We start from the raw sequence: 121,896 nt of genomic DNA on the forward strand, positions 1-121,896 counted from the left end.
CTGAGGAGGCTGACCCTCACCTATAGTCTGGTGGGAGGGAGACTTTTCTTCCTCCTCAATGCTCTTTGTCTGAGTGGAGTGATCCATAGTTTCAGGCTTCACCACACTAACATCTGTCTGGGATTGGGCTGTGACCCTCACATCCTCTCTAACCTTTTCGGGAATGCCTAACATTTTGGAATGGGCCTCTTTTACTACCTCAGCCCATGCTCATTGCCTAGTAAACAATTTACAGGCAAGTTTGGGGACACTGCCACTCACTTTGGGCCAGTGACTCCTCCCCAGCTGAGTTTTATTACAGCCATGGCATGATCTGTCCTTACTCCATCAATATTGGTCACCTGGTATGTGAACTCAGGTAAAAGCTGTTCTGGGGGTACTAGTCTCCCTGTCACCATGGTGACACTAGCCCCTGTGTCCCTATAGGCCACAGCTTTCTGACCATTGATGTGGGGCTCTTGCTGTACCTGCACAAAGTATTGGGACACACAGTGAAATTAGCAAACCCCATGCCACCATCACAGACTAGAGTTGATACAGTAGGGGACCTGGTTAGGCCAGAGTCCACCTCAGTTCCCCAAGAAAACACAACCAAATTTTTGGGGGCACTCCCACCACCTGGGAGATTACTACTAGTAGTAACAGGAGGCGTTGGAGTATTACTTGGAGGAATATTTTCCTAATTGCTGGCTTTTGGGCAACTGCTGTCAGTTTTCCAGTGGCGAGGTTTCTTACAAACATGGCGCTAAGGTTTCTTGGTAGGAGAGGACCCACCCCCTTCAGAGGATTTCTGGGGCCCTGTTGTAGACTTATCTTTAGATTTATCCCCACCTTTCTCTTGGGACTTGGTAGAATCTTTCTTCTGGTCACCACCCTGATTCTTAGGCCTAACCCTTGTTCTGACCCATTTGTCTGCCTTCTTTCCCAATTCTTGGTGAGAGGTCAGATCAGAATCCACCAGGCACTGGTGTAAAAGCTGGTTTTGACAATTATTAAGGATCTGCTTCCTCATAATCATATTGTACAATCCTGTAAAATCATGCACTTTGCTTTCCAGTAACCAACCATCCAGAGCCTTAGTAGCACAATCAACAAAGTCAACCCAGTCTTGAGTCTGAGCCTTTTGGGTGTCTCTGAACTTCAACCTATACTGTTCAGGGGTTAGGCCAAACCAATCAATCAGAGCACTCTTCAAGACTTTGTAATTGTCAGCATCCTCTTCTCTGACAGTGAGGAGCTTGTCTCAACCTTTGTCTGCAAAGGAGAGGCACACGATTGTTGCCCACTGCTGCCGTGGGACCCTCTGTACTTTGCAGGCCCTTTCCAGTGCAGTTATCAATTTGTGGATGTCATCCCCATTCTGATAGGGAGGGACACTCTTGTTTAAGTTTCTATGGTCATGTGACCTTTCCCTAACACTAGGGAAGTTGCTGCCACCATGGGATTCTAGTCCCATATTTCCTCTTTCTTTGTCAAGCTCTAGGGACTCCCTTTCTAAGGCTACTCTTTGTCTCCTGATCCTCAGTTGAGCTTTTTCAAGTCTCATCTGATGCTCTCTCTTCTCCTAGGAGGTGTCCCTCCTATGAGAAGAGACAGAGGTCCCTCCAGATGTGTCAGAATGGCTAGATTCCACTGAAGGTGATCTTGGCCTTCTAGGCACATCTCCAACTCTTCCTGTGGGGACAAAGAAGGGACCCACTAGGCCTCCATCTCCATCTCCAGTAGGACCTGGATTGTCCAAGTCTAGGTCATTGTCACCTGCCTGGTCAGCATCAGAGTGTGAATCTTGTGGGATTGGACCACTGGGGTTTTCCTCATCTGCTCCTCCCAACCCACTGCCTACCCTCTCAGGCTCCGAAGCCTTCCTCGGGTCATCTAACAGAAATGCCTCTCTAAGGCTTTGGGTGTTGGCACCTTTGGCAGTCTTCAGTTGCCTCATAGTACACAGAGCCCTTAACTCAGAGAAAGGGAATGTGCCATACTTAGATGTCTGTAAAGTACTGACATCTGGCAAGGACAAACTAGGTCCTGGCACTGTAGACATAACTAGTGCGGTATGGTGTATGCACTACCTACTCTAGTTGGGTACCTACTAAACTCTCTTGAGTTGTAAAAAGGGTGTGCTAAGCCCTTGACACAGAACTCTAAGTTCAGTAGAACTTACTGTATTTAAGCTTGTGTTATATGTACCTCTGGTACCTTTAGTGGTTTTTCAAATGATCAACACTTGAGATTATCTGGTAAAACAATGGTAAGCTGGAATCCCACACGCTGCACACCAATGTGAGAAGTTGGCCTGGCATATGCTGTCCACTATTCTAGTGGGCACCTTGCACCAGTCCAAACGACCCTTATCGATGGTAGGTTTAAAGACAACCTTATAGAAAGCTATCCTAGTGGTAGCTGTCCAGAGCAGCCTTTAGTCTAAGTCTTGAAGAAATGTACAGCAGCTCGTTTTACCAGTCTATAATCTCGTGAACAACCAAATGAAAGGAGAACCACACCAGGTATATATATAAAATATATGTATTTATTCTAAACACACCCCTCTAGTCTCTTTATGAAGCAAGAGGCAAAAGTACAAACACGAAACTTATTTAGCACACAGTAAATTAGCACAATATACGTTGAGCCCTAGGGGCATAAAAAAACATATATTAAGTAAGTGGTATAAGAACCACGACTTGCATAGATACAAGGCATAGAACCTTTAGAACCGCTCGGGCCACCAGGAACCACCCAAGGTAGTGACACAGGGGACCCACGGGGGACGCGTGCAGAATCTAAACACAGCCACCAATCACCATTAACTTCTATGGGAAAATCGCGGTTGGAATGATAAAGAAAGAGGACACTTAGAAGAGGACTTGGAGCAAACCCCTTTAGAACTAGGAGGTTCTAGAGTCAACACCCATGGGAGCACCAGAGTACTCGAGTTACCTCACCCAGGGAAGCCAGGTGCATAGGTATCTTTTCATGTCGGGTTTCGTCGTCGATTTCAAAGGAGAGCTGCTCAAAGTGCTGCTGGCGTCCAAGTGGAAAGTGTCCGGGTGGATCCAAGCCTGGTTCGGAGATGTGAACAACCTAAAAGCAGGGGGGACAGAGTCTGGGTCACTAGCCAGTGACAAGGAAGGCGATGAGCGGATGCCCACTGATGTCGGGTGCTTGCAGGTGAAGAAGGTGAAGCTTGACTCTTCAGCCACGAGGACCAGGAGGTGTCGATGATGAGCAGGTGCTGGATTCGAGCCATCCCACAAAGGATGTCAGGTGCTGCAGTATCGTATTCCGGATAGGACCCAACAAGCCTTAGCAACAGAAACCCATGCAGAAAGCAGAGATTGGCTCACCTCTTGGTAGGGAGTCAGGGCACATCTGGAGCAACCAGGAAAGCCCAAAGGAAAGAAGAGTTACCTTCCTGGGAACCCACCTGTTGACGGACCAGGGATCGCAAAGGGGCATCAAGCAGAAATGCTAGAAGCAGGCTGACGGAACACTCGAGGAGAGTGAGCCCACAATCTTCACTGCAGATGGTGTTCGGGCTTAGACTACGAGTAGCCCAATGCACAACTTCGGAAAAGCTTGAGAAGTAGATGCACTAGCAAATGTGCAGAGTGTCCAGGAATCCCAGTTCCACGTCACTTGTGAGGGCTGGGGGTCTCATCTATCCTGGGATATCGTGCCGGCCGCTGAAAAGTCTGGAAATTCATGTCCTGAATCGCAGATGCTTTGGGGTCCGGCGGGAGCCTTGGTGCCTATTTCTACAGGGGAGTCACTCCTTGTCCCCAAGGGAGATTCTTCCATCTTCTAGTCAAAATAGAATGTCGAAGTTCCAGTATATATGTTTTAGAGTTTTGTCCAGGTGTAATCTGAAGTCCTAACGACTGGGTTCCGGTACTTATACTAAGTTTAGGGGTTGGACTTACTCTAGGGTCCCACCTATGGGAGGGCCAGGGGTGGGGGTCGTTACACCCCTTTCACTTTGTCCAGTTTCACGCCAGAGTGGGGCTGAGCACCCCAGCAACCGCTTTGAACTGGGGTCTGCACAGGGACACCAGGTATGCCCCCAGCACTGTCTGAAAAGCAGTCACTGAATGCACCCACCCAGCCCCAATACACTAAAGCCTGTCTGGGAGGTGGTTACACCTCCCTGTGACAGGAAACCTATTGTCCAGGCCGCCCCTGCCAGAGTTTCGTCCAGCAGCAGGAGCTCAGACCCGTGTCTGTGGCTGCAGCATCCATTCTGTGATGCTTTTAAACTATTACCGGCCAGGTAAGTGTGTACATGTCTTCTCCCTCTAGAAGGGTGGAATTCTACCCCCGCCGCCAGGAAAGGCGGAGGGTAGGAATCCAAAGTGTTTGACACACAAAACAACATGTTTCGATGCAGCCATTCCAAAGTTAGCATTTACCGCAAGGTTATAAGGTATCTATGAGGTCTAGGATGACAGTGCTTTTCAGCCTGTACTGGTCATATATCTCTTCCTCTGTCTTCTCAAACAATGTCAGCCTGACTCTGAAAATCTTCTCCTGTCTCTGTCTCCTCTGCTGAGAAGCCAGTATCCGCATGCCAGTGCTTGAGGCTCTTCCTGAAGGTACGCATAATGTGGGAGCTTCTGATGTTTACTGGAAGCTCGTTCCAGGTCTTTGCTGCGACGTAGGAGACAGCTCTTCCGCCTGCTCTGGTTCTGCAAATGTGTGAGGTCTCTGCCAGGGTGAGGTCGGCGGAGCGGAGGTTCCTTTTGGGTATGCGGAAGGAGACTCTTTCGTTGAGGTATTTGGGTCAGATGTTGTGGAGGGATTTGTAGGTGTGGGTGAGTAGCTTGATGGTTACTCTCTTCTCAATGGGGAGCCAGTGGAGGTCTTGTAGGTGCTGGGTCATGTGCTTGTGTCGTGGGGTTCCGAGGACGAGTCTGGCTGGGGTGTTTGGGATGGTTTGCAGCTTGTGTAGCAGGGTTTTGTTGATTCTGCCGTAGTCCAGTCTGCTGTTTATGAGTGTGTGGGTGATGGTCTTTCTGCATTCAGGGGGGATCCACTTGAAGGTCTTGCGGAGGATGTGGAGGGAGTTGAAGCAGGTGGAGGCGACGGCGTTGATCTGGCGGGTCATGGTGGGAGAGGAGTCTAGAATTATGCAGGGGTTCTGGGCATGGTCCATCAGGTGGAGGGGGTTTCCGAGGTCAGGGGGCCACCAGGAGCTGTCCCAAGCAGCGAGGGAGGGTCCAAGGACCTCCGTCTTCTCTGAGTTCAGTTTAAGGCGTCTGTCACTCATCCATGCTGCAACGTCTTTCATTCCTTTTTGGAAGCTGAGTCTGGTGTCTTCGCGGTTCTCCATAAGAGAGAGGATGAGCTAGGTGTCGTCAGTGTAAGATACTATGCTGAGCCCATGCTGTCTGACAATGGCGGCGAAGGGAGCCATGTAGATGTTGAAGAGCGTGGGGCTGAGCGAGGATCCTTGGGGGTAAGCCACAGTTGATCTCTGTAGGTTCAGAGAGGAAGGGAGGGAGTCTGATCCTTTGGGTTCTGCCTGAGAGAAAGGAGCAGATCCAATCGAGGGGGTTCCTCGTACACCAGCATTGTGGAGTCTGGCTGCGAGAGTGCGGTGTGAGATGGTGTCAAAGGTTGCAGAGAGGTCTGGTAGGATGAGGGCCGCAGTGTGGCCCTAGTCGAGTATCATGCGGATGTCATCGGTGGCAGCAAGGAGGGTAGTCTCGGTCCTGTGGTTGCTGCGAAATCCAGACTGGGAGGAGTCAAGGACGGCATTCTCTTTGATTAATGTGGTCAGCTGGGCGTTGATGAATCTCTTGGTGACTTTGGCTGCAAAGGGAAGGAGAGAGATGAGCCGGTAGTTTTTCAGGTCCCTTGGGTCAGCCGAGGGTTTCTTGAGGAGGGGCTGGACTTCTGCCCGCTTCCAGTCATCAGGGAAGATGCCGGATTCGAGGGAGGCATTGATGGTCCGACCTAGTTCGGGTGCTATGGTGGCTCTGTGGTAGATGTGTGGTGGGCAGGTGTCAGTGGGGGTGCCTGAGTGGGTGTTATTCATGATTGTGGCGGTGTCTTCAGTGATGGCAGGTTTCCAGGTGGTGTTGGTCGGCTGGTTGTCAGTGGTGGAGAGGGGGGTGATGTCCGGAGTTTGTTTGCTGAAGTTGTCGTAGAGGGCCTTGATTTTCAGGTGGAAGTAGGAGCTAAGTTTGTTGCAGATGTCCTGAGATGGTGAGACATGCGTGGCATAGCTGGGGGGTTTGGTGAAATGCTGTATGTTGTTGAAGAGTTCTTTTGCGTTACATGCATTGGTGTGGATTTTGTCCTTGCTAAAGGTCCGCTTGGCGGCTCTTATGCACTGGTGGTATTCATTCATGGCGTTCCTGTAGTTGTTCTGGTCTTCAGTGGTTTTCCTGTTCCGCCAGAGTTTCTCGAGGCGTCTGCAGGAGTGCCTGGCTTCTTGGAGGTCGGTGGGGAACCAGGTGGCCTTCACAGGGTGTTATTTGATGGGGTGGCGGAGGGGTGCAAGCTTGTCAGTGCAGCTGGTGATCCAGTGGTGTAGTTCGCTGGATGTGGAGTTGGTGAAGGTCATGGCGGAGAGGGGATCATGGAGGAGGGTGATGTTGAGATGTTCCTCTGTGATCTTGCTCCAGTTCCTTCCTGGTCGGCGTGGGGTGGGAAGTGTAAGCAGTGGTGGATGTTTGTCCCTTCTGCCAAGATGGGGTTGAGGGTGTCCAGCTCTGTGGGTGGGGGTGGTGACGAGCTGCTTTAGTCCGAGGTTGGTGAGGTTGTCAAGAAGGGTGGTGGAGTCGGGGTCGCTGCGGTTGTCGAGGTAGAAGTTAAGGTCTCCGATGAGAATGTAGTCAGTGGAGGCGATGGCGTGGGGTGCGATGAGGTGTCCATCGGGGATGGCACTGGCGATGTCAGGGCGGAGGTGGGGTTGGTCCATGTTTCCGTGAAGAAAGCGAGAGGGTGTCGAGCAGGTCCCTAATCTCCCTGGCATATCTGTGGCTGGAGCACACTTTGAGGAGGATGCACATCAGGGCTTCGGTAGTGCCGGAGTATGGCATGGGTTCAGCGGTCGGTGAGTGGCTGTTGATGGTGAAGGATTGTTTGCAGTGTAGGCAGGAGAACTGGCCATCGGTGGTGTTCGGCATTGATCTCCGGAAGCTGTTGTTTCTTCTGGGGTTGAGTGTGCGGAGGGGAGCAGAGTTGTAGCGGTGGAGGGTTGTAGATACAGGGTTCCTGGCGCTGGCCACCATCGGGCTACTGACGGGTGCAGATGGTCTTACCTATGGCGCCCTAGCGACGCGCCCTCAACGCACCCACCATTAAGTAGCGGAGGGGGGAGGGAAGCGCAGCTGGGAGATGAGAACCGGCAGGGGCAGGGGCCGCAGGGGTAGCAGCGGCGGGAAGGGCACAGAGACAGAATACGGGCACAAGAGAGACAAAGAACAGAAAAAGGCCCAAGGCAGACACAAGCGCAAGAGAGACAGAAAAAATGCAATAAAATGGAAAAGTGGCACAAAGATAGACACGTGCACAGAGAAATAGAACAGCAAAGTGGCACAAAGAGACAGAGAACACAGCGGCCCGCAGAAGAGCAAGGGTCTCCCACTGGACCACCAGGGATGAGGCGCAGGCAGGAACCAACCTGGGCAGCAGAGCACAGTGCCAGAGCGGTGGCACTTGACAGCGAAGCTGCGGGGGGAGAGCAGGTCCCTGACTAGGAGGTCAGGGGTCTTGCTCGCACTCCCTCACAGCGGCCGCCACTAAGTATTAGAGGGGAGACGGAAGTGCAGCTGGGAGGCGGGAACCGGCAGGGGGGCCGTGGGGGCAGCAGCGGCGGGAAGGGCACAGAGACAGAAAATTGGCACATGAGAGACAAAAAACAGAAAAAGGTACAAGGCAGACATGGGCACAAGACAGACAGAAAAAACAGAAAGGGGCACAAAGACAGACACAGGCACAAGAGAGACAGAAAAAATATAATAAAACAGCAAAGTGGCACAAAGACAAACACAGGCACAGAGAAATAAAACAGCAAAGTGGCACAAAGACAGTGTGTGTGTTTGCGAATTGTACATCACAGTACTATAGAGGGAAACTATCATACTGGACAGGGCACAGAGACAGAAAATGGGCACAAGAGAGACAAAGTACAGAAAAACGCACAAGGCAGACACAGGCACAAGAGAGAAAAAACAGAAAGGGGCACAAAGACAGACACGGGCACAAGAGAGACAGAAAAAACACAATAAAATGGCTATGTGGCACAAAGACAGACACGGGCACGAAGAAATAAAACATCAAAGTGGCACAAAGACAGATAGAGACCACAGCGGCCAGCAGAAGAGCAAGCAATGTTACCTCCATGTATTGTGCTACCACAAGCACACACACATTCAGCACACACATTTCACTCTGCACACTGTCCAGTATGATAGTTTCCTTGTATAGTACTGTGGTGTACTATTCGCAAACACACTGCCAGCAGACACACTCACAACATGTGCCCTGCACAACACGTCCCTCTTCATGTACTGTACTCCATGAAAGCACACATACACACATCACCTGCTTTCATTATGCACACACTGCACAGCACTGCATCTTTCATGTAATATATTCCTTGCAGACATATATACTCAGTACATGCAGTTACCATACATGCCCTGCACAGTACTGCCTCTATAGCTGTACTGTACCCTTTCCAGGCACTCATACAAGCAGGGCAGAGTCACTACTCCAGCACTTTGCAACACTACACATCTACCTGAAGGAGGCCAAGGATGAGTTAAGCACACACCAGTGGCAATTCAAAAAGGTGAGTGAGCCTTTAGGCCTCACTCCAGTGACACAGATTAAAGAGGACCTGTTCACTCCCACTGCTCACCACACAGTATGCTGCCACCACTGCACTTATGCTGCTTAACTCCTGGAGAAGGCAGTAACCTTCCACTGCTATGAGGGTAGTGCTTTGGTCCAACAAGACCGCAATCTTGAGACAAGTCTGTTTCATGCACACACGCATGGTCTGTGTTTGCCTGTGACAATATAAATCAGCAATAGGGATCCAGAAAACAGTACAGCTAGGCACTCAGGGCAGGGGCGCACATCTGTTTCATGCAAAAGGGTCACAGTCGACCGATCTATCTGACCGCCTGAGGGACTTCTGGAACTTCTCTGAAGATGGCGACGGTAAGCAAAGGGTCAAGAAACAGCGTCCAGAGACAATTGGTGAAATTTGCCTTGACTAAAGGTCGAGAAAAGGGCGACTCGCCAAATTCAGGTAACGAAGGATCACGAGCGACGCCGACAACTGAACCAGAGCCAACTCTCCATGATGTTATGCCAGCAATAGGTGGAATGCACACCTCGGTAGATTCGGTCACAGTAGAAGTTTCGCTACTTAGAGCCAACTTTAGAAAAATGGATGAGAAAGTGAAAGAGCTGAAGGTACTGACGACTGCACTGCAGGAAGACACCTCGGAACTCCAATGTCAGATGTTGGAAATGGGGAAAAAGCAAGACAGAATGTCGCAACTACTAGATGGCTGTGAAGGGAGGGCCCGCCGTTAACAACATACAAATTTTAGGTGTTCCGGAACAAACGGAGGGGCCGGCTGCAGATCTCTATGTAGAAGAACTAATCACGAAACACCTGAAACCTAAACAGCTGTCCAGTTACTTTTCAATTGAGAGGGCCCATAGGGTTCCAGGCGGTCGGCTCAAACCTGGTGCGCCCCCAAGGCCACTGATCGCCAGAGTGTTTAACTATCGCGACAGGGACATAACACTGCAAACGTCTAGATCCGGCCCTCCACTAAAAATTTACAACTATGAAGTGACTTTCTTTCCTGACTTCACGGCCAAGGTTCAGGCACAGAGGAGAAGTTTCCAAGCGGTGAAAAAATAACTTAGCGACAGGGAAGTCAAATATGCAATGTTTTTTCCAGCAAAACTGAGAGTGGAATCAGATGGTAAGTCATGGTTCTTTGATTCACCTGATGCGGTCTGGGACTGGATGGAGGGTTGGACTACCGCGGGAGGCCAGAACAGACATCTCCTTGACAGAACGGGGAGACAAAACGATCCTCGACTAGAAGCAGCGGCAACGGACGATACAACAAAATCAAGTAGACTGAATGAACAGGAATGATTCGGCTTCGTGTGCTGCTGTGGAGCCTGAAGCTGTTCACCTGTGCAAGTAGTGGCTGTGCTGCGGGAGGGGGGCGTACGGCTCTGCTGATCTATAGATATACTGTGTTTTCTTTTTTGATATGCTCGGGATATATGATGTGATTTATTGGTTGACTGTACCGATATGCCATGATAATGCTTCTTCTTATATAGTATATTACTAGCTGTGGTTTATTAAAGACAATATACGATGTCGGTGGATGGGGGGGGGGCACTTCCCTCACCGTTTCTAGCATGTTCGGGGGGAGAGAGACACTCTGCCATGTTTGGGGGTGGGTAGTTTTAAATCCACAGTCAGGGGAGCAGGGTGGGGGGAGGTAAGGGAGGGGGTTGAAGGGGTCACTGGGGGGGACACAGGGGGATGGTGGGCTGAATGTTCCGCTTGCCAACAGAACGAAGAGGCAGAAGGAGGTGAGAGTGGGATGAGATATCTTGTTCAAAGTTATGTTGTTTTAAGTTCAGGGCAAAGTAGATACACGTGATATCACTGACAGGGTGCGTAACATTAGGGATAGTTTGGAAAGTTGTATTGTCAATGGCGGTAGAAACAATGTCAGTGTGCAACAGTATTGGTACTGATGTCCCCTCTACTACCCTAGTGTCTCCCGTGACCCTACTTACTTGAAATGTGCACGGATTGGGGGATAAAATTAAACGAGGGCTGGTGCTACAATATTTACGACGCTCAGCACCAGCAGTGGCATCATTACAAGAAACACATCTGGTGGGGTCCACTTGTAAGGCTATGGACCGCTGGGGATACAAAATGGTGGCACACTCAGAGTTTTCAGCAGGTTCTAGAGGGCTGGGTATACTGGTGTGTAAGCAATTCCCACTACTCATACATCACACCTGGACGGACGTACAGGTGCGATTCGCTGCCATATCATGTCAATGGGAGGGAAGACGATTCAACATTGTATCGGTGTATATCCCCCCTGCCCTCCACTCAGTGGCCTTCCCGGCCCTCAGCACATTCCTACTGAGCTAACACTATTTCCAAGACAATGTGAATTCAGTACAATCCCCAGGTATTATATGGGAAGCTTACAAGACCGTATTGAGAGGTCAAGCTATTGCCTCAATAACGGGTCATAGACGGGCGGCAAGGGGCGAGTTGGATACGATTGAGGCTGATTTGGCTGTGCTCCAGGCATGACACGAGCTGCACCCCACTGCGGAGACAGCCCAAAATCTACGTCTTAAGCAATGCAAGCTTAAAGAATTCCAAGGGGAACAAGTTAAAGCGTGGCTCCAGAATACGAGGCATGTCGTTTACGAAATAGGAGACAAGGCAAGCAAACTTCTGGCCTGGTTAGATAAGAAGGAAGGGTCACTGAGGACCATTGCGCAGCTCCGCACCCCGACCGGGGCAACTGTCACTACCCCTGCAGACATAGTGGACACTCTTGCTGATTACTTTGAACAGGTCTACACATCCAACTCCCAAATGACAACTGAGGAGGCGCAAACGTACATTAAAGATATTCAAATGCCGTCACTGTCAGAAGAAGAGGCCTTGCTTCTGGAAGCTGACTTTACGACGGATGAAGTCCTTGCCGCTGTTCATTCCTTGCAGTCGGGAAAGGCCGTGGGACCTAACGGGATCCCCATTGAAATTTACAAGCGCATGACTGATTTAACAGCCCCACATTTCCATACAATGTTTCTGGACAGCCTTGAGACAGGAGAATTACCACATGACCAGCGGGTGGCTACTATAATTGCAGTGCCAAAACCTAACAAGCCCCCGGACGAATGTTCCTCGTACCGTCCAATATCACTACTTAACGCGGAAGCCAAGATTCTGGCTAAAATTATTGCCAACAGGCTAACCCCGCATCTCGAGACACTGATACACCCGGACCAATCTGGGTTTATGCCCAACAGGAACACCGCTCTTAATCTGCGAAGAGTCAATGCGGTGATGGCACGGATACCTAATCTCTGTGAGCCAGCAGTCATCCTTTCCCTAGATGCTCGAATGGCATTTGACATGGTAGAATGGCCTTATCTGTTTGCTGTCCTCAAGCATCTTGGTTTGGGACCCAGATTCTGCGCATGGGTGAAGTTATTATATTCGCGGCCTCTGGCACATGTTGTGGCTAATGGCCATATTTCTAGAAATTTTCCACTGGGTCGCGGTACGCGCCAGGAATGTCCGTTATCCCCTTTGCTTTTTACGTTTGCGTTAGAGCCATTAGCGGCCTGGATACGATGGGACCACAAGATCAAGGGACTACTTTGGACCGAAGTATGGGAAGACCGCATATCGTTATATCCTTTTATATTTCACTTCCCCCAGAAGATCAATAATAGTACTCCTTGATATTTGTAAAATTTTTGGACGGGTTTCTGGATATAATATCAACTGGTCCAAATCTGTTCTGTTCATTCTTAAGGGCCCACCCTCACAACTCCCGGCAGACTGCCCCCTAAAGATTACAGAGGAGCCTTTTAAATATTTAGGGATCTGGGTGACGCCTAACCAGAGTGCTTTCCTCCGCCATAACTTGGAGCCCCCTCTTTGAGCGATTCCGTAGCGATGTGAAGCATTGGCATACTTTGCCCTGACCCTACTGGGTAAAGCGGCCTTATATAAAATGACGACGCTCCCCAGACTGCTATATATACTTGGAAATACCCCGTTCCCTGTCCCCCTGAAATATTTCAAATCGATCGACGCACTGGTTTCGGGATTAATCTGGGGTGATAAACCAGCACGCATATTGCAGACTAAGTTAATTAAGGACTGGTATGATGGTGGGGTGGCCCTCCCTGACATTCAGTTACACTACTGGGCGGCCCAATTAAAAAAAATAAACCAGTGGTTGCATGTGCCCCAGACGGAACCAGCGTTTCAGGCAGACAGATATGAGTTGGGCGCAGCTGGTGTGCTCGCAGCACTATATGATAAAAAAGACGCCTCAGCCCTTGATGGTCCAACGGCACACACAATTAGCCTTTGGTACATGGCCCAGATGCGTCTGAAATGTAAAGATATTATTACCCAAATAACGCCACTTTGGTCTTTGCGGCGACTAGGTAAACTTCGCAACAGCAAAGGCTTTAAGACATGGGTTCTAATCGGAATCTCCACGGTGGGAGACTTATGGAAAAGGGGGACCTTCATGATGTTTGAGCAGCTCCAAATTCAATATGATTTAGCACCCACCGAGAGGTTCAGGCACTTACAAATACGCGGTACAAAAGGGGGTGGTGATGGAAGGAGCATCCGAATCAATCAAACACTCACACCCAGTCAAAAGATCTGGGAGTGAGGACATCGCCGACTTCGTCAGCCCGCATGCCCTCCCCTCCGCTGACTACATCCTCCTGGGGGACCTCAACTTCCACCTGGAGAACAACAACGACCGCAACACCACCACCCTGCTCGACAACCTTGCCAACCTCGGACTCAAGCAGCTGGTATCCACCCCCACCCACCTCGCCGGACACACACTCGACGACGTCTTCTCATCCAGCAAAGACATCGCCTTCAGCCACGCCACTGGACTCCACTGGACGGACCACAGCTGCGTCCACTTCACCTTCAGAAGAACGACGATCCACCACCACCAGCAACCGGTTGCTCGAAGAAGCTGGAACAAGATCACAGCCGACCAGCTCGCCGCTTCCCTGAGCCAACACCCCGCCGCCAGCTCAGCGAACCCCAGCCAGGCCGCCGACAACCTCACGAAGTGGATCAACAACTGCGCGGACGAACTCGCCCCACTGAGGACCCCGCCTAGCAGACCCGGCAGCAAGAAGAGCCCATGGTTCACCGACGAACTCAAGAGATCCAAGAAGAACTGCCGAGCCCTCGAGAAAGCCTGGAGAAGGGAACCAACACCGGACAACATGACCGCCCTCAAGCTTGCCACCCGGAAGCACCACCAACTGATCCGCGCCACTAAGAAAACTGCATTCAAGGACCGGCTAGACAACAACGCACACAATTGCAAGGTACTCTTCAACATCGTCAAAGAGCTCTCCAACCCCAACGCCAGAAACAACGACATCACCCCATCGCAAGACCTCTGCAACTCCCTCGCCTCCTACTTCCACAACAAGATCGCGGACATACACAACAGCTTCAGCTCTCAACCGACGCACGCCACAACCAAACCACCGCCCCCCACCACCACCCTCCGCGCCTGGACTCCGATCAGCACCGAAGACACCATCCGCTTGATGAACTCCATCCACTCCGGATCTCCGACCGACCCCTGCCCTCACCACGTCTTCAACAAGGCCGACGCGGTCATCGCACCCCACCTGCGGGACATCATCAACACCTCCTTCGACACCGCCACCTTCCCGGAGAGCTGGAAGCACGCCGAACTCAGCGCCCTACTCAAGAAACCTACAGCGGACCTCACCGAACTCAAGAATTACCGCCCCATCTCGCTCCTCCCGTTCCCAGCCAAAGTCATCGAGAAGACCGTCAACAAGCAGCTGGCCGCCTTCCTCAAGACGAATGGATCCCTCGACCCCTCACAGTCTGGCTTCCGAGCCAACCACAGCACCGAGACCGCCCTCATCGCTGCCACCGATGACATCCGAGCCCTAATGGACAACGGAGAAACAGCGGCCCTCATCCTCCTAGACCTCTCCGCGGCATTCAACACTGTCTGCCACCGCACCCTAGTGCAGCGCCTCAGCAACGTCGGAATCCAGGAGAAGGCACTGGAATGGATCATCTCCTTCCTCGATGGAAGAACACAGAGAGTCCGTCTACCACCGTGCAAGTCAGAGGCCAGCAAAGTCATCTGCGGCGTCCCTCAAGGATCCTCACTGAGCCCCACCCTCTTCAACGTCTACATGAGCCCCCTCGCGGCCATCGCACGCCAACACAACCTCAACATCATCTCCTACGCTGACGACACCCAGCTGATCCTCTCCCTGACCAACGACCCCGCCGCCGCCAGAGCCAACCTTCACGAAGGGATGAAAGACATAGCCGAGTGGATGACGACCAGCCGCCTGAAACTGAACTCAGACAAGACGGAAGTCCTCATCCTGGGCTCCTCGCCCTCCGCCTGGGACGACTCCTGGTGGCCCCCCGCCCTGGGCAGCGCACCCAAACCGACAGACCACGCACGCAACCTGGGCTTCATCTTGGACTCCTCCCTCACCATGTCCAGACAAGTCAACGCCGTCTCCTCGTCATGCTTCAACATCCTGCGCATGCTACGGAAGATCTTCCGGTGGATCCCCACCGAGACCAGGAAGACGGTCACCCAGGCCCTCGTCACCAGCCAACTGGACTACGGCAACGCCCTCTACGCCGGAACCACCGCCAAGCTCCAGAAGAGACTCCAGCGGATCCAGAACGCCTCAGCCAGACTCATCCTCGACATCCCACGACACAGCCACATCTCCGGACATCTGAGAGACCTGCATTGGCTCCCCATCAACAAAAGAATCACCTTCCGCCTCCTCACCCACGCACACAAAGCCCTACACGATCAAGGCCCTAGCTACCTCAACAACCGCATCAACTTCTACGCTCCCAAACGACATCTCCGATCAGCCAGCCACGCCCTCGCCGCCGTCCCCCGCATCCGAAGAACAACAACAGGAGGAAGGTCCTTCTCCTACCTGGCCGCCAAGACCTGGAACTCCCTACCGACCGACCTGCGCCTGACCCAAGACCACCTCTCCTTCAGGAAGAAGCTCAAGACCTGGCTATTCGAGCAGTAGCAGCACCCCCCCCCTAGCGCCTTGATACCCTCCGGGTAAGTAGTGTGCTATATAAATGCCTGTGATTGATTGATTAATTGATTGATTGGTTTAATCCATCACCGTTCTTTAGCCCACTCTGCCACCCCAGTTCAGACATGGCTATATGCAAATCAGTCTTACCCTGTGCCTCATGGGAACAGTCCAGCCCGAACCGCCAAGCCATGTCTTCCCTGGACCGGAAACAAGCTTCTGAGGACCGGTTTCTGGCATTCCAGCCATCTTCAGCCCGGCTGGCTTGAATCCAGTGACAAAGTGAGCAAGGGACTCACGTCTGAGCATACCCTGCCACACTTATGGAGGCCAAAAGCGGTACAAAAGGGGGTGGTGATGGACGGAGCATCCGAATCAATCAAACACTCACACCCAGTCAAAAGATCTGGGTTTAATCCATCACCGTTCTTTAGCCCACTCTGCCACCCCAGTTCAGACATGGCTATATGCAAATCAGTCTGACCCTGTGCCTCATGGGAACAGTCCAGCCAGAACTGCCAAGCCATGTCTTCCCTGGACCGGAAACAAGCTTCCGAGGACCGGTGTCTGGTATTCCAGCCGTCTTCAGCCCGGTTTGCATCAATCCAGTGGCAAAGTGCGCAAGGGACTCACGTCTGAGCATACCCTGCCACACTTATGCCGGCCAAAAGCGGTACAAAAGGGGGTGGTGATGGACGGAGCATCCGAATCAATCAAACACTCACACCCAGTCAAAATATCTGGGTTTAATCCATCACCGTTCTCTAGCCCACTCTGCCACCCCAGTTCAGACATGGCTATATGCAAATCAGTCTGACCCTGTGCCTCATGGGAACAGTCCATCCCGAACTGCCAAGCCATGTCTTCCCTGGACCGGAAACAAGCTTCCGAGGACCGGTTTCTGGCATTCCAGCCGTCTTCAGCCCGGCTTGCTTGAATCCAGTGGCAAAGTGAGCAAGGGACTCACGTCTGAGCATACCCTGCCACACTTATGGCGGCCAAAAGCGGTACAAAAGGGGGTGGTGATGGACGGAGCATCCGAATCAATCAAACACTCTCACCCAGTCAAAAGATCTGCGTTTAATTCATCACCGTTCTTTAGCCCACTCTGCCACCCCAGTTAAGACATGCCTATATGCAAATCAGTCTGACCCTGTGCCTCATGGGTTTCTGGCATTCCAGCCGTCTTCAGCCCGGCTTGCTTGAATCCAGTGGCAAAGTGAGGAAGGGACTCACGTCTAAGCATACCCTACCACACTTATGTCGCCCAAAAGCGGTACAAAAGGGGGTGGTGATGGACGGAGCATCCGAATCAATCAAACACTCACACCCAGTCAAAAGATCTGGGTTTAATCCATCACCGTTCTTTAGCCCACTCTGCCACCCCAGTTCAGACATGGCTATATGCAAATCAGTCTGACCCTGTGCCTCATGGGAACAGTCCAGCCCGAACTGCCAAGCCGTTACGAGTACCATATTGCAACACGCGGGATGCTTTTAATTATTTACCAAAAGGGAATGCACGTAGTTAGAACCTCGTGTGACTGATGATTCCCGTACCCTGGGACCGTACAATATTATTAACTGATGACCACACTTTTACCGCGTGTTTTGGTTTACACTACCCCTAACTTTAATTACAGCAATTATTTATGAAGCTATGTCACTTATGAAGCTATGAAACGATCTCGCTGTGTCCTCCCAAGTTATTATAGCGAGACGATTTTGTTTTTATACGTTGAGAAGATAGTTCGCTGGACGAATATCTCCTGCAAGTGAGGAGGCAGAATACCCCTAATCATATACTGAGTGATGTTTATTGGTTGAGAACCATTGGGAAACATTTATTACAATTGTCCTGATGAAGGCGGTCAGATACTAAATATACCGCCGAAACGCGTCGATGCTCAAGGAGCGAAACTGGAATAAGATATTAGTCCTTTTCCCGTAGCTCCTTTTTATTGGAATGTTGAATTTATTTATATTATATATTGTTTCGTCCTGTATGTGTTTCCCATTTTTTAACAAAAAATAATGTATGTTAATAAATTGTCTAAGATCTACTTTTATTAGAGGGTTTTCACTTATATTTTTTTAAAAATTGTTTATATTGCTTTCTTGTTACTATTTGACATTGGTGAGTCTATGTGTTTGTCTGCAAGAACCTATGTGTCTATGGTAATTCGCCCAAAGGGAATTATTTTTTGACTTGTGTCAATTGTGGAACCCTATCCCTTTGGCCTTGGGGTCCCTCTCTCTTTTATTAGAGGTTCCCTGGACCGGAAACAAGCTTCCGAGGACCGGTTTCTGGCATTCCAGCCAAATACGCCATGCCCTGGGGTCCCTTATCCCACCTGGCGCAGAAATACCGGAATCCACCCCGCTAGAAGACAGGCTCCTGATGGACCATATGCCCTAAAAAGCGACCTCCTTTGTATATCGTAAACTAATTAATAACCTACCGGACCCAAAACTGAAATTAAAGAACACTTGGTCTACTGATTTAGGAGAATTTGACGAGGCAGGACTACAGATAACCATTTTCAATATGACAGCAATCGTGCCCCATTTTGAGACGATCTAAGAGGGCGAACAAGTATACCCAGCTAAGGGAGTCAAACGCCCTATGCATGTCTGCCAGCAAAAGGCCGGCTTGTACTCCCTTTCCCTCGATAGTGGCTATAGCCATGTGCGTTCGTCGGATGTTATGACGTCTAGCCCTTTGTGGCATAAATCTAGGCTGGTGTGGATGAATCAAATTGGTTATATGGGGTTGGAGTTGATTGGCCAATGCTTTAGCCAATTTTTTTGCCTCAATATTAAACAGTTTTAATGGGCGGTATGACGCATGTTGGTCTGCAGGCCGACCTGGTTTATGGAATACAATTATTTCCGCGTGTCTCAAGTCTCGTGGCAGATGTCCTCGGTCTCTTTCTTCATCTATAACTCAGAGAAAATGAGGCTCCAATTTAGAAAAGTACTTCATAAAGAATTTGCATGGGAAATCTTTTCCAGAATTCAAATCTCCCAAGGCTGTGCAAAGTTCCTCTTCAGTGAGCAGAAGGTCAAGGTCTGCTCGAGCCTCATCGAGTGGCCGCAAGGCGGTAAGTCAGCTATGAAACTGTGTATCATGTCTTCCAGAAAGTAGTTCCTTAGGGGTTTTTAGCTCTACAAGGTTTCTTGCAAAACTCTCTGCTAAGAGCCCTCCCATCTGAAACCGGGTATGCTCGGGAGGAACTTCGGATGCAAGTTCCCTTGACTCATTCTATGTAGTTATTTACTGGACTTGTCACCCCATTGGTAAATTCTGATACGGGACGCCAGCCACGCAAGATGGGCCTCATCTATCAGAGTGTCAGCATGGGACTGTTGCACCAGCACCAGCTGTCAGAGCACCCTATTCCCTCCCTCGCCCCTACTGCTCCGCTCTAGTTCTATTATATCGGCCTCCGATTGCATAAGCTATTCCTGCTATGTTCGACGTGCTGCCGCGCAGAATGAAATGTCTACCTCCATAGGGTGGGCTTCATAGCCTCCTATAGGATTTTGGCCTCTGCGACTGTTCCCACATTTATATCCAGGTAGTGCTCGATTGCCTGCTCTATGTAATCCCAATATTTCTCTTCCTGCAGATGTCAGGTAGAGAGACGCCACCAAAAGAGCTGTTTATCAGGACCCAACTGCGCTGTCCGAACCACTCGGGACTAATCAAACAGACCCCTTTGGAGAATCTCCATGGCTCCTATTGGTATAAACATATAGTCAAGACGGGAGTAAGAATCATGGGGTGTCGAAAAAAAAGTGTATCCCTGCTCCTCAACATACAGCCCCCTCCATAGATCCACCCTGTTGAAGTATAGCCCCTCTTTTGACTTTATCTAGTGCTCCTCTGATGTTCCAACTCACTATTCGGAGGTCCCCCGCCTGGAGTCACGCCCTATCTATAGTGACTACCAACTAAAGTCTTGTGACTTTAATGTGTGGGACAACTATAAGCCAGTGTGCGAATATTATCCATGTGTAGCAATGACTCGGTGCAAACATATAACATGTGTACCCCAACTTTTTCCAAACCCCTCCTATACCTCAAAACTGCTGAATTATCTGTCGCTGCAGAGGTGGCTTGCGGATCCCAATATGAGCCCCCACCATTGTTTCACCAATAACCTGCCCATAGTTAACAGGCGTTCCCCTCAACTATTTAGAGTCAAACAAAGGTACTAGCCCCCGCTCATGCTTCATCCTGGGGGAGTCCCGGCGTACCTATGAGGCTGAAGACCCCTGCTGTGCCACTGAAGTGGATCTGTTTTTGATCGCTGCAGGATTGGCGTCTAAATCTCAACCTCCTGGTTCCTTTGATTTTGTTATTGGGTGGGATGTGGACGACCTCACTGGACAAGGAATTTGATTCCAACCTTAGCGGCGTGCGGGCCGGATTTTCACTGTTTCATCTGTCCAGTTCTTGGCGATACAAAATAGTTGTACCTCAGCACTGTAATATTTGACTAAAACAATTTACGGTATAGTCATTACATTTAGCTAAATGGCCAGTACTAGAAGTCCTACAACAATGATTATCAAAGATAGAAAACATTTCAAATAAATCAAGCAAAAAGACAAGAGAACATCAAATATGAGTATTTTTCTTGTTCAATTTAATGTTAATTAGTCCAATGTTTTATTTTAGCAGTTGAGTATAACTTCAAACATAGTACACAAATATGTCTAATAGTCCTGGAACACTACATGTAATATACACATTGTATATATAGTCTGAAAATTGGTTGAGCACTACAAGCAAGAGCAATAGTAACGGCCAGACTGGAGGTCCTAATCCTATGGCCTTCCAGGTAGTGATGGTTGATGAACAGCCGATGACAGCTGATACGTGTTTCTTTACACGTGCGAACTTTCTCAAGGCTTGCTTTCTATTGCTGATAAAGCTGTTGCAGCGTCGAAAGGTTTTGATATTGCTCCTAGCGCGGTCATTAGTCTTATAGAATCAATTCTGAATCTCGTGTGTCGTGTTCTCCCCCTTTTGGGCAACGTTGTATATATATATATATATCTTTTTTTAAATATGTTTATTGTCACAGTAGGTCACCATTACAGTCATATTCATTCCATCATCTCAGCATTACAGGATGGATCACGGTGTCATCAACGTCTTATCAACAACATAACTACTCTTTCCGTTTATGTTGTGTGGTATAGTGCCTCCCCAATGACAAGAAATAGTATTACAAGTATACTGTCATTTCAACGTTTCATCAACGAAACTCCCCTCCCAACCCCCCGGCACTTACATGTGATATATATTTTTCTCATGTGTGCAAGAACCATTCCTTAATATTCTGCGGTGTAATATACATTTGTCGTGCCTTTCTCACGTTACATTGCAACTGCAGAGTATGCTGTGTTCTAAGTCTGCAACCTGTACTACGTGCATACAGTTCATGGCGGAGTGTGGCCAGTCCTCTATAAAGGTGACCTCACCCGCCCATGCCGGTTTCCCCCGCAGCCAGTGTCGGAATAAGTATTTAATCAATGTGCTCCTTCGCATACGTTTCAAATCCCACTACCATCGAGTTCCAGTCTAGGGAAATCAGGTTTTTGCGTAGGCCTCTTTGCTCCTCCCTTTGTAGTTCCTGGCCTTCCGCCTTCCCCCATCTTAACACCTCGCTGCACCATGCCTCCACACTCGGCGGTTTCGCCGACTTCCATTTCATTGCTATCACCCTCTTCGCTAATAACAGCGTCAGGTCTACAAAACTAGTGGGTACAGTTCTCTTTTTTTCTTTGTGGCCCATTCCCAGTATGTTGTATAGTGGTGAGTCGTAGGGTCTGCCTGGGGCAATCTCGGTGAGGATATGATGGATTGTGGCCCAGTAATGCCTTAACTTAGGGCAGTCCCAAAACATATGTGCATACCCGCGTCATCACGGTGGCATCTGGGGCATTGGCCGGACGTCTCAGGAAACATCGCCTGTAGTCTATGGGGGGGTGAGGTATGCCCTATGGACAATCGTGAGCTGAATGTATTTGAACTTAGGGTTGCGTGATACTTTCTTGGGGAACTTTATTATCTTACCCCAGTCCTTATCACCCACTTCTCCGCCCGTGTCACCCTCCCAACGTTTGCGGAGAGACTGCAGCGGTGTAGCTTTACTCGCTCTAATGCCCCTAGTGAGCCACTTTGTTAAATGGCTGCCCAATCCTATTAGATATTTCATAGTGAGCAGGGCAGTCGTCGTCGGTTCCACACCTTCTCTCGACCAATGTACAGATATATAGTGAGTTACTTGTGCATGTAATAGAAACAGAGACCGCGGAGTCTGGTGTAATTGCATGAAGTCTGCGTGGGGAAGAAGCCTGCCCTCCGAGAAGAAGTCCCCCACTTGTGTCACCCCAGCCTCGTGCCATAATCTCAGTTTACGTTCCGTGAGCGTGCCAGTTTCTAGGGGGATGCCCAGAAGGGGTATCGTGGGGGCATAAGGCTGCCGTCCGCCAGTGTACCTGAGTCCCGCCCTCCACTGTTAGATCGCAAGTCTAAGCAAAGGAGGGTCCGAGTCTGGTATTGTCGCTTTGGGGAGCAACAGTCGGTGTATACATCCCCTAGTTCTGTCCGCCTCCGTCATGTTCAACTCGTGTAGGTTGCGCCCTGCTAGCCAGTAAGCTAACCATTGAAGCTGGCAAGCATAGCCATATGCTATCAGATCTGGTACTCCCATGCCCCCACCGTCCGTTGGCAATTGTAGTTTAGCTAGACTTATGCGTCTCCTGCCCGTGCCCCACACCAACTCCGTCAGCAGCGTGTGTAATTGTTTAAAGAAGGCCATGGGCACCAGGACGGACAAATTTGTGAAAAAATATATCAGTCCGGGCAGGACCACCATTTTCGATATCGCCACTCTGCCCGCAACTGACTATGGCAGAGTATTCCAGAAGCGTACTTGTGGTTGTAGTGCATTGAGGGCCTTACCCAAGTTGCCCTCCAGCAGATCCTGTGCGTCCCTGTAAATTTGAATGCCTAAGTATTTGAAGGTTACTGGCGCTATTTGGAACTGGTATGGTGTAAACTGTATGTGCGTATCCGTCACAGACCTGTGAAAGCTATACCCGTATGATTTGGATGCGTTAATCGCGAGTCCCGATAACCCTTTGAACTCACTAAACACCTCCGATATCTGCTCCAGGGGTCTTGGTATGTCGCGAAGGAACAGTAGTATATCGTCCACGTATGCAAAGATGATGTGTTTGGCGGGAAGTCTGGTAATCCCCATGGTATCCGCCAGTGTGCGGACTTTTATCATCAGGGGCTCCAGGGCTATTATAAAGAGTAAAGGCGGTAGTGGGCATCCCTGTCGTGTTCCCTTCGCAATGGTAAGTGGGGCAGAGATACATCTATTGGTCCTAATGTGTGCTGTGGGCTTGTGGTAGAGTAGAGCGACCCATTTTATGTAATCCTGCGGGATGCCAAATTTGCTCAACGCTGCCTGCATATAATCCCATTTTAGGGAATCAAAGGCCTGCTTAAGGTCTAGGGATATACACCCCTCATTGTCCTCCCCTCTCTCCCCTCGGGCCATAAGTTGACTAAGTCTCCTGAGGTTCAATGCGGTGCTCTTGCCTGGTACAAATCCGCATTGATCTGGGTGTATCACATCTGGTATATATTGTGACAATCGAGTTGCCAATATTTTACTGAGGATTTTATCATCCGTATTGAGTAGTGAGAGTGGTCTGTAATTCTCTACGTGTAGTGCCGCCCTCCCTGGTTTCAGCATAGATACTATCAGAGCCTGCAGCGTCGATTCTGGCAGCTCTCCGCAATCCAGTGCTTCTTTGTAGAGCGCAAGGAGACGTGGGGCCAGTAGGTCAATATAAGTCAGGTAGAATTCCGCCGGCAACTCGTCCGAGCCCGGTGCTTTGTTCCTCGTCAGTGCTTTTATGGCCTGTCTGACTTCCGCCAGTGTGAAGGGCTTAGAGAGATCGTGTTGTTGCATATCTGTCAGTTGTGGAATGCATGTGTCGGTCAGGAAGGACTCTAGTTCCGGTTCTGAGAGCGGTGCATGTGCACTGTACAGGTCTGCGTAGTATGTCCGGAACGTATTGTTTATATCTGTTTGGGTCCGTACTATGCCACCATCCTGGTCACACACTTCTGTTATAGGGACACTGTCTGGAGCATTGCGCATCAGGCGTGCTAGCAGTGTACCCGCTCTATCAGCTTGCGTGTGTACTCTGTTTGTGTATTCCCTATAATCTATTAATCTAAGTTCTTTCAGGAGTTCGGCGTGCTGGATACGTGCCTCCTGTAATTGGGTGAGGTTGCCGTCTGTGCCCACCGCTTCACCTTCTAGTGCCGCCAGGCTTCCCTCTACTGTCCTCAACTTCTCAAGTACTAGGCGTTTCACTCCTACTTTAGTGCCCATTGCCACTCCTCGTAAAGTTGCCTTGAAGGCGTCCCACTGTATTTGCTAGCTACTGGTAGTGTTTTCGTTCTCTGTGAAATACTTTATGCTGGCGTCTAGCAGTGAGGATTTGAACCCTGGGTCCTCCAGCAAACCTGGCGATAGGCGCCATGTCGGAATGGGAGTTGGCAGTCTCCCCCACTGCAGGGACAACTCAACTGGATTGTGGTCCGACAGGGTCTTACCCATATGTAGTACTGTGGTGATTGACCCCGGCAGTGTCCTAGAGCAAAATATGCGGTCAATCCTGGTGTGCAACCTGTGTGGTGGGGAGTAAAACGTGTATTCCCTGTTGTGCGTGTTCAGGACCCTTCACGCGTCGTCCAACTTCCACCCGTTCGCCCATTGTGCCAGTGCCATAGCCTGTATCCTACTACCTGTCGCATGCAGTGGTGGGTGTGACCTATCCAACGTAGGGTCCAGAACCGCGTTGCAGTCCCCCCATCACCCAATGTTGTCCCACCCAGTCCGACAGTACTCCGCTAATGTCATCAAAAAACCCTGATTGCTCCGAATTGGGGGCGTATATACCGCCCAACATTATACTTGTGCCATCCAGTGTCCCTCGTACGAACACGTAACCACCGTTCTTGTCCACCCGCTTCTCCACTAATGTAAACGGCACAGTATTCCTGATCCAGATAGCCACCCCCCTTGAGAATGCTGAATATTCAGTGGTGTACAGTTGGCCCTTCCATTTGCGAGCCAGTTTCTCCCCCTCCGCCTTATTCAGGCGTGTTTCTTGTAAATATGCTATCTGCGTTTGCCTCCTGTTCAGCTGTGCCCTTATCCTATGCCTTTTGTGAACCGATCCCATGCCTCGCACATTCCAAGTGCAGAACTGATAGTGATTAGAGCTCGACATGACAGGTATCCTCCCCTCCCACGATTCCTGTCCACACTCCTCCCTCACATATCATCAGATTGTACATTGTAAGTGCCATATTTGTGCGTACCTCCCCAACTTTAAGGTCCCCACTCCATAACTGTGTGGGACCAAACCATAGTACCCAACTGGGGTATGAACTGAATGCCATCATACCTACGCCTGGGGGGCGTGTGCCCACCCGCACTCTCTCTGCGGGTAACTTACAACAGGTCTCCGTTTACTACCCTATTAGCAACATTTGTCCTGGTTCCTTTTCCCTCCCTCCTCATAGTCTGTCAGAGTCACATATACATTACCAAGGCACCTCAGTTCCGCCCACTTTCACATGTCCTCTGCCATCTGTGCCGTTATGCGTGGGGATCGGTGCAGGCTAGCATCCGTGTCTGATGCCACTGTGCTTGAGCTGCCTTGGCTGTTCGATACCATATCAATGTTTTTGTCGTGCTCTGCCAAAGCATTAGTTGTAAGCATCATCAGGACCACTGGGTTCCCTTCTCCCAACGTTTGTTGTTGGCCGCCCTGTGACGACCCTGCCTCTGGAGCTTTATTCTGGGTCGGAGTGCTGTCCTCAGTTGTGGATTGGTTCCGGTTTCTCAGTTCCGCTTCCATGTCTCTCGGTGGGCGGTTGGGAGTGTCACCTCCATCCATTCAGATGCTTCCTTCGGGTCATCAAAGAAATAGGACTTGCCACCATGGATAATTTTTAGTCTCGCTGGGCAAAATAAAGCGTATTTCATATTATGGTCTCTCAGGGCGCGTTTCACTCCCCAGAAGGATGCCCTGGCTTTCTGCACTGCTTGTGTAAAGTCCGGGTAGATCGAGATTGTCCGGTTGTCGTATTTTAATGCCCCGGCCTCCCTTGCTGATTTCAAGATAGTGTCCCTGTCCTTGAAATGTAGAAGACGTGCTATCAACGGACGCGGTGGCACCCCTGGTCTCGGCGGTCTCGGTCGTACTCTGTGTGCTCTCTCGACGCTATACATCTGGGTGAGTTCCGCAGGGTTCACTATTGTCTTCAACCAGTCTTCCACGAACCTGGTCGGATTGGCCCCCTCGCTTCGCTCTGGCACGCCCAAAATGCGGATGTTGTTACGACGCGAGCATCCTTCCGCATCATCCACCCTGTCTCTCAATCCCTTGAGCTGTTTCTCTAGTGCCTCCAGGCGTGTGGAGTGTTCCGTCTGCTGTGGGATGAGGTCGGTCAGGGCGATCTTGTTTTCCGCAACTTTTTCCGCTAATTTCTTATGGTCGTCTTTCAGCAGGGAGAGGCCCGTCGACATCGTGTCAATTCTGGCCTCCAGTGCTTCCCTAGAGGCCCTGATTTCCATCAGAATGAGATCCAGTTTCGCATCCTGCGCACTCATCCCAGTCGGTGGGATTATATCTTCATTGGTGGATGCCAGATAGCCATCCGAGCCAGAGGAATGCACCGCTCCATCAGGGGCCGGGTCCTGCTGCCGGTCTCTATTGCGTCCCATCGTGCCCTGTTATTCCCTACCCCGCAGGATACCTCTGAGTACCGTTTGTCTTCCCACCCGGGGGGTAAATGTCTCCGTTGCGGTGCTGCCGAACTTCCACCAGTGGCCTGGTCCGCGGTGGACGTGTGTCCTCTTCCAGTGTGATCCTCCCCGTTTTCGCCCGCCCGTGCCCCTGGCGGTCGTGGGTTAGGTATTGCGAGCTTGGGTCATCTCCTATATCCCCCAGAGTGCTATGACTCTAGACTTGCAACCCGCTCTTCAGCGGTCACCAGCTGCCACCCGCCACCTCATCCACAGATGCACCAGGAGCCAGAAGTCTCAGTATTCCGTGTCCCAGTTCCACTGCCTCTATGCCAGCTGTTACTCATAGGCAGGGGGTACGCCAATGGCTTGTGATGTAATTTTAATAAGTACAGGGTGCCGCAATGGGCGAGTCCCCCTGTCGTAGTGTGTCTTCACAGGGGGGGGGAGGTGAGGAGGCGGGCCGCGAACTGCCTCAACTATGCAGGGTCGTCTTCTGGCCACGTGCCTATCTGCGTCATGGACCCGCCTCATCACACGCCACCACAGCCATTCGCCATTGAGTCTTGGAGGAATAACAGTGTTTGCATTCCCGGCTTCTCGATGTCGTGGCGTTATGCCTGATCTCAGTGCCCCCTGAAAATGTCCACTTTCTCGGTCGGAGCTGGGTTCTCTGCTCTGTGCCCACTCTGTCTGATGCTCTTCCACCTTGGTTCGGTAGTAGGTGTCCTGTATACTGTAGCACGGACAGCCCTCTCCCACCTCTCTTGGGGCCATCAGCCCGATGCAGATCCTCACGGGGTCGGCTTCCCGATTCCAGTGAGCACCGCGCGCGGCACTCAGTTCCGATCCCCCTGCTTCTTCCCCACCTCCAGTCCGAGGTCAATCATCCCCTGCTCTTCTGCGGGGCGTCCCAGGGGCTGCACACCGGGCCTCCCCTTGGGCCCCTGCCTGACCTGATTCTGGTGTCTTCCGTCCCCGCAGGCCTCCTGTGGGCGAACCGATAGTCAACAGTCACGCAGGGTCGCCGAAGTCGATCTGGCGTCAGCGACGTTTCCCGACAGCCTTGCTCGCACTCCTCTAATGGCCGGCTCCGGGACTCCCTCGCACACGCTGCCTGTATGCCGCGGGTCCACCTCTGTTTCCGCGAATATCAGACACTATTCATGCCCATAACACACTCCACTCAGTATTCAGGGCGATCGTCGGGGCACAGGGAGAGCTCCGGCGCCCAGTTCCGACCTGAAACCGGGGGCATCCGGCAGTGCTCCCTTTCGCACGCCGCCCGAGCACCACTTCCGGTCCGTTCCAGTATAGCTGTGGGCCGCGGCTTTCCCTTTCTCTCTAGGCCCCACCGTAGTTCCGCCTCAGAACGTCGGTCGGGAGGTCCCGATGTTTCCCACGGCCCGTCAGCGCCCGCAACAGCCTCACTGTGTCTCGGGTGCACTGGAGGTAGGGATTTTCACCAGGTTCAGGATAATTTGTCAATATTTTAGGGCTTTTCATGACGGAGCTAACTCAGCCCGCGTCTGGCATGCTCGGCTGCAAGCCACGCCCCCCCGGGCAACGTAGTATATTAAACATGACTATTCACAGATCCGTCTTGTCTGGACCTGGCACGTGAAGTAGGAAGAGTTTGCCCCGTTAGGATTCCCAGCCTTTCTGTGGGTAGTTCCTAAATAATGTATACAATGGACCCTCATTTAATGCAAAGGCTGATAGTATGTGTGAAATGCATGTTTCCCGTAACAACTAAGGGCTTTGATAGGTCCTTTTTTTATGTCTCGCACCTGGCTACGCAGCGCGAAGCACTGTCGTCAGCAAGACTTATTGTTGCTCACTTGCCTCGGAAGGGAGACAGGAGAGTGGCATGCGCAGGCCGGACTGGAAATGTGAACGCGCCATGCACATCTCCTGTCCCCCTTCCGTCCACACAAGCCAGCCGCACGCAGTAACTGTGTGTGCGTGCGCATACACACACATGCATACACACACACACATACACACACACTCACACACCCCCTCCACCCCCACCCACCACCCTCTCCCTCAACACCAAACATTGCGTGCTTTTGCTTACCCTCCCTCCTCCTTCTCTATGGCTGGTCTTCTACCGGCCCTGCAGTGCTGTTACTGGTAGAATGATGCATGGGCTGTGGATCCTCTGGGCCCTCGGCTGCGCCAGCATGTACTCACGAAAAGACCCGCTGGTCATCTTGGAATGCGACAACCGCTCTCACCTTCTTCACCGAGTTCTACGCGCTGCCACTGGGCACGAGCCGTAGGCCACGCCGATGTGCACGCTCGCGCCGTGCCTACAGCGTGCGATGCTCTTTCACTTTCCCTTGGTTTTGAGTCATGGAGCTCAACGCTGAGACTACAGTGTGGAGTCCTTTCTGGAACCAGGGAAAGTGCCCGGAGTAGAAGAGGGTACGTGGCATAGCCCTGGATGAGCAGCGGAGGAAGAGGCCTACCGAGCCGAGACCCGATTATGAGTTGCAGCTCGACGTCTGGCCCTGAAGACGAGCCATGCAGCAGAGACCTACGACAAGCAAAGGAAAAGCAAAGGCGAGACACTGGGCCCAAGTGCTGCGTTAATGAGGTGAGATCCACGGGTTCGACGAGGCATCTGGGAGAGGACAGCGATGGAGACTGGCCCTGACTAGTTGTCTACAGGATCATTGGGCAGATGCATTGCATTTTCGCTGCGGAGCTGAAAATCCCCACGCTCTGTCTGGCAGTTGCTCCTAAGCGATACCTGCACGCACCAAGAGCACTGATGTCTCCTGTCACGGCGCCTCCGAAAAGAAAACGCATTTCCAGAGCTGCCTTTGTTTCAAAATCACTCTTTTGGTGACTTATCCGCTTTTTTGCCTCAGAGCGTCCAGATGTGTTGAGCCGACACACGTACACGCAGGCGGCCCTCATCAGTGAGGTCAGCGCCCCCGCGGGTGTGCCATGGACCGCTTTCCTCCGGTCTAAATAGCCTCATTTCTCGGGACAAGGCCCAGTTCTCTTCCAGAGGGAGCCAGTCCAGCACTTACAGTATGCCCGTCCATTTATACAACGTATGCTTGGCACACAGCATGGAAGCGCGGGAGCCAGACCAGTCAAAGCATTTGCAATGCAATAGGTCTCACATTTACGCGAGTTTAAGCTAGTGGCATTGTAAATGACAACGCCTTTTATTTATATTTTAAAAACGAAAACATAAATAAAAGCCATTGTTATTTGCAATGTCAATAGCTTAAACTTGCGTAAATGCGAGACCTATTGCATTTCAAATGCTTGTTTAAAATGCCAGTGTGGTCCAAAGTACGGGACAATCCTGTTGTGTGTACGGAGACTTCTGGTGACTCAAAAAATAGCATTCGGGATTGGTACACCACCCTCAGCCTGGCTAGATACAGCAATGCATAGGGAAGTTTCAGCTCACCAAGGTGGGCCTCAGCTGCCATAAATTACTGTTGCTTCTGCTGGACTAGTCTTGTGTATTCATGAAATTTGAGGATGCAAGTGTTTTTGAACATCAGGGGTTCTTTGTCTGGATTGCTTTCAAATCATGTCCCTGTCGTGGTAATTCAAAATCTCTGCACTGAAAGGCCTTGGTCTGGCTTCCGGGGGCGACTTCTGCATCATTGCCCTGTGTGCCCTTTCTACAACAAAGTACAGGACAACAACTATGGAGGAAGCCAGCCGGTGAGCCACTTAGTCAGTAACTGTTCCATGCCCCCCATTTATTTCGAATAAGCTTTATTCAATAGCAAGTATCATAAAAGCATTTCACAGTCATATAAAAGATTATAAAGTTAACATTTCATATTGTAAAAACAAGTTTTAAAAATGTGCTATACCGTCCACTCTAAAATTAGGCTTCATATCTTAATTGACAATTGATCAATGGGTTTAAAATTACAGATTAGCTAAGACATGTCCCATACAAAACAGTTAATCTTCAGTACTTCGTAAATCATTTCTATGTGTAAATTAACTCTCAGATCCCCAGATTAGATGGTATTTATTTGGACATTCTTCCTTGATTGTGCCTTTATACTGATAATCCACGCACACCCCAGGTACTTGGCAACACCGTTCTCAGGATTTGTAGAGCATCAACGTGGTTTCTAGTGCCCAATAAAATACACATAGGCTTGAGCCATTTGGCCCTTGCTCGCTTTTTCCTGGGCAAGCAAAGAATAGATGGGTTACAGTTTCTTGCTGTGCATCACAGCAGGGGCAGTTAGCTAAGGTGGAGGTTGTTGGGTCCCATTTTGCCAGTGTGGTATTTAGCATTAGGGATCCAAATCTAAACTGCATATATAGTGCCCTGTCTCTGGGTGTCCTGATAAAATCTAGATAAGGTTCCAGGGATCCAACTGATTTATGCTGGAGGAACTCGTCATATAGTCTGCCAAGCCTTGGGTTATGTAAGACCTGGTGATTTACCCAGTTCCAGTAATTCTTTTTTAACTCTCTCTTAGTCGGAGCGACCTGCTTGGCCCAAGCTTCGGCAAAGCCCAGCTTGGTCAGTAAGTCCTTCAGATCTCTAAGCCACTTAACCCTTTTGTTGGTATCCAGGGTAATGAGCTCAGAAAGGCCCGTCGCATAGCGATGGAGTTCTGGGGTGCGTCTTTGTCTTACCCAGTACAGAAGAGGGCGAAGTCTAGCCACCTCACTAAAAGGGCGTCTGCCAATGTCAGAGAGTAGGGGCTTGAGTGGTGTATTGGTAGGGACGGATACCAGATCTCTAAAGAATTTACTCTCTGATCGTCCAATCTCATTCGTTTTTTCGAAGCCCCAAAGTTCAGTGCCATACATTGCTGAGCTCAAAGCTTTACCTTTACAGACTACTAGGGCAGGAGCTACCAATCTAGTTGACGTTGACCTTTGGTCCCTACCGATGGCACCCACCACCCGCTTATGGTTCAGTAACATTTTGTTCAGGTGAGTCCACCCAATGCATTTTATCGGATAACCTAATACCAGATAATCAAAGGAATGGACTCTCTCTAAGGGGGAACCATTGAGAGTGAGATTGTTTCTAAAATGTTTCCCCGGATTGAAAGCCATAAACTTAGTCTTTGTTATGTTTATCGTTAGGCGCCTTTGTGTACAGAACAATTGAAAGTGGGTGAGGAGTTTCTGGAGGCCCATCGGGGTTTTTGAGATTAAAAGAGTGTCGTCGGCAAAGAGGAGGGTATGGATTTTTTCCCCTGCCAAGGTTGGAGCATCTGCTGGAAATTGGCTCAAAAAACTAACCACTCCATTCACATAAAGTGAAAAGAGGGTAGGAACCATCACACAGCCCTGGCGGACCCCCCTGTTGACCCGTATCTTGTCTGTGGTTTGCCTGTGATCCCCCCATCTAACTTGGGCGTAGGTTTAATCATGGAGGCGTATTAAAAGATTTAAAAGGTAGGAGGGTAAGCCCATTTCCTGGAGCACTGACCATAGCTTCTCTTGCGGCACTAAATCAAATGCGGTTTCAAGATCAATGAACGCAAGGTATAGACTTCCCTTGCCATTTATGACTACTTTCCAATAGAGAAGAAGTAATCCAAACACTTGGTCTACTGTACTGGTAGCTTTCCTAAAACCTGCTTGATAGGTGGAAAAACATCTTCCTCCTCCATCCAATTTTGAATCCTATTTAGAAGGGCTCTGCCAACCACTTTCTGCATGGTATCTATTAGGCTGATAGGCATCTAGTTGGCAGGGTCCTGGGGTTCTCCCTTTTTATATATAGGTATGACCTCTGCTCCTTTCCAATATATAGGGACTTCTGCTCCTTTCATTATATTGTTGATTAAAAGCAGGATATATTGGGCCCACTTCTGTGGTTCTCGCCCGGGATACCATCTGGGCCTGCCGCCTTTGCAGGATTAGTACAATTAATTGCATTCTCAATATATTTCATTTGGAAGAGATTGGTATCTTCAAGTGTAAGTGGAACCCAAATTCTCTGCAACTGAGAGGTAGGTAGGGCCTCGGGTTCCTCTGTGTACAGTTGGGAAAAGTGATCCCACCAGGCCTGATCTCCAATATGGTTCAGGATTAGGATGTTGTCCCTCGTATCTCTCATCTTGATTAGAGCCCAAAAGGAGGCGGAATCACTCTTGGTACAGGCAACTTTCAGGTCCTGCCAATGTACCTCTTCCCAATCACGTTTTGCTTGCTTTAGTGATAGGTTGTTCTCCATCCTCACTATTTTGACTAAGGTGGGATTTTTCCCCTTTACCGCAGATATTAGTACTTGCCTTTTCTCCCTGCAAGACTCGGTGTACCATGAATTGGAGCTTTTTGTTTGTCTCCTAGTGTGGCCACTGCATCATCTTTCAAGGAAGTGGGCACCAATCTGAGCAATTGTCTCGTGGTGTATTATGGGGATCTTCACCCCCCCTCCCCCACCCCCCTGAATATTATCTGAAGCTGTCCCGAGTTCGGCTGTCTTTGACACTGATATTGAGGAGATGTTCTTTAGTTTTTGGTCCTGTCCTACGACCTTGGGCCACCTTAGACGCCTACCACAATTTGAGAGAATTAACTCCTTTGTGAAGAAGAGGGAATTCCCAATGGTATTAGATTTTTTGTTGGGAGGGGCCCATTGATTCTTTAATTTTAGCATTAGAGGGTTGTGGTCACTGTCAATAGTTAGGCCCACTTTCATGTCAATGACATCGGCCCAGAGGCGTAAGTCGACCAAGATATAATCAATGCGGGAAGGGCATGCAAGTTTATTGTAAGTATTTTTCCCCCTGATGTCGGATAGGGTTCTGCCATTTGTGGCTCCTAGGCCATATTCTAATATTATAGCATTAACTTGGATTACAATCTCAGACCATCTTTTTACTGGTGGTAAGTCTATGGGGGGCACTGCCCATTTGCTATCCTCTTCAATTATCCCTAGGAGATCTTCACTGCTCAGTGGCTTGAATGTGCAGTTAAAGTGGCCGGCCACAATGATTTTAGCAGACGGGGGCACTTATTTATTTGATTTTCTAGCTGTGTTAAGATGGTCGAGGACTTTCCATTTATTGTCCCTCTTCTATAGACATTAAAGAGCTCCAATAGATCTCCTCCCTTCGGACCTTTTATTGTAAGCCACATAATGTCGGGACTTCCGGTGTCATGTAGGAAGGCTGAGCAGCCCAGATCTAATCTGATCCAAGCTGTTAGTCCTCCAGAAGGCCTGCCCTTTCCTGTAGACACTGCTGGGATATGGAATGTACTGTAGCCGGATTTATACAGTGCAGTTACACTCCAGGTCTCCTGGAATAAACATATACCATGAGTTTCCACAAACTTGTTCCACAAGGGAACTGTCATATTTTTCTTTAACCCAGCTATGTTCCAGGAGAGGATGTTTAAGTGGGTTTGATCAATGGAAGTGAGCCTTGAGGTTTCCTTATGTGTAACATTTTCTTGTGGAATAAGAATGGGAGGCGCCAAAGGTAGCCCTTGGTTGGTCAGAGAAGGGGTGCTGCGACAGAAGGATTTGCAACTCCTCTCCCCTTCTTCAGGTGGATTCTGATAGAGTCAATCGTTAGCATCCAAGTTTCACCTAGGACCTTCAATTCCTAGAGCATGTTCCTTCACCCCACCACTTACAGTTGCAGTTAGAATGGGACGACGCCTTAATTGTATACGGGAAAAATCAGGGGAGGACGTTCTATACTCTAATGCTACCAGGTTTTCAGCCAGACTAGCATCTGCCAGTGTTAATTCAATACTATCTAATGTCGTATTGGTGATTATACATCTTCTTGCTTTAGTTATATCCTCCCTAATGATGGAACGACACCCTCATACATGACAAATCCAATGGATTGAGGACAGATCCTGTGCACAAGCACGTTAGGTTGCTGATCCCAGTATCGTGCCTGGGTTTCTTTACTCGTAAAGGGTAAAATACTTCGAAAAAAAGGAAGCGAGGAATGTCAATGGTTGGTGTAAATAACGTTTTTATAAGTCAAACAATAGACAGTACAGTAAGGCGGTAGCCAGCCGACACGTGTTTCGTCACACCGTGAAGGAGGTGTAACTCATTAGGGCTGTTGGCCTACGCGTTGGGTGGAATCTTGTGGATGAGATGCGGTGGAGAAACGTCATAGTACCAGGACACACCCTGCTATTCGCACTCATCGTGTGCGCTCCTCTCCAGGCTCAGTCGGTTCCCAGGACACCACCGGCCCTGTTACCATTGCCGACTCAAGCTACCTCTCTTTGGCGGTTTCACCGCCCGTGCATTTGCGGTCAGAGTCGTTTCTCCACCGCATCTCATCCACAAGATTCCACCCAGCGCATTGCCCAACAGCCCTGATGAGTTACACCTCCTTCACGGTGTGACAAAACACGTGTCGGCTGGCTACCTCCTTACTGTACTGTCTATTGTTTGACTTATAAAAACTTTATTAACACCAATCATTGACATTCCTCGCTTCCTTTTTCGAAGTATTTTACCCTTTACGAGTAAAGAAAACCAGGCACGATACTGGGATCAGCAACCTAACGTGCGTGTGCACAGGATCTGTCCTCATTCCAGTTGGTCTTGGCCTGCCTAGATCATTTCAGGGGCCTTTTTCACGAAGGGTTTGTGTTCCCCTGTCCTGCCTTTGCACCGCATGCCTACTGCACAACGATCTCAACTACAACATCATACTGCGCAGAGCGCCACCACTTCCTACTCCTCAACACAAACCCTGCCTCCTACCAAAAATCCAATGGATTGATTTATTAATCAGTGATTCGCCATTTTCAGGGCTTCTAGTCTCAGTGAGTTTGGGGACATTAACCATGAAAACTATATTTGTAGGTGTGTTTTGGTTCTCAAAATTTCTAAGGCCTGGGTTTGTTAGAGGAACTGACAGAGTATGAGTTTTATATGTATGCCCGGTGGTACTTGTTTCTTTACTAGGAGACTAGATCTATCTGCACTGTCTTTGGTAAGCATGGGCGAAATTTGCGAATTCGCGATCCGCAAATTGGTGTGAAAGCGAACTCGCAATTCGCAAAATTCGCGAATTCGTGCGCATTTGCGAATTTGCTGTTTTTGCCAGTTCGGGAGGGTTTTGTACAAGTTCAGGAACGCGAACTTACTTGTGTGGTCGCAACGGTCACAACCATGTTGTTTCTACGTGTCCAGCCTGTTTGCGACCCTGTGGTTCATCGCGGCCACCCTCCGGTTCATCACTGCCACCCTCTGGTTCATCAATGCCACCCTCTGAATCATCACTGTCCCCCTCTGGTTTATCACAGCACCCTCTGGTTCATCACTGTCCCCCTCTGGTTTATCACAGCACCCTCTGGTTCATCACTGCCACCCTCTGGTTGATCACTGCCATCCTCTGGTTCATCCCTGCCATCCTCTTGTTCATCACTGCCACCCTCTGGTTTGCCACTGCCACCCTCTGGATCATCACTGTCCCCCTCTGGTTGATCACTGCCATCATCTGGTTCATCCCTGCCACCCTCTGGATCATCACTGCCACCCCCTGCTTCACCAGTGCCACCCTCTGGTTCATCACTGCCATCCTCTGGTTCAAGGCTGCGGATTTGGGCAGGGAGGGCTGAATGAAACTAGACACTACCCGGGGCACACAAGGTGTCCCATGCAAAGTCCAGTTCAAACCGGTGCTGGGGCGCTCCAGCCCCAGCTCTGGCGTGAAAATGGACAAAGGAAAAGGGGTGTAACCACCCCCTTCCTGGGTCCCACCAATAGGAGGGACCCAGCAGGAGATCCAGCCCCTAGATTTGGAATAAAGGTAGGAGCTGTGCCAATGCAAACCAGATCATACTGACTGAAACTTTGAAATGAAACTCTGGACCCTTCGACATCCCACTCGACGTGGAAGACTGAAGAATCTCCTTTGTGGTCAAGGAGTGGCCACCCTGTGCAAGCAGGCACCATCAGCGCATCAAGACTTTCTTTGCCGTTGCTCCCGCCAGAGCTCGAACGACAGAGATCAACAAGTCCCAGACATCCAACAGCCCGATCCACAGTCCTGGCAAAGCTGAGACGCGTGGAGGCGATGAGAGACGTGGGACCGGCCATCTTGAAGAGTCGACAAAGTGCTTCCTGTGCAGCTCCGGAGGCACCCTAAATGCTGTGCTTTGGGGTTTGAGAAGCCCCAGCCCCAAGCAGCCTGTGCTTCAAAAATTTCCTGCCTGCTGCGTTGTCCGGTTGGTTGCCCGTTGGCTAGTGGCCTCTGTGACAATGATCCATCGAAACTACACTGCTGGTCTGGTTGCTCTAGACTGGCCCTAGCTCCCCTGAAAAGGAGCCATCGATCTGACCTTCCCGGTCCAATCCAGAAGACATCTTTGAGTCCTGCTTGGGTTGCATTTGCCAAGGTTTGGTGACTCCAATTCGAGAACCGACACTGCCGACAGCAAGAGCCTCTGTGGGAAAGCTCGTGTCCACCAGCTGGTCATCTTCGATCCTTCCTGGTCCACGTGGCAGCGGAGAAAAACTACTCGACAGCACCTGATTGCAACCCAACACTGCCTGGTTCCGTCCTGGTTCCATCCTGGTCACTGGCTAGTGACCTAGACTCGGTCCCCTCTGCTTTCAGGTACTCTACATCTTTGATCCATCCTTGGATCCAACCGGACTCTTCTCTCCTGGCCGCCTGCAGCATCTTTACCTCCAGGCTCCATAGAACTCCACGAAGAAACCCGACGCACTTTGGCACCTATGCACCCGCTTCCTGTGGGTGAGGTAACGAGATTACACCGGTGTCCTATAGTGGTTTATACCTCTAGTGTCCCACCTTTTAGTGGCTAAGTTCTAGTCCAGTCGGAAGACTCCTAAACCTATAACTTTCTGATTTTTACGCACCATTGACTTGTATGGTAAACACGTTTGCCTATAGACACTGCACCCGCATCCTGTGGGCCTCCTATGTCCTAACCTTCGTTAGTCCAGTGTAGGCGTGGTACTTATACCACTTTCTTAATATATGGTTTGAGTGGCCACCCTGCCTATCCATAATTGTGCATCTTATTGTATGTTATACTGTGTTCTTTGTTTAACGCTTGTGCTCCTGTGCTCATAAAGAGTCAAGGGGATTATTCTAGAAATATTGTTTAATACCCCTCACACACCAACAGGCCCCTTGGTGTCATGCTTCATCATCGGGGTCTTCGCACCCCGCTAGAGGGATGCGGCGTGCTACGACCAGCGGCTGCGCGGGAGCACTAGAGTGGTTGACTATGTGTGGTGTGTGTTATGTGCTTGTGCTGGGGTATATGGGAGAATGTGAGTGAAGGGTGTGGTGAGGATTAAAAAGACACCTGGCCAGTAGGTTGTAAGAAAAATTTATTCGAAAACTCTGGCTGGTGCTATTAAAATAAGTGCAAGGCGAGGTTAGTAGTCTTGATTATGGACTTTACCTCTGGTGTGCGTCAACATGTTTCGGAACTCAGTGTTCCTTCTTCAGGACGGGTGCACAACTTCCCAACCCTACTCACGTGTGTTTTTTAGTAAAAAAATGTTGTTTACTAAATTTTTAGAAAAAAGTGAAAAATATTTACAGTGAGAGACTAGGCTATAGTGTGCCTACAGCGGTTTGTCGGGATCATGCAGTTGCATGTCCTGAAAAAGAAAAGAAAAAAGTTTTTGAGTTTGGTTGCCACTCGGGAATGGCTCAAACAAGTGCAGTCACTTGGAGCCCCAAACGGTTGAATAAACCTGTAAAAGAAACACAGACACAAAGGATACATAAAAGACACACTTTTTGTTACTAATAGTTCTGAACTCATACTCATTTAGACTGTCATGTTCTGCCTTACGAGCATGTCCAGAAAGCCAGGGTAGGTAGGTGGACTCCTAATCTGTAAAAGGTTTGAAAAAAGGGGGATTTAGTCCTTTCCTCACTATTCTCAGTATGTTCAGTGGATTTTCGTTGTAAAGGAAGTTTCTTTCTGTTCTCATACTCACAAAGTCCGCCAAAGTAGGCCTCTTTCCTCCCTGCTATACTCCGCTGGTAATGTTTAGCGCGCAGGGTTCGTGGTATATATGGGGCCTATGGCGCTCTATGATTCGTTAATTAACGGATGTGATTTTTAAGACCATATATGGGACATCCGTCTCTGTGCCTATCATGATCACTGACCTGTTGGAGGGGGGGACGTGTGTCGATCTGGGCATGTAAAATGGGTTAGTGACTCACTTACTTATCGCGCATGCGCATGTCAGGTTGTTTTGATGGGTTTTGACTGTCATGCGCATGAGTAAAAGGTTGCATGTGATTTAGGTACACTACTCCTCTGTTTACATAGATCTGGCATGTTCATGATCTGAGCACATAGTATGAGACCTGTGAGTATTATTAAAAAGAACCACTTGTACTTGATAAAGTGGGGGGCGGAAAAAGGGAGGTGTGAGCATGGCTACCATTATTTTGCGGAATCAGAAGATAATTTCTGTTCCTTCTCCGTTGTTCTATCCGGATAATTGACCCCAAGGAATGTCATCATTCAGGCCGTCCAGATGAGTGCCCAAACGGAAAACCCAGCGCTGCTCTTTTTGAAGTAGGCCATTTTCAGAAGGCAAGCGTTCAATTATAGTCCAGTGCAAGTCGTTGACACAGTGTTGTTTGTCCAAAAAATGCGATGCCATTTTTGTAGTTGTTTTTTTGCATCGCACGTTACTTTTGTGTTCTCCAATTCTTACTTTTACTGGTCGGGATGTCATGCCTATGTATTCAAGGCCACAGGGGCAAGTAATCATATAGACAACATTTTTTGTGTTGCAGTTCGAGAATTGTCTTTGCTCCCATGAAGTGCCATTTCTGAAGTGTATTTCTTTGCTTTTGCGTGTGAGGTGGCAGCTGCTGCAATCTCCGCAGGGGAAATGTCCTTGTACTCCAATGTTGGTTTGCCTGCCCGTGGGGTTTTGGCGAGGTCTTGTGTGGACCAAAATGTCTTTGATATTTCTACCTCTACGGTGTGCATACATCGGTTTTTCAAAGTTTAGCTGGCCACAATTCAATATTCTCCAATGTTTGTCGATTACTTTCGACACTTCATTCGACAGGGTCGAGTATGTTGTGACACATATTGGTCTTTTCTCTCCTTCCTTTGACTTGGGGTTGTCTTCTAGGAGTGCTTCCCTGTGATTATTCTTTGCCCTCTTCAATGCCCTGTTTATTGTTTTCACTGGGTATTGCCTCTGTATCAATTTCTTCTTGAGGTCCTTTGCCTGGTTATTGAACTGGTTCAGTTCCGTACAGTTTCGTCTGAGGCGTAAGAACTGCCCATAGGGCAGGTTCTCCCTCAGGTGCCTGGGGTGGAAACTGTCGTATCTCAGTAGGCAGTTCCTCGAGGTGGGTTTGAAATGAGTTCGACTTTTCAATCTACCTCCCTCGCTGTATATGTTCAGGTCCAGGAATACCATGCTGGTGTTTGATATTGTGCTCGTGAATTTTAGAAATCGATTTTGATCATTCAGCCATGTTACGAACTCTTGGGCACTCTACATATTTCCATCCCAGATAATAAAAATATCGTCAATGTACCTCTTCCATGTGTTGATCTGGGAATGGTATGGATTGTCGATGTTGAGGATTTTTGTTTGTTCAAGATGGTACACATACAGGCCAGCCAGACTCGGCGCAAAAGTGCTGCCCATGCTTGTCCCATGGGTTTGTAGGTATAGCGTCTGGTCATATTGGAAAAAATTCTCTTGTAAGGCTATGGAGATGCATTCCATGACCAAATTGCGTGGGGTCTGATATTTCCATCTCTCGCTGAAAAGTACTTCTTCAATTATTTGTAATGTTTCGTCATGCGGGAGGCTTGTGTACAGGCTCTCTACATCGAGGCTTAGTAGGAACTGTCTAGCCGGGTCGAATTGTTTGTCTTCGAGGAGTTGTAATACGGCTTTGGTGTCCTTGAGGTAGGTGCTGGTGGATTGAACCAGAGGGCGCAAGAAGGCGTCAGCAAACTTAGATAGTGGTTCGAGAATCGACCCTATCCCGGAGACGATAGGTCTCCCCGGTGGATTGCTGATGTTCTTGTGGATTTTGGGTATACAGTAAAAGTACGGTATCTTCGGTGATGGTTGTTGTAGGAAGTCTGCCTCTTTCTTACTAAGCCAGTTACGGGTTAGACCTTCCTCTACCATGCCTCCGATCTTTATCCGTAGTCTTTCCGTAGGGTCTTCTTGGAGGATTCTGTAATTGCGCTCGTCAGCTAATAGACGCTTGCATTCCTTGTCATAGGTCTCAAGGGTTTGTAGGACGATGGCTCCCCCTTTGTCCGCTGGTTTTATTATCAGTTCGTTGTTACTTGTTAATTCCCTCAGGGCTCGATGTTCTTCACCGCTGGTGTTGTGAAAGGTGCTCCGGTCATTGGGGTTCATCTGATTAACCTCCGTAATGACTGCTTTTTCAAATGTTAATATTTCCACCGGTATCGCTGAGTCTGGTGGGCTAAACGTTGATTTTAACCTCAAACCGGTGTCTGTGTTGTCCTCCGGTGTAAGCGTGGGCGGAAAATCCGTTCCGCTCGCGGATTTTGCGGATTTTCGGGAAATCCGCAATCCGCGAGATTTGCGGATTTCCCGCAAAATCCGCAAATTCGCACGCAGCGGATTTTTTGGGCGGCGCGCGGCGTTGGTGATACAATTTTTGCGGCGCGCGGCGTTTATCATCGTTTGCCGAGTTGTTTTTTTCGATAGTTTGCGAGTGCTGCGCCATTTTGGATCTTGCTGTGTGATCCCGCGGGAATTGGCGAGCGCGATTACGTCATCGCGGCTTGCCAGCGATAGTTTGTCAACGCGAGTACGACGAGATCACGTCTCGCGGTACTTCGCAATTGCGAGATTTGAGATGCGGCGCGCGAAAATATAAATTTGCAATTCTGCACAAGAAATCCACCAGCAAGCAGCATAAACCTTCTAGAAATGATGATTTTTATGTGAATAACTCCTTAGTTTGACATTTGCCTGCACTTTTTTAGCGAGGAGTCCATTTTGGGGAGGGGGGCAGGGGGGTGGGAGGAAGGAAGTGCCCCATAGTCTTCAACTTCCTGTTCCTGTTCAGCAGGCTCCTCCCAGTGCTTTGTCCATCTCCTGGTCACTTTTCATTCGGATGTGGACCTGGAAGGATTACCTTTTGTGGATGCTGCTGGATCTTTGGATTTGAGGCCTTTTTGACTTTCTTTGGATCACTGTTGGATTAGAAATTTTACAAGTAAGTTTGTTTGGGGCATTACAGTTGCTGCAACTAAAATTTTGGGATTTTCGATTTTTGGGCTGTTTTGGGGCCTTTTCCCAGGGGTACTCAGTGGTGGGTGGACTGATTCTTTCTGTGGGTTGTCTTGAATTTAAACATCATGGAGGCCATAGATGAATTGGGATTGTGCTGATTTTTCTGTGTTTTTCGATTTTTTTTTTTTGTAAAATTTTGTGTTTTTCGATTTTTGACCTGTTGTTGGGGCCTTGACCAGGGGTAGTGAGTGGTGCATGGGGCCTAGTCTTTCTGTGGGCTGTCTTGAATTTAAACATCATGGAGGCCATGGATGGAATGGGATTGTGCTGATTTTGCAGTGTTTTTCGATTTTTGGGGGTGTTCATGGGGAGGGACATGCCATGTGGCTGGTGGCCATTTTGAGTGCAGCTACAGGCACTGGCCATGTGCTGGCAGGCAAGTGGCCATTTTGAATGCAGGCTTTGTTGTTAGGCCTCCAACCATTTTGCCTACTTTTCAACCTTTATTTATGCCAGGGGTAGTGAGTCTTGCATGGGCCTAGTATTTCTGTGGGTTGTCTTGAATTTAAACATCATGGAGGCCATGGATGGAATGGGATTGTGCTGATTTTGCAGTGTTTTTCGATTTTTGGGGGTGTTCATGGGGAGGGACATGCCATGTGGCTGGTGGCCATTTTGAGTGCAGCTACAGGCACTGGCCATGTGCTGGCAGGCAAGTGGCCATTTTGAATGCAGGCTTTGTTGTTAGGCCTCCAACCATTTTGCCTACTTTTCAACCTTTATTTATGCCAGGGGTAGTGAGTCTTGCATGGGCCTAGTATTTCTGTGGGTTGTCTTGAATTTAAACATCATGGAGGCCATAGATGAATTGGGATTGTGCTGATTTTTCTGTGTTTTTCGATTTTTTTTTTTTGTAAAATTTTGTGTTTTTCGATTTTTGACCTGTTGTTGGGGCCTTGACCAGGGGTAGTGAGTGGTGCATGGGGCCTAGTCTTTCTGTGGGCTGTCTTGAATTTAAACATCATGGAGGCCATGGATGGAATGGGATTGTGCTGATTTTGCAGTGTTTTTCGATTTTTGGGGGTGTTCATGGGGAGGGACATGCCATGTGGCTGGTGGCCATTTTGAGTGCAGCTACAGGCACTGGCCATGTGCTGGCAGGCAAGTGGCCATTTTGAATGCAGGCTTTGTTGTTAGGCCTCCAACCATTTTGCCTACTTTTCAACCTTTATTTATGCCAGGGGTAGTGAGTCTTGCATGGGCCTAGTATTTCTGTGGGTTGTCTTGAATTTAAACATCATGGAGGCCATAGATGAATTGGGATTGTGCTGATTTTTCTGTGTTTTTCGATTTTTTTTTTTTGTAAAATTTTGTGTTTTTCGATTTTTGACCTGTTGTTGGGGCCTTGACCAGGGGTAGTGAGTGGTGCATGGGGCCTAGTCTTTCTGTGGGCTGTCTTGAATTTAAACATCATGGAGGCCATGGATGGAATGGGATTGTGCTGATTTTGCAGTGTTTTTCGATTTTTGGGGGTGTTCATGGGGAGGGACATGCCATGTGGCTGGTGGCCATTTTGAGTGCAGCTACAGGCACTGGCCATGTGCTTGGCAGGCAAGTGGCCATTTTGAATGCAGGCTTTGTTGTTAGGCCTCCAACCATTTTGCCTACTTTTCAACCTTTATTTATGCCCAGGGGTAGTGAGTCTTGCATGGGCCTAGTCTTTCTGTGGGTTGTCTTGAATTTAAACATTATGGAGGGCATGGATGGATTGGGATTGTGCTGATTTTGCAGTGTTTTTCGATTTTTTTGTGCTCTATAACTGAACTGATGTTCCTCTGTCTTCCATTTTTTTTAGGTGCACAAGACTCAAGAGAACCACCAGTGCCAGGAAGAAGTCCTGCAGCGGTGTGTGTGTGCAGCATAACGTCACGCGACGTCACGTCTGGCCTCAGACAACTCTACAATTCGTGCAACTGCGGCCTGCTGTCTGACCTGCTCTGAAGAAGATGGCCCCAAAGAAAGTTCTCCGTAGCTCCTCTAGCAAGAAAGTTGCTAGTAAGGAGCAGAAGAAGCAAGTTACCAAGGAGGCTGGTGTGCCACCCGCCACTTTTTTTGGGAGCAAAAAAAAAAGTACGCCTGCAGCAGCAGGATCTGCTGGGGACCAACCTGAGAGCAGCACCCCTGCTCCATTGGGTTCAGTGCCTCCACCACCACGCCAACTTAAGTCAAAGCCCTTGAGTGCTTCAGAGGCAGTCAGTGTACTTCTCCAATCACCATCGACCAGTGATGTTGGCTCATCGCAAGAAAGTAGCAGCAATGTCCCTGAATCAACACAGGTTGTTGTAACTCATCTGACAAGTGTTGAACAACCACAGCCGCAACAACAACACCATGTGCAAGTACACGCCCAAGTACATGTGGAAGGAGAGGCAGCAAAAGGAGATGCGCAAGCAAAGGTGCATGGACGTTCACAAGTGCCCACAATAGTTGTTCCTCCCGAAGTAGGGGCACATTTGGAAATCGACAATGAAGCTGAGGTATCATTGGAAGCCACTCCTCCTGATGATCATTCATTGTCTTCCACATCCCTAGCAAGGAAAAGATCAAGGGGGGTGTCTACATCTTCTTCAAGCCCACCTCGTTCTGGTGCAAGTGATCTGTCTTGGGAACCACGACAACTGCGGTCTGACAGTGAGGCAGAGGCACACCATGATCTGCCACCGGTACCTAAGCGTAAAAGGAAGGTCGTCCAAAAACTCAAACCTATGGAGTGTGATGAGGCTCAACAAGAAGTGACAGATACTGCTGGTGATGAAGCCTCTCACGATGACGACGAGCCAGTCATCACAAAGGTCACTGCAGCCCCACCGGGCATGCAGCAAAGAGACATTTTGACCCTATCCCGAGAAGCTGCTGAGCGTGATGATGATGTCGGCGAGGAGGCAATGGAAATGGAATCATTAGATTTGGAGTTAAGTAGTACACCAAAACCTACCGCTTCCATATTTCTTCGCAAGAAGGTACCCACCTCGTCCTCGACCTCAATTCGTGGTGGTGAAAGTGCAAAACGTACTGAAGTTCGGCAATCCACATCCTCCACTTCATCTGTCATTAGCAGCAGGACCACCACCACCAGTATCGCCGCCTCCTCCGGCCCCCGAAGACATTTCAAGTCTCCAGTTTGGGACTTCTTTAGTGTTTGCCCAAAAAAGGAAAACGTAGCCATTTGTAGCCTTTGTAAGCTTCGATTTAGTCGTGGTAAGCTTGGTTCTAACTATGGTACCGGAGGCCAGAGAGGTCATCTTGAGAGAAGGCACCCTGTCCAATGGTTTCCGCACCTAGAGGCGGTCAAGAAAGCCGGAATTGCACGTAATGAAAACGTTGATTTGTCATCTGCTGATGACGAGGAGGTAGAAGAAGACGATTCAAACACTTCACTTACACCCAGTTCCCATGTCAGCAGCACACCCCATGGGAGCCACACTAAGAGTGTGGGAGAGAGTGAGACATCAATGCGGAAAAGTTCATCAGCGAGCGTAACTGGGTCGAAGAGATCATCATCATCCCGTAAATCATTGGTCCAGGGCAACATTAAAAAGATGTTGTTTACAGAAGCGCAATATGAACGCAACCACCCAATGACCCGTCTGTATAACACTAAGCTGGCTAAAATGCTAGCTCTGGACCTTCTCCCTTTTTCTTTTGTAGAAGGGGTTGGTTTTCTAGAATTAGTGACAGCGCTCTGCCCTAAATGGAAGGTTCCTAGCCGGTTCTATTTTGCCCGAGTTGCGGTTCCAGCACTACATGAAGATGTTCTGAAGGTGATTGGGGCAGCTTTGCAGAAGAGTGCTGTTCACACTATACATCTGACAACAGACATGTGGACCAGTGGCGCAGGCGCTGATTACATGTGCATCACTGCACACTGGGTCTCTTTTTCAGGGGCTAAAGCAAAGCTAAACTCAGGTGTTGACACTAACATTGTTTTTAAAGGTGCTCGGAAACATGCAACACTAGCCATGTTTGGTTTGGAGAAACGTCACACAGCAGAAAACATTTTGGATGTCTTTAACACAAAGGTCCTTAACTGTCTGTCCCCACTAAAACGCAAGGTTGGTTATGTTTCCACAGACAATGGCTCCAATATAGTTAAGGCCATGAGGGACGGTTACTATTTCAGAGTGCCGTGTTTGGCGCACTGTATAAACCTGGTTGTCCAAAAATTCTTGGGTAATAAACGCAGTGCAGCGTACAGTGTATTGGAGAACTGCCGAAAAATTTGCAAGCATTTCAGGCATTCTTTTAAGGCCCGCAAGCAGCTGAGGAGCATGCTATATCAAAGTCAAATGCCAGTGAAAGCACTCATCCAGGAGGTGGTAACACGTTGGAACTCAACCTTCTACATGCTTGAGCGTCTGTATGAGCAGTATACGCAACTCGATCAATATTTCTTGAAAGAGGGTATAGAGGAGCTGAGGATGGGTGGGCCGCAATGGAACATAGTTGAAAGCCTAACACGCATGCTTCGTCCTTTTGAGGTCTTCACACGTGCAGTCAGCAAGGAGGACTCTAATTTGGGAAAAGCTATCCCATTGTTGTACATGCTGGAGGACCAACTGAAGGAGGTGTGTTCTGTGTTTCGAAAAGATGACAAAAAGAAAGACTCTTTGCTTCTGGCTGAGAATTTATTAGAGCTCCTACAAGGTGATGAACGTCTTCAAAAGATCCACTCAGAACAGCATTACATTTGTGCTACTATTCTGGATCCACGCTACAAAAAGGCGCTGGCAGGCAGAGCATTCTTTCCTTTTGCTGATGAAGATGTTACAAAGTACAAACGTTGGCTAGCCTTGTCAGCCAAGAAGTTTGAAACAGAACGGCTGGAAATTGAAGGAAATGGCAGTACATCAGCAGGCCATCCCCAGTCAAAACAATCCACTTCTGCACCTGTGGCTGTGGCACAAGTGACCTCTCAGCCGTTAAAGACACCGGCAACCGCATCATCTGCACGAAAGACAGCAGAAACATTGGAGGCTGAAGAGGATTGGCTAGCTCTGCGTGGGTTTGGTTCTCAAAAGGTCAGAGGCACAGCAAGAGCTACGCAAAGTGGAGGAACCTTGGAGGAGGACCTTGAGTCGATGGTGAAGGACTATCTGAATGACTCCACAGAGGTCTATGTTAATTCTGACCCATTGGCGTATTGGCATGGGAAAAAAGAATTGTGGCCACAGCTCACCAACCTGGCTTTAAACTACTTGTCTTGCCCACTCGCAAGTGTGTCTTCTGAACGGGTTTTCAGTGCGGCTGGTGGGATTGTAACTCCCAAACGGAGCCGCCTCTCGCCCAAAAATGTGGAGAGGTTAACAATGATCAAGATGAATCAGCACCTCATACCACCAGATATAAGAGTACGAGAGAGCGTGCCGGATGAAGAGGAGGTGGCCAGCACCATAGATGAGGGAATTTCTACTCTGTCAGGTGGCACTGACCTCACCCGGGCTGAATTCGCAGAGTATGATGACGAAGCCTTATTCTTATTCCTGGACCGTGATTCCGACTTCGAGCCCTGAAAATGAGACAACGAATCAATAACTTTCTTTTTCATCCTTATTCACTTTTATTCCTGTGTGTCTGTCTTTCTTTGTTGTGCACAGTTAATATAATTCAAACTTTAATCAGATAATCACAAAGACAAGCCCATCAGCAGAACTGTCTTCACTTGTTTGCTAATTTATTTGAAGGTGCCGCAGTCTGCATTCCTCAGGTTCACAAGTTCAGAAGAACATGCTCCTCTATCCTCCTCCTCCAGACTCCTATTTCCATCAAAGCAGAGGGCTGGTTTACGCCCAATGAAGAAAGACTCAGCACTTGTGGGGGTGTTGTTCTACCTCTTTGCAGGTGAGTTGACGGGTCTGGGGCCATTGCTGGGAAGCACTAAAAGTGGTTTGTGCCAAATCCGAGGCGGAAATTTTTTTGTGTTTTTGATGACTTGCTTGCCTTTGAGGTGCTCTTAGGGGGGGTTCCGTCTGTTTGTGGGTGAGTTTCATGGTCTGAGAGCATTGCTGGGACACTCTAATCTTGATTGCATTTGCTTTTCAGGAAATCCGTCGTGCCAACCCCGACTTATGGCCCAGCTACGCAGCGCGTTTGGACCGAAGGCCCAGAAATATTGCAAGTATGAGATTTTGCTTTTGGCCTGTTTGGGGGTGTTATGCTTCTTGGCGGGTGGGTTGCCGGGTCTTGGGGCATTCCTGGGAAGGTCTAATACCGGGTAGAAGTGGTTGGGACTAAATCCAGGCCGATTTTTTTTTGGGCTATTTCTGACATTTTGCTCTATGTAGCGTTTTCGGGGGCCTGTTTGGGGGGCTTCCTGGTGTTTCTGGGTGAGTTTCGTGGTCTGGGAGCACTGCTGGCTATATCTACTTTACTTTGCAAGAGGTTTGAAGCAAATCCATGGTGGCAGAGGGGACTTAGGGCCTAGCTGCAGAGAGCGCGCGGAGTGATTTGGGAAATTTGTGAAAAATTGACTAAGTCCCCATTTTTGTACTTTTGCTCTTTGGCTGTTTGGGGGTCTTCTACTCGTTTTCTCCTGGGTTGACGGCTCTGGGGCCATTGCTGGGAAGCTCTAATACCGGATAAAAGTGTTTTGGACCAAATCCCAGGCGGAAAATTTTTTGTGTTTTTGATGACTTGCTTGCCTTTGAGGTGCTCTTAGGGGGGGTTCCGTCTGTTTGTGGGTGAGTTTCGTGGTCTGGGAGCATTGCTGGGACACTCTAATCTTGATTGCATTTGCTTTTCAGGAAATCCGTCGTGCCAACCCCGACTTATGGCCCAGCTACGCAGCGCGTTTGGACCGAAGGCCCAGAAATATTGCAAGTATGAGAGTTTGCTTTTGGCCTGTTTGGGGGTGTTATACTTCTTGGCGGGTGGGTTGCCGGGTCTTGGGGCATTCCTGGGAAGGTCTAATACCGGGTAGAAGTGGTTGGGACTAAATCCAGGCCGATTTTTTTTTGGGCTATTTCTGACATTTTGCTCTATGTAGCGTTTTCGGGGGCCTGTTTGGGGGGCTTCCTGGTGTTTCTGGGTGAGTTTCGTGGTCTGGGAGCACTGCTGGGACACTCTAATCTTGATTGCATTTGCTTTTCAGGAAATCCGTCGTGCCAACCCCGACTTATGGCCTAGCTACGCAGCGCGTTTGGACCGAAGGACCAGAAATATTGCAAGTATGAGATTTTGCTTTTGGCCTGTTTGGGGGTGTTATGCTTCTTGGCGGGTGGGTTGCCGGGTCTTGGGGCATTCCTGGGAAGGTCTAATACCGGGTAGAAGTGGTTGGGACTAAATCCAGGCCGATTTTTTTTTGGGCTATTTCTGACATTTTGCTCTATGTAGCGTTTTCGGGGGCCTGTTTGGGGGGCTTCCTGGTGTTTCTGGGTGAGTTTCGTGGTCTGGGAGCACTGCTGGCTATATCTACTTTACTTTGCAAGAGGTTTGAAGCAAATCCATGGTGGCAGAGGGGACTTAGGGCCTAGCTGCAGAGAGCGCGCGGAGTGATTTGGGAAATTTGTGAAAAATTGACTAAGTCCCCATTTTTGTACTTTTGCTCTTTGGCTGTTTGGGGGTCTTCTACTCGTTTTCTCCTGGGTTGACGGCTCTGGGGCCATTGCTGAGAAGCTCTAATACCGGATAAAAGTGTTTTGGACCAAATCCCAGGCGGAAAATTTTTTGTGTTTTTGATGACTTGCTTGCCTTTGAGGTGCTCTTAGGGGGGGTTCCGTCTGTTTGTGGGTGAGTTTCGTGGTCTGGGAGCATTGCTGGGACACTCTAATCTTGATTGCATTTGCTTTTCAGGAAATCCGTCGTGCCAACCCCGACTTATGGCCCAGCTACGCAGCGCGTTTGGACCGAAGGCCCAGAAATATTGCAAGTATGAGAGTTTGCTTTTGGCCTGTTTGGGGGTGTTATACTTCTTGGCGGGTGGGTTGCCGGGTCTTGGGGCATTCCTGGGAAGGTCTAATACCGGGTAGAAGTGGTTGGGACTAAATCCAGGCCGATTTTTTTTTGGGCTATTTCTGACATTTTGCTCTATGTAGCGTTTTCGGGGGCCTGTTTGGGGGGCTTCCTGGTGTTTCTGGGTGAGTTTCGTGGTCTGGGAGCACTGCTGGGACACTCTAATCTTGATTGCATTTGCTTTTCAGGAAATCCGTCGTGCCAACCCCGACTTATGGCCTAGCTACGCAGCGCGTTTGGACCGAAGGCCCAGAAATATTGCAAGTATGAGATTTTGCTTTTGGCCTGTTTGGGGGTGTTATGCTTCTTGGCGGGTGGGTTGCCGGGTCTTGGGGCATTCCTGGGAAGGTCTAATACCGGGTAGAAGTGGTTGGGACTAAATCCAGGCCGATTTTTTTTTGGGCTATTTCTGACATTTTGCTCTATATAGCGTTTTCGGGGGCCTGTTTGGGGGGCTTCCTGGTGTTTCTGGGTGAGTTTCGTGGTCTGGGAGCACTGCTGGCTATATCTACTTTACTTTGCAAGAGGTTTGAAGCAAATCCATGGTGGCAGAGGGGACTTAGGGCCTAGCTGCAGAGAGCGCGCGGAGTGATTTGGGAAATTTGTGAAAAATTGACTGTCCCCATTTTTGTACTTTTGCTCTTTGGCTGTTTGGGGGTCTTCTACTCGTTTTCTCCTGGGTTGACGGCTCTGGGCCATTGCTGGGAAGCTCTAATACCGGATAAAAGTGTTTTGGACCAAATCCCAGGCGGAAAATTTTTTGTGTTTTTGATGACTTGCTTGCCTTTGAGGTGCTCTTAGGGGGGGTTCCGTCTGTTTGTGGGTGAGTTTCGTGGTCTGGGAGCATTGCTGGGACACTCTAATCTTGATTGCATTTGCTTTTCAGGAAATCCGTCGTGCCAACCCCGACTTATGGCCCAGCTACGCAGCGCGTTTGGACCGAAGGCCCAGAAATATTGCAAGTATGAGAGTTTGCTTTTGGCCTGTTTGGGGGTGTTATACTTCTTGGCGGGTGGGTTGCCGGGTCATGGGGCATTCCTGGGAAGGTCTAATACCGGGTAGAAGTGGTTGGGACTAAATCCAGGCCGATTTTTTTTTGGGCTATTTCTGACATTTTGCTCTATGTAGCGTTTTCGGGGGCCTGTTTGGGGGGCTTCCTGGTGTTTCTGGGTGAGTTTCGTGGTCTGGGAGCACTGCTGGGACACTCTAATCTTGATTGCATTTGCTTTTCAGGAAATCCGTCGTGCCAACCCCGACTTATGGCCTAGCTACGCAGCGCGTTTGGACCGAAGGACCAGAAATATTGCAAGTATGAGATTTTGCTTTTGGCCTGTTTGGGGGTGTTATGCTTCTTGGCGGGTGGGTTGCCGGGTCTTGGGGCATTCCTGGGAAGGTCTAATACCGGGTAGAAGTGGTTGGGACAAAATCCGCGCGGAAAAGCCTTTAGTTTTGGCACTTTTTGTAACTTAGGGTTCGTTAGGGTTAGCCCTAGCAGCAGGATTGCATGTGTATCGGGGTGTTCTAGATTTTTCAAACTGAGTTCTGGGGTCTTAGAGCACTCGTGAGAATGTGTAATTTTGGTTGCAAGTCATTTGAAGAAAATCCATGGTGGGAAAGGGGGGATTTGGCATAGTTAAAGAAAGCCTTTGCCACTATTCTTAACTTAGGGTTCGTTAGGGTTAGCAGTATTTCTATTGCATGTGTTTGAGTGGGGGGGATTTCGAGTCTTGGAGCGATGCTGGCTATGGCTACTTTTGCTTGGTTGCTTGCAAGTGGTTTGAATGCAATCCACGGGGGGTAATGGGTAATTAGGGTACTTCGGCCTACTTTTACTTTCAAAGTAAGTTTTGTCTCCAGTTTTCTGCTAGGCCTCGTTTTTTGGGTGGGAGCACTGCTAGGAAGATCTATTTTTGTTCTAAAACACAGTTTACAGTACACCTAGCTTGAGGGGCAAGATCCGCTACATTAATTTGCCCATACTTATTTATCCTTGAAAAGGTGACTCAGAGTACGCACTTTCAAAAACATTGTACTGTCTGTCTACTAGGAAAAACAAATTGTGACTTTTTGCACTCCACAGCCTACATACCTTATATTTATTTATCAGTGGTGTTGTAATATTATATCACTTCCTGTTTTTCGTTGAATAATTACAGGCCGGGTTTCAGTCTCTGCAATGGGGAAAAAAGGATGGAGTCAGGCTTCACAGTAGCGAGCCACAATTCAGCATCAGGCAGGCAGTGGACAGGGTGTCTTCTGGTGACCAACATCGGTGGACGAAGCGTCGGCTGCAATGGAGGAGTGCCGCTAATAGGAGGATTTTTTTTCTGCGGGCAACTTACTTACCACTTCCAACAGGACCACTACAACCACATAGATACAGTATCCCTTGCCTTTTTCTCTGACTGTGACTGCATTTCTTCTTTGCTCTCTCTCGGCTTCTACATTGATCCCTTAACACATCACTTAGTCCACTCCACTATCTGCACCACACATAGTCATTTGTAAGTGCTCCTACGTAATTCGCAAGTCGCAGCACGCCCCAGGCCGTAGAGGACGGGGATGGCCCCAATGATGAAGCATGTCACCAAGGGGCAACCCTGGTGAGTGAGGGGACACCTAGAAAAAAAGCAATTTCTCCTTTTCTATCTACTATACCTTCTGTCAGGTTACGCAGCCCCTAAGCGCCTACCGTACTATGAAACTACATTTCCCATGAGTAGGCGGGAGACTTGCAGACTATTTAGTGAGACTATATGAGAGTACCCTTGTATGTTAGGACATCACTTCACTGATGCCTGTCTTGTCTTCTCTTACAGGTATCCTTTCCCTGCTGACCCTACCTTTACCCATCCCACATTTTTTATTTTAGTTTGTTATTTTTCTCCCTCGCCTAATGCCTCGAACACCCTGTGTTTACACTTCTGGGTGTTGGTGACATTTGGAGGTGGAACCATATTTGCATCGACTGGATCACGGGGAGTAAACGTGACACCTTCCAGACCAACCCCATTGAGTGTTGTTGTGAATGGATTTATAGTGACCAGCAAGGCTCTCGGGTATCTGGCTACAGAGACCTTATGTTGAATATAGTTATCAATAATTCCACACAGGCCCTGTACTGTCGCATTCTTTCTTTCCACAGTTGTCGATGATATATTCTTACTCTGCTTGACAAAGAACCATTGCTAATGTGAAAGAACTTCAACCGAATTAGTAGTTATACTTTACCATTTGTTAGGCTACAATGTGGCACTGCTCTACTGTACTTCTGTCACCTGCTATATTCTCAGTTGTACCGTTGAATTGCTCAGGAGGACAAACCAGATTTCATTTTCTTTTTTTTCATAGGCATGCAACTGCCACTGTGTCACACCACTAGTACCACCGCTATGAGGAAATTTTATCCGACCAAGATTGCCAACGTTATTCGGTGTTTCCCGTGGAGCCAGCCCTGGGCCTAGCCCTACTTTCAAACACAAATTACAGGTAAGATAAGCGTTTGGTGGTTTGGGGGTATAATGGAGTATTAGTACGAGAGACGAGAGACTGAAGGTAGTACTACTAAAGTCCTAGGACTCTTGGATTCACTTCACTTAGTCTGTGAGAGGCACTTAGTGTTGAAAACATTTGGGCATTTACACTTAAAGGAAGAAAATGGAACTAAACTTTCAGGAAAACAGTCAACGTTAAACCCCCACCCACCAGGCAAGCAGTAAAAAACAGGTATGCTCAGATAAAGTTTGAAAAAGTATATTTATATCCCTAACAAAATAATCTCCCGCAAGACCCTCCCTAACCCCAACGATTGTCCTTCAAAAGTCCCCAAAAACCCAACTCCCAATTCCCACCCCCCAAAAGTCTCTAAAAAAGGGGCAAGGGACACTATGGGTGGATGCTGTTAACTTTTTGGGCCAGGGCATCATGCTCCTCGCGGAGCAAGGCGAGCTCCTGCTGAAGGCGGGACACCATCAGGGTAGTGCGGCGCAGGCGTGCCTTCACTGCCTTGCAGGTGCAAGGCCTGTGAGAAGCAGCTGTTGGCCTTGCTGCTCGGCGGTGGCGTTTGCCTTTGGCAGCCCGGCTCAGTCTCGGTGGACCACTGTGCTGGGTGGCAGCCGGTGGGGCCACGGAGGCCGATGCAGACGACGTTGTCGTTGTTGTCGACCGCACACTTTCCTCGTCCTCCAGGGCCACCAGCCGCCGATATTCCGCAACAGTGGCCTCGATTCTCCGTTGCCGGGCCGCTCTAGCCAGCTCCTTCCTCCTTGTTCGTTTGGAAGGAGAACCTATATGAAGAAAGAAAGACATAGTCTGTAACCAATGCTCTTTAAGATTAACTCAATCATTCAGCAGAAATGTGTGCTGCAGTACAACTAGCAACTTGCAAGCGCATTACATAACTATTGAGGCCAGTATCTATCTAACCTCACACTTCTTCATCCTTGCTCTAACATTAGTGGGAGTTTAAGGAACAAATTCTATGAGCACTGTGGACTTCCATTGGAGTCGACTATGAAAGTACACCAGTCTTATTCTTCTTCTTGTCTCTTGTTTTGGAAAATTGGTACGTTATTTTCTGCAAGCCGGCATAATGCCAGCGCGGTAAACTTGCACCCGAGAAAAAGAGACGCACGCCATGAGGAGTGACCTAGACTTGCGTTGCCGTTGCGTTACTGTACCCGTCCAGTACATGCAGGTGGTGAATCTCTTACTTTTCTATTACGGGTGGCACTGAGAATACTCTGTTACAACTCAAGGGCTACTGCTTAATTAATTTAACTTTCACCCTACAGTGGAAATGAGTACTAGAAATGGAAAATTGAAGAAGATAAATAATCTGATTATCTATCACTTCACATGGGATGTTTTTGCTTATATATGGGATGACTTTAGGTGCTTTGCTTTTTATTGAGTGACAGGCAGTGATACATCCACACATGAATGACTGAGTACTACTAAACTTATTAAGAGAGGTAGGGAGTGGCCACCATAATAACCGGATCTATGCAGTGCTTGCAATACAAACTACTGCTACTATTTATGGTAGTATTTGGACAAAATTAAAAGTTCTTTTCCTTGCCTTTCCTACACTGGAACGGACGTGCGGGTGCAGTGTTACATGCTCTTCAAAGTTACACTTAGTTCATCCACTGACCATCTACTCTCTCTAGATCATGGGTACTCACAAACTTTCTCTCAGGGGCTACATTTACAGTGTAGTTTGGGGCCGAGGGCCGCACTGGTGGGGGCGGAGTCAGAGGGGGCGGGGCTAAAGCAAAACGATAACTTGTGACCATGAGGTTGCACACAGGTCCCTGCAGCAGATGCCCTCATCCACTGAGCCACCAGACCCAGCATTTACATACATCTCTCTCCCTCCTGCTGTCCCTCCTGCCCTCCCTCCATCTCTCTCTCCCTCCTGCCCTCCCTCTCCCTCTGTCATCTCACTGTGTGTGTGTCTATCTGTGTCAGCCTTCAGCCCGGGTTGAGACCGCTTCCTCAACGCGCACACACAGACAACAACACCAAAGTACTTAACAGGTCTTTAAAAGACCATTAACATATTATTGAGGCTTTGTTTGTTTTAGCGCCCCTGCTTCTCCACCCTGACAATCACTGCTTGCCCGGCCCCACAGAGCAGAGGCTTTGTTCTATTTCACCTCTTTGTGGCCTTGCATCTCCACTCTGCTCTGTGGGGGCCGGGGGAGCAGTGATTGTCAGAGTGGAGATGCAGGGGCGCTAACAGGTGAAATACAAAAAAGCCTCTGCTCTGTGGGGGCCGGGGGAGCAGTGATTGTCTGCAAGGTCTGCGCACCGCCAAGGAAGGCTTGCCGGGCCACCACCGGCCCGCGGGCCGTACTATGAGTACCCCTGCTCTAGATACACATATGCTATCTAAGAGTCAGATAGTAGCATGATCCAGGTATATGGACACATACAGTTTCTGTGTCACCCACCCAGGCTGTTGTCCTTCCACCCATCATTGCTTCATCATTCACCCAGCCATGCATCTCATATTCTTGCCTTCCCAGCTAGTCTTCAATCTCAATAAGTAAGGAATATATAAGAGCTTACCTCTGGCCGCCACCACCGTCTCAACTCTCACAGCCGCCGCCGCCGCCTCCTCCCCTGATGAACTGCCCTCCGCCTCCGTGTCGAGCACCACCACCACACTGGCCCCGCCACCAGATGTTCCACCTACAAAGTACATTTAAGAATCTTAGAATAAAGCACTCACTAGTCACTAGTATTTGGTCTAGGAATGAAGACATGTGAAAACAATGTAATTTGTGACTGTCTACGTTAAAGTTAAAAAAAATGTCCCTTTTTCCAGGGAAGGTTGTCTTGCTGCACTTTTGGCACAACTGATGAAGGCTGATTTTTTAACACGCACCATTTTTCTCCACACAGACAGAAGATGGACTTCTAACAACAAGATCAAGTTGAAACCAGGTGAGAGCTCGGCTCGACCACAAGAAATGTCTTCAATTAATCGTCAGCACTAACCACTTTTCCATTATCAGTTAAACGTTTAGTTTTATTATGACTTCATTTTAATAAATGTGTTTACTTTTAATAAAGCTTTTAAATTTAAATACAATCTGTGTTTTTTGGTCCTCCAGACTAGAGTGACTGAGCGAAAGGTTTTGCAATTTTTGCAAGCATGAGTCCAGATAGAACACTTCAAAAGACATTATGGACAATCCCAGAGGACTGCACTAAGTTGATAGAGCTATTGCTGACTAGAATCATGGGAGTTTCGCCAACCGTGCAATCTTAGTTAGCTACACAGACAGACTAATAAGAATAATCTAGTAATACCACAGGGAGTCATAGTAGAGGCAGGATAAGAATTTAGATACAGTCTACAAGAAGAGCAAAGACAATTTTGAAAAAATTCAAATGAGGAACGCTAGGAAAAATAGGTACTAGTCTAAAATGAAAACTTACTGGGGCCAGCAGAGGAGCCCTCGCCTGCCCGATCCTGGCCCTGTTGAACAGCATCCGCCGCCTGCTGCTCCTGTGTCCTCCTCTCGCCCCTGGGGGGAGCTGACGTACAACATGAAAGAAAGAACAGAAAACATGGATGATTGTTGCTTGTCAATGTCAACCAAATCAAACATTTCAAAAGAACAATAACAAAATATTTCCGCGAAATTATATTGATTATGGTTACTTTTTATTTATTTGCGGACCTGTGACTTCGAAAGTCACGTAACTCACTAAACAAAGTACTGAAACGTTCACCTAGGACTGGCAGGCAGCAGTCCGCAGGCAAGACGCAAAGTGACAGACAAACTCCATTGTGATTTCAGTCAGATCAGTGACAACACTAACAGTTGCCTGCTACATTACCAGTCATTTAAATAGTCAAACTATCAATCCACCGCCACTATTTTTCTTATTGTCAGGGTTACAAAGGAAGGGGCAGATTTAAGCCCTTGCGGCTCTTTTGCGCCGTTCTTGCGTGACTTTTGTGACGCAGCAGCTAAACAAAAAAGGGCGCCATGGTGCGGCGTATAATATTATAACAACGTGACGCATTTGGGAGATGCATCCCGTTATAAAGCCCTGCGCCATCAGGGGGCGTTCCGGCGCAAGGGAGGGCATTCCTGCGCTGGAACACATCCTAATAGTGGCTGAGGGAAATCTACAAAATATCAATCAGTCACCTTTAGGACAATGATGCGTCACACAAACCCTGCACCTGCTTGAAGCAGACGTACGGCTTGACCCAGCATTGGGGAGATAGGGTACCCCAGAGCATTGATGGAGCTGCGCCATCGTTGCGACGCAAATCCAGCAGTAAAGCTTCGGTGACGTTTTGGGCCCATGGGGCGCCGCATTGCAAATACGGCGCACCATGTTTGGTGGTGGTAGCGGGCCGCACAATTAATGGCGCATCCCTGCTACTTTGCAGGGATGCGACGGTAATTGCAATTCTGCCCCTTAGGGGCATACTTACTTACGCGTTCTGGCGCATCTCCAGAGATGCGCCAGATCAAATGCGTCACGCAAAACTACCCTTGCGACACGGCAGATGTGCCTCATTTACAATGCGGCGCGCCCTGGCGCAAGGGTAGGCACTTGCGTGACGCATCTCGTCACGTAAGAGCGGCGCATCGCTGGAGTCACGTCGCCAACGCAATGCAACTCCAGTAATGCTCAGGGCCACCCAATACTTTACATGCTGTGTCAGTCCTTTCGCCTGCTTCGAGCAGACATAAGGAATTGAATTGACGTAGCAGCGTCGCAGAAGTGCCTGCGTTAAATCTTGTAGATTTCACGCAGGCAATTTTGCGAGGCGCACAGCCGCTGGACCGCCCACCCTGCGTACTAGGAACGCACCCATTGTGGTGCAGGCCCATGGCTTTATAACGTGACGCATCTCCCTAGATGCGTCATGCTGTAAATGACTTGCAGGGATGCGGCACGTTTACGCCGCTGTTGCGTCACGCAAGGCAACGTAAACGTGGCGCAAGGGGCTTGTAAATGTAATCTGCCCCCTAGTGTCTAGCATTACGCAGTTCTGTTAAGTACACTCATACATAATAGTTACTCAGGCCAATGAGACCACAAAATAGAAAACAAATAAGCATAGTAGCAACCCCACTGAGAAGGAGAGCAGTGCACCTGAAATGCACAGAAGATTTTGAAATATAATTTAACTACAATGTAATCGTCATCAGCGGCATTATTGGCTTGCTCCATGTAAAAAACAAATATTTGCAATACAACAACACAGAGCAGGAGAAAACATCATAGTAGTGAGTGATTAAATGCCAATGGCTACTACTACTCACCAAGCCCGGGGATCTCCAAGCCGAGCTGGTCCAGCAGGTCGCGCTCGCGGTCCAGGAGGTCCGTCCAGCGATGGGTGACCTGGCTGTAGGTGCGCTGGACCCCGTAGAGGTGGGATATGGCCCAGCACACCTTCTCCCACCGCTTCCGGCGCTCCCGCATGTTGTAGCCGCCGGCCGCGATCCTGCCGCCTCCCGCGATGGTCCTGGGCAGGCAGCGCTGGACGAAGTAGACCAGCGCGCCCACTTCCTCCGGGCTGAATATCTCCCGGCGCGTCACCTGCTCCCCCCTCGATCTCACGCCTGCTGTCCTGCCACTGGGTCCAGCACTACTCCCCGCCGCCGCTGCGGCCCTCAAGTGCCTGGGCAGCTTCACGGCGCCTGGCTTGACCATGGTCTGGGCAGGTAAGGTAGGAAGAAGTAGAAAATTAAGAAAGAATAGGATAGGGAAGAAGAAAAGAAAAGAGTTTACAAAAGTAGTTTAAAAGTAAAGAAAAATAGCAGAAAAGACAAAAATATACAGCTAGGAAAAGAGAGGGATAGATAAGAAGCAAAATCGTAAAAAAAAAACTGAAAACAAGCAAAGGATGGGAAAGATATCAAGAGGATTAAACACCATGCCCAGACACAGGAAATGAATGAAAAACAAGATGGCCGGCGCCCGTTTCCGAGCGCGAAAGTCAGTTCGCGCGAGATTTTCCTCGCGATCTCGTGCGAACCTCTAGATTTCCCGCGCGATCTCGTGCGAACCTCTACTCGCAATGCGCTTACTGCGCGAGATTATACATAGCGGGCGGAAACGGAAATACGTCACGCAAACAAAATGGCCGCGCCCGTACTCGACCTTGGGGTAAATTCGCGTGTTGCGCTGCAAGCGGCTCGCGAATACTGCAAAAAAACTCGCGAAACAACAAGCCGCAAAAAAATAAAATGCTCATTCGCACGAATTGGCGGCTTCCGCGGTCGGTTTCGCACGACGCCGCGCCCCGCGAATAGCGCGAAAAAAACCGCAAAACGATTTCAGCAAAAGCAAAAGCAATGAGCAGGTGCAAAAGGTCAACCTCATGATTTGTAACGATTCTTTGTATTGCTTCCTGAGGGGGCCCTCCAGAATTCGGTTGCCTGCTTGCAACTATTGTGTGACCCTGCTCTGACCTTAACTGTATGCCACAAAGGTCCTGATTTACAGCTAAAGGAGCAGACAAGCAGGTGCCAGGCTGGAACTTTAAATTCTTTCAGTGACACATTAATTAGCCCCTAATTCATTATTGTCAGTTGGGGCAGGGCAGGTGTTGTAACTAATTTTGCAACAATGAAAGCACTTAGCAAGTGCAAAAGATCACTAATCAGGGCGCACTAAGGAAGCAGGTGCCAGCTAAAAAAATATTCTGTGACACATTAATCAGCCCCAAATTAATTCAGGTCACTTGAGGCAGGGAAGGTGTGCTTTGCTTTGCCGAAAATAATGTACACTGGACAACCAGAGGGTGTGGTGATGAAACAGAGGGTGGCATGGGTGGGCCAGAGGGTGGCATGAGTAGTCAGAGAGTGGCAGTGGTGACAGAGAGTGGCAGTGATGAAGAAGAGTGTCCCAAACAGGCTGGACATGTAGAAACAACAAGTTCGCAAAACTTGCGACCCGACAGGTAAGTTCGCAAATTGCGAAATTGTAAAAACCCTCGCGAACTGGCAGAAACACGGGCGAACACAAAAAAAAATAAAAATCCGCAAATTCGCGGGAATTCGCGGATTTTGCGGATTGCGAATCCGCAAATCCGCAAAATTCGCGAACGCGAGATCCGCAAAATTCGCCCATGCTTACTCCGGTGGTGGTTTATCCTTGAAAAAGGCTTGGAGCTTCAGTTTCCGAAAGAACTCTTGCAGTTCCATGTTCAGTTTGAATAAGTCCGGTTTGTGGGTAGGTACGAACCCCAAACCCTTGTTTAACACACTCTCTTGTGTTGTTGTCAGACTCAACGGTGTTAAGTTGACTATTAGGTTCCTCTCTTGCTTGTCGATGGCTGGTTGGGGAGGGACCCGGTCATGCTCCTGGTTGTTTGTGTGTTGGGCTGTTCCTGGTCCTGCCATGCCACGTTGTTGCCTTTCCGGTTTCTCCCTCGGGATATTTGGCGTGTGCCTAAAAAAGGCTGCTGCTGACCTCCGAAAGCCTGTTGTTGGCCGTAGAAACCCTCATTATATTCTTGGTTCCACTGTGGGTAGTTCATTGCCATTGGAGTTGGTCCAAACTGGTAGGGGTTGAATTGAGGGTGGCCCATATATTGTGGAAACTGGTTTTGAGGCTGGTAACCTCTCCATCCCCTTTGCTTTGGGAATTGTTGTCTGCGTTGTCTCCATCCTCCTCGTCTTTGTCTTGATCCTTTGTTGCCACTTGAGCTTGATCCTGACGAGCTGTTATCTGAGACGTCGCTATCAGCATCACTGTTAGTATTTCTGGAGACATAGTCCGCTTTGGTATATGGATATGCGGTCTCTGGAGTGAATTTCGCTACATCTTTTGCCAATTTGTTTGTTTTGCTTTGTTTCAAAGTACACTCAAATTCTGTCATCTGCTGGTTCAGTTCCTCCAGTCTGGTTTTTAGTTCATCTGTACTTATGTATGTGTTGAGTTGGACCTCAATTTTATTGATTTCAATTTTCAGTTCATGTGTTATCCTTGCGGCCGTTTTTACTATAAGTACCAACCAGTCTCTCGAGCAGTGCCAGGAAATCAGCGACCATTCTTTTTTAAAGACCATGTCATTCTGAAAAATAAAGGGCTCGTTTTTCACAATTAGTCCTGGTGGGGCCATTTTGTTGCGCAGGTACTCGGTCATGAAAAGGCCATGAAGGGCAGCTTTTATTTGGCTGCGTCTCAAGTTCAACAGTTAATTCCAGTCGTTGGTGTTAGGACCAGTTTCTTGGTTGCTCAAACCCTCAAAGAGGTTAGAGTCCGATAGGATTTTGTCAATTTCATCCTCAGGAAAGGTAAGGCCATGCTCGTCCTCCATTTGCGAGATAGGAGATGGACCGCTGGCTTCTATTGAATACGGTGTGTGTCTTTTATGTGTGTGTCTCTGTGTAGTCGGAGTAAAAGGGACTCCCGCAGCTCCACGAACCCTGCGCGCTAAACATTACCAGCGGAGTATAGCAGGGAGGAAAGAGGCCTACTTTGGCGGACTTTGTGAGTATGAGAACAGAAAGAAACTTCCTTTACAACGAAAATCCACTGAACATACTGAGAATAGTGAGGAAAGGACTAAATCCCCCTTTTTTCAAACCTTTTACAGATTAGGAGTCCACCTACCTACCCTGGCTTTCTGGACATGCTCGTAAGGCAGAACATGACAGTCTAAATGAGTATGAGTTCAGAACTATTAGTAACAAAAAGTGTGTCTTTTATGTATCCTTTGTGTCTGTGTTTCTTTTACAGGTTTATTTAACCGTTTGGGGCTCCAAGTGACTGCACTTGTTTGAGCCATTCCCGAGTGGCAACCAAACTCAAAAACTTTTTTCTTTTCTTTTTCAGGACATGCAACTGCATGATCCCGACAAACCGCTGTAGGCACACTATAGCCTAGTCTCTCACTGTAAATATTTTTCACTTTTTTCTAAAAATTTAGTAAACAACATTTTTTTACTAAAAAACACACGTGAGTAGGGTTGGGAAGTTGTGCACCCGTCCTGAAGAAGGAACACTGAGTTCCGAAACATGTTGACGCACACCAGAGGTAAAGTCCATAATCAAGACTACTAACCTCGCCTTGCACTTATTTTAATAGCACCAGCCAGAGTTTTCGAATAAATTTTTCTTACAACCTACTGGCCAGGTGTCTTTTTAATCCTCACCACACCCTTCACTCACATTCTCCCATATACCCCAGCACAAGCACATAACACACACCACACATAGTCAACCACTCTAGTGCTCCCGCGCAGCCGCTGGTCGTAGCACGCCGCATCCCTCTAGCGGGGTGCGAAGACCCCGATGATGAAGCATGACACCAAGGGGCCTGTTGGTGTGTGAGGGGTATTAAACACAACACTGGGTGTCCCCCATTCCCTAAGGTGTACACCCTGAGTAGGATTCTTCTTGTTTAAATATCAGTGCCCGTGGAGTGAGAATCCTATCTCCATACTCTACCTCCCTCTGTTGATACTTGTTGTTCTAGGCAGCGCAGAGCTGCGGGAGTCCCTTTTACTCCGACTACACTGAGACACACACATAAAAGACACACACCGTATTCAATAGAAGCCAGCGGTCCATCTCCTATCTCGCAAATGGAGGACGAGCATGGCCTTACCTTTCCTGAGGATGAAATTGACAAAATCCTATCGGACTCTAACCTCTTTGAGGGTTTGAGCAACCAAGAAACTGGTCCTAACACCAACGACTGGAATGAACTGTTGAACTTGAGACGCAGCCAAATAAAAGCTGCCCTTCATGGCCTTTTCATGACCGAGTACCTGCGCAACAAAATGGCCCCACCAGGACTAATTGTGAAAAACGAGCCCTTTATTTTTCAGAATGACATGGTCTTTAAAAAAGAATGGTCGCTGATTTCCTGGCACTGCTCGAGAGACTGGTTGGTACTTATAGTAAAAACGGCCGCAAGGATAACACATGAACTGAAAATTGAAATCAATAAAATTGAGGTCCAACTCAACACATACATAAGTACAGATGAACTAAAAACCAGACTGGAGGAACTGAACCAGCAGATGACAGAATTTGAGTGTACTTTGAAACAAAGCAAAACAAACAAATTGGCAAAAGATGTAGCGAAATTCACTCCAGAGACCGCATATCCATATACCAAAGCGGACTATGTCTCCAGAAATACTAACAGTGATGCTGATAGCGACGTCTCAGATAACAGCTCGTCAGGATCAAGCTCAAGTGGCAACAAAGGATCAAGACAAAGACGAGGAGGATGGAGACAACGCAGACAACAATTCCCAAAGCAAAGGGGATGGGGAGGTTACCAGCCTCAAAACCAGTTTCCACAATATATGGGCCACCCTCAATTCAACCCCTACCAGTTTGGACCAACTCCAATGGCAATGAACTACCCACAGTGGAACCAAGAATATAATGAGGGTTTCTACGGCCAACAACAGGCTTTCGGAGGTCAGCAGCAGCCTTTTTTAGGCACACGCCAAATATCCCGAGGGAGAAACCGGAAAGGCAACAACGTGGCATGGCAGGACCAGGAACAGCCCAACACACGAACAACCAGGAGCATGACCGGGTCCCTCCCCAACCAGCCATCGACAAGCAAGAGAGGAACCTAATAGTCAACTTAACACCGTTGAGTCTGACAACAACACAAGAAAGTGTGTTAAACAAGGGTTTGGGGTTCGTACATACCCACAAACCGGACTTATTCAAACTGAACATGGAACTGCAAGAGTTCTTTCGGAAACTGAAGCTCCAAGCCTTTTTCAAGGATAAACCACCACCGGAGGACAACACAGACACCGGTTTGAGGTTAAAATCAACGTTTAGCCCACCAGACTCAGCGATACCGGTGGAAATATTAACATTTGAAAAAGCAGTCATTACGGAGGTTAATCAGATCAACCCCAATGACCGGAGCACCTTTCACAACACCAGCGGTGAAGAACATCGAGCCCTGAGGGAATTAACAAGTAACAACGAACTGATAATAAAACCAGCGGACAAAGGGGGAGCCATCGTCCTACAAACCCTTGAGACCTATGACAAGGAATGCAAGCGTCTATTAGCTGACGAGCGCAATTACAGAATCCTCCAAGAAGACCCTACGGAAAGACTACGGATAAAGATCGGAGGCATGGTAGAGGAAGGTCTAACCCATAACTGGCTTAGTAAGAAAGAGGCAGACTTCCTACAACAACCATCACCGAAGATACCGTACTTTTACTGTATACCCAAAATCCACAAGAACATCAGCAATCCACCGGGGAGACCTATCGTCTCCGGGATAGGGTCGATTCTCGAACCACTATCTAAGTTTGCTGACGCCTTCTTGCGCCCTCTGGTTCAATCCACCAGCACCTACCTCAAGGACACCAAAGCCGTATTACAACTCCTCGAAGACAAACAATTCGACCCGGCTAGACAGTTCCTACTAAGCCTCGATGTAGAGAGCCTGTACACAAGCCTCCCGCATGACGAAACATTACAAATAATTGAAGAAGTACTTTTCAGCGAGAGATGGAAATATCAGACCCCACGCAATTTGGTCATGGAATGCATCTCCATAGCCTTACAAGAGAATTTTTTCCAATATGACCAGACGCTATACCTACAAACCCATGGGATAAGCATGGGCAGCACTTTTGCGCCGAGTCTGGCTGGCCTGTATGTGTACCATCTTGAACAAACAAAAATCCTCAACATCGACAATCCATACCATTCCCAGATCAACACATGGAAGAGGTACATTGACGATATTTTTATTATCTGGGATGGAAATATGGAGAGTGCCCAAGAGTTCGTAACATGGCTGAATGATCAAAATCGATTTCTAAAATTCACGAGCACAATATCAAACACCAGCATGGTATTCCTGGACCTGAACATATACAGCGAGGGAGGTAGATTGAAAAGTCGAACTCATTTCAAACCCACCTCGAGGAACTGCCTACTGAGATACGACAGTTTCCACCCCAGGCACCTGAGGGAGAACCTGCCCTATGGGCAGTTCTTACGCCTCAGACGAAACTGTACGGAACTGAACCAGTTCAATAACCAGGCAAAGGACCTCAAGAAGAAATTGATACAGAGGCAATACCCAGTGAAAACAATAAACAGGGCATTGAAGAGGGCAAAGAATAATCACAGGGAAGCACTCCTAGAAGACAACCCCAAGTCAAAGGAAGGAGAGAAAAGACCAATATGTGTCACAACATACTCGACCCTGTCGAATGAAGTGTCGAAAGTAATCGACAAACATTGGAGAATATTGAATTGTGGCCAGCTAAACTTTGAAAAACCGATGTATGCACACCGTAGAGGTAGAAATATCAAAGACATTTTGGTCCACACAAGACCTCGCCAAAACCCCACGGGCAGGCAAACCAACATTGGAGTACAAGGACATTTCCCCTGCGGAGATTGCAGCAGCTGCCACCTCACACGCAAAAGCAAAGAAATACACTTCAGAAATGGCACTTCATGGGAGCAAAGACAATTCTCGAACTGCAACACAAAAAATGTTGTCTATATGATTACTTGCCCCTGTGGCCTTGAATACATAGGCATGACATCCCGACCAGTAAAAGTAAGAATTGGAGAACACAAAAGTAACGTGCGATGCAAAAAAACAACTACAAAAATGGCATCGCATTTTTTGGACAAACAACACTGTGTCAACGACTTGCACTGGACTATAATTGAACGCTTGCCTTCTGAAAATGGCCTACTTCAAAAAGAGCAGCGCTGGGTTTTCCGTTTGGGCACTCATCTGGACGGCCTGAATGATGACATTCCTTGGGGTCAATTATCCGGATAGAACAACGGAGAAGGAACAGAAATTATCTTCTGATTCCGCAAAATAATGGTAGCCATGCTCACACCTCCCTTTTTCCGCCCCCCACTTTATCAAGTACAAGTGGTTCTTTTTAATAATACTCACAGGTCTCATACTATGTGCTCAGATCATGAACATGCCAGATCTATGTAAACAGAGGAGTAGTGTACCTAAATCACATGCAACCTTTTACTCATGCGCATGACAGTCAAAACCCATCAAAACAACCTGACATGCGCATGCGCGATAAGTAAGTGAGTCACTAACCCATTTTACATGCCCAGATCGACACACGTCCCCCCCTCCAACAGGTCAGTGATCATGATAGGCACAGAGACGGATGTCCCATATATGGTCTTAAAAATCACATCCGTTAATTAACGAATCATAGAGCGCCATAGGCCCCATATATACCACGAACCCTGCGCGCTAAACATTACCAGCGGAGTATAGCAGGGAGGAAAGAGGCCTACTTTGGCGGACTTTGTGAGTATGAGAACAGAAAGAAACTTCCTTTACAACGAAAATCCACTGAACATACTGAGAATAGTGAGGAAAGGACTAAATCCCCCTTTTTTCAAACCTTTTACAGATTAGGAGTCCACCTACCTACCCTGGCTTTCTGGACATGCTCGTAAGGCAGAACATGACAGTCTAAATGAGTATGAGTTCAGAACTATTAGTAACAAAAAGTGTGTCTTTTATGTATCCTTTGTGTCTGTGTTTCTTTTACAGGTTTATTCAACCGTTTGGGGCTCCAAGTGACTGCACTTGTTTGAGCCATTCCCGAGTGGCAACCAAACTCAAAAACGTTTTTCTTTTCTTTTTCAGGACATGCAACTGCATGATCCCGACAAACCGCTGTAGGCACACTATAGCCTAGTCTCTCACTGTAAATATTTTTCACTTTTTTCTAAAAATTTAGTAAACAACATTTTTTTACTAAAAAACACACGTGAGTAGGGTTGGGAAGTTGTGCACCCGTCCTGAAGAAGGAACACTGAGTTCCGAAACATGTTGACGCACACCAGAGGTAAAGTCCATAATCAAGACTACTAACCTCGCCTTGCACTTATTTTAATAGCACCAGCCAGAGTTTTCGAATAAATTTTTCTTACAACCTACTGGCCAGGTGTCTTTTTAATCCTCACCACACCCTTCACTCACATTCTCCCATATACCCCAGCACAAGCACATAACACACACCACACATAGTCAACCACTCTAGTGCTCCCGCGCAGCCGCTGGTCGTAGCACGCCGCATCCCTCTAGCGGGGTGCGAAGACCCCGATGATGAAGCATGACACCAAGGGGCCTGTTGGTGTGTGAGGGGTATTAAACACAACACTGGGTGTCCCCCATTCCCTAAGGTGTACACCCTGAGTAGGATTCTTCTTGTTTAAATATCATCACTGCCAGCCTCTGGTTTGCCACTGCCACCCTCTGGATCATCACTGTCCCCCTCTGGTTTATCACAGCACCCTCTGGTTCATCACTGCCACCCTCTGGTTCTTCACTGCCATCCTCTGGTTCATCCCTGCCACCCTCTGGTTCATCACTGCCACCCTCTGGTTTGGCACTGCCACCCTCTGGATCATCACTGTCCCCCTCTGGTTTATCACAGCACCCTCTGGTTCATCACTGCCACCCTCTGGTTGATCACTTCCATCCTCTGGTTCATCCCTGCCACCCTCTGGTTCATCACTGCCACCCTCTGGTTTGCCACTGCCACCCTCTGGATCATCACTGTCCCCCTCTGGTTTATCACAGCACCCTCTGGTTCATCACTGCCACCCTCTGGTTGATCACTGCCATCCTCTGGTTGATCACTGCCATCCTCTGGTTCATCCCTGCCACCCTCTGGTTCATCACTGCCACCCTCTGGTTTGCCACTGCCACCCTCTGGATCATCACTGTCCCCCTCTGGTTTATCACAGCACCTCTGGTTCATCACTGCCACCCTCTGGTTCATCACTGCCATCCTCTGGTTCATCCCTGCCACCCTCTGGTTCATCACTGCCACCTTATGGTTGATCACTGCCACCCTCTGGATCCTCACTGTCCCCCGCTGGTTTACCACAGCACCCTCTGGTTCACCACTACCACCCTCTTGTTCACCACAGTAGAATATGGGGGGAAAGCAAAGCACACCTTCTCAGCCTCAACTGAGATGAATTAATTTGGGGCTGGTTAATGTGTCACTGAATGTGTGCTTAAAGTCTGGCACCTGCTTCCTTATCTGTGAGACCTTCTTGTTGCAGTTATTTTTTTTACAGGAGCATTGTGCCATACTTGTAACTATTCTCTCACCCTGCTTAGAGGGTCAGAGCAGGGTCAGAGAATAGTTGAAAGTAGGCAACTGAACTCTGGAGGGTCCACTCAGGAATCACTGCAGGGAATGGTTCCAAATTAGCTTTAACTTTTGCACCTGCTAAGTGCTTTCAGTTTTGCAAAATTTGTTTTTCTGCCATTTCGCGAGATTTGCGGTACGCGAAATCGAACTTGCAATCCGCAAATTCGTGCGAATTTGCTGATTTCTCTTTTTGTGTGTGTTCGGGCGTTTTTTCTTTTTTTTGCGTGTTCGGGCGGTTTTTTGCTTATTCGCGGACCGCTTGCAGCGCACCGACCCCGAGGATGCCCATGAGGTCATGTACGGGCGCGGCCATCTTGTTTGCGTGACGTGTTTCCGTTTCCGGGCGCTCGTTGCATGCTTGCGTCGTAGGCGGCGCGCGATTACGTATTCGTGGGCGTTTTTGCGTGCTCGCGGGGGAAATCTCGCGCGAACTTACCCACGCGGTCCTCTATGGGCGCGGCCATCTTGTTTTTCATTCACTGCTATGGTTTTGGGCATGCTACCTTTCTATCCACCTTACATCTTTGTAATCCTATGTTTTTCTGAACTTTTTTTGTTTTTTTTTGCTTATTATCTCTCTCTACAATTTCCTACATCTATATTTTGTGTTTTTTTTAACTTTTTGTTACTTTATTACCTACTTTATTTCTTTCACTCTCTCTCTAATTTTTTTTTCACACCTATTCTTCTTTTCTTCTTCTTGTGCCCAGGACCATGGCTAAGGGAGGCGACAAGGGCCAGGGGAAGGGCCCAGCACCACGTACCCGGGAGTTGGAGGGGGGAGGAAGTGCAGCCCAGGGAGATCTTCTCTGCGGTGGAGGTGGCCGCCTTGATGGCCTTAGGTCCACCTCCCTAAGACCGTGGCAGCAGGTGGGCGGATTGCTTCCGGTTACGGCCTCCGGGAGCGTCGCCAGCTGTGGGAGAAGGTGTGCCGGCGCATGTATAAGGAGTCTGGGGTCCGGCGCACCTACCAGCAAGTGACGCACCGGTGAAGTGACATCTCGGACCGGGAGCATGACATGCTCGACCTGCTCGGTGTGGAGATTCCTGGGCTTGGTAAGTAGCTATGTAATAACTACTTTTTTTCCTTCTGCTCTGTTATATTGCTAATCTATTTTTTTCCTGAAGAGTATAAATGCTGCTGATTAGATTACATTGCAGGTAAATTAATGTTTAAATAGCTTAAATAGCTTCTGTCATTGCAGGTGCTCGCCTGGTTATTGGCGTTGCTACTATGCTTACTTGTTTGCAACTTTTTAGTCATTTGAGAGCATTACTACGTAATGCTAGAGACAGTAGACTCAATCTAGTCCTTCTTTGTACTCCTGCTGCTGCCACTTTGAAGAGATAGTGGTGGATTGATACGTTGAGTATATTATTTATTACTTGTTGTAGGACATTTGTTAATGGTCTGCAATCATGATGACGGACTGTGTCACGCGACGTCTCGTGCTGCTGAGTGATGGCAGTCATAGTAGAACCTTTGTGTTGTTGATGTAGTTAGTGAGTTACATAACTTTCCTATTAGACGGTCTGCAAATCCTGCAATACTGTACTACTATCCTCTTAGTTGACCAGATCAGATGCAATTGATGTTAATTTTTTTCCCCCGACATAATTTTAGAATGAGTACAAAGAAATCAAATATTTACCAAAAAACAATCATCCATGTTGTGTTTCTTTATTTCATGATCACCAGCAACTCCCAGGGGCAAGGCGAAGGCGGCGACAGAGACTCCGGTGGCAGAAGTTGGACAGGAGCAGTCCCTTGCAGGCTCTTCTGCTGGCCCCAGTAAGTTGTTTTATTGTTATATTAATACTTATACTTCCCTAACTTTTACAGCTCCTATTCATTATAAACTGGTTCCTAATAATTCTATGTTTTACAAAATAGACTTTGATCTTCTTCTAATGTAGACTACTTTCTACATTCTTATCCTGCCTCTACCATCACTCTCTGTGCTACTACTATTTACAATTATGAGTCGGTCTGTGTAGGTAGCTAAGCTTGCCCATTCGGCAAACGGTGTGAAACAAAACTCTGATACAGCAATAGCTCTAGGCACTGAGTGCAGTCCTCTGGGTTGCCCATGCTGTCTATTTCAGTCTTCTTAATGTAAGTGCTTTGACAATTTGCAACAACAAAATGTAATTGTTTACACCAAGTAAAAGGTAGCAGTGTCCTTTTTGATTTGAGAGGAGCACATCCCATACTGCTAGTGTTTCAGGGACTATTCTGCACACAAAGAAGTATGGACAAGATGATAGGTGCAGTTCGACTATCGACATACCTCAGTCCGAACAGAAGTTGAACCCCCAATCCCCTGACCGACTATCTAGAAAGTCTGACCAATGATTTTACGACCCAGAAGAACAGAAGAAGACTACCTCCGAGTCCCGGCCTATCTGAGTCACTGAAACATGACTGCCAAGTGCAGTAGTTCAAACCTTTCCGCTCACTCACTCGTAAACAAAAACCACACAGTGTTTGTTAGTTTTAAAGTTTTATTTTAATTAAGAAATGAAAACACTATTTCTTTATTTTTAATAGCGTAGTATTCTGATGGATGAAGATGACGTTAAAGTTGCAACAACATTCCCATGAATGAAATTAGTATGACTCAAAATTAATAATAGTTAACAGACACATGAAATTATTAGAATAACTGTGCGGGAGCCCCCACCTTCTTTAAAGTACTTAAAGTACTGCTGGTGATGACTTAGTAGTAGTTGGTGAATTGTCTGGCAGAAGGGCAATGGAATCTTCTTTCTGCAATAAGAAAAATTATGCCCGTTAAGCAAGCATTCATCAGTTGTCATAAGAAGAAGTGCAGCATTTAATGGAATAAGCATATAAAGGTTGACTTCCTCCCCAAAACCGTTACTTTTTTTCAATCCCAGTAATAAAAAAATGTGTTATGTAACATTTTCGTCCGTTACGAGACAAAATAGGGGGTTGTGTATGACATCTGAAAATATGACATGTTTTTCCTAGACGTCACAACATCTGACGCGGCACAGATGACCACCAGTGCCGGGGCCAGCAGTGCGGAGGGGTCCACTCAGGATGCGGCGGCGCCAACAGGAGGAGCTGGGGGGAAGACTCAGCGGCGGCGGACGGTGGTAAGTTATTATACTCCTTACTTATTGAATTTTTTTTGAGTAGCTTCGCAAAGGAGTGTATGATGTACTGTACAGTAGTACACAGTACACTAGTATAAGTACACTGTACTGTCAAGAACATTTACTAATTTAGAACTACTTTTTGGGCTATCACGGAGAAGACAGTCAACCTTGACTTTTAATAGCATTAGCGGCAGTGCTTCTCTGGTAACCAATGGCCCCCTCTATTTCACTTCAACTCAGCTGGCAAATTTTTATTGTGAAGCCAAGTCATATCAGATGAAGTTTAGGGATGTGAAGAACGAAAAGTTAAAGAAGGGTGAAACGAAGGACGAGCGAGACTTAATATTTATGACTGTAAAGAATGGTTTTGTTGAATGCAATTCAACATAAGAAGACAGCGGTTTCCAAAATATAATGAAAAGGGTGTTAGTTGGTTTTTGACAAAAAGAAATTTTGGTACATTTGAGACATTAAGAAGAATCATAGACGTACTTTCGAAGCCTGGATGTTATCTTCTTTATCCTCCTCGTCGATAGCAGAGGTGTATGATGTAGTAGAGCAGACGCTGAGTGGAAGAAGTATGGCCAGTGGCAGTGCCACCCCTATAGAAAAGTAAGACATTCAGATCCCCACTTGCATGTACTGCTTAAAGTACTGTGAGTCTGCATCATCATGGCCTGTGTCTGTATTTCTTGGGTGAAAGCTGAGTGAGCTGACATTATGGCGGCTAGCACAAGTTCACATACCAGTGATTTCTTTTGCAACCCAAGAGAAACAAAGTTTAAAAAAGGCCTTTTTTTAGGACTCTCTGACTATGTATGTAGTAGTGAGCCCATTCATTGTGCTGCTAGTGGAATTCCTGAAACTCCCGGTAAGGTCACAGGCTTACAAAGACGGAGGAAAGATACATGCCAAAATGTTCTACTGTTACAACAGGTATCTGTGCACACGTCGCCTTTTACAGAGTAAATGCTGTAGGTAATCAAACAACACAACCAATAGACAAACAATGTGGAAGTAGTCTTGATAGAAGTTTTTCTTCAATTCAGATTTTATCCACCACGCCCAGCCAACACGTGTTTCGTCAGGGCTAGTAGCCCACGACTTAATCAGGGCTCCCGCGGGCAGCGGTTCCAAAGCTATTGCCACAATGGCTAGGTGCTCTCAGCCGGTTCCAATTCCGACCCGGCTACCGGGTACTGTCGAGGTTCTTACTGATTCGTCTCAGCCGTCCGTGTGATGGTTAATACCAAAGATGCGACACACCATAGGAGTATCCGTGTGAGCGGCAGGTTAAGCCGTACTGCTTTCCAGCGCTGGAAAGCTGAGACAGCTAAGACGAATCAGCGAGAACCTCCACAGTACCCGGTAGCCGGGTCGGAATTGGAAGCGGCTGGAGGTTTAGGTTCTTCCTCCTATCTGGGGCACCCTCAAAATAGTGGTTAGAAATTATAAAGAACATCACATACGGGAGGCGCCAGTTGTGGATCGACAATCAAAAAAAACCTGGTCCGTTATCTTCAAAATGTTATACTGTGTTTGCTACTTGCTGGTGTTACTGATGCTGGTGTTACTGAGTGTCAACTTTCTTTTGAATTATTTTGACTTTATGTTAAAGGCTATTGGCTACAGTATTTTTCTTTCTTTTTTCATAGATGCTACTCCAAAAAAGCTCACCCGTAAGGAGATGGCTGTCCGGGCCAGGGCCCTTAAGCTGGAGGCTATTTGTGTCGAGTATCGACGGTTGTGGGCTCGGGAGCATGAGGAGGACACTACAACAACCACCAGTAGTACATCCTCCTCCACTGCCCCCGGGTCCACCAGCCACAAGCCTCCAGCCAAACGGAGCCGTGGCCCGACAGCCTCCTGCCACCGCCGCACAGCAGCAAAAACAACAGCTGCCCACCCCCCCCAGAGCCTGGATGGTACATCAGCGCCGCCTCCGAAAGCGAGTGGACTACCTGGAGCGGTTGGCCGAAAAACATCAGCGCCAGCTCCGGGACCTCCGCAAAGAGCTGCGGGACGTGCAGCACCAGGTGTCCACACTACGCCACCGGAGGAAGGGACTGTCCCTTGCCCCTTTTTTAAAGACTGGGAATTGGGTTTTTGGGAAAGGGTACTTTTTGAATTTTGGACATTGGTTTGGTTAGGGAGGGGGTGAGTTCGGGTAATTTATTTTATTTTTGTGACAACAACATCCATAATTTATATTTCTTAATAATTATATTTTTCATTCCAAAACACAGTATACACGCTCATATTATTTTGTGTGGGGGTTGGCGGTGGTTACTGGACGTTTGGTTTTTCAAACTTACCAGCATGAATGAAAAATCTTGTCCTGAAATGTACCAAAATGCAAGTAACCGAGTTAGTCAATTCAGTAGCCCTACTACTGTACTTTACTAGTAGTACTGCCAATCTCTGCTCTCCTCCCTACTTAGTCCTAGCCCATTATTCTACTACCTCGCCAATATGCTTATCTTACCTGTGATTTGTGAATCACGGTTGGTGAATAAGGTTCGTTGTTGACTTGAATCCTCGACGGATGCAATATCATTGTTGTGCTGGTAGCAGTAGTGGTACACACTGGCAGTATCACCATATGAAAAAAAGAGGAAATTAAACATTGAGTGGAATGAGTGTAGCATTAGAAACAGTACAATAGATAGTACGGTACAGAACAGTGCCCTAAATTGTAGCCTAAGCAGTGCCAATGTAAGGTAAGCATTAATCATTTCCTTGTTCACGTCGTGTAGGAGGAGGATGTTCTTATCAATCCATGATGGCGCACATGAACTTCTGGTTGCTTTGACCTTATCCTCCCCAGCAAGTGTGTGGAATTTATTGTTGTTGTCAGTCACACCTCAATGAAATACCACACAGCCCGGGAGAAGAGGTTTAGGGTTTGAAAATTGGATGGGAATGGGGGTTTTTGGGAAAGTTTGGTAGAGAGGAAAAAAAACACAGCATGGACAGTCAAACAACAAATGAAGAGAAACAAATCTTTGGATTAGAAGATATTGATAAATCTTGAAAGGGACATAAAGGAAGTGCACTACTGCATGCCAGAAGTACTAAATGGATGGTTAGGTTACTGAAAAGTAGTACTACTACTTACTGCAACTTACTAGTAACTACGAAGAAACAAGTTGACAGTACAGGGCTGCAGTCATTACGCAATTTCACTTGCCTCTCTGCCCTCAGAGAGAATAAACACTTAGAACATTAAATTAGTATTAAACATAGCAAAGATGTATCAAATTGCTGGAGGGAGGGATGAATTTGAAGCAGAGATCAAACAAACGCACAGTCACACTTGTAGAAGTAAGTTCAAGTTCACAACAATGTCATTTAAAAGATAAGGAGAATTTTGGATACTGTTACTGTTTTTTGTAGTTGTCCCGTTGAATTTGTGAAGTCGATGCATCCAGCCATTCCTCTTATTCGCGGTACTCCTTCATTCCATCGGATGCTCCGTCGATCAATCTTGGTGCCCAGACACACTGTCCACTGCCTGCCTGATGCGGATTTGCGGATCGCTAATTGTAAGCCTGAGTAGTACATCGATGGCACAGGGTAAAAGCCTGCCTGTAATTGATGATGGAAAAATAAACAGTAAGTGTTAAAGACACCTCGGAGAAAAAAATATGTAAGGCACGCTGTGTAGTGCAAAAATTATACTATCACTTTTAGAGATGACAAAATCCAAATCTAGAACACCCCACATTACCCTCCCAAAAACTTGCAGAATACTGCTGCTACCTCACAGAGGCCTAATTTCAAATCGTGTCAAAACGCATTCAGAAAGTATGCCCAAAACCCCCCTTTCCCACCATGGATTATCTTCAAACGACTTGCAATCAAAATTAGACATTACAACAAGTTTTCCAAGACCCTACCCAGTCGTAAAAATCTATAACCCCCGCCCAAACACATGCAATACAATACTGCTAACCCTAACGAGCCCTAAGTTAAGAATAGTGGCAAACGCTTTCTTTAACTAGGCCAAATCCCCCCTTTCCCACCATGGATTTTCTTCAAACCACTTGAAACCAGGATTACACATTCCCACGAGTGCTCTAAGACCCCAGAACCCAGTTGCAAAAATGTAGAACACCCCCAAACACATGCAATACTGCTGCTAGTGCTAACCCTATCGAACCCTAAGTTACAAAAAGTGCCAAAAGGCTTTTCGGCATGGATTTTCTCCAAACCACTTTTATCCGGTATTAGACCTTCCCAGCAATGCCCCAAGACCCGCCAACCCACCCGCAAAAAAGCACAACACCCCCAAACAGGCAAAAAGCAAAAATGGAAAATCTCATACTTACAATATTTTTCGGCCTTCTTTCAATTCTGTCCAAACGCGCTGTGCAGCTAGGTTATAACTCCACTTTTCCACCATGGATTTCCTGAAAAACAAATGTAATCAATATTAGACTGTGCCAGCAGTGCTCCCAGACCCCCAAACCCACCCCTAAACACCAGGAACCCCCACAAACAGCACCCCAAAGACAAGCAAGTGAGCAAACACGCAAACACTTTTTTACCTCTGATTTTCTCCGAACCACTATTATCCGGTATTAGACCTTCCCAGCAATGGCCCCAGAGCCGTCAACCCAGGCGAAAACAAGTAGAAGACCCCCAAACAGCCAAAAAGCAAAAGTACAAAAATGGGGACAAAACTTTTCAGGCAAATTTCCAAAATCACTCCACGCGCGCTCTGCAGCTAGGCCCTAACTCCCCTTTTCCACCATGGATTTGCTTCATACCTCTTGCAATCAAAAGTATCCATACACAGCAGTGCTCCCAGACCCCCAAACCCACCCACAAAAACCAGGAAACCCCCAAACAGCACCCCAAACACAGGCAAGTGAGCAAAAACGCCAAAAACATTTCACCACGGATTTGGTCCAAAACACTTGATTCCGATATTAGACCTTCCCAGCTATGCCCCCAGACCCCTGCAGCCACCTGCAAAAAAGCAGAACACCCCCAATCAGGCAAAAAGCAAAAATGGGCCTACTACCTTCAATTCAGTCCAAATACGCTGTCCAGCTAGGCCCTAACACACCCCTTTCCCACCATGGATTTTCTTCAAACCACTTGCAACCAAGATTACACATTCCCACGAGTGCTCTAAGACCCCAGAACCCAGTTGCAAAAATCTAGAACACCCCCAAACACATGGAATACTGCTGCTTGTGCTAACCCTAACGAACCCTAAGTTACAAAAAGTGCCAAAAGGCTTTTCAGCATGGATTTTCTCCAAACCACTTTTATCCGGTATTAGACCTTCCCAGCAATGCCCCAAGACCCGCCTACCCACCCGCAAAAAAGCACAACAACCCCAAACAGGAAAAAAGCAAAAATGGAAAATCTCATACTTACAATATTTTTCGGCCTGCTTTCAATTCTGTCCAAACGCGCTCTGCAGCTAGGTCATAACTCCACTTTTCCACCATGGATGTCCTGAAAAACAAATGCAATCAACATTAGACTGTGCCAGCAGTGCTCCCAGACCCCCAAACCCACCCCCAAACACCAGGAACCCCCACAAACAGCACCCCAAAGACAAGCAAGTGAGCAAACACGCAAAAACTTTTTTACCTCCAATTTTCTCCAACCACTTTTATCCGGTAATAGACCTTCCCAGCAATGCTCCCAGATCGTCAACCCAGGCGAAAACAAGTAGAAGACCCCCAAACAGCCAAAAAGCAAAACTACAAAAATGGGGACAGAAATATTAAGGCAAATTTCCAAAATCACTCCACGTGCGCTCTGCAGCTAGGCCCTAACTCCCCTTTGCCACCATGGATTTGCTTCAAACCTCTTCCAATCAAAAGTATCCATACCCAGCGTTGCTCCAAGACCCCAAAACCCACCCACAAACACCAGGAAACCCCCCAAACAGGCCCCCAAAAACGCTAAAGTGAGCGAAATGTCAGAAAATGCAAAAACGTTTTCCTCATGGATTTTCTCCAAACCACTTTTATCCGGTATTAGACCTTCCCAGCAATGGCCCCAGAGCCGTCAACCCAGGCTAAAATAAGTAGAAGACCCCAAACAGCCAAAAAGCAAAAGTACAAAAATGGGGACTTAGAAATTTTCAGGCAAATTTCTAAAATCACTCCACGCGCGCTCTGCAGCTAGGCCCTAACGCCCATTTGCCACCATGGATTTTCTTCAAACCTCTTGCTATCAAAAGTATCCACACCCAGCAGTGCTCCCAGACCCCAAAACCCACCCACAAAAACCAGGAAGCCACCCAAACAGCACCCCAAAACGCCAAAAACATTTCACCATGGATTTGGTCCAAAACACTTAATTTCGATATTAGACCTTCTGAGCTATGCCCCCAGACACCTGCAGCCACCCGCAAAAAAGCAGAACACCCCCAAACAGTCAAAAAGCAAAAATGGGCCTACTACCTTCAATTCAGTCCAAATACGCTGTGCAGCTAGGCCCTAACTCCCCTTTCCCACCATGGATTTCCTGAAAAACAAATGCAATCAACATAAGACTGTGCTAGCAGTGATCCCAGACCCCCGACCCAGCACCGCAAATCTAGAACACCCCCAAAGAAACTCCCAAAAACCTGCAATACTGGTATATTCAAAACATGGCAAATTGCGCTGTTCACAAACAATAAACAGCAATTGGTTTCAACAGAGACAGACAGCCATTGCTGTCCACTGCAACATGCCATCTTCTCATTATTCATTACCTGTTCTACTTTTTGTCTGCATCTTCTTTGGAAAGTGAGGGCCCACAGGGCACCCTCTCCTTTAAATTTCAGAAGTAGATCTGTCAACAATCAGCATGCATGTAGTCAGTCAGTTATTTCAGTCCCACTTGAGGGGACTCGTCTACGAAGACAAAGTTTGTTTTTTCTCCATAATCCATCCATCTGCCTTGAGGGAAATGGATAGGGGGAGTCTGGAGGAGGAGGATAGAGGAGCATGATTGAGTTGTGAACTTTTGAACATCTGAATGCAGACTGCGGCACCTTCAAATCAATAAGGAAAATAAGATGAAGACAGTGATGATGATGGACTTATTGTGATTAGGTGATTAGAGTTTTGTTGTGTTAAAAGTAGCAAAATAAAGAAAGACACACAGGAATAAAAGTGAATAACTACGGAAAAAAAGGAAGTAATTTTCAGGCCTCAGTGTCAGGGAAGCAGAGCTCGTCCTCCAAGTCTACGAATTGAGACAGGAGTAGGTCTGGTGACCGAGAAGAACTTCCGTCGGCATCACCAAAGTCGGTGTTCTCTTCTTCCTGCGTGCATTCACGTATTTTGTAATCGGGTGGTATGAAGTGCTGATTCATCTTGATTATTGTTAACCTCTCCACATTTTTGGGCAAAAGGCGGGTCCTTTTTGAAGTAACAATGGCACCAGCAGCACTGAAAACACGTTCAGAAGACACGCTTGCGAGTGGGCAAGACAAATAATTTAGAGCCAGGTTGGTGATCAGTCGCCATACAGAGCTTTTCGTATACCAATATCCCAATGGGTTCTCATTATGACAGACCTCTGTTGGGTCATCCAGATAGGCCTGCACCACCGACTCAAGGTTCTCCAGGGTTGATCCACTTTCCGTACCATCTGCGACCTTTTCATCAGTGGACCGAGCTAACCCTAGCTGAGTTAGACAATCCCCTTCCGACAATATTTGTTTGCGGCCTGGTGCAGGTGAGGATGATGAAATGGTTGCTGGTGTCGTTAACGGCTGTGAGGGAAAGTGACTCCCTTCGGCCACTGATTGAGAAGTGGAACTTAATGCCGGATAGCCTGCTGATTCGGTTGTACTTGTGCTGCCTCCTTGAAGGTTCTGCCGTTCTCTTTCGAACCGAGTGGCAGACACAGCTAGCCAATGTTTGTACTTTGAAACATCTGCTTCATCAAAAGGAATGAATGCTTTGCTAGCCACTGCCTTTTTGTACCGTGGATCAAGAATAGTGGCACAAATGTAATGTTGTTCTGCATGTATCTTTTTAAGCCTTTCATTATCAAGTAGGCGCCTTAATAACTTCTCCGCCAAGTCATATGCTTCTTGCTTTTCACCATCATCTCGGAACGTTGAACACACCTCCTTCAGTTGGTGCTCTAGCATGCGCAACAATGGGATAGCTTTGCTCAAAGAACAGGCCTCCCTGGTGACTTCACGCGTGAAGAGCTCAAAAGGACGAAGCATGTCTGTCAGGCTTGCAATTAGCTTCCATTCCTCCAACTCTAGCCTCATGTCTTTATGAGTAGAACCCAGTTTAAAGACAAACTCATATATTACCTCCCACTGCTCAGACAGACGCTCAAGCTTGTAAAATGTTGAGTTCCAACCTGTTGCCACCTCCAGGATTAGTCTTTTGACTGGCAGTTTACGTTCATATTGAAGGCTCCTCAGCTGCTTCCGGGCCTTAAAAAATGGCTGAAATGTGTGCAGATTTTTCAGCAGATGGTCAGTAATTTGACGACTGGCTCTTCTGTTTTCAAGAAGGCTTGCACCACGATGTTAATACTGTGCGCCAAACACGACACTCTGAAATAGCTGCCGTGCTCCATGGCCTTAACTATATTACTGCCATTATCCGTGGAAACATAGCCAACTGTGCGATTTCTTGGATGCAGCCATTCATTGACCTTCCTGTTAAACTCCTCCAAAAGGTTAAGCGCAGTGTGAGATTTCTCCATGCCAAACATGCCTACTGTTGCATGTTTGTGAGTAGTTTGAAAAACTTCCTCCATGTCAACATCTTTTTGCTTTAACTGTTTTTCGACTCCTGCAAAAGAGACCCAATGTGCAGTGATGCACATGTAATCAAGGGCTTGGCAACTGGTCCACATGTCTGTTGTCATGTGGATAGTGTGAACAGCACTCTTCAGAATAGCTGTGCCAATCACCTCCAGCACATCTTGATGTAGTGCTGGAACAGCAACCCTTGCAAAATAGAACCTGCTAGGAACCTTCCATTTAGGGCAGACTGTTGCCACCAATTCACGAAAACCCACCCCTTCCACAAAAGAGAAAGGGAGAAGGTCCAGCGCTAGCATTTTAGCCAGCTTGGCGTTATACACATGCACGGTTGGGTGGTTGCGTTCAAATGGCGGTTACGACCAAAACATGCTGGTAATGGTGGGCTGGACCATTTTACGTGATGATGATGATGATGATGATGATGATGATGATGATGATGCAGACTTCAAACCACTTAGGCTCAGTGATTTAGTTTTTTGCATTGTTGTCTGTCCCAGACTCTTAGTGGGCCTCATACATGTTGCAGGGGTAGAGGGTGTGGGCGCTACCACTGCAGTGCTGCTGCCAGGGGTACTGGGTGTACCAGAAAAAATGGCTGTCGCTTCTTCACTTCCCCCCTGCACGATCAGCCTCTCATCATCATCAGATGCAATATGAAGGGATACATTTGGATTTGTTTTGGCTTCCTCAATGTCACTTAGGTGCTTATACCACTGGATAGGGTTGTGTAGTTTGAGATGATCTCTATGGCCTCCGGTACCATAGTTGGAACCAAGCTTACTCCGACTAACTAATACTTTACAAATCGAACAAACGACCATGTTTTCCGCCTTTTTGCTAACAGTAAAGAAGTCCCAAACTGGGGACTGGAGATGTCTGCTGGTGGTGGAGGAGCTACTTTGACTTTCAATGCCAGATGAAGTGAAGGATGGGCGTGGCTGAATTTGTTTCTGTAGTTGACTTACAGCACCACACGCCGCCCACATGATCATCCCGCTCAGCAGCCATTTGGGCTAGGGTTAAAATGTCTGTCTGCTGCATGCCCACTGGGGCTTCAGTGGCGTCTGTGATGACTGGGTCATCATCAGACTGTTCATCAGCAGCACAAGACACCACTTCTTTTTCGTCGTCATCACCCATAAGTCGAAGCCTTGCGGGAACCTTCCTTTTAGGCTTAGCTACCTTTGTCGGCTCAGTCTCCAACAACACCCCAAAAAATCGAAAAACACATAAAAATCACCACAATCCCATGCCATCGATGCCATCGATGCCCTCAATGATGTTTAAATTCAAGACACCCCACAGAAAGACTAGGCCCATGCACCACTGAGTACCCCTGGGCATAATGGATGAAAGCTAGGCAAACTGGGTGTAGGCCTGAGCACACTACCTGCCTTCAAAATGGCCCCTTGACCCCCAGCACATGGCCAGGCCCTGCCTGTACCAGCCCTCAAAACGACCCCCACCCACATGGCCAGTCCCCAACAACACCCCAAAAAATCGAAAAACACATAAAAATCACCACGATCCCATGCCAGGTGCTGCTTCCAGCTTGGTCCCCGGCAGGCACAGCTGCTGCTGCAGGCGTAGTTTTTTTTGTCCCAAAAAAGGTGTGGGTGGGCACACCAGTCTCCTTGATAGGTGGTGCCACTTGCTTCTTCTACTCCTTCTTACTGGCAGTGGCACTGGCAAGTTTTTTCGCTGAGGCGCTATGGCCAACTTTCTTTGGGGCCATCTTCTTGAGATGTCAGAACAGCAGGCCGCAGTTGCACGAGTTGCAGAGTTGTCTTGTCTGTGGCCACACGTGATGTCACGTGACGTTGTGCTGCACACACCACTGCAGGACTTCTTCCTGGCACTGGTAATTTTCTTGTGCACCTAAAAGCAATGGAAGCCAGAGGAACATCAGTTATACACCCCAAAAATCGAAAACCACATAAAAATCACCACAATCCCATGCCATCCATGCCCTCAATGATGTTTAAATTCAAGACACCCCACAGAAAAACTGGGCCCATGCACCACTGAGTACCCCTGGGCATAATGGATGAAAGCTAGGCAAACTGGGTGCAGGCCTGAGCACACTGCCTGCCTTCAAAATGGCCCCTTGACCCCCAGCACATGGCCAGGCCCTGCCTGTACCAACCCTCAAAATGCCCCCCACCCACATGGCCAGTCCCCAACAACACCCCAAAAAATCGAAAAACACATAAAAATCACCACAATCCCATGCCATCCATGCCCTCAATGATGATTAAATTCAAGCCACCCCACAGAAAGACTAGGCCCATGCACCACTGAGTACCCCTGGGCATAATGGGTGAAAGCTAGGCAAACTGGGTGCAGGCCTGAGCACACTGTCTGCCTTCAAAATGGCCCCTTGACCCCCAGCACATGGCCAGGTCCTCCCTGTACCAGCCCTCAAAATGGCCCCCACCCACATGGCCAGTCCCCAACAACACCCCAAAAAATCGAAAAACACATAAAAATCACCACAATCCCATGCCATCCATGCCATCGATGCCCTCAATGATGTTTAAATTCAAGACACCCCACAGAAAGACTAGGCCCATGCACCACTGAGTACCCCTGGGCATAATGGATGAAAGCTAGGCAAACTGGGTGTAGGCCTGAGCACACTACCTGCCTTCAAAATGGCCCCTTGACCCCCAGCACATGGCCAGGCCCTGCCTGTACCAGCCCTCAAAACGACCCCCACCCACATGGCCAGTCCCCAACAACACCCCAAAAAATCGAAAAACACATAAAAATCACCACGATCCCATGCCAGGTGCTGCTTCCAGCTTGGTCCCCGGCAGGCACAGCTGCTGCTGCAGGCGTAGTTTTTTTTGTCCCAAAAAAGGTGTGGGTGGGCACACCAGTCTCCTTGATAGGTGGTGCCACTTGCTTCTTCTACTCCTTCTTACTGGCAGTGGCACTGGCAAGTTTTTTCGCTGAGGCGCTATGGCCAACTTTCTTTGGGGCCATCTTCTTGAGATGTCAGAACAGCAGGCCGCAGTTGCACGAGTTGCAGAGTTGTCTTGTCTGTGGCCACACGTGATGTCACGTGACGTTGTGCTGCACACACCACTGCAGGACTTCTTCCTGGCACTGGTGATTTTCTTGTGCACCTAAAAGCAATGGAAGCCAGAGGAACATCAGTTATACACCCCAAAAATCGAAAACCACATAAAAATCACCACAATCCCATGCCATCCATGCCCTCAATGATGTTTAAATTCAAGACACCCCACAGAAAAACTGGGCCCATGCACCACTGAGTACCCCTGGGCATAATGGATGAAAGCTAGGCAAACTGGGTGCAGGCCTGAGCACACTGCCTGCCTTCAAAATGGCCCCTTGACCCCCAGCACATGGCCAGGCCCTGCCTGTACCAACCCTCAAAATGCCCCCCACCCACATGGCCAGTCCCCAACAACACCCCAAAAAATCGAAAAACACATAAAAATCACCACAATCCCATGCCATCCATGCCCTCAATGATGATTAAATTCAAGCCACCCCACAGAAAGACTAGGCCCATGCACCACTGAGTACCCCTGGGCATAATGGGTGAAAGCTAGGCAAACTGGGTGCAGGCCTGAGCACACTGTCTGCCTTCAAAATGGCCCCTTGACCCCCAGCACATGGCCAGGTCCTCCCTGTACCAGCCCTCAAAATGGCCCCCACCCACATGGCCAGTCCCCAACAACACCCCAAAAAATCGAAAAACACATAAAAATCACCACAATCCCATGCCATCCATGCCATCGATGCCCTCAATGATGTTTAAATTCAAGACACCCCACAGAAAGACTAGGCCCATGCACCACTGAGTACCCCTGGGCATAATGGATGAAAGCTAGGCAAACTGGGTGTAGGCCTGAGCACACTACCTGCCTTCAAAATGGCCCCTTGACCCCCAGCACATGGCCAGGCCCTGCCTGTACCAGCCCTCAAAACGACCCCCACCCACATGGCCAGTCCCCAACAACACCCCAAAAAATCGAAAAACACATAAAAATCACCACGATCCCATGCCAGGTGCTGCTTCCAGCTTGGTCCCCGGCAGGCACAGCTGCTGCTGCAGGCGTAGTTTTTTTTGTCCCAAAAAAGGTGTGGGTGGGCACACCAGTCTCCTTGATAGGTGGTGCCACTTGCTTCTTCTACTCCTTCTTACTGGCAGTGGCACTGGCAAGTTTTTTCGCTGAGGCGCTATGGCCAACTTTCTTTGGGGCCATCTTCTTGAGATGTCAGAACAGCAGGCCGCAGTTGCACGAGTTGCAGAGTTGTCTTGTCTGTGGCCACACGTGATGTCACGTGACGTTGTGCTGCACACACCACTGCAGGACTTCTTCCTGGCACTGGTGATTTTCTTGTGCACCTAAAAGCAATGGAAGCCAGAGGAACATCAGTTATACACCCCAAAAATCGAAAACCACATAAAAATCACCACAATCCCATGCCATCCATGCCCTCAATGATGTTTAAATTCAAGACACCCCACAGAAAAACTGGGCCCATGCACCACTGAGTACCCCTGGGCATAATGGATGAAAGCTAGGCAAACTGGGTGCAGGCCTGAGCACACTGCCTGCCTTCAAAATGGCCCCTTGACCCCCAGCACATGGCCAGGCCCTGCCTGTACCAACCCTCAAAATGCCCCCCACCCACATGGCCAGTCCCCAACAACACCCCAAAAAATCGAAAAACACATAAAAATCACCACAATCCCATGCCATCCATGCCCTCAATGATGATTAAATTCAAGCCACCCCACAGAAAGACTAGGCCCATGCACCACTGAGTACCCCTGGGCATAATGGGTGAAAGCTAGGCAAACTGGGTGCAGGCCTGAGCACACTGTCTGCCTTCAAAATGGCCCCTTGACCCCCAGCACATGGCCAGGTCCTCCCTGTACCAGCCCTCAAAATGGCCCCCACCCACATGGCCAGTCCCCAACAACACCCCAAAAAATCGAAAAACACATAAAAATCACCACAATCCCATGCCATCCATGCCCTCAATGCTGTTTAAATTCAAGACACCCCACAGAAAGACTAGGCCCATGCACCACTGAGTACCCCTGGGCATAATGGATGAAAGCTAGGCAAACTGGGTGCAGGCCTGAGCACACTACCTGCCTTCAAAATGGCCCCTTGACCCCCAGCACATGGCCAGGTCCTGCCTGTACCAGCCCTCAAAATGGCCCCCACCCACATGGCCAGTCCCCAACAACACCCCAAAAAATCGAAAAACACATAAAAATCACCACAATCCCATGCCATCCATGCCCTAAATGATGTTTAAATTCAAGACACCCCACAGAAAGACTAGGCCCATGCACCACTGAGTACCCCTGGGCATAATGGGTGAAAGCTAGGCAAACTGGGTGCAGGCCTGAGCACACTGCCTGCCTTCAAAATGGCCCCTTGACCCCCAGCACATGGCCAGGTCCTGCCTGTACTAGCCCTCAAAATGGCCCCCATCCACATGGCCAGTCCCCAACAACACCCCAAAAAATCGAAAAACACATAAAAATCACCACAATCCCATGCCATCCATGCCCTCAATGATGTTTAAATTTAAGCCACCCCACATAAAGACTAGGCCCAAGCACCACTCACTACACCTGTGCCTACTGGCTAGTGAGGCTTAACAGGCAACCCAAAATTTAAAAAAAAATCAACATATAACAGTGAGCTAAAATTCCATGACATAAATGAGAATTGAGTTTAAAAAATATCACAGAAACAGTTGTATCATGCACCCATGACTAACCCTGGGCCTACTGGATGCTGTGGATACCCACCACAATATATATTTTGTTAAAGTTGTGAAAAAAGTTTTAGAACTGTAGTTGCCTCAACTGCAATGCTCCAAATAAACAACACCCACTTACTTGTAAAATCTCAAGTCCAAAAGTGATCCAAACTCCAAAGTCCAAAAAGTCCTCAAATACAAATCCAGCAGCAGTCACAGAAAGTAATCCTTCCAGCTCAACAGCCAAATGAAAAGTGACCAGTACATGCACAAAGCACTGCACTGAGAGGAGCCTGCTCGACAGGAACAGGAAGTTGGAGATTCTGAGGCACTTCCTTCCTCCCACCCCACCCCAAAAAATGGACTTCTGCACCAAAAAGTGCAGTCAAATGTCAATCTGAGGAGGTATTCTGATCAAAATCAACATTTTAACAATGTTTATGCTTCCTGCGGTGGATTTCTGGTGCAGAATTGCATTTTTTGCAATTCCGGGAACGCGAGCTGTTCGAACCTCCCGCCGGAAGTCAGCTGCGCGCCGTCGCGGGCATTTATGACGTACTCGCGTTCGTCGTGCAAGATGGCAAGCCGCGATGATGTAATTGCATTCGAAAAACTCTCGCGCGATCACGCAGCAAGAACGAAAATGGCGCAGCACACGCAAAACCGGGAGAAAAACAACTCTGTAGGCTCAGAGTCAACGCCGCGCGCGCGATATTGTATTTTTCAAGCGCGACCAAGCAAAATAATTCGTAGCTTGCGAATTTGCGGATTTTTTGGAAAATTTGAGAGATTCGCGGATCGCGAAATCATCAAAAATCCGCAAATTCGCCCGCGAAACGGATTTTACGCCCACGCTTAGGGCACCCTCAAGCTCAAATTGGCAAAAATTCAGGCTAGCACAGGTCTCGCTGGGCCAGATGCCTTGCCATTGGCACTTCTGTCCACGAGAACTACTGTGCATTCTCGTTTAGGTCTGAGTCCGTATGAGGTCGTTTTTGGGCGCCCAGCTAATGTCTGGGGAGTCCCTCGACCTAAGAAGTATTCTGACATTCCATACCCAATGCTGATTGACTATTTGCATGACCTCACCACTAAATTACGTGTTCTTCATCAACAGGTTCAAAACGCTTTGCCGGAGGCCTCCGCAGATCGAGGTCATTCCATCCAACCTGGCGACTGGGTCTGTGTGAAGAACTTCCAGCGGAAAAAGAATCTGGAGCTTCGTTGGGGTCCGCCGTGGCAAGTTTTGTTAACGACACGTACGGCAGTGAAAGTCGTTGGGAAAAAGAACTGGGTTCACGGCGTGCACTGCAAAAGGGTACCTTTGCCTTTACCCTTTGACCAATGGATTCGTGAGGGCATAGGTGATAGAGAAAGTGAAAAAGTACCTAGATTTGTACCGTTCAGTAGTGCACGCCTGGAACAAACGAACTCTGAGAAAGAAGACGACGACGTGTTACAAGGCCTTACATTTGCGTTTGAACACAGCAAATCCAGAAGCTTTGTTCAAGGACCAGACGATCCCTAATAAGACTGGATATAACCTACGGCCAAGAGTGATCAAAAACAATTGAACTTTTCTTTTTCCGATTTTTCTGATTATACTTTTTGAAAGGCATTAATGTTTTTTCTTCCACTCTCCATCAAGTTGCAGGGTCACGGTAGGAGTCTTAAGCTGTGACCTGAGTAGTGACATAGGTCTGCAGGACTCGCAGTGTCATAGGACGGCTAACAACCACAGCTAAGTGATCTAGGAAGATTACCGTGAGCAACGCTTTCGAGTAATGGATACTAAAGTGGGAAATAATGATAATAATGTAAAGATAAAAACAAAATGTAAAGGACTGATGGTTAGTCCATGTGGTATAAATTTATGTATTTTAATATGTTTATGTATTTCATTAGCCTGTGTAAGCTGGGTTGTTTATATTAGGCAGCAAGCACCTGTTCCAAAATCTGCCTCTTTATCTTTTCCTACTACTGCCTCCCCACACCGGTTTTATACACTTTCAGAACACGAACAAGATTAGGAGAACCGAATATTTCAATAATTTGTTTATTCAGTTATTGCATCAGCACCAACTAGTAATGAATACTACTGATTGTTGGGTTTGTGGGCTCATGCCTCATAATACAGAGAGAGGTATGCTGTATTTAGTCTTTCATTCTCCTATGAAGGTTCCGCTTGGGCTTATTTGGCTATGTTCCCTAACATTTATCAGAATCAGCTACGGTATCCTCCGGGTAGTCCATATGGTGGTGGAGCTGACTTCAGTCACAGTTCTTTGATTAAGGGAATAGTGACTATGGCTAAAATTGCTTAGATTAGTAAGATTCCCATAGATAAGAAAAGAGCATATGATGGATGGAATATAACACGATTTCTTACTAGCCTCACAGAAAAGGCTAAGCGAAGGAGCTCTCCGCCAATTTGGACTGTACCTCATCGAGGTAATTTTTGTTTGCAAATTAATGGCCAGAATGTTAAAAATCAACAGGAAAAGAGTGTCTGTTCTCATACTTATGTCTATACACCTCAGATTCCCTCACCACTAGTGCCATCACAAGGCACATATTTCATCTGTCACGACAGAGCCTATACATGGCTTCCTACTTATTTCTCAGGAACTTATTATGTGGCTTTTCTTCTTCCCCCAACGTATACTGCTCCTTCAGGTCATTTCAGGAAAAGACATGGCAGGCGAGTTATTGATCAGAAAGACACAGCAGGACAGGAGGGAGGTGACTTTATTAAAGGGTTGCTTCCTTTCTGGGGCCCAATGGCCAATAGCAGAGACATCAGACAATTAGTTCGTGTTGTTGAGGCTACCATAAATGAAATTTCTGGAGCCTTGAGTAATTTGACAGCCGAACTTCAGGCGGATTGTCTTATGACCTTGCAAAATCAGATAGTTTTAGATATTATCCTTGCAGATCGTGGAGGAGTTTGTAAATTGATCGGGTCTAGTTGCTGTGTTTACATTCCTGATAATGCCCCTACAGTATACCAAGCTATCTCTAAGTTACATATCATCTCCGAGTCTATACATCAGGACACGGGAGATTGGTCTGTGATGGGATGGTTTTGGGGACTACTGTCCACATGGGGATGGAAAATACTAACTTTCCTTGGAATGATTTTGGCCATCATTTTCTCTTGTTGTCTATGTGTACAGTGTGGACCTGCAATATGTGGTCTTTGTGCCACTATGTGTGTCCCGAAACCCGTGTCACAGAAAACAGAGAATATTAGAATGATGCTACAGCAACAGCTCGACTCTCATGTCCATTGACATAGACTCAGATTGACTTGAGTCCCTGGTGTTTTGCCTGAGTAATGGCAAAAGGAGGGTCTGAGGTTCTTCGATTTCTGATTTCGTCCCGTATCTAGCCGCCATTTTGTGGTTTGTCGCCATTTTGTGTTGCCCTCACTCAGGCAGCACGGCGAACGATGTGTTTTTGCATTTCCAGCTGCTATGTGTCCTTTTAGTTAAAAAGTAACTCCATTACCCTTGTCCACAAAACCCGATGTCAGGGTCTGGCTGAGTTTGTTAATCCATGTCTGACTCGATTGATCCCTGTCTCGACCGACTATTTGCCTTCTCCTGTTCTTTCCTTATACTATCATATCCGACTGGCCTTCGCTATTCTCTGCTTGTATTCTCCCATTACACAACAGGCACACAAATACGTCCTGCCACCTGCAAGAGGGGATTGTTGACGCCATCACTGATTAATTTGTTGGGAGGGGTAGCACACGGGGACTGAGAGAGGGGGGTATTTGAGACACCTGATAGCTTGTTTTTCAACTTTTCTTATTGGTTCGTTTTGTATGTGTAAGGAGTGAGATGCTGTAACTATGTTCCTATAAAAGATTGTGCGCCACGGATTGAAGTGGCAGTCTCCTTAGAATCCACCTTGTGTGCAACTTCTGGGACAACTGTGCTTAGCTGCAGCTAAAAAATCTGGCTTCCACGCTCAACGGAGTGTCTCGTGTCTCTGTTTTTTACAAGGCAGGTGAACTCGGGGATTAAGGCGTGCCCTGCGCCGCCCGGCACATAAGGCCCGGTTCTCCACTAGAAATGCAATTAATATAACATACCATCAATAGTGCCAGCGATTCGAGTCAGGAGCCCATGGGTATGGAGTCAGAATTATCTGTAATAAATAATGAGTGATTGTGATTGGAGTTAGAAGTGCCTATGTTTTGAATCAGAAGTGCTTTAGTTTGCAGTGAGCTGTGCCTGGGATTGAAATCAGGATTACCTGTAATTCAGTTAGCAGTGCCTGTGCTTGGAGTGAAAAATAGATGTGTCCGAATCAGTAGTGCTTGCGCTTGGAATAAGAATTATTTTCAATTGAAGGAGCAGTGAGTGTGCTTGGAGTCAGCCTTGCCTCTTTTCAATGAGCAGTGCCCATGCCTTGAGGCAGCAGTTTCTGTGTTTGAATCAGCAGTGCCAAAGCTTGGAGTCAGCAGCGCCTGTCATGAGTCAGCAGTTTCTTTACTTTGACAAAAACATGTTTGGAGTTAGCAGTGGCTGTGTTTAGAGTCAGGAGTGCCTTTGATATGAGTTGGTAGTACCTGTGCCTGGAGCCCAGGTTAGCTGTAACTGAGTGAACAGTGCCTGTTCATGGAGTAAGCTATGACTGTGTTTTGCCTCAATAGCAAGTGTGCCCCTGGGCTTGGCATCAACATTAGCTCTTATGTGTCAGGAGTTATTGTGTTTGAAGTCACCAGTGCCTGCGTTTTGAATTAGAATTGCCTTGGCTTGCAGTCAGCAGTGCCAGTGATTGCAATAAGGATTACCCGTAACTCAGTTAGCAGGGCCTGTGTCTGGAGTGAGCATTAAGTGTACCAGAGTCATGAGTGTCTGCATATGCAGTAAGGATTGTTTAATTATAATTTAGAGAGCAATGCCTGTGCCTGCAGTCCACAGTGCCTGTTTGGAGCCACTAGAGCCTGTGTTTGGAGTCAATGTTGGCTATAATGCAGTCATCAGTACCTGTGTTTCGACTCAGCAGTGCATGTGTACGAAGTCAGGAATACGTGTAGGTCTCATGCTGGGAGACTGGAGTGTATGTGACTACATTCACTGGTACCTGCGTCTGGAGACAGATTATCTGTATTTGAGTGAGCAGTGTCTGTTTGTGGTTTAAGCAGTGACCGTATTTCACATCAATAGTGCCCATTTTTAGCAGCGCATGTATTTGCAGACAGCATTGTTTGTAATGTGTCTTGAGTGACTGTTCTTGGATTGAGTAGTGCCTGTGATGTGAAAGAGAAATAGCTGGGCTTGCAGTCAAGTGCCATTGAGTAGAGTCAGTAGTGCCTGTGTTTAAGTCACCAGTGCCCGTATTTGGAGTCAGGGCTGCTAATGACTAGAGGGTTATCTCTATTGAGTCACCAGTGCCTGTGTTTGAGTCTGTGTTTGGAGTCAATAGTACCTGTAATTTGATTCAGCAGTACCTGTGGAGGAGTGCCTGTATCAGCAGTGCCTATTTCGAATGAGCCGTGCCCATCACTGTAGACAGCAGTTCCTGTGCTTTGAATCAGCAGTATTTGCTTTTTACATCAGCAGTGCCTGTGCTTGGAATCAGCATTAGCAGCATTGTGGTCAGCAGTGCCTGTGCCAATAGTCAGGAGCCCCGGAGTATGGAGTCAGCATCATCTCTAATGAGTATGGAGTGATTCTGATTTGAGTCAGCAGTGCATGCATTTTGAATCAAAAGGGCCTCAACTTGGAGTCACCATTGCCAATGACTGAAGTCAGGATTACGTTATTCAGTTCACAGAGCCTGGACTCAGCATTAAGAGTACTGGAGCCAAGAGTGCCTATTCTTGGAGTGAAGATTATCTATGACTGAGAGAGAAGTGCATCTGCTTGAGTCAGAATGAACTAACATTGTGTCTGCAGGTCCTGTGTGTGGAGTTGCCAGTGTTTGAATTTAGGAGTATCCAGTATCAGCAGGTCCTAAGTTGACCGAGCAGAGCCCATGAGTGGAGACAGTAGTTCCTGTGTTTTAAATCATCAGTATTTGCTTTTTACATCAACAGTGCCTGTGCCTGAAGTCAGCATTAGAGGTACTGTAGTCAGCAGCCCTTGTGCCTCTAGTCAGGAGCCCCTGGGCTTTGAGTCAATATTATCTGTAATGAGCCAGCAGGGCCTGTGCTTGGAGTCTGGGTTACCTGTAATTAATTGAACAGTATCTGTAAATGGAGTAAGCAGTAACAGCAATTCACATCAGTAGAGCCCGTGTTTAGCAATGCCTGTATTTGCAGTCAGCATTATCTGTAATGGGTCATTTGTGACTGTGCTTGGAGTGAGTAGTGCCTGTGTTTTGAAACAGAAGTCTCTATGAATGAAGTCAGGTGTCAGCAGTGCCTGTGTTTTGAATGAGATGTGTCTGTGATTGGAGCCAGCAATGCCCAATAATTGTTTAATCAGCTGAGCCTGTGCTTGGAGTGAGACCCGCCTGTGCCTGGAGTCTACAGTCTCTGTGATTTGAAGGTGAAGTGCCTGTACTTTTTGTCGGGAGTGTCTGTGCATGCAGTCAGCAGCACCTATTTTTGTAACCAGAAGTGTCTGTGTGGGATATTGTAGTGCCTGTGTCTGGAGTCAGGTGTGGCAGTTGTCTCTGATACCACTCACAGGCACTGCTGACTCTAAGCACTGGGTTATCAATAATTATGTCAGAAAACTTGTGTTTGGTATCAGTATTACTGAAGTCTGCAGTGCCTATGTTTTGATTCAACATTGCTTAGGCCTAGTCTTGGAGCCAAAGAACTGTTTAATGGAATCTGCAGTGTCAGTGCATGGAGTCAGCATGTCCTATGATTGGAGTCTGGGTTATCTTTATTTAAGGTCAGCAGTGCCTCTACCCGGAGCGAGCAATGCCTATGTTAGGAATCAGAATTCCCTGTAATTCAGTTAGCAGTGATTGGAGTGATTGTATCTGGGTCAGCAGTGCGTGTGCTTGAGTCAGAATGAACTAACATTGAGTCAGCAGTACCTGTGTGTGGAGTCGCCAGTATTTGAATTTAGGAGTGCCCGAAATCAGCAGGGCTTATTTTTACTGAGCAGGGTCCATGACTGGAGATAGTAGTTCCTGTGTTTTGAACCAGCAGTATTTGTGTTTTGGATCCTCAGTGCCTGTGCTTGGATTAAGCAGTGCCTGTCACTGGAACCAGGACTGTGTGTACTGGAATCAGGGATGCTTGGAGTAAGGAGTAGCTTGCTTGATGTCAACAGTGCCTCTGCTTCTTTTGAGAGGGGTCCCTGATTCAAGTCTGTGATATTTGTAATTGAGTGAGCAGATTCTGTCTGTGGAGTAAGAAGAAACAGCATTTGACCTCAGAAGAGCATGTGCTTGGAGTCAGTGTTAGCTGCAATTGAGTCAACAGTGCCGTCAACAGTGCCTGTGCACTGAATCAGCAGTATTTGTGTTTTTTATAAGAAGTGCCTGTGATTGGAATCAACAGTGCTTATATGCAGTGTCTGTTCATGGAGTACAGTAACAGTATTTTACATCATTAGCACCTGGGCTTGGAGTCAGCATTATCTGTAATGAGTCAGGAATTATTGTGATTGAAGTCAGCAGGGCCTGTGTTTTGATTCAGAAGTACATCCGTTTACAGTCTGCGCTGCCTGTGATTGGAATCAGGGTTACCTGTAATTCAGTTAGCACTACCTACGCTTGGAGTGAGCATTATACTGTGTATCAGAGTCAGCAGTGCCTGTGCTTGGAGTTAGGTTTATTTAGAATTGAGAGAGACGTGTGTGTGCTCAGAGTCAGTCTTGCCTCTTTTGAATGAGCAGTGCCCATGGCTTGAGTCAGCAGTGCCTAGTTAGCAGTGCCTGTTTTGAATGAGCAGTTCTCATGAGGTGAGGCAGCAGTTTCTGTGCAGTGAATCAGCAGTGGCAATGCCTGGAGTTAGCAGTGCCTGTCACACGTCAGCAGTGTCTTTACATTGACTAAAAGATGCTTAGAGTTACTACTTGACTGAGCAGTGCCTGCTCATGGAGTAAGCTGGGACTGTGTTTTGTCTCACTAGTAATCGTGATGCTGGGCTTCGAGTCAACGTTATCTGTAACGAGTCAGAAATTATTCTGTTTGGAGTCAGCAGTGCCAGCGTTTTGAATTAGAATTGCCTCGACTTGCAGTAAGCAGTGCTTGTGATTGGAATCAGGATTACCTGTAATTCAGTTAGCAGTGCCTGTGTCTGGAGTGTGCATTATTTGTACCTAAATCAGGAGGGTGTGTATATGGAGTAAGGATTATTTATAATTTAGGGGCATATAATCAAGCACGGTGTTAAAATTATCCCCGCTTTAGCGGCAGAAAACTGCTGCTGAAGCGGCTATAATGGGCTTGATAACATGCCCTTAAGAATTCCAATCGAAGCCCATGATGACACCAGAACATGGGCTTCTATTGGAATTCTCAAGAGCTTATTATCAACCCATTATCGCCGCCTTAGCGGCAGTTTTCTGCTGCTAAAGTGGCGATAATTTTAACACCGTTTCTTGATAATATGCCCCTTAGTGAGTAGTGCCTGGGTCTGGAGTCAACAGTTCCTGTTTGAATCAGCAGTGCCTGTGTTTGAAGTCTGGAATGCCTGTGGTGCTCATGCTTGGAGACAGTAGTAAGTGTGACTGGAGTTACCAGTTACTGAGTTCGGAGTGAGATTATCTGTAATTAAATGATTAGTGCCTGTTTGAGGATTAAGCAAGGGCGGTATTTCACATCAGTAGTGCCCATATTTGGCAGTGCCTGTATTTGCAGGCAAATCAACTAAAGAGGATTTTGGCCCATAATCAGGATGGCTAGGCCAATATTACAAGCATACAACAACACACATGCCAGTATTGATATCAGTTGCTCATCGTTTTATTAGATAACGCATGATACTTGATGTGACCAAAAAAACGTGCTTTATTTTCTTTTTCAATCAGTTTGAGAGTTCATTTTCTCATTAAAAAATCATTTTTTCCGAAGTTTTCATCAGTTTTCACAAGGACAACATGTGAAAAACAAATTTTCAACAGACCACAAACTTAATTTTTCACATATCACATATATTTGACATCTCAAATTATTTTACACATATTATATATTTAACATCACAAACTATATCGTTGGACATAACATATACATGACGTAGACAACAAATTACACGTGACAAATGGGGACAAGAGTTGGTCTTACGGCTAGGGCAGTCAACCTCCAATTTGGGGAACTGGTTTCGAGTCTCAGCAATGACGCTGAACATCTTGTGATTCTGGGCAAATCACTTTCCCCCAGATGCATCAAGCACCCATTCTGCAAATTCTAAATAGCGAAAAATACAGAATCGCTATCTAGAAATCGCAGAATGGGATGCATCATCAAAATCGCTAATTAACTGCGATTTGCAATCGGCCGCAATCACCGTATGCGAATTACGGAAAATCGCAATAAAATTGCAGAATCTGCTTTTTCCCAACTCCAAATAGCGATTTCGCAAATACCGAAAACGCAAATAGCGATCTTGCAGTTTGCGAGATCGCAAAAACGGGAAGTCGCATTTTGAGCACAATGATGACATCACAACCAGGAAGTAGGCAGCTCCAAGCCTCATTTGGAACACAGAGCTGGATAGAGGAGGAGGCACAGCACTAAGCTCCAGGAGACACACCCTGCAGTTCCAAGACAGGACACACATTGACATCAGAATGTCCCAGGATGCAGCAGGATCCAGTGACACAGGCAGGAAGCGAAAAATCAAGTTCTCTGAACAAGAGCTGGAGTGCTTGATTGAGGGAGTCAGCAGGGACCATGATCAGCTGTTTGGTAAGTTGTCCCGGAAGGTGCCCGAGGCTACAAAAACGCGCATCTGGCTGCGCATCAGGGCAAAGGTCAATGCCGTAGGAGTGACACAGCGGTCAATCGATGACCTCAAGAAGAGGTGGTACGACCTCAGAGGCCATGCCAAGGAGCGCATTGCGGAGAGACTGGGGGAGAGAATGGCCACGGGAAGAGGAGACGCCACAGTTCCTGCTAACACACCACTGGAGGACTTGGTGGAGGACACCATCAACCCTGCAGCCTGCGTGGGGGTCACTCAGCTGGACAGCTCCCGTGCCACACACCAATCACAAGGTAAGAGCAATGCAACTGCGACCCAAGTCATATTGTTAACCCCAGTAACGCAGTCCCTGCCCATCCAAAACGCCCAATTCCATTGTGGGACCTGCAGTGTGGCAATGTGCCCTGATAGCCACACACAGCCAGAACAGTCAAGTGAAACATACCCCTAAAGCCATTCAGGGAATGCAAGCCTGCATGCATGTTGCTACATCTCATGTGCCTGAATCATATCATTAATCATGCACTCATTCACATCACAGGTGCTACAGATGCTGAGACCTCAGATAGCGAGACACTCCATATTGTGGAGACTCCAGATGAGATGGAGGGAGAGAGCCAAACAGCACCAGCACCTGGACCATCACATACACCTGCACCTGCACCAGCACCTGGACAAGCACCGTCCCAAACGCACAGGGCCACCCCTGCAGCCATAGGAGGAGCTCAACCACCGCAGGCGTCACGCATGGCAGTGGAGCAGACCCCACCACCACCCAGGAGGCAGACACGCCGCACAGCCACTGTGCGGTCCCAGGCAAGCGGCAGGATTAGTTAGCAGCGCTCTGTGGCCACACGACCAGACATGGAGCAACAGGCACAACATCTAGGGCTAGGAATTGAAGCTCGGATGCTTGCTGTGCACCGCAAGCAGGCACAGCACATCGCTGCCATGCAGCTGTACAAGACTGCGCGCAACATCAACCAACTGACAGAAAGTGTGCAGGAGCTAACCGCAGCAGTAAAATAGAGCAACCAACTGATAGTGGCGCAGCAGGACATCACCCGCTGATGCCACCGCCAGCTGCTAACACGGCTGTCTGCCTAAACCTGGTCAAACCACCTCATCGGGAACGCCACATCACAGGTGTCGCGCAGGTCACTGGCAATGCAGCTGCAGATGGTTCAATGCTGCCAAGATGTAGCAAGTGCCCTAGAGCAGGTCACCACCGTTGTGGAGAACCAACAGGTGTGCGGCAATGGCCATGCATGGGGGTGGGTGACTGATGATGCCAGTGAGGGTACATCGAGCCTGAGCAGCCTGACTATGCCGGTGCTACCTGAAAGGCGCCGCAGTTCCAGGCCCAATGCTGCTTCACGGCCGGACACTCCCAACGTGGAGTCGGAGAGGCGACATGGTGCGTCCGGCAGGAGGCGCCAGTGACTAGCTAAACATTACCAGCAGTGCCTGGTGAGGTAACCACGCACGCCTGCTCTGGAGACAAGAGCCTGTATGATACTATGCAGTTCTACAAATTTTTGCTGATGTAAAGCACATCTAGAGTTTGTTGACCAAAAAAATTATATTTTATTTTGAACACAAATCTTCCTCATGTCATTAATTCATGTGGCATGCATGAGTGCAGTGTTGTGTGAGGGGTATGGGTACACTAGAAATTGTTCAGTGTGATGTTGTTGCGGCACCTGTGTCCTTCAGCAGGATTCTCCCCACGTGCATGATGCACATGTGCAGGTGGCAGGTTGTCCTCTTCAGACTCACTACCAGACACCTCCACAGATATCCTCCGCTTGGTGGCAATATTGTGGAGTATGGCACACATGGCCACGATGTGGCAGCAGACCTCAGGCCGGTATTTTGAGGGCCCCACCAGTCTTGTGGAGGATGCGGAATTGACTCTTTAACATGCCAAATGTCCACTCGTTACATTTCTTGTGTGTATGTGCGCAGCATTGTAACGCAGTTCCTGTGGTGTAGCAGGTATGGGGTGAGGAGGTATTCACGGAAGCCGTAGGCGCTGTCACCTGAAGGTAGGAGCAGAGGGTCAGTTCCTGTTATGCGCAGCAACACGTCTTGACATACTGTATGTGGCCATGTGTACTTACCTAGGAGGTGTCCTTCGCCAAATTCACCCCTGGCCAAGCGGGTGTGTATGTCGCTGTGCCGGAAGATGAACAAATCATGCGTGCTCCCCAGGTATTGTGCCACAATGTCTGTGATGATGGTCTTCGCATTGCAGACCATCTGGATGTTGAGTGAGTGGTATGACTTGCGGTTCTGGTACATGTATTTGGTCTCTGCGGGTGGACAGATGTGAATGTGGGTACAGTCAATGCAGCCAATTACATGTGGGAAATGGGCGGTGTGATAGAAGTCCAGTTTTGTTTGCGTTAAGTCCTGTTGGGTTGTTGGGAAAGTGATGTAGTGGTGTATCCGGCTCAGCAGGGCGTCCAGGAAACTTTGTAGGCAGCGTGACAGTGTACTTTGGGATATCCCCCCTGCATATGCAACTATCCCCTGGAAGCCTCCGGAGGCCAGGAGGTGCAGGCAGCATAGGACCTGGACAAGGGTGGGCATAGCATTGGGCCTCCGTGTTGGGTGCTGCATCAGGGGGTCAAGGTCTCTGATGAGCTTCATTATTATTTCCCCATTGAGCCTGTATTTGGAGTAGATCTCCTCTTCAGTTTGGCCCAGGAGTGTAATCCGCAGGCGGAAAATGTGCTCCTGGATCCTGCGTCGGTTCTGGGCTGCAGCCTGGAGCCTCAGCCGCCTTGCCACGATGTAGAGACCTGGCATTGTGTCTTACCTCATGCTCCTACTGAGTCTCCTTAAGTGTGATTGATTTACCCTACACCTGTTTCTTGTTTGCATTTTTTTTCCAATTGGAATTCATGGTTACCACCTGGTTTGGCTTCTCTTTAAACTGCGCCTCATTTTTTGCAAATTAGGGATTTTCGCTATTTGCGATTTATGATGAATTGGAATTGCAATTTGATAGCAAATTTGCAATATAATTGCGAATTCGCATTTTAAATCGCAGAAAATATGGGGATTCGCAGTTAAGGAATCGCAATGGGGGTTACACACTGGTTTTGCGATTTTTGTTTTGCGAATTCGCTATTTGATGCTTTTGTAGTTGATGAATTGCGGCAGCGGAAATTGCAATCACAATTGCTGTTTCGCAGCTATTGCGATCGCAATTTCACTTGATGAATCTATGCCTTAATCTCCCCGTGCCTAACACAAATGAATGTATCCTCATGTAATGCAATTGGTGCTATGTAAAGCGCCCTGATACCTGATTTGGGTCAAGTTTGCGCTATATAAAACTCTGTAAATAAAATAAAATAAATAAGCTAGAGTTCAGTGCTTCAAAAAGAGTAAACACAATAAAAAACAGAGAAAATATGTAAGTGAAACAAAATAATAAAGCACACAAAGGTTGAAGTTTTTTTGACTGAGTTTTTTTTACACAACCTTATTGAGGGCAGCGACCAGACAGTGTACAGTCACATAGCGGTCGACGTGTTTCGAACCCAAATGTAAGTTAGTATGATTCTCCTCAGCACCTAGAACTCCTAAAGAGCTGAAAAAATAATAATTAAAGGTGCTTGTAGTAACACTTGCATCAAAACATTTTCCAAGCTACATCTTCCATACTGATCAAGCATTACAAGATTATCTCATTTTGAGATCAACCGATCTCTTCCGTTAAAAGCCTCCTAAATCAGCCATAATATTCTAGATCAAGCACTGCAAAGAAGAAAAAGAAGAAGAAGAAGAAGCAAAATGAGTCGTAAGTCCAGTCCCACCAGGCCAGTGGCTGTTCGAAACCAAAATGTGTGATTAGTTGTTTTTGCACATATGTCGATTCAAGAGCAGGCACAGGTGCTGTCAACATGTGCTCTTAATGAAATGCACTCACTTGTGTGTTGAGAGTGCCTTAGTGTAATCTTTTGTAGATGGAGTGGGACCTTTTTCTTGGGCAATCTAGATGATTGGGTTTTTTTTAGTAACAGGTCGCATTTTTGAAAACTCACTGGGTTAGTTGTTACAGCAATTTGTTCTGTCATTATGAGGGCTGGGGCCTCTTGGGTCTTGATCTTGTGGTAACTGAAAAAAGAGATGGGAAAAGCTTAAAGACTCCATGGTGTGCAATATTGATTGCAAGGGTCGTGGAAAATTACCATCTTTTTATACCTCACTGATCAAGCTTTTTTTACATGTTGTCCTTGTGAAAAACGATGAAAACCTCTGAAAAGTTTGATGCGAAAATGAACTTTCAAACTGACTGAAAAAGAAAATAAAAACCACTTTTTTGGTCACATCAAGTATCATGTGTGATCTAATGAATTGATGAGCAACTAATATCAGAACTGGCATGTGTATTTGCAGGCAGCATTATCTGTACTGTGTCATGAGTGACTGTGCTTAGAGTGAGCAGTGCCTGTTATTTCAAAGTATAGTGGTTAGGCTTGGAGTCAGGTTGCCGGCAGTAGAGGGGTAGGTGACTCGTACAACTTCCTTGAGCAGATTGGACACCATGACCAATGTGTCCTGATTCTCTAATGCAGTGATACTCTCACCGAGGATAGGTCACTTCATGACACTGTGGAAAACTACTCATAGCCCGAACACGTGGTAGGTAGTACCCACCCCCACCACTTGTGTGTAGCTAGATTCATTTACTAGGTCCTGAAGTGTTAGAAATGGGATTTCTGGTTGGCTGAGGCTTGCACCAAAGCCAGGCAGAAACCACCACTCAAGTTAGGGCAAGGAAGTTACACTCCAAAGATAACCCCTGTTCACCCCCTTGGCAACGTGACACGAGCAGTAAGGCTGATCCCGGAGGCAATGTAAGTTAAGTATTTGCGCCCGCACCCACCAGCAACAACATCCCAGGCCCCCCACAAAAGGAACTCCACACAAGTTATATCAAAAATAGCCTTTGTATTATCAAAACACATCAGATAGTATTCACACCATATACATTGTGCCAACTGGCACAGGCAATATATACAATGGATTATGTACACAGGACAGGGCCACATGGACCACTGTCAGGAATAAGCACTTGGTAGAACTAGCACTTAGAACATAGAATAATTGTAAGAGAACAATTGTATCACCAAATAATCATGGTAGAACACACCCAGTAACCACTGGTAACTCACTGTACTTTGCAACAGTCTGCGCCATGAAATCCATCATGCACAGTATCCCATCAGTCTAACTACATTAGACCCTCACCACCTAAGTAAAACCTTACACTAGGTGCGTAAATCACACAGGGAAGTACAGTCTCCATAACATAAACCTAAGCAGGTAAAACAACCTCCTATGCATAAATCATATCTAGAGGCATCCAACACAGCTACCTACAATACACAGTGCATTTCCTAACACCCAAAAAGCAATAGCACATGAATCATATTAGCACATAAATAACAGTTAGCACATAGATCACATTTGCGCATAAATCACATTAGGGTCCAGGTTGCGCCACTGCGCCAAAACCTAAACTTTGCCCACCTGCCCACTACTTACTGGGCAGCTGAGGGACAAGAACAGGGCCTAAAATCTGCAGCTGGCACTAAGTGCTGCGCAGCTGTGGAAGTCAAAAGTAGGGCGAAGGAGTGTGACTCACTCCTGAGTCCAAAGAACAAGTCTCTAGGAAGAAAACCTAAACGGAGCAGCTGCCCACTACTTGCTGGGCAGCTGTGGATCAAAAACTGCAACAGGGGCCCTCACTAGCCCTTCAGGACAAGTTGCGCCAACGTTGGAACCATCTAGGCTCTGAGAATCATCTGTGTGCATTGGATGAAGCCCTCTAGGCTCTAAGTCAAATAAGGGGTATTTTTGGGGAGCACTCTAGGCTCTGAAAACGGTGGGGCAGCCCACTGCCAACCGGGTCCGCCCTACCAACAAATACTTAGAACATTGGAGCCAACACAGGCTCTAAAAGTTGTACATGCCCCCACGGAGCCCTGTGGGCTCTAAATAAATTTTGCCAATCTGGGGGAGCGGCCAGCTGTCAACCGGGGCCGGTCTCCCTCACCAAATACCTCCGCAATGAAGATAGCGCTACTGGGGGGTGGGCCGGGCACTGGCAATGTGCCTCGACGCACCTCCTCTCCCCCAAGGAACGCAACGGCCCCACTCACCGGCTATATTGGACTCCTCTGGTCGGCAGTGCGGACAGGGCTCTCTGTTGGCGGCCCCGGGGCTCTCTCCACTTCATGAGAGCCCCGGGCCACGGGAGGACGTTCCTTCTTCTTCCCGGGGGCTCGAGGAGGCTGGATGGGCTCCCGACCTCTTCTCTCTACTACAACCTCCGGTTTGCGGCGTCACTTCCGTCCGGCGTCCCCGCCCACAGTCAGGCCGCCGTGGTGGCATTTCTTCTCGGGGATAACAAGGTACCAGCTAAAAGTAGAAATGGGGTGGGCACCCATTAAGGTGCATATCACAAGGGGTGGCACCCTTAAGAAGCGTCTACACAAAAACAAAGATGCAGGGTGGGCACCTGCGCATTCGGGGGCATTAAGATAAGCGGGGTGGCACCCGCGTTAAGCACACAAAGGGCAGGAACGCTTCCCTCCGAGGAAAAAGGACAGCGCTCTGCCCAGAAATTAAAAATAAAGCGCTCACAAGGTGCTGGGGGCACAGACAGCACCAATGGCCCCAGAGATGACCCCTACAGCAACCAGGGCCCCAGCAACAAGGTTCTCCTAGGTGCAGAGGGCAGGAGGGTCGCAAAAGAAGTCCTCCAGCACCCAGGCAAGGTAGAGGGGTCCCAGCACCATGCCCATCAGCACTCCAGGGGCTGGGCAGAGCCCAGGGAGGCAAGCCTTCCCCTGGGCCCCAGCAGCAGCATGCCCCTGGTAGATTCAAGTCAGGAAACCAGAACAAGAACATTTTACAGGAGGTCACAGACTCTTTTTATACACAAAATCCCTTTGTCTCTAGGCTGCAGGGTGGGAGAAAAACCGGACGCAGCTGGTTTTGGAGCACTCTGTTGGTCAGCCCCTCTCCCTATTCACTGGACAGGCTAGGGTGATCAGTCACACCACGGGGGGCGGAGCCAGCATTGTGTGCAGAAAGCCCAGCCCTATTCAGGTCCCAGGTGCACTCCTCCCTCACATCAATCATGCAGATCTCTCCACTCACCACCGGGGCAGACCCATCCTGACTCCTGGAGCCAGGCTCACCAGCCAGCTCCAGCAAATCACAAGCCAGACAGCCAATTCACATAAATTACACAGACATGCCAACTTCTAGAAGTGGCACTTCCACACTAGACACATTTATGCCGCACACATCATCGCGCAGCATTTAATCACACAAGTCCGCACATATCAAACTCGCACCTGCACTCCCCACGCATCAGGAACTACCAGGGACACACATATTACCCATGCATTCCTATGGGAGGTCAGGCCACTCTCACACACGCACTCAGAGAGTGCACGTACTTTACACTGCGCCACAGTGCTAAATTGCGCAAAGACCAGAAATCACTATACTTATCTCAGAGTTCAATGCAAAACGTTCAGGGGTGAACCTGCCAGAAGGGCCAAGTCCAACATGAAGAATTGCCAAGGATCAAACTGACCAGCAGGCATGAAACCATTTAGAGTCGAGCATAGCACGTCAGGAAGCTGCCACTCTTTGTGTTTTGAATGGAGGGGATAGCCAGGCTGAATAAAAGTCTTATTTGGACTATCCTGCCTATTTTATTCACTTTTCCATTACATCTACACCTTCTATAGTCTAGTGCCCTCACACCCACCATACGGCGCCATACAGCAAGGAACAAAAGATCTCCACTAAAGTGCCCCTTTATGGGTGCCCGTCGGGTATTGTAGCGCCGACCCGATGAGGAGCAGGTCCACATGATGAAGGATGACCCCTAGATTTCTGGGTGTGTGAAGACCCTAGTTTTGACAGGAAGGATTCCCTTCCTCCCCCTCCTTCTCTAAGACCTTGGTCTCTTTGGCACTATAGTAGAGGAACTGCATATCTCCAGGTGATAGTGGAGTCAGTAGTGCCTGTGTTTTGAGTTAGTAGTGCCTATATTTGGAGTCAGGTTTATCTGTTACTGAGAGAGCAGTGCTTGTGGGTGGAAGTCAGTAGTAGATGCACTGGAGACAGTGGTGTTCTGTGTTTTGTGTAAGAATTATCTATAACTGAGTCACCAGTGCCTGTTCCTGGAATCTTGATGGACTAGGAATTTAGGGTTATCTGAAATTCAGTCACTAGTGCCTGTGTTTCAAGTCAACAGTACTTGTAAAGTGGAGAGGTGTGGCTCACTGGTTAGAGGCGGCAGACCTGTAAGCAGAGAACAGCCCGGGACCAGGGTTCAATTCCCGACGCGGCAGGTTTGTGGACCAGGGGTCAACGGACTCGATAATTCTCACCTCAGTGCCTACTCTAACCAGGGAACACACTCGGTAACTCTGGGCATTAAGCTTGCCTCATCTCTACAATGGTCCCCAACAGACGCCGGGGATGCCTGGTTTTACCCTGGAGATACCCAGAAAGGGACCATCTCACAGGGAAAAGCAGGAAGGGTTCCCCAGCGGTCTGCAGCGCCAGGACACTCGGTTAGAGTAACAGTGCGCTTTACAAATACCCCACATTTACATTTACATTTAATGCAGCAGTGCTGGTGATTGACTTCAGTAGTGTCTGTATCAGCTGTGCCTATTTTGAATTAGCAGTCGGCCTTTTTCAGTCATGGTCAACATCAATCCTCTTACCCATCTTTAAAAAAGGCGACCGCAACGATCCCGCTTGCTACAGACCAATCTCCCTTCTGGACTCCATGGGTAAGATTGCAGGTCGAGTACTCCTGGACCGGTTACAATCTTGGGCCCGGGAGAATAACATCATAACCGACCTACAATATGGTTTCCAGAAGGGGCTCGGGACCGTGGAACAGGCCCTCAATCTTGTTCTCCTGGCTGGTAAATACGTTCACGTAAAAGGAGGTAACATCTTCCTCGTCTATGTCGACCTAAGCGCGGCATTTGACTGCGTCCAGCATGCGAAACTCTGGCAAACACTAAGCGACCTTGGTGTGGATCCCCCGATAATAACCTTCCTACGAGAACTCTACTCTAATGCCGTAGGCCGAGTAAGATTTGGTACCAACGGTGAACTGTCCCGTTCATTTCAAATAACGAAAGGAGTAAGACAGGGATGTGTACTGGCTCCCTTCCTGTTCAACCTTTATACAAACGGGCTTGAACAGGCTATGCTGGAAGGGAGTCAGGACCTACCCCAGATAAACCATCGTCCGATACCCACACTGCTGTATGCTGACGATTCAGTAACTCTAGCACGGACTTTGAGCCAACTTCAGATACAAATCAATAAATATACAACATTCATGGACTCACTTGGCCTCAAAATAAACATAAAGAAAACTTTCACAATGCACATCGGTCCCAGGATCAAAAACCCCAAATCAATAATGGTTGACAACAGCAAACTGGAAAAAACCCCAGTCTACCCATACTTGGGAATCCTAGTGGACGATGCAATGAATTGGCGAAAGGCAATTGAAGCCAGAAATCTCCACTTTCGTCGCGCAACATTGGCACTTACCTCATTTTCGAGGAAATTGGGGAAACCAGCGCCACCTGAACTCTTGACCATATACTATGCAAAATGTCATAGCGTGGCCACCTATGGAGCTGGAATCTGGGGTCACGGACGTATAGATCAGCTACAGGTCACTGAAAACGCTTTTATAAAATACATTTTAGCTCTCCCTCAAAGCTCCCCGATACTAGCCTCACACCGGGAGCTTGGCATGGAATACATCATTGACACCATCCGATGCCAGCCTATTCTACTGTGGCACCGAATATGGTCTAACCCCGAATGTCACCTAACTCGCTCCCTCATCATTGACTGTTTAGCCCTGACAAAATGGCGAAAAATCCCGTGGCTATCCTATATATATAACTTCTTTAAAGACCTGGACCGTGGGCCCTATTTTGAAGAACCTGCTTCAGTAGAAGACATTTCCAGGAAAAAGTTAAAGTTAATGTGTATGGGACACTTGAGGGAACTACGGAACCAGGCAGAGATCACAAAACCACTAAACGAAAAAATCTGTGCCCAACAGTCTGGAAAATGCATACAGCCCTATCTGACGTATTTTTTATCTAATCATGAAAAGTTTTTACTAACAAGACTCCGCTTTAACATCTTTTTCCGTTTGGTTTCATTTCCGGAAACTCATAATTGGTTGCGCAACCTGATGAACTGTCCCTGTGACGGAACCTCCCCACAATCTACGATCCATGTTGTTCTATTTTGTAAATACTATAAACTTCCAAGAAAAACGTGGATTATCTCGATCCTCCGATCTAGTGGATACAGACAATGCTACCCTGCATTTCTTTATTTGCAATCCTTGCAAACGTTACATGAAGCCAAACTCATAGTGACTTTCCTTAAAGCAGTCTTAACAATACGTCGTAATGTTTCAAGTTAAACCAGAACTATACAGAACTGTAAACCCTATTGTTTAACCTAAATTTCTTTATAACTAGATTTACTTTATCTCACACAAGTGTTCATAATTTTTTGTATGTAATTTTTATGATTATTCAAACTGATAATCGAATAAAAGTTGATGAAACTGAAACTGAATTAGCAGTATCTGTGACTGGAGACAGTAATTCCTGTTTTGTATCGAATGTATTTGTTTTTTGCATCAGCTGTGCCTGATTGGAGTCAGTGTTAGCAGTACTGTAGTTAGCAGTACCTGTGCCTGTAGTGAGGAGCCTGTGGGCTTGGGATCTGCATTAAATGTAAAGAATCAGTAGTGAAGGCAATAGGAGTCAGCAGTGCCTGTGCTCGGTGTCTGGTTTAACTGCAATTAAGTGGACAGTGTCTGTTAAGCAAGATGTTACAGTATTTTACATCAGTAGAGCATGTGCTTGGAGTTAGTCATGCCTAGTCACTGAGTAGGCAGTGCCCATGACAGTACTCAGCAGTGCCTGTCCTAGCAATCAGGAGTGCCTGTGATTGTAGTTGGAGTTGTGTGTGTGCAGTGCTTGTTCGTGAAGTAATGTCCATCTGTTATGGCTGGATTTTCTGATTAGATGGGATCAGCCCCTAGGGGCCCCTCCAACCCAGCCAGAACGTAATCACATCCCCCTCAGGACCATCCATCCAGGCACCTGGGTACCTACCTGAGGATGGGGAACTCACAATATACAAGCTCATATTATTAAAAACACCACTAAATCTATAGGGATACTAAGAATACTCACTGATTACTAGGGATATCCATACCCTACACCACACTTATATTCACATCAGTTGGTCTCGCGGCCACCCCGACCCAGACCGGTCTACCCTAGGGCAGATATGACACACAATCCGGTGCGTCTACACATGGGCCTGCAGAACCCAATGCTCTCTTTTCCAAACGGTTCGCAATCCGGCAAACCTACACGCCAGTCTCCCACCTGACGCTCTCACTTACGCAAGCCACAATCCTGTGGGTATACACGCTGGTGATCCAACCCAGCGTTCTCACTAACGCCGCATATCAACGACGACCACATTCCTATGAACACCTTCAGTTATATATATATATATATATATTGGGAAGTCTCTTCACTAAGGGTCTGCTACTACAATATTAGGAGTTAGCCAATTAATATAATGTACCTCTTATTCTTGGCATCATAGGTCCACTCACTCCCTATTTATGTGATCACCACTTACCTGATTGGGGTTACTCATCCATTCATACAAAATAGTAACCACCTAGGAGATACATTTACCTGGATTGAACAAGAATATAAGGCACTTTACAGTTTGGTTTTATTAGAACAATATAAACACTTACACAGATCTGTAACTGACAAAGACTATAGATAGAACACACCGCTGAAAGAAAAAGGATTAAACATACAATAGCTTGGGGAATAAGAACAAGATTAAAGTGTAAGTGTAAGTGTAACTAGTTCAGACTACCTCACCTATTAGAAGGAAGATTTCTCTCTCTCTGCCTCTGGTGGGATCAGGGCTCTCTCTGCCTCTGGTGGGATTAGGGCTCTCTCTGTCTCTCCCTCCTTCACCACATCACCACGCCTCTGGTTCAGTTGCTCCAGCTGACAGCCTTCTTTGATGCCCTCTGCACTGCTCTCTCTCTCCTCATCTTCAGCAATCGTCTGCCTTCTTTCTCCATTCAAGAACTGCACTCTATTCTGCAGCTCCAGCAGACATTCTCTCTCTCTCTCCAAGCTGTTCTGAGCTCCAAGCTGAACTGAGCTCCCAGCTGTTCTGAGCTCCAAGCTGTTCTGAACTCCAAACTGAACTGACCACTCCTCCTCTCCTGTAGCTCACTAATATGGATTCCTCTCCCCTCATGGAAATTTCCACCAGAGGGCTGCCTCCTACCGAATTCCTGTGCCAGCTCCCAGGCTTCCACGCAACCGCAGTGGCCATCTGCTTGTTACGTCTGGGCCCAAGAGAAAAACACATTTCTCGGATAAGAAGCAGTCCTAACTGGATTTTCCTCTAGCACACAACAGCCTTAACTATAAACATTACCTTTACCCTGAAAAGCCTCTCAGCTTCATCAAGATGGAGTCCCTCTAGCTCTAGGCCTGTAGGCCTGAAAGGGATGAAATGCCCCTTAGCTCTGCCAGAATACCTACATAAACCATACCAATGTGTCTAGTATGTCAAAGCCAATAGGCAATAGACAGGTTAAAGTCAAGAATAAAGGATCTATCATCATATTAAGCAGCTATCCTCTTCTAGGTATGGAAGAAAGGGCTTAAAAGGGCCAACACAGGCCAAGAATACCTATCCTAGATGTGAGCAAGACTAATGATCTATATCACTGCTAAATAGAGCCAAAAACTCTGCCATAACACCATCGTAGCCCATGTGTTGGGAGTCAGCAGTGTCTGTTGCTGGAGCCTACGTTAGCTGTAATAGAGTCACCAGCGCCTGACTATTGAATAATCAGTATTTTGAATAAGCAGTTCCAGTGATTGGAATCAGCGGTGCCTACTTTGTATCAGCAGAAGTAATTGAGTCGAATCGGCAGTGCCTGTGCCTGTGTCTGAATTTGGATTCAGAAGTGCGTGGAGTAGCAGTGCATATAGTTCAAGTTGGGAGTGCTTTTGACCTGTGTCTGGAGTTAGGGTTATCTGCATTGAGTGAACAGTGCCTGTTTTGGCAGTATGCAGTGACGGTGTTTCACATCATTAGTGCATATGTTTAAGTAGGAGAGGCTGTATTTGAAGTTGGGTTATCTGTAACTGAGCCAGCAATGCCTGTGTCTGGAGTGATCATTATCGGTAATCAGACAGGAGTGCCTGTTATTAGACTGAGTGCCTGTCACTTAAGTCAGCAGTGCCTGTGATTGGAATATGTAGTGCCTGTGACTAACATCGGTAGTGCCTCTATTTGGAGTCAGTTTTATTCGAAACTGAGTCGCCAGTGCCTGTATTTGGAACTGGCAGTGCCTATGACTGGAGCCAAGTCTTCCCCAGCCCAGGAGTATGCAAATGAAATATGCCACACACGGAGCTCTGTGTCAGACTTCTTTATCCTCCAACATACACTCATACACTAAACGATAACGTCATACTTCCTTTAACCACACCTCCCAGACTCTTACTTAGTTACTGTACAAAGTCCGCCCAGAACCACACGGGTCTTGGTATGTATGTATGTATAGTACACTTATATAGCCCAAAAAGGTTCACCCTACGGGTATCCTGGCGCTTTTAAAATTGGTGATGGTCAGCACATTACCAGCCCATAGTAGGCAATGAGAGGACTAGTTTTCTATCCTTGGGAACAACCAGGTTTTTAGATTCTTTCTGAAACAGGCCCACGAATTGGCCTGTCTGATGGTCTGGGGCAGATTATTCGCCACCCCAAAGGCTCTGCCCCCCATTCTGGTTTTCCTAAACCTAGAGGTCTTAATCAGGTTTGCGTTCGAGGAGCGTGGATTGTGCCATGTAAACCTCTGCTGCAGTGGAATGTGCTGCTTTGTACACAATGCAGAGAGATTTAAAGCAGATTCTCTCTTTGATAGGCAGCCAGTGTAGGTCTCTTAAGGCTAAACTCGTAGAAGACCTACGTTGCCGATTTAGCGGCAACTTAGCTGCCATGGACTGGACTCTCTGCAAGCTCTGTAAGATGTATTGTCGGGCTCCCAAATACAGAGCATTGCAGTAGTCCAATCTGCTACAAATTACGCTCCTCACTACAAGCGAACGGGTTTCTGTAGGTAGGAAAGGAAGAATCTGTCGCAACATCTGCAACAGGGAGAAGCAGACGCTGACAGTTTTATTTGCCTGAGACTCCATTTGGAGACTAACATCCACCAATACCCCCAAGTTGCGCCCAGTTTTAGCGGGGACAAGAGGATCCTCTTCTGGGGTAAGCTTAAACTCTGGTATCGAGCGTAGCTGTAAGCTGGAGGGAGTAGGGTAGAATATCACCTCTGTCTTCCCCCTGTTAAATTGTAGGGAGTTTTTTCTGAGCCAGCTTACTGTCTGGTACATGCACTCCTGGAACTTGTCCATGGACACCGCCTGTTTCCCTTCCAGGGAAAACACCAATTGGGTGTCGTCCACGTAATTAATTAAGTCGATTCCAAAGGACTTGACAAGGGAGAGTAGAGGGCGCAGGTAGATATTAAATAAGATGGGGCTTATCGCAGATCATTGCGGAACCCTATGGTGTACCGGGGACTTATTAGACTCAAACGGCGGCATTGTCACCTCCTGTTGTCTCCCTGATAGATAGGATTGGAGCCACTGCAGGGCTCACCCTTTGCCCTCCAGGCCATTCAGTCTTTCTACCAGTATGGCATGGTTCACTGTGTCAAATGCGGCTGACATATCTAATAACACTACTAGAACAGTCTCCATTGTCAGCCTGCATCCGTAAATTGTCCATGAAGGTGACCAAAGCAGTCTCCGTGCTATGGCTCGGACGAAAGGCCAAATTGATCCCTATCTAATAGATGGTTGTCCTCTAAGTAGCCTGACAAATTTCTACTGACTATTTTCTCCAAGATCTTAATTGGGTATGATAGCAGAGATATAGGTCTAAAACTAGCTGGGACCACAGGGTCCAGGGAGGGTTTCTTAAGTAGGGGGGTGACTACTGCCTGTTTCCAGGCCTCCGGCACCACTTCCACTGCCAAGGACTGATTACAGATTAATCACAGCCAAGGGAGAGTTTCCCGTCCGAATACCTTCCAGACTCTAGGCAGGAGGGGATCCGGGGGGGAGCCCGTTGTAATACTTTGGGCTACGTTATTAAAATGCTTCCCGGTAGTAGCCTGGAAAAATTCCATCCCAATGGCTACTCCAGGCCCTTCCTCCTCTCTCTCTAATGGATCACTCTGATTATTGATATTGCCAGGCCAGAGATTGCCCAAAAGTTTTGTAATTTTTTCCTCAAAGTGTGAGGTAATCATTTCACAGAGTTCCTGTGAGTTGACCACCTTATTGCTGGTACATTCTGGCTGGGACAAATCCCTAACGATTTTAAAGAGGGCTTTTGTGCTATTCGGCGCGCGCAGAATGGAGTTGGCGTGAAAGTCTGTCTTAGCTCTTACTATCGACTCCTTGTATTTGGTCTGAGCTATTTTTCAGCTCCTTTCTTGTCTTCTCCAGATATGCCCTTCTCCATCTTCTCTCCGCCTTCTTACAGGTCGTAAAGCTTTCAATTCTTCACTGTACCATGGGCGGAGGCTTTTTTCCTATTTTTAATCTTCTTAATAGGGATTATACTGTCCAGAGAGCTAACTATGTAGTCACAATATGCTTGATAATTTTCATCAACAGATCTAGCCGGGACAAAAAGATTGTGATTCTGGGGGGTCAGGCATATCTTATTTTTGACTAGCTTAGTCCACTCTCTGCCCTTTCTATAAGATGTTCCGTGAGTGTTATTATCCTCCCGCAGGGTTATTGATATATGGAAGTGGATTAAGGAGTGGTCCGACAAGCTTTGAGGTACTATCCCCACTATTTTAGTCTCATCCTGGTTGGCAAATAGGAGATCTAGGATATGTCCTCCTAGGTACATAGGTTTATGTGCCAGTTGGAATAAATTGAGGTTTTCGCATGTTTGCTTTAGGTCTCTCAAATGGTTGTCTAGGGTCCCAATTTCCCACAAATAGAAATCCCCCAATAGGATCATCCTAGAGTGGGTTAGGGTCAAATCGGTAATGGTGTCAAGCAATGTTTGATACTGCTTATCTGACCCTGGGGGCCTGTAGCAGACTATTTCCGTTATGAGCCTCCCTTTGTTCTCCTGGAGTGAGAAGCCCAGCAGTTCTATCTCAGTGAGTGCCTCTATCTCGAGGGGCGCAAAATCCCACTTTTCCTTATATAAGACCCCAACTCCTCCCCCTCTCCCCATCCCCCTTGGTTTTTGGAGCATTTTATAGCCCTGAGGGCAAGCAAGGTCTAGTTCCACCAGGAAGCCTGGTCGAGTCCACGTCTCTGTGAGAAATAAAGCATCTAAGTCCAGATCCTCCACCATGTTGGTACATATATTATCAAAACACTAAGAGCCTTATTTATGAGCTCTTTATGCCGCAGTTGCATAATTTTTTGTGACGCTGCAGCGGTGTAAAATATGCACCAGACTGCGCCATATTTACGAAGTGAGGCATCTAGGCAGATGCGCCACTTTGTAAACCCCAGTGTTACATAATTCCTGCATCAGGTATAATCTATGCAGGGTGGGCTCTTCCCCGCAAGTAAGGCTCATAGTAGTGGCGCAGTGAAATCTATGAGATTTCAATATGCCACTTCCAGGATGCTACTGCATCAAATCCTTATGCCTGCTTCACAGCAGGCGTAATGAGTGACGCAGGCCCTTTTACATGGGCTTGCCCCATGTAAAAGGAGAGTTTGCTGGAGTTGCGTCTATTTTCAGACAGAGCCCAGCAATACGCCACTTTTACACCTACTGATATGTCAGGAATACTGACGTATCTGTAAATAAGCCTGGGCGGTAAACTCGTGGAGGTTGCAGAATTAGGGCACTCCATGCTCCCAGAAGAAGTCCTGAATTCTGCCATTCGGCGCAAAGGGCCAGCACCCTTTAGCTAAAACCACAATTCAAGACAAAAAAGACCTACAACCGAACCTTTTCATGGATGGCGCCGAGGATCTGGAACTCCCTTCCTCCCGAGTCAGGGTGAACCCCTCCACTATCTTCTTCTTCAAAAAAGTTAAAGGATTCCTGATGAAGAAATTTCTTCTTTAGCATGGCTACTTTATTTGTTTTTGGGTCCATAACCGCTGGCTCTGGCCCAGCCACTTGGTTCACAAGTTTTCTTGGACATTTCTAGATTTGGACGCTGTTGAGCTGATGATTCTGTTGTGTTTATTTTTCCCTTTTTAAAAAATTTTTTTTAAAATTATTTTCCGGACAATCAGTTACAAAATACCATTGCATCCGCCTTCAGTTACCTCCCCCCTCCGCTCCCATGATCTTATTTCATCCAAGTACATACCATCGTTCAATGGATTATCTAGTAGCCTTCTACTCGTCTTACTCAATAAACTCCAACTTCCACCCCCTCCCCTCCTCCCCCGGTGTGTCAGCCTTTGAATATCCATTTTAAACTTCTTACTGCGATTATTCTACAGCGTAGTTAATCCTATCTTGTGTCTGCTGGTGTATACCATTACTAGTAGCCTTGCCCTAGTCCTCTACCTGGAGAGTGTCAGCTAGTGCCTGCATCATCATTTCCCAGGCCCTTGCCGTTTCAAAGTCCTTTTCTTTTTTTGTACGTTTCGCTTGTGTGAATCTGTGCGTACTGTCGCTGCTAGCCCACTTCTGCAGCTCTGCTTTCCACCGTCCGCTACAGGGGCCCTCCTTTGCCTTCCAGCACCTCGTTGTTTCCCTTTTAGCTAGTAGCAGCCCCAGGTCCACAAATTTACTAGTTAGCTTTGTTTTGGGTGTGTGGGGGAACCAGTGTAATATGCAAGTTGTCATGTAGTATGTTAAACCCCTTCTGTTACCTCATTCAGTGTGTGTCCCACTTCCTTCCAATAATCTCCTATCTTTGGGCACTCCCACAGCATGTGTTCTAACTCCACATCTTCCCTCCTACACCTGGGGCACACCGCGTCTTCCACATTAAAATACTTCTTAATCTTACCAGGCGTCAGGTATGCTCTATGCAATATAAAGAAATTCACTAACTGGAATCGCGTACTCTTCGTGCCCTTCCAAGCTCTATGCACTGTGTTCCCATGCCATTTCCGGGATTGGTTTCCAAAGTCCCTCTTCCCATTTTGCCCTCAAACCCTCTAGGGGCACCAATTCTTCATGTAATATCCTCAAATATAAACACGTGACCACCTTAAACATCCCTGCCGCCATTGCCACGTATTGACATGCCTTCGTCATTGTGGGTTCTTTCGCTCCTTCTCGCCACCGCAGTCGTATGGCATGCACCACCGCCGCATGCAATAAGAAGCCTCCCCTGGGAAGGTCATACCTGTCCTGTAAGGCCCCGTATGGCAACAGTTCCCCGTCCTCATACAAATCCCCAATGATCTGTATCCCAGCATGCTCCCATTCCATCAATGCCGTCCAGTCACTCCCGTGTGGTAACGCCGTAAGCATTCCCAATGATATTTCTGGCGCATAAGGATGTAGCACTCCCGCTTTACGTTGGCTACGATTCCAGCACAATCGTAGGGTTCTCTCCTCCTGTGTAAGATCGGCCAGGTCTAATTTCTGCTGTAGGATTATATAGGATAGCACATGTCGTGGTATTCCTTTCCCTCTCTTATTATCTGGGCCCCTCAATTCGCGATCTCCTGTGTTAGCACCAGTAGCTGCGCCACTAGACAATATAATTCAAAATCTGGGACCGCTAAGCCCCTTCCGCTTTCGGACGTGTCAAGGTGTTAAATGCCACCCTTCTCTGTCCTGCGCCCCATAAAAAGCCTATTATCAGAGAGCGCAATGACCTAAAAACTGAGTTCGGTATCCAAACGGGCAGTGTCCTAAAATAATTTAGCAGTCGGGGTAACGCTACCATTTTCAATAAAGCAATGCGGCCCATCACAGACAATGGCAATGCTGACCAAAAGGTCATATTACACTTCAAGGCTCTCACACACCGTCCTATATTCCCTTTCAAGATGTCCGCCACTCCATGATATATATTCACACCTAGATATACCAGACACGCTGGCTCCCAGCGCGCTACGCTTTCCCGCTCCGGTGGCCGCCCACCGTGCTTTACTGGGAACAGACACGTCTTGGCCCAATTTACATGTAGTCCTGAAACGTCTCCAAACCCTGATAACAAGGCCGCCGCTCCATCCAGCGCCGCATCAGCGTCTCCTAAGAACATCAGCAGATCATCCGCATATAATGAGATATACTGCTGGTCTCCCCCGAAGACAAGGCCTTCATAGTGTCTACCCAGTCTCGCTCTCGCTGCCAAGGGCTCCATCGCTAGTGCAAATAACAACGGGGAGAGCGAACATGCCTGCCTTGTGCCTCGTGCAACTCCATATTGATGTGATATCAGCCCCCCTACTTTCATGCTAGCCACTGCCTCCTTATATAGCACCCTCGTCCAGGCCACGAAATCTTCTAACCCAAAACGTCCCAATGTCGCATCTAGATATCTCCACTCTAAGCTGTCAAAGGCTTTTTCTATATCCACCGCCAGCACCATTATGTTCTCAGCGTCTTGATCTACCTCTCCCATAATCCGTATCAGCTTCCGTATATTATTGGCTGTATTCCTGGTCGGGATAAACCCTGCCTGGTCATCATGGATCAGACCCGTCATGTGCTGCAACAGGCGGGTCGCCAATATCCTGCTCAAAACCTTATAATCTGTGGTCAACATGGACAATGGTCTATAAGCCGCAATATCTGTGCTATCCTTCCCAGGTTTAAACAGCGGGATAATAAGCGCTTCTCTCATGGTACTAGGGAGACAACCCAGTTCCCTCGCTTCATTATAAACCTCCAGCAGTCGGGGGCCAAAGGTGTTACGAAAATCTAACCATAAGTCCCTTTGGGTCATCAAACCATAGTCCCCTTGGGTCATCATCAGAAAGACTTGGAGTTACCTATGCTTGTTTGTAGCATCTACCAACACATGTATTGATTCCCTGCACGAGCGTAATATTGTTTGGCCCAATGCTTGTTATTTCCCTCTAGAGACATGAATATTCATTAAGGGCTCACGTTGGACAGGTGCGCCTAACCGGCGCTGCCGCGCACGTGAACTACAGCCTATAAAAGGCTTACAGACTCTCAGGAAGACGCTTCGCTTCTCAGCGTACGCGTCACTTCGAGAGCTTCCAGGTTCCTGATTCCAGCTCCCCAACCCCGCCCTTGGTCCTGGCGCGGAGACTGCACCTACCTGATCTCGGTGGAGAGCAGCTTTCTCCGGACTTCTCTTCAGTTACCAGCTGCCGGCAGAGCCGAGGTTACAGACTACAGCTTCCGGCATCGGAGTTCCTTGGCAATCGGACTTCCTGTTTCCTCACCCGGCTTCGGACCTTTACCTTCCGGTTCATGGGAGGAGATAGTAAGACTTTTCTGTTGTAAAGGGTGTTGAAACAAGCCTTGGCAATTTCAAGATCGAACATTGTTGAACTTGGTATTCAGTATCGTTGAAAGTAAACAAACCTTGACAAATCCAAAAACGGACCTTGTAGAATGTTCAGTTGGACTTTTGGCCTAGTTAGAGTTGTGAATGTAACTAGTTGCCATCATTCATTGTAGTGAATTTAACTGCAATAATGTATGATTCATGATTCAGATATAGAATCTTTTGGGGCTTGTTGTTGGTTCTTTCTTGTCTATTTACAGAACCCCCTTCAAGGTTGTACAACATTAAGTACAAGGTAAGAGGAGGTTACTGCATACTAGTGTGATTATAGTTTTACTAACAAGTTACCAATGGTTCAGATTATTTTAGTATGACATTTTCCTGTGAACAATCTCTGATATTATTTCGCATTCCTTAAAAGGTGACAAAAGAATTCAAGGAAGCAAATCTGATTTTAGACCTTGTGCAAGAAGTACAGGAATGGGCTTAACGAATAGTTGGTATGTAAATGAATAATTGTTCAACAACTAGAATATTGTGTTGGAAGGCATGCTGTTAATTAATGTGGGTCTTTCGAACGCAGTTCAACATCAGACAAGATTCACCTGATTAGATCAACAAAAGCCCAGAGTACTTCGAAGAGAGAGACAGTCATCTCAAGAAGAGATCCTGTGTTTGTTTCTCTCTCTCTCACTTTCCGTCCCCCATTCCACTACCCTTCCCGTCCCCTTTTCCCTGTCCCTTTAGGGGTCAGCACCTGTGACCAGTGTCTCTATTCCTTGTCACATTTGTTGGTTCCTGGAGGTACTGGGATTAGTCATCTCCAAGACGGAAAGAATCTGGACACTTGAGGTGGCACGCCTGACAGAAAGCGAAGCCACAAAATAGTATCTAATTCCTCTTGGATCTGACTAATCTCATGGAGGACATGGATGTCACCCAGTTAGTTGAGTTAGTGCGTAAAATGAATGACGAAATACAGGACTTGCGCTTAGAAAACCAAGCCCTCAGGCAAGAACTAGATCACTCTAGGGATGAGTTAGAGAACACAAGAGAAGGTTTCACCTCTTGGAGGGACAAAGGAGAGTTTAAGAAACCAATTCTAACACCACCTAAATTTGGAGCTCAGTTTCAGAATCAGACTCAGTCCTCAGGTTTAGGTCAAGGTCAGTCGGCCCAAATTACAGTACTTTCTCCACAGCCTGTTCCTTTGGCCAATCCAGAACGTTTTTCAGGAGATTGTGCTCATTTCGCTACGTTTATGAGCCAATGTCAGTTACACTTCCTATGTAAGCCGCACACATTCACTACTGACACATCAAAGGTAGCCTTCATAATTTCTTATTTGGGAGGAGTAGCGGCTAATTGGGCAATGCCCCTGGTAGACAAGAATGATCCACTGTTACATAATTTAACTCATTTTAAGGCTGTAATGTCGGGTTTATTTGCAAAACACGTATTCCTCCAAGCCTCTGATAATGAACTACTAAATCTGCGCCAGGGTTCCCGGGATCTACTTACTTATGTCACCACGTTTAATCGTTTATTAGCCGAAACTCACTGGCATGATGAAAAAAGAATATCCCTGTTCTACCGAGGGTTGAGAGAGGAACTAAAAGATTCATTGGCACACATAGTAAATTTACCAGACGATTTTATAGAATTCCAGGACCTAGTAATCAAGTTAGATCATAGGTTAGGTGAAAGAAGAACAGAAAGATCGAAGGCAGATTTCAGGAACTTACATTTTAAAACTGAGAAAAAGGTTATAGAGGACAGGAACGCCCAGGTAGAGCCCATGCAGATTGGGGGAATTAAGGGACCCCTTTCCCAAGATGAAAAGGATAGAAGGAGGAAAGCCAATTTGTGTCTTTATTGTGGTAAGGCAGGTCACTTCGCCAAAGAATGTCCAGTCCGGCCTGCTAAAAAGAGGTTAATGGCCACAATGCAAGACCAGGAGTCGGAAAACTTATGATCTCGAGAGAAGCAGAGGTCGATCTCTCGGGAGGAGACACGCTAGAGATCTCGCGTTATGTGACTAGTGTAGAAAACCATGTACCCCGCCATTTCACCATCAGAATGGTTTTAATCCTAACTAATCAACAAAGACACAGTATTCCAGTGCTCATAGACTCAGGGGCTACTGGAAATTTCTTTGATCTAGGATTTGCTAAGAAACTAAATCTGGAAAAAATTCTCAAGAAGGAACCGGAACCAGTGCGAGCAGTAGATGGTTCAGCACTTTCATCTGGTTTAATTAGATTTCACACCCCTCCATTGCTTCTTTTATCTGACAATGGACATACTGAATTGACAGTGTTTGATCTTATCGATACTCCGGCTTTTGGGGTAATCTTAGGTATTCCATGGCTAGAACTTCATAACCCAAAGATAGATTGGGTTCAACGTACAGTAACTTTAGATTCCATATATTGTAAAGATCATTGTTATCAGGAATACCGAGATCCTAACCTGCCTCTTGTCTGTGCTACTGCACAACCTGAGTCTGTTGTATTGCCAATCGAATTTCAAGACTTCTCAGATGTTTTTGACCCCGTGAAAGCCACAAAACTACCACCTCACAGGGTCTATGACTGTAGAATAGATCTAATTCCGGGAGCAGTATTACCCTGCAGTCGGATCTATGCGCTTACAGAACCTGAAAATCAGTATCTTAGAACTTATCTAGACGAGTAACTGGAACTGGGTTTTATCCGGCACTCCACCTCCCCAGTCTCATCTCCGTTATTTTTTGTAGCAAAAAAGACAGGTGATTTGAGGGCTTGCATAGACTATCGAGCAGTAAATAAGGCCACAATTAAAACCGATATCCATTGCCATTGATCCCTGTGCTTTTGAATCAGGTAAAGGGCTCCACCATTTACACCAAGCTGGATCTTCGTGGGGCTTACCATTTGATCAGAGTAAAGGAAGGAGACGAATGGAAGACTGCCTTCCGCACTAAATTTGGGTTGTTTGAGTATACTGTGATGCCCTTCGGTCTCTGCAATGCTCCAGCAGCCTTTCAATATTTCATTAATGAGGTTTTGCATGAGCTGTTGGATGTCTGCGTCATTGTATATATTGATGACATCCTGATTTTTTCTAAGACCCCAGAAGATCATGGGCTTCACGTGAGATCAGTCCTGCAAAAATTACGAGACAATTCATTATTTGTCAAGCTTGAAAAATGTGTTTTCAATTCATCAAAAGTTGAGTTTCTAGGCTACTGGTTGTCACCAGAAGGCGTAGTCATGGACCCCAAGAAGGTAAAGGCAATTCTTGATTGGCCAACTCCAACCTCTGTAAAAGAGGTTCAAAGAATTCTAGGGTTTGCAAACTTTTACAGAAGATTCATCTCAAGATTCTCTGAAATTGTGGTACCAATTACAAGTCTTTTGCAGAAAGGGAAGAAATTTCAATGGAATGCAGATGCTGAAGAAGCTTTTGGCATATTAAAAAGGGCCTTTATTTCAGCTCCCATTTTAACGCACCCAGATCCTGACAGACCTTTTTTCGTTGAAGCTGATGCTTTGCAAACAGCAATTGGAGGAGTTCTTTTACAAAAGGATGTTAGCTCTGGAAGTTTCCACCCCATTGCTTTTTACTCTCGGAAACTACTGCCTGCAGAGCAGAACTACACGATTGCTGAGCGCGAATTACTAGCTATCAAGGCGGTCTTCCAGGAATGGAGACACCATCTCTTAGCAGCTAAGCACACCATAACCATATTTTCAGACCATAAGAACTTACAATATTACTCCACGGTAAAAGCCTTTACACCACGACAGATGAGATGGCTACAATTCTTTAGCGAGTTTGATTTTATTATTACCTATAGACCAGGAACCAAGCAATTGCTGTCAGATACCCTCTCACGTTTGGTTTGTGATAAAACTAAGGAAACTAAAGAACAACAGAGTATAATACCAGTTGAAAAAATTTGTGCAGAAATCACTCAGTTAGATTTTTTATCTATACTCAGAGATCAGACCAAGAACCTTAGTAAGGAAGACTGGCTTTCACAGGGACAAAACTCAATATCGGATGATATTTTCTATTCAAAAGGCAAGATATTTGTTCCAAATGAGGAGTTAAGAGAACTGGTCATGAAATGGAATCACGATCTAGCTCTAGTAGCTCATCCTGGAATCAAGAAAACTGTAGAGTTGTGTGAAAGGTATTTCTGGTGGAAAGGTATGAAAACTGACGTACAGCGATATGTTCAGACCTGCCCGGTCTGTGCTCGACAAAAATCTTCACATTCACTTCCAGTAGGGTTGTTACAACCTATGGAAGTTCCTCCAACACCCTGGCATACTATCAGTCTGGATTTCGTAACAGACTTGCCCAGATCATCAGGAATGACCACTATTCTAGTGGTTGTAGACTTGCTATCCAAAATGGGACATTTCATCCCATTACCCAAACTCCCTTCGGCCATAGAGATCAGTAATGTGTTTTTGGCCAATGTAGTTAAGTTGCATGGATTGCCGCAAAAAATCATCTCGGACAGAGGTCCTCAGTTTTTATCAAAATTTTGGAAACAATTGAGCACGCAATTAGGAATAGATTTAGGGCTATCGTCGGCTTTCCATCCCAAGACTGATGGCCAAACAGAAAAAGTCAATCAATATTTGGAACAAAGTCTGCGTTGTTTAACCACCACACTGTCCACTGAATGGTTAGATGCCTTACCCTTAGCCGAGTTCACTTACAACAACACAGTACATTCTGCCCTTGGCTGTTCTCCATTCTATTTCCTCACAGGTCAACACCCCAGAACTTTGCCAATTATATTCCCTGAGAAAGGAACTGTAATGCCAGCAGTCTCAGATAGAATAGACAGTTTACAGAAATTCCAAGAAAGTGTAAAAAAGAATTTAATCAAGCAAAAAGGAAGAATGAAACTGTACGCAGATCGGCATAGAAAACTAGCGCCAGTTTATGCAACAGGAGACCAGGTTTGGTTGTCAACCAAAAACATACAAATTGAGGGACCTAAGAAGTTGAAACCAAGGTACATAGGTCCGTTTCCCATTTAAAAGATTGTAAACCCAGTTTCTGTAAGATTGCTCCTTCCCCCCGATTACAAGATCCATCCGGTATTTCACGTGTCCTT

General features: G+C 47.5%; 1 protein-coding gene across 1 annotated transcript; it reads right to left on the reverse strand.

Annotated features, from left to right (window-relative positions):
• Window positions 1–65,308: 65,308 nt before the first annotated feature.
• Window positions 65,309–116,138, reverse strand: LOC147724964 (zinc finger BED domain-containing protein 6-like). The gene is made up of 4 exons (XM_086918140.1): window positions 115,804–116,138; window positions 100,198–100,270; window positions 78,979–80,202; window positions 65,309–65,335 (listed from the first exon to the last, which is right to left on the reverse strand). Exons 1-4 carry the CDS (start codon window positions 116,136–116,138, stop codon window positions 65,309–65,311), a joined length of 1,659 nt encoding a protein of 552 aa, XP_086774266.1.
• Window positions 116,139–121,896: the final 5,758 nt, after the last annotated feature.

This window comes from Lissotriton vulgaris, chromosome 4_1 (genome assembly GCF_964263255.1).
Source record: "Lissotriton vulgaris chromosome 4_1, aLisVul1.2, whole genome shotgun sequence".
NCBI classification, from domain to species: domain Eukaryota; kingdom Metazoa; phylum Chordata; class Amphibia; order Caudata; family Salamandridae; genus Lissotriton; species Lissotriton vulgaris.

Bases quoted from the DNA above. Each gene is read 5' to 3' on its own strand.
- LOC147724964 (XM_086918140.1), bottom strand. From the start codon at position 116,138: ATGAGAGAAGCGCTTATTATCCCGCTGTTTAAACCTGGGAAGGATAGC. The intron at 100,271-115,803 runs GTTAGAAGATTT...CTCTTTTTTCAG, and splicing joins GCGACATTGGGACGTTTTGG to TTACCACAAGATCAAGACCC. The intron at 65,336-78,978 runs GTAGACTTGGAG...GTATATGTTCAG, and splicing joins ACCTACTCCTGTCTCAATTC to GTCCAGGAATACCATGCTGG.